Genomic DNA, 144,179 nt, shown 5'->3' with positions numbered 1-144,179 from the left:
CTCGGTAATTACTGGACGAATCTGAATCAAATTTGGTGGGCTAAACCTAACCAATAACCTAACCAAAGGACTAAAAAATACAAAATTGGTGACGGGACTCGGCCAGGAACAGGATCGGCTTGCCTTGTATGTGGTACTCTATTTCTCGGTAACTATTGGGTGGATCGGAATGAAGTACGGTGTGCAAGTAGCCCATCGCCTAGGAACTAACCCTTTGGGGAACTTTTGGTACAATTTGTACCATATGCGTTTTTCACGGTACATTGCGTTATTTCTCTTCTATTTGAGCTTTTTCGTCCTTTTTTTTTTGTTTTTCAAGTCCAGAGGCATTGTAGAAGAAATTACGTATGGTTTCAGACCTTCCTCCGTCGAGACATAGGAGGTGATGACGTCATAATTCTAAAATGTATATTTTCGTGTAATACTTTTGAAGGGGGGGTTATGTAAAGTATTTTTGGCGGGCTTATTTTTGCACGTAGAAGATTGAAATTTTGCACAAACATGCAGTCCACCGAGTAGTATTTACCAGATGTTTTTTCAGATTTCTGCGTTAAAACAGGGGGGGGGATCCAGAGGGTCAAAAAGTTGAAAAAAGGGATATTTTTACCATAAAATCCCGTTTTTCCTCATTTTCCCGCCTTAGATACATGATGGAGACAAGTGAATGGTACCGCCTGAAAGGCAGTTCTATTCTGAAGAGAATGATGTGCGACACATGGCCCTAGGGTAATTAGGGAAGTGTCAGGGAATTTTTATCAAAATATACTTCTGTATAGGGGAATTTTGGACATTTTCGGTATTATTTTTTGCGGGCTTATTTTTGCACCTAGAAGATTGAAATTGTGCACAAACATTCAGTCCACCGAGTAGTATTTACCAGATTTTTCCAGATTTATGCGTTAAAACAAGGGGTACAGAGGGGCTAAACGTTGAAAAAGGGAAATTTTTACCAAAAAATCCCTTTTACGAGATTTTCCCGCCTTAGATACATGATGGAGACAAGTGAATGGTACCGCCTGAAAGGCAGTTCTATTCTGAAGAGAATGATGGGCAAAACATGACCCTAGGGTGATTAGGGATGTCTCAGGGAATGTCTAAAAATTTCCCTCTGTATACGGGAATATGGGACATTGTCGGTATATATTTTTTTTTGGCGGGCTTACTTTTGCACCTGGAAAATTGGAATTGTACAGCGGGGGACACTTCTAAATGGTACAGCCATATGGAGATTTACGGCTAAGGTGTACCATTTAGAAGTGTCCCCCGCTGTACATAAACATTCAAGTGCGAGAAAAAAAGTTTCCCTCCGAAATTTTCCCTTTGACATAATTTTTCCCGCTCCTGGTATATGGTATGAGCATGCAAGTGGTATCATTTGAAAGCCAGCTCCATTCTGAAGAGAATGAGGTATGAACCATGATCCTAGGATAAATAGTGACGATGCAATAGCTGTTTGACTGAAAGTCTAAAAAATAGCCCAAAAACCCTGGATCTCTTAAGGGCTAAAGATCACTATACGGTATCTGGTAGTCGGGCCTGACCAGGGATAGGTGTTCCTGGACAACAGAATCTGTGCTCCAGACCTTTGCATGCCGAGGTCTTCTGTTCACCCCGGCTTTTTCCTAACTCAGGATCCTTCCTCTGGTGATCTGTAAGAGGCACATTAAACACAGGATTTTGCCAAAAACTAATGAAAGATTACTCGTATTAGTACACATGTAAACGTTATATGTAGAGAGTTGCATGAACATACTATACTAATCGTTACTTTGTATGTGCTATGTATTGTGTAAACTGCATTTGTATAAAATGTAATATATTTGTTGTTTCATCAATATCCACAGTTTTAACACTTTTAAGAAGCTCAATTAAATGACAAGCGAACTGATTTTTTAAAACATCTTTTATTACTTTAAGGGACAAAAGATACTATCGCACGAAAACATGCATTTTTTATTGTAACAGATAATGCATGGATAGTAGATAAGGAAGACCTTAGTTGATAAAAATGTAGTTGCTTTCTTATGTTATATGCTATCGAGTTGATAAGAATTATATTAGAACGAGTTCTTGATATGAAGGAAAAGCTGTGTTTGCGCTTTATTACTGGCAGAAAGCTTTCGACCGGGTTAATTGGACGAAACTTCCGAAAATACTTAAAGAAATTGGAGCCAACTGCAGAGACCGACGACTCATTCGCAACCTGTACTAGTACAACGAGTGAAGCTGCGCTTGAATGAAGGAGAAACCAATAGTGTGGAGATTGGAAGAGGAGTCAGACAAGGATGTAGTATTGTGTTGGGAAACAGATTTTGCAAGAAAGAAAAATGGATAAGATAATCTAATATGTACTAAGAAGAAGAACTATTAAAATGTTTTTTCTTGAGAAAACAACCTTGCCTAAGGGACAAGAGAGACTTCTTAATTATTAGAAATATAGCAGTCTGTTACCACATTTTCTTCTCACCACTTGTATACCTTCACTCCACAGGAATGGGCGCATCCGACAAGCATTGCTGTTTGGATTATTAACGCACCTATTGTCCGGGTACCCACAACCATATCCTATTGGAATGCGAATAAATCCTACCCAACTCCCATATAACAGTGTGCTGTCCGTCAACATGTAGCCTTGAGTGTGTTCTTTCTCTGCAATACCACCAGTTGGAGTGGTCATGTAATCAGCTCGGCTGCTAGCCATACTTCCTTGTGTGGAGGTGTGGTTGCAATTCAGTGAGCACTCAGTGTTTATATGGAGCATTGGACTGTATGGGTCAGAGACTTGGATATTAAGGAAGTTAGAGATGAAGTATTTAGAGAGTTTCGAAATGTGGTGTTGGAGGAAGATGTAGAAGATGAAATTGACAAAGAGAGGGACAAATGAAGATGTTTTAAAACGGATAGGAAAGAAAAGGACACTTCTAGCCAGCATCCTTCGTAGGAAAGTAAATTAGATTGGACACATCTTGAAAAGGAACTGTCTTTTTCATACCGTCATAGAAGGAAATATGGAAAGAAAGCGAGAAATAGAAAGAAGAAGAACACAATTGATCGATGATCTGAAAAATAGAAGATAATATTTATTGGGAGTGGACAGAGGAAGCTGAAAATTGAGAAACGTGGAAGAAACATTTCCAGGCCCAAATCTAAAATTAAAAAAAAAAAAACTTATTAATCCCAGGACCGATACATAATAATAATAATAATAATAATAATAATAATAATAATAATAATAATAATAATAATAATATATAATAATAATAATAATAATAATAATAATAATAATAATAATAATAATAATATGTAATTGTGTGCGTGTGTGTACTTATAATATGCCAAATCTATAATTAAAAGAAAACGTGTAAAAATAAATAGGAAACTAGACAGAGCAAATTACGGTGAGGTGTTAATTATAAGAAACCAAATTAAATTTAGCAACCCTACCTCAACTGCTGAGGAAAGAAAATGTCGAGAAAAGAAAGAGAGAAAGTAAGAAGATACATTAACTGTAGGAACTGCTGGAAGTAGCCAAACAAAGCGCAGTGGCAGAGGAGTATATAGATATATATAGTATATATATAGAAAGTATATACTATAGTATATAGATATATAGTGTATAGTATATAGAAATAGGAGAGACATATAGTATATAGAAATCCCGAAGGTTTGTACTCTTATTAACTACAATATGCACAGCACTAAATATTATGTTTTTATCGTTCTGACTACTAACGTATTGAGGATTATTGTCAAGCGGAACAGAAAAACATATATTTTAACTTGGAAATTCCAGAACACAAGCGTGACGCTTTTGTTCCATATTGCGGTTGTTAAAAAGATACGAACAAAATATTGACAATTATACTAAATTCAAGCCTTATAATAATTAAATTAACCTTATGTTTGGTGCATAAATATTGCTGGTCTTCGCTTGTGCTACTGAACTTCGTAAATGAGGACATCATATAAATCAAATGATAATCGAGCTATAAAAAAGTACCGGTATATGTGCGCAAACTCCATTTTCCTCAACAAAATACAGTAGTTGAACAGGCCACATCTGCACCGTTCAATTGATCGTAACTACATTTCGTACCATGGTCCTGATTGCTGATGAAAACAACATAGAGTTATCAGGTTTGAATTGGTCTCTTGGAGTTTAGCATACCTTTTCAGCAGCGAGGCTATATGATATGTGAACCTACAGTTTAAGGTGGAATCTTGATGCTTTCAAATTTCAAGGTTCTCCATTGTGAATCGAACCTTATATCAAAGATACGCGTACTAACAACTAGCTAGGTAAATTAGCGGGTAGGACTGATCAGATTTAGAATCACACGTGCCACGGGGAATAATTATTACGGAGAACTCACTCCTTCCCAATGAAAAGTAAAAAAAAAAAAAAAAGGTGACAACTCCTTCAAACCAATGTCGACGATGGAACAGAGTTTTCGGAAAAGAAAATAAGGGGAAAATCAATTTTTGTGCAATATTAGGAGTTCCGTGATCCCCTACATTATTATTCCATCAATACTTCCGTTAATTGTTACTTACATTTATCATGCATCGCATTCAGTGTACAGGACATAAATGAGGTGCATTAAGCTGTACAATTTTTATTTCAAAGAAAGGAAAAATCTACTAGATTTGGTGGGAAAACCACTAAATTGGCAACCCTATTACACATTTCCTTGACTTCGGCACTTACAGATGATGATGTAGCAATCTACAAAGATGCCGAAACTCATGAGGTCGGAGCAGTAGCAGATCCAGGAGGGGGGGGCGATCGGGGCGATTGCCTCTCTCCCCAGAATAGGAAACTTCTTATTTTATATATAAATAAAACCTATCCCAGAGTTTGGAGCTCTTAAAAGTAGCTCTAAGTAGCAGTATTACAACCCACCGCCCCCCCCAGAAGTCCGTCCTGGATCCGCCCCTGGGTCGGCGCTCATGTGTTCGAAACTCACGGTCACTAGACCTTTATCTCTTGAAGTGAGAGTGAAGAAGTGGTTCTGTGAGTATGAGTTCCAGTGAGCATGATGTCAGACTGATGATATGAGTGTGAGGTCGATTGAGCGTTATGTGAGGGTGATGTTAGCTTGATAATATGAGCGTGATGTTGAATGAGGTTAGGTCAAAGTGAGCATCTTTGATAAGCACTAGTCGCAGCGCACAAGACGGGTAGCAACGTTTTGATGCCTCGTTCTCCTCAATTTGGCACAAAAATCTCGTCTCAATTACCGAATATTTTTTTCTCGCCTCGTTTCGATTCTCAGGAAAATCTTTTCTCGTTTTATCTCGTTTTGCAAATTCATGTACAAAATTTATGACCTGCCTTTTTTTTCTTAATTTCATCTAGAAGTTATGAGAATTCTTCCGCGGTTTGAGAGGTTGACGAAGAGCGTGATATAATAAGATTTATATCTTTGGAGTATATTGTGCAAGGATGTGTTATCTTCAAACATTAATAAATGCTTTTTGATACATTCATATTATCTTTTGATTAATTTATATTTTTTTACATTAATTTACGAATCATGCAACACTAAAACTGTGTTTGAGATCAAAGGTTTGGGTGAAACTTGTGTTACTCACGAGACTCTCGTCCCGTCTCGTATTTAAAATGACGCTTGTCATCTCGACTCATCCCATTTTCAAGACTGGAATCGAGACGATACAAGAAATGTATCGCTCGTGAGCAACAATAGTAGGTCTAAGCACCTATGCTCTAACCACCTACCTCCTCCTTCTTTCTGGTTCCCGAAGGTACCTATTCTTCTGGTGAACCTCTAAGCCGCACTTGAACAAGGTTATAACGCAAACTCTATATCCTATCTATAACCGAATCTATAGCACGGCCAACAACAGATGGTCTCTGATGTTTCTCACCACATGCGGTGGGACATTGCAGCCCCTACTTTGCTACCAGTGTTACCAACCACAATCACTCTGTCTTATACCATTAATTAACTTGCCACTACAGTTGCACCGAAAAAAACCTTGACACGCGAGTAGTGGCAATGCCACTGCGAGCTGTCAGAGACGTTCTCTTACTGGACGCACTATAGGTTTTTCATTAGTACGCAGGTATCTTATCAACTACGCCACTGCAGCTCTGTATTTATCTATATATACAGGGTGACTGGTAATTCGATGCATTCCTTGCAAGTGGACATTCCACAAGTACTTTCGAACATTTTTGTCTATATGAAGCAGGGTCGCAAATCAATAGTTTCTGAGTAATTTGCACATGTGTGATTTCTTTGGAATTTCCCTTAAGACGAGAGGTGCGCAAGAAAGTTTTACCCTGGACCAAACAGACATCGTAGAGCGATGCAATATTACATGTGTAATTGTGTGTACCTATGTAAGTCATATGGCAGTGATGGGTAAGTTACTTGTAAAAATGTAACGCGTTACAAGTTACTTTACTTTCTCTGAAAACGTAACGCGTTAGTAACGCTTTACTTGCCTCAAAAAAGTAACTGTTACTTTACTTCGAAAGTATCGCGTTACTAACGCGTTACTTTTAGGTCCGAAACTTTGAATATGTGGAAAAAATCTAACTACTTCAGTTTTCCGTACTACTATTACCATTATTATTATTATTATTATTATTATTATTATTATTATTATTATTATTATTAATATTATTATTATTATTATTATTATTATTATTATTATTATTATTATTATTATTATTATTATCATTATTATTATTATTGCACGTTCTGAATCGATTTATGTAAATGCAAGGACAAATTTTTACTTGACAACTAAATGAACATTTTAATGTAATGTAACATTGACTAAAATGTCATACTGCGTTACTCGTAGGGATGGGCACGAGTGAATTCGAGCAAGTTTTCTTTGAAACTCGATTCGACTAGAAACAGACATCTTTGAGCTACCCGAGAACTCGGCTTGAAAAATTTCCTCCAACTCGACTCGTATTCGGGTCGGGTCGAGTCAAATCTGGTGTATAGTTTCGAGTACTCTCTTCAAGTATCTTACATAGACAATATAATTATTATCAATGGTACTACTACTACTACAACTTCTTCTTCTTCTATTATTATTATTATTATTATTATTATTATTATTATTATTATTATTATTATTATTATTATTATTATTATTATTATAACAACACTGTGTATAAACATGAAAGATAGGCGGTTTATATATGAATACTAAAAAAGTAGTTGATTGTTAACCTCGGTAGCCGTGAAGTGTAGGAGTAAAGGACATTGTTCCCGTGCTTCTGAATTTGGGTTGAGGGTCTAGGTTGAGTATTCGGGCTCGAGCCAAACGTTGTTAAAAGTTATAGGGCACTGGCCAAATATCTTCAAAACTGATCGGCCCGGGTTTAGAATTTTCAACGACTCGAGCAGATCGGCTCACAGCTCATTCATTATCGACTCAAACCGAGAAGTGAGCTGAGCCAATAACTCACCCAACCGAGTCGGAGAGACCATCGCTCAGTTGAGTCGAACCGAGCAGATGGCTTATCCCAACTAAGCCAGCTCGAGCCGATGGTTCACCCCAAGCGAGCCGGCTCGAGCAATCGGCTTAGTTAAGCCGAGCCGAGCTAAGCTTGATATAAAAAATCTCTTGTAGTCTCGCTATCGAGACGAGACGAGATGTGAGCAGTGTCCCTCTAGTGAACAACACTAAAAGTATTCCATATTACTGCTTAGCTTACATTTCTCATGCCTTTCGGTTTCCAGTGAAATCCTGCCATGATTTCAAAACGAGTTAAAACGAGCAAGCCACTTATCAAACTCGACTCGACTCGAATCTCGACGCCAAAAACAGTGAATCGGTTCGAAACTCGACTCGAGAATATTACTTTTGACTCGACTCGAAACTCGACTTGGATCGTTTTAGCTTGACTCGTGCCCATCTTTATGCGTTAGAAAAAATGGTTGCTTATTATTATTATATAATAATAACAATAATATAATAATAACAATGTTGTTATGTAAAATTAAAAATACAGAATATAGAGAAACATTACACTACAACTGACGAAATGAGAACACATGAACTGGGGGTGAATCAAAATTGTCAATAACTCTAAAATCGATACATGCGTTTTAAAGCTAGTTGTTCCAAACTCTATAATCAACGGAAATTTAGGATATGCAAACTGATCTAAAAGAACCCTAATATTACATACCATCAACATTACATCAATAAAGTAGGCCTGCTCATCAGAACACCGTTTATTCATATTAGACCCTTACTGAATGTCGTTCATTATGGCACTCTAATTGTTGATAAATATTTCCCGCCGGGGCATCACTTTATTTTTAAATTCTGTTCAGCAGTGGCGTACTTACGATTTTGTTTCGGTGGGGCTTTGCCTGAAAATGTGAAAATTCTGCAAGATATTTTATATACTTTACTACAGTAAGTAAAATTTCGCAGGGGGGGGGGGGCTTTAGCTCGGAAGCCCCACCCCTAAATACGCCACTGCTGTTCACCATCATATTCAGCTTTTAAGAAAAAGTATTCTTTCAAATGTTCGAGCGATAAAATATTTTCGTTCTCCATCTTTATAAAAACAACACCATTCAAACTAAAATAGACTACCAGTACCATTGCACTCGTAGTTCACTCACTGATTGTATTGATTTGGAGCTGTCAAAATCTAAGACAAAATCTTCCAGGTGCTTGCAATCAGTACACGTGATTTCCCTGAGGCTGTCCTCATCTTCCAAAAGCAGCAAGTGGCTCTATATTTTGTTATGTAAATAAACAAATCAAATTGTATGTATGAATGTATTTGCAAGCCCACCAACGTAAAGTTCGTAAGGCGAAACGGGAAAATGCACATCGAGATTTCCCGTTCTGCCTTGAATTAAGATGAAAAGTGATAACAAGTTTAACATGCTAACTTCATTGCTAGAGGTCATAAGGCGAAACGGGAAAAGGCGAACAGTGCAGGAATTGTCGGTTACTGACATCGTTCATGCTCCATTGTTCCATTTTGAGAAATTCACTTACAGGAAAGAAACATTTGTTTCCGAAAAAAAAATTATACATATATTGTAGTTACTCATCCGAAATGTAACGCGAAAAAGTAACGCAAACTAGGTACGTTACTTAAAAATTTGTAACGCGTTACCGTTACAGTTACTTTGGAAAAAATGTAACGCGTTACTAGGAAACGTTACTTAAAAAGTAACGCGTTACAAGTAACGCGTTACTTGCGTTACGTTACTTCCCAAGACTGTCATAGGGTAATGTACACTCATGTCCAAAATGATTGTCGCATACCTATAACTGTCTTCTCGTAAGAATATAATTTGATAATTATTTTGCAGGATACTTTTAATACTGATACTATGTGTGTAATCGGGAAATATATATTTGTGGTAAAATTAATAGGAATACGAAAATTAGAATGAGTGAAACAAAATGTTCCTAAATGGACAATAAAATTTTATTTTCGTTTTATTCTTCTTATTTACTGCTCTTTTGACATGAAATTTGTCACATACATGTCTTTGCCGATTATACACATACTAACATTATAAGAAATACTGGGCAACTTCGTTATTAAATTATATTCCTACAAGAACATATTTAGAGACATGCGACAATAATTTTGGACATGGAGTGTACAGCTCGTAACTCTCTACACCCTTGTTTTATTACAGGTCCGAACGTGAAGTAAGGTGTAGTAGTCCAAAATCCATTACTGCACCTCAGAAAGCAGCGTGACAACATTGTAGAAGTACTTGCTCCTAGGAAATGACTGCATGGTTGGGAAGATGTGAAATGAAGACAGTTGTCGGTCCGGAGAAAACGCGAACTATGACGGATTCCATACTCAGAGTCGTGTATCTGTCTGGTCAACATTCGAGCAGTGAACGGGTGCGTTGTTTTCCAGAAAGCGGACATCTTTTGTCTGCATGCCACGTTCTGGGATTTCACAGAATCTCGGAACACACACAGCAGTGAGACATAGTATATCCCGGTAGTTGTAGTATACCCTTTGGCTGGAAAGCAAGTAGCAATAGTTTATGCTGATTCCAAATAAACGTGATCATCACTTTGTTTGCTCAGAGTTGAACAGACTTCTTTTGGTGGTGGTACGTCCGCACGCTTTGACTAGGTTTTCCTTGGTTTTCTTTACTCTCACCAGACAAAGGCCGGGATGGTACCTTCTAGAGGGCCAGAGCCAGTTCCCTCCCAAATCCTAGACCCACCTAAAAGACCGATGCGACCCCGGAGTTGGAGGTCCGAATCCTTCTTTGAGTCATTCCCTTGCATAAATAAATAAATTTTCTCAGGCTTTTTTTTTAGTGCTACAGTGCTAAATATGTTATTTTATTATGACTTGCCAAGGCTTACATATTTACTCTTTGAGAAGGCTTATAACATTAGATTGTCATTGTAGCAATTGTTCCTGCAATGGTCGTAATTTTGTTTGAATTATTAAAGCGATGTATTAAATTGCTATTTCTTTCTTTATTTATTTATGCATGGGAATGACTCAAGGAAGGGTTCGGATCATAAACTCCGGGCCCACATCGGTCTTTTAGGTAGGTTAGGATTTCGGAAGGAACTTGTCCTTGCCTTCTAGAAGGTACAATCCCGGTCTTCGCCTGGTGGGAGTGAAGAATACAAGGGAAAATCTAATCAAACCAATGACAGCTTGCCGACATACCACCACCAAAAGAAGTCTGTGTTCAACTCTGAGCGACCAAATTGATGACCACGTTTATTTGGGTTTAGCATGAGGTATTAGTACTTGCTTTCCATTCAAAGAGTGCCACAATTAGACCTACCAGGATATACTCTGCCTCACTGCTACGTGCGTTGCGGGATCCCATGAAATCCCAGAGCATGGCATGCTAACAAAAAGCGTCTGCCTTCTGGAAAACAACGTACCCGTTCACTGCTCGAATGTTGGCCAGAGAGATGAGCCCTGGGTATGAAATCCTCATAGTTCACGTTTTCTCTCGACCGACAACCATCTTCATTCCATCTCTCCCCAACCATGCAGTCATTTCTTGGGGGGTAAGTACTTCTGCGATGTTGTCACGCTGCTTTCTGAGGTGCAGTAATGGATTTTGGACCATTACACCTTACTTCACGCTCGGACCTACAACAAAACAACGGTGTAGAGTTACGAGCATAGGTATGCAGGATTACACATGTAAAATTTCATCGCTCTACAATATGTGAAAGTGGGTTAGGGTAAAAGTTTCTTACGCACCTCTCGTTAGCCGGCAAATTTCAAAGAAATCACTTATGTGCAAATTACTCGGAAACTATTGATTTGAGACCCTCGGTTCATATAGGTGAAAATGCTCCAAAGTTCTTGTAGAGTATCCCCTTGCAAGGAATGTATCGAATTACCAGTCACCCTGTATATAGGCCTAAAAATGGAAGTGACTGTGTGTGACTTCATAACTCTTGAACCACTCGATCGACCTTGGTCAAATTTTCAACATAAATGAGGTTTGGGCCTGAAATTTTTTTTTTTTTATCAGTTCATTTTGACGGTGCAATTTAGCGCAGGGGAAGGGAGAGATATTTAAAAATGATTGGGAATGACCGATCTTATTATCGAATAAATACTTTCCGGGTCGCTGAGATGATCTGTGACACTTCTGGTGCCGTTTGAATCCAAATTCAGCCCCGCAACTTGGCGAAGGGGAGGGGAATATATAAAAATGATCGAAAATCACCGCTACTAAAGTTTATTCAAGGAACGTTCAGTACCTCATGTAAACAAATACACATGGTGATTGTTTGATTTTATTGGTGAGCCTTGGAACACCCATGCGGCAGAAGAAAATAGTCCTTGCTTATAAGGTTCATTACCAGAATTCCTTAGAATTAGACAACAGAAACAACACTTTGTCTAAGAACTGAATTGCATTAATGCAATAAAAGAGAATACGCATGCATTGAAAGTGGTTTTGACCCAACTTTAACGCGAATCACAGTTAACAATATGGCCACATGAGGGGAATAAGTAAAACATCGACAGGGTACAAGCACGTGCTTCTCGAAAGAAGCGCTGACAGATAGCCAATCATCCGATGACTGGCGGAGTAATACAATTCTGCAATGTTTACGTCAGGATCAGAAGGTTCGTTGAATGAACTTTAGTGTCGAATCCACAATTTTCGGAGTCGCTTAGGCAAATAGTGACACTTCCGATGCCGTTTAAATCCAAATTCAACCTTTTATGTCCAAAATGAAACATATTCCCTCCGTGTGACTCTGCTAGTATACTATACAGGGTTGCCAAAAAGTAGGTATAGTACAGTATTGTATTTTATATCATTTCTTATTGTTATTCATCAGCTAGACTTAGTTTCTTTATTATTTGTTCTTAATGTCTTATTACTTACATCTTAAGCTCGGAAGAGCCGAAACAAATAAATCCATAAACTAGAATGTTATACTTGATCAATGCATGGGTATACTATACGTACTTTTGGGCCACTGAAAAATACCTGTAAAACATACCGATTTCAAACTTATGGTTTCAGCCATGTTTCACTGCGTGATTTTTATTGATGACTTTCTGGCACAGATTAGGATTAGGAATTAAATTTCTGAGCTTTCGGTGTCATGAGTATGTTAGCCCGTCACTTATGAGGGATCACTTGGCGATCACACTGTCCTGAGAATTGGGGAGAAAGAAAGGAATGGAGAGGGAAGGAGGGAAGCAGTCTGGGACCATTATGCTAGGTACCAGCCCGGTATTTACCTAGTGTGAATGAGAAATATCCGGGAAAAGTCTCACTCAGGATGGCTGCTCTGAAAAAAACTGTTACACTTTCCGACCGATTGTCCCCACCGAAAATCAAAGCCGGGACCTCTCGCACCTGAGGCGAGAGCGTTAACGCCTGCGCTACGCGAGGCCACTCATTTTCCGAGAAAACTACAAAAGTGAATGTAGTACGTTCTCTGAAACCGCCAGAATATACAGCTATACATGACTAGTGAATCTTCATGTGTTTGAAATTAATAACCCGTTCTTCAGGGTGAAGTTATTTCTTAAATAAACATAAGTTCTGGTGATTGCCTTAGCTGTTCGTGGTTGCTTTCACTTCCAACTTTATTCTGTCATCTACTGTATGTTAATGAACGTTCGAGAGGGCAACAGGTGCATTGCCTTCACGAGAGAGAATTGGCCGATCCACTTTTGCATGAGTGTGCAAGAAACTAACACACAAAACGACACATATGTTTTCGCGCTTACATGCATTTGGCCTGCTTGGAATTGCTTCTTCATTACAGTAGGTTGATTAAGTGAAATTTTAATTTCCTTTTTGTTAACAGTAACAAAGTAAGTTGTGAGCTGAGAGTGAAACGCGCTTAAAGATTCAATCTTTCTATGTATTACAAACAATAGCGAATTTCCCAAACTATCCAATAGTTCAATGACTTCGCGATAGATGTAATTTACTACCAAATTTGACTCTTAGTAAGACCTCTGTTTAGTTGATTTCTTAGTATAGTTTTGTGAGTTGTGAAACTAATATACATGTACTAAGTCAAAGATAACGTTAAAATGATCAGTGACCACAGCTCCTCTTGTAAACTTCTAGACGTAGTGAGTGGTATTCAGAGAGAATTCGTTAATCAGGCATTAGTCACGCTATTAGTTAGTGTCGTATTTATTAGTTATGTATTAAGGAGTCTGCTTGGAGTTCAGTTAATAAGTTGATTTGGGTATGTTAACTAATATAACCCCAATACATCGAGCGGGTGAGAAAAATAAATGTGGCACCTACGAACTAGATGTGCGAATGCGTAGTCTGCAAAAATGAAAATATATGAAATACGAAATTTGAAATGTTTTCTCTGTGGTTTGACATCAAAACAATTTCTATAGATACGAAATCACATTATAACTAACTTATTCATTTGTGAGGGATGTATTTACGCGGGCAATAAATAGAAGTCAATTAATATTAGCGACAATAGGAGAATTGTGTTGTAATTATAAAAGAACATAATTTGTTGATAAGTTGTATGTATGCCTCAGAAAACTGGAAAGTTTCTTCTCATCTCTCACTTTTAACTTTAAAAAATAATTCTGGTGTTGAAGAGTACTCGGCCTAATAGCTGCTTCATAATTAATTGCCTTTGTATTCTCATAATGTTAGTTTATTGTGGCTAAACCAGGGCACCCTTTGCTCTAATCAAACCTTTAGTATGGCACTAATCATACGTCAAAACGACTCTACATAAGGCCCAGTGTTATTTTAGTATGTGGGTTTACAATATATAATCAACAAGGGAACACTTATTAGAAACTTAAATTTCTGCGATAATTCATCTATTTTTGCTATTACCGAAGTTTTTCAGTGACCTGTGGCAAACTTTATTCACTTGATGCAGATTCACTTCAGAGAAACCAATATAGGCCTTATAATCTTTTCTCTCTCAATAGAATTGTCCCGTAACAATTTAAACGTTATTCTATAGTATATTCACAAATTCCCCATCAATTTTCATGAAGGAAGGCAGTAAATGCAAAAATCAATTCTGGAGTCAGTATGATTGCTCTAAAGACAAGACAAAACAGAATTTTCGTGTCGAGACAAAGTTCTTCCAATAGAAACAGAGACACTTTTCGAATTTTTGCAGAGAAGAGACAACTTCAACTTCTCGTTTTGTGGTCAAACTAAATGGTCAACCTAGTTTATTTGTACATGAGTCCATCCATGTCCAAATGTAGACCCTCAACGTTCTGTTGTGGAACGGAATGCTGCAGCCGTGAGACAGATCATTTTGTGACTCAGGTATATTACGAATAGCAATCAAAAAGTTCAGGTACACATTCACTTAATCGTCTTCAAAATAGACTTCTTGAGAACACATACACTTGTTCCATTATTCCTGCCAATGCTGGGAAGAACACTTAAAGTTCTGTTTTGGTATTTTCCGAAATTCAGCTGGAGGTAGCAGCGAAATCAGCGGATTTCTGACTCTTCCCCAAAATCAGAAAGGGCCTCAAGACTAACCATTTTTGGCACTGTAGAAGGCATCCAAACTAACGCGACGGCTGAACTTCGGAACATACCAAAACAGGACTTTCAGCGTTGTTTCCAGCAATGGCAGGAGCGGTGGAACAAATGAATGTGTTCTTAAGGAGCCTATTTTGAAAGCGATTAAGTGAATGTGTACTTATATTAACGAAATTCCGGGAACTTTTTTGACTGCTCCTCGTATTCACTTTGCTTTCGTGAAATTTGGATTTCATAAATCGTAAAAAAGAAAACAAGATCTTGGGTGTAAGAGCAGGAGAACGGAGAGCTCACAGCTGTGGTGATTCGTGATTTGTTTTGCCTATAATCTTCCTGTCAAGATTCTGTTCGGGTATACTCAGACAAGGAACTTAAAATGTAGAGAAGTTCCTTCTTCTTGTAGGACAACACTATTTAGTACTCCAACTTCTGGAGCTGAAGTTCTAGAAACAATTGTAATATGTCTAGGAACACGTAAAGTCTCACAAATAAAGGTTTGACTTAATTATCTCTATCCACATATTCTTTTTGGTCCATCACGTTTCAACTTCAATCAAAATTTGGTAACTTTTACCTTTAAAATTTTATTATAATAGCGTTATATGCTAAAGGTAAATTATGGAATTGCCACTAAATCTGAGCTAGGAGTAGGGGTGTTCCGGATTCAGGAATTCCGGAATACTTCGGAATGAAAATCTTAATTCCGGAATCGGAATTAAAAATTTAGTTATTCTGGAATTCCGAAATCTCGGAATTCCGTAATTTCGGAATTCCGTAATTTCGGAATCTCGGAATTCCGTAATTTCGGAATCTCGGAATTTCGGAATCCAGGAAGTTCATTCCGAAATTTCGAAATATCTAAATTCCGGAATTTCGGAATTCCGAAAGTTCACCTCGAAATATCGGAATTCAGGAATCTCGGAATTCCGGAACTTCAGTCAGAAATTTCGGAATTTCCAAAACTCGAAATTCCGGAATCTCGAAACTTCAGCTAGAAATTTATAAATTCCAGAATATGAGGACTTCGGTTCAGCACTTCTGAATCTTTGAAATTCGAAATTCCCAATAACGGTACGTCGATCCAGCATATCGGAATCTCGGAATGCTGAAATGTCAGCATCTGAAATCTTCAAGTAACATGATTATGAGATAGACATCAACACTTAGACAATGTAATGATGAAACTTACTCTTTTTTACTCATTGTCAGTGGCGGCAATACTCCGTCTTTCTGCAGAACGAAAAGAGCTGAGCAGAAGGACTCATTGAACAAAGTGTAAAGACTTCATTTACTGGTTCTTGTCTTGTTCTAATGTTCTATCCAAGGGCAGGCTCTAACATGTTTATACATCGTTGCTAGCTGGGTCACTAGTGCAATACGGATAGAGTATCGACCAGTTTCTTCCCTGTGTGGCTTCAAAATGACATATAGAAAATGAAAAACTTAGAAACAGGGTGAAACCATAGATTGCGAGTTTCGTATTCATTACCTATATATTTACTTGCACACTTGAGCCGATATTCACCCTCGTACTCCTTAATGTTTAGAAGCCAGGTTCTGGATACGTAGCTGAAATGCTCGTTCTGCGCACGAAGAGATTTTAGATTTTAGAAAGGCATGCGACTCGGTTAGGAGAGAAATATTATACAACGTTCTTACAGAACTTGGAATACCGAGAAAGCTAATTAGATTAATTGAGATATGTTTAAATGAATCCCAAAGTAAAGTCCGGGTAGGAAAATTTTTGTCCACGAGCTTTCACGTTGAAAATGGCCTGAAACAAGGAGATGCGTTGTCGCCATTATTATTTAACTTTGTTCTGGAATACGCTATAAGGAAAATCAAAGATAGCAACCAGGGTCTACAGTTGAACGGTATTCACCAGGTTATGGCATATGCTGATGATGTAAATTTAATAGAGGATGATAGGAGAACAATAGAAAGAAATGCAGAGATCTTATTAAACGCTTACAGGGACATGGATTTAGAAGTAAATGCAGAGAAAACTAAATACATGGAAGTGTGTCGGGACCGTAATACGGAAAATTGTGGATGCGTTAAAATATTAAATAATACTTTTGATAAAGTGGATAGTTTCAAATATCTAGGATCAATATTAACCGAGGAAAATCATATTCACGAAGATATTAAATGTCGACTAAAAGCAGGGAATTCGTGTTACTATTCGGCGCAAAATCTCTTGTCCTCGTGAATTCTGTGGAGGAATTTGAAGCTTAAAATATATAAATCGATAATCATCCCTGTTGTTCTGTATGGTTGCAAAACATGGTCGCTTACACTGAGGGAAGAACATAGACTGAAAGTATTTGAGAACAAGATCGTGAGACGAATATTCGGACCCAAGAGGAATGGGAATGGGGAATGGCGGAAACTTCATAACGAGGAACTACATAATTTATACGGTCTACTCAACATTGTTAGGGTCGTCAAGTCTAGGAGGCTTAGGTGGGCAGGTCATGTAGCTAGAATGGTAGAAAATAGAAACGCTTTAAAAATCTTGACTGGAAGACCAATCGGAAAACGACCATTAGGAAGACCTAGGCGCAGATGGGAGGACAATATTAAGATGGATCTCGCAGAGATTGGAATACAAAGTAGAAACTGGATGCAGTTAGCTAAGGATAGAAGTCAGTGGAGAGCTTTTGTGAACGCGGCATTGAACCTCCGGGTTCCATAGGCCATAGAATTAGTTAGTTAGTTTAGTCATATGTGTACCAAGTTTGGTTGAAATTGCTTCAGGTTCCAGAATTATGTTGGAACAAACATACATACATTTTTATAAGACAAAGCATCTAGCTCTTCTCCCTCATAGTTTTCTTAGTTTTTATTTTCTTGTATTAGGAAAACAACTTTTCAACGAAAACATGTGGTTCGGAGCTCACATACGTAGTCGGTCCCATATCTAGCTGATAGCAAATAGTTTTCCATAACGTAGGTTTTGCATAATGCTATATCATAATTATGTAATTTTTGTAGACAGCATGGCACAAAAATTAATTCAATTATACCATGATACCTTTTTTAATACACAAAATGAAAACTTTCCTTAATGTCAAATGTATTTTGCGTTAATATAAAGAAGAAATAAAAATATGATAGATCTCAACTGCGGAAGATTGGAAATACAATGTAATATATTTGTAATAACTGTATTTAATATTTGTAAAAGCAGTGGAAAAATATACAATCAATCTAGCTTTCAACGTAAAGTAATAATGAAATGCCATATCAATAGAATGTTAATCCTCTCAAATTTCTTTAATTTAAAGGAAACCTATAATTTTAGTTTCTACCGTAATTTTTTCTATCAGAGCTTTACATAATAGCGGATTCTTACTCTTATAAGTTAGGCTACCTGTTCATAAGATCAATAAAATAAACAAAAAAAAAATACCTTATTATGTTTAAAGATGTTGGTTAATGCAATATAAATTTCGTATAAATTTTCATAGATTAGAATATACATTATTACAATTAATTTACAAAAACTAAAAAAATACACATTACCTCAAATCCAATACTATCATTGTACAACATTTTAATATTTTTCTGAACACGGTACTCGCGGTTATAGAACAACCTTTATTTCGTCGGACTCTGATGTATAAAATCAGTTCTTCGATCCCGACTCGTGAGAGGATAGTTATGTTCGCGACAATTTTCAAAAGAATAAATGTTTTAAAAAATTAGAAATAATATCCTATATATTTGATGGATGCCATTAAACCTGATTGTATCTGTAAATTATTTCTACTACAAAATGTTACTTTTGAAAAATCTTTTATCCTTTCATAGCGTTTTCAGTCTGGTTAGTTTTACTAGGACATATGTAAAAGGCAGAATGGAAATGTACATTAACTACAAATTAAAATAAAAAGTACTTATCATGATGAAACATAAGCAAATGTTATACAAATAACATAATAACAATATATATTACGCATATTTAATACGTAACACTAGAAAACTAAGAAAATGTTATGCTGTACAAACAACATTTTAAATACGAAATATTATGAAACTTAAGAAATATATTAATTGAAATATTATATTGAAATAATGTATTAACATTGTGAAATCAAAGGGAATGTTATTTGAATAATATACAGATACATCTATGCAGTGATAATGACACTGGTAACTATGCCCTTCTCAATAGCTTAAATTTACCGTAACTTTGAAAATAAGAAAAAACAGATACAGAGACCGACAGAAGTATTGGAATAATATAATTAATACTTTATTTACATTGTATGAATTATAAACAACATACATCATATTTGCTTAGTAGTGTTGAATTTGTAAACATATAAACGTTACCATTACGTGTCTCCGAAACTAATTTAAAATATCATAATGCATGTATTTAGCACACAATATATAGAGTTTACTATATTTCTCCTGCGGTCTCACTTATAGGACGACATAACGTCTCCAAACGAGTAGACACATGACTGGATGCATGTTTTATGTTCCCACCACACAGTCGTTGATTTCATACTGTGCCTCGCAACAGCAGCTTGTAATTGTAGTGTAAAGCTAAGCATTCACAAGTGACATGGGGTGTAAAGGTAAGGAGACAACAGTCGAAGAGAGAAATGTTGTAATTAATCTGTACAAACAGCATAAACCCCTCTCCGAAATTGATAGTACAGTCAATAGAAGCAAAATCATGGTGTTCTCCATCATTCAGCGCTTCAAACAGACTAATAGTGTTGTGAATAAGCCGAGATACGCCGCTCCTTCTAAACTTACTACTAGAGACAGGAGCCAAACAAGTAGAATCCGGCATCTGAGATGAGAGGAAGCATTGAACAATATTCTGGCACTGTGATGCACACAGGAACTTGGACGGGTTTTACATAGTGCCGGTTACAATGCCAGTTTTCCTACGAGGAAACCATATGTCAATTGTGTGAATCAGAAAAAGAGTCTAAAATTTGTTAACCTGTATAGGGGAAGCCAACAGAATTCTGGGATCACGTTCTCTGGTCGGATAAAAACAAATTCTGCTTATACAAGGGTGATGGACGTGTTACAGTGTGAAGGCTATCAAATACAGCTAAGAACATGGTAGCTACAGTGAAACATGGAGGCAACAGTGTGATGGTATGGGGATGTATGGCTTCATCAGGCGTTGGGGAACTGGTGCCCATAGATGGAATCATGGAAAAGTTTGAATACAAGACAATTCTTGAAAACAATCTTAAGAGGAGTGCACAGAAGCTAGAATTGGGAAATGGTTATTACTTCCAACAGGACAATGATCCAAAGTATACTGCGGAAATTATGAGGCTTTGGATGGTGTATAACACTCCTCACACTTTGAAGATAGATACCGACCAAATCACCAGATTTAAATCCTACAGAGAACATCTGGAACGAGCTCGAAGATCGTGTTAGGAAACATCACATTGGAAGTAAGGACCATCTGAAATAACTTCTTCAGAGTGGAGAAATATGAACTCTGCAGTCAGCACAAAAAAGTACAGTCATGTTAAAAAATTATCGTAGTAATCCATAGAAAGGGGAACATAACTAATTACTAGCTGTTCTCTGTTGAATGCTGATATACAGATGTAAACAAACTATCTTCATCCTTTCTGGTAGTGGAAATAAGTATCCGATGCTTTTCATGAGTTTATATATTTAGTAGAAGACTCAAATTTATTTTGTAGCAGTTGTAATTTTGTCTACTTTCTTTGCATACCTATAGAAATGATAAATCTAGTAAACATGTTTATGTTAGAATAATTATGTCGGACTCTGTACTTCGTGTTGATTTATGAATCCCCTGTTATACTAAGCCAGAGATGTGAAACAATGAGAAAATTTAGCTTAAATTCAATAGTATTTTAAAATGTTTTTGGGACAATAGCTTTGTTCATGGACAGAAATATTAACTGCCCAGCATGCTCAGCGGTAAGATTATTTGTGTACACAAATATTTTCTCGCTAATTTTGTTAATCTTGAAAGATGGTGGGAATGATTATTCCACCAAAGTAGTGGCTCTTCCTCCAAATCTGCATCCCTAAGGCTTAGGTACAGGTTCAATTATTCTATGCGACTGCCTTCTTTATCCTGTCACCAAATGTCCTTCGTTTTAGGCAACTGTCTAATCTTTTAGTACCAACATTCCCTCGATTATCTTTTTTAGGATTTCCTGCTGGAATAAGTCTCAACTTATACAGTACTCTACCTTTTGTTATCTCAATATTTTTACCCAAATTATCTTCTTTAAACCTGAGATCTAAGAAAGCACAAATTTTCTACAGAATTCTGCTTCTTTCATCCTTCTCGAATCGATATTTCAGAGACAAAATTTCCATTTTCATGCTTCTTTCATCTTCTTTGAGGCTGCTTCTAAGATCTGTTCACTATCTCCCTCTTCAGTCAAAAAGTCATAGAATGAAAGATGTGTTTCCTGCGTACTTGCTTCATCTTGTTATGATATATCGTCTATCAGTTGAGATTCTTCGACTTGAAAATCTTTTGAAATTTGTTCATATGATGGCCATATGTCCGACGCTGTAACAGATGTTTCTGCTGATATACTGTCACAAAGCATTTGTAAGGACGATAATAGTTAATAATTCTAATTAATAATCATAGTTAATAATTCTGTTTCTTTGTTCTGAAGGATAAGATTTTTATATATTGTTTGAGACAGAACTTTTGCTATTTCTTCTTGGCGTGTTAAAACTACCAGCATCAAAAGGAAAGTAAACAATCATCTTGTTAGCGTGCATGACGGAAGTATTTTACGCAGAAGGCCTAATGCATCTTACTCTTCTTGCAGCGCATGTCTCATTTTCCTGCTTTGACTCATAATTTGTCTGTTTCCGAAGGTCCCTGTAGCTTAAGGGCTTTGTTTACTCTAATATTCAAAGTATGGCCGAAACAACTCAAATGTTGGAAATCGCTCAAGTCAACAATGGCCTTTACAATATTGGCACTACTGTTGTTACACAACGAACATTTTCAGTTGGTATTTCCCACATATCTATACTAAAATATAAAACCTCTAACAGATTTGATTTCGGAAAATGGGAATTCCGGAACTTCATCGCAAATATCGGAAGTTCGGAATTCCGGAATCTCGAAACAAGATCTGAAATTTCGGAAGATCGGAATTCCGGAATCCAGAACACGATACTAAATTTCGGAATCTCGGAATTCCGAAAAATTTCGGAATTATCGACATTCCGAATTCCGGAATTGAAATCTCTGTAAAAAGGTCACTGTTGCAGTGTTATCAAAATCCTTCCGCGTCACGAGAAGCTCACGAAGGATGAAAAATAACAGCATTTAAATCATATTTATTATTGGAGTATATTGTATAATAACTTGCATATTTTTAAACGTTGATTATGTTTGTAAAACTCGTCATTGGGTTTGCATATTCATTTTATCAATTTACAATTGTTTACTATATATCATGTAACACTAAAACAGTGATTGAGATCTATAAGACTTTCGTGAACTAGTATTGCCCAAGGGACTCGAGAAAATTTCTCATTTCTTGATTCTAGTGTTAAGAACAAGATAATTATATTATCCGTTCTCATCTTGACGTCCCGACGTTTCGTTCTTGAGACGGGACGTAAAATTTCTCGTTTCGTAGGGTACACTAAACGTCGTGACAAATATCTTGGTATTTGAAGGCGACGCTCTAAGTTCCCTTTGAATGCTGCTAGCAAATGAGAGGCCAGCGGTATTGCCACGTTTATTTTGTACACATCCACGTCTATCCCTTGTCACCTAATCGTGCTATAGTTTGTCTGCATAGCCATAGCTATACCCCTTTACCACTTGGCAACGTCGCGCCAGAGCTTGCGTTTTATTCGTTTAGCTGAAATGCCAAGATGTTTGTCACAGGCTTTAGTAATTACTTTTTGTCCGTAATATTTGCATATCTTATGTTTTAAAAAAGTATTTTCACTGACTTTTTAATAATATTTTTCAAATTTTAAAATTTTGACTTGATAAGGAGCACCAATGTAATATAGAGCACCAATGTACAAAATGACTTGAATTGAAATATTTCAGTTTACCGTCCCAGCTTAGCCTAATTTTGCCCTTTTAGGCTAAAAAAGATGGATGATTATTGCAAGTGAATGATGATGGAAGAATTGGTGAAGTGTGAATGTGGGAGGAAACGGAAGCGCCCCCAGAAAACACACGGACTCGATGTTGTTCACCGTACACTTACTTGGACGGGATCGAAACGTAAATCCAGCACTCTAGAGTAGGCGACTGAGCCACCGTGACCCCTACAATGATATCTAAGAAATTTATTGCTGCATTTACTTCTTGGGATAGTTATTGCTAATTTGTCAGCCAAGAAATTTCTTCACTATCTTGAGCTTAAGTTAATTTATTTAGATAGAGGAAGCATCGCCGAAATTTATTTCTAAGTCAGTCAAATCAATTTTGGAAAGATTTTTAGCCCTATTTTTTTTTTTTTTTTATCTTTCCAGTAGTTTCTTTCTAACGCGGCAGCAGAGCACGTGGTAGTAGTAAAATTAATTGTAAGTCATTATTTCCGGAAAGACGGAACACAGTACTCAAATGCAATTTGCACATTAGTACATATACGCATGTGTAGCGGAAGATTTCACACATGCAAGAAATGTCCTTTGCGTGTGAATAATAACGAAAGAAAGTAGGCCTAACTTTCTTTCAGGCTTCTTATTTATAATCTTTCAGATAGAAGTGTAAAAGAAATTTATAGCATTAAATCAATTTACGTATTTGATGAGTATACTATTATCTGATGTGAAATAATTAATTGAAAGAATTAAACAAATTTTCCTTAAGTTAATATTTGATTTTGGTACTTCCTTCTACTTACTAAATGAAATGAGATCATCTAGTTTTACGTTCTACGCATATGCCCTGTAGAATAAGAATTAGTAGGATAAGAATGTGAGAGGGAACGCTAGAGCTTTGTGAAAATTCACAGACACGATGTTGTCTGTACATTTCAAACTTACACTTACATGGCAAGTGAGTTCGAACCATGGATCCATTAAACCAAAGGTGAGCGCTCTTCCATCTTTTTTTTTATTTCCTGACTCTCTTTTGTCTTACGCTGTCCAAGACTGCTGGACTGGAACAGAGATCCTAGTACAGAAACTTCGAAGCTCTTCAAAAGATCCTCCAAGCTCTACAGATGGACTCAAATACCCAATGGGCAGCGCCGTAACTTAGATTTTTTTCTGGGGGGCAAGCATTAATACGCGTATTTCGGCCCCCTAGAAAAGTTTTTTTTAATTCTTGGGCCCCCTCTTTCCATCTTTCTCTTACTCCTTATGGAGCTCACCGAAGCCTATTGGCCCTCCCACACGGCAAGTTCTGCGGGACCGTTAGTTACGCCCCTGGGCCCGTTTCATACATGACAAATTAATTAAGGGGACATAAGTAACAAATCTCAAAGCAATACGAATAAATATTATTTCTAGGGGCCCCTAATAGTAGACATTTTTTTACTGAAATGGGTCCACGACTCATTTTTGTTTTATTTACCTTTTGTGTGCAGTTTTGTTTATGTAATGTGGTGAATCTGTTTGATGCTTCATTTATAATTCGATGTTCGTATCGTACATGGAGTAAGAAAATTTTGTCTTAAAATGGGTCCTCCTCGAACGGCGGGAAGCTTCCCGGGGTCAGTTTTCTCCCTGCCCCCCCCCCACAAGTTACGGCAATGCCAATGGGTTTGGTTTGACTCAGAGGCGTACCCATTCATTTGTAGACTTTCTTAATATAACTATATTTGCCTAGCAGAGAAATGCTTGACCTCATTCATTTGTACAATTTTTCGGACAAAAACAATCTACTATAATTTCATTTTTCATGAGAATGTAGGTGTCAGTACTTTAAAATTACTTCTCGTTGATTCGTGTAAAATAACACTCGTTCGATACCACATAAACACAGTGTCTTGTATTATTGGAGTCTCCAAACTTTGGACCCCTCTCAACAAAACATTTCTGGGTACGTACTGGCCTGGCCCCTACCGATCGTCAGTCTAACGCTTCAAACAGTTCTACTACACCACACCCCCTCCACTGAATCACCATGCCCCTTTCTAGTTAGAAAAGAAATCTACGATTATCTGTATTCAATTTTGTCTAAGAGTATAATTAAATAATAATAATAATAATAATAATAATAATAATAATAATAATAATAATAATAATAATAATGTGCTGTGCTAAATAAAATAAAAAAGGATCACGCTTACAAGTTTCAACTTCATATGGCAGATTTCAAACGATGTAGGATCTTAGCTGCCATCTAACTGCGTTACATGTAACTTTTAGCATTCTACAATTATACACTTTTGTTTCAATACTTAAAAGAAATGGAATATGAGTAAACATCTTTAAAGTCACCGTTACCCGTGAAGACGTTAACAGATTTAATCCATTAACGAACATGGTTCGATTTGATTTTACTTATTTTTTTAAAGTTTAATGTCCCTTTAAGCAGCGACGCTATGTAAAACATTGATCTACAGCTTTAACATGGGATCCGAGCTACATGTGCTCCCGCTAAGAATCGAACCCGGTCTCGTATGCTAAAGCATGTACGTCTACACTAACCGCGTAGCCACCAGGAAGCACATGAACGAACTTATGCCGAGATAATCGCTCTAGCTTTATACTGAAAAAAAAAATCGCTCTCGTTTAAGATCGTGAAATATTGTAGTGTTTTCAACGAACTTAAAAAGTTAGTTGCTGAATTCTCTATGTCTGTGAGTCCGACTGTTATTTGCCTTCTTTTTAAATTTTCACCTCTCCTTTTGATAGAGCATGAAAAACTGTCTGAGAAAGTGATGGAATTTTTCGCGTCACTCTTATTCACGAGATATTAACCAAAAAATTACCAATTTTCGGAGATATAAGGAGCCATGTCTGGGGAACCACAAGGTATGGAGAGATGATGTTGGTGTTGATCAATATCTAAGAGGATGGTGAACGTTTTCGTACCAAATAGTAACCGGTGGCCACTGGCCAACTGGCTACCGTTCACCAGATATTGGCCAAAAACTTTGAATTTCGGGAGATTTAAAGAGCCATATCGTGGGAACCGTAAGTAATCGTGAGATGATGTTTTGCGAGAAACAGAAAGTGCGGATAAAAATATATTGAAATAATCACAGTTATCCTTCCCGTTCCATCTCTCCATTGTTTTTAAGTTGGTTCTGGCAATGCTCTTGGAGCATTCTCAACTGGTTATTTGACAGTTATCTAAAAAGAGAATAAGAAAAAGCTATGCACATTAACACAGAGCGCAAATAATATAATAAATATCCAAGCATTTGTACACCTCATGCAATACACATTGTTACCTGCACACAGTGGTCAAAGTGAGACGATATGAGATGGTATGCTATACCGCCTCTGGTTTTCCAGTGATGAAGGCATACCACCTCTGGTTTTTCAGTGATCAAGATGTACCGTCACTCACTGGAGAGTAGATGCTAAATACCTTTAATAAATTAATTTTTATACTTACGTTAGTAATTGACGAATAGTTTTGCACGTAAAAAGATTTTATTTCTTATGTAGAAATAATTTCTAAGTTGACAACATGTAATATACCATTACAGTTGAAAGTAATGGCAATTTTCTTTTTTTTTACGCACCCTGTACCTAGTAATTATTTTTTTTAATTCAATTTCGGTTTAGTTACACAATTTATTTACTCTCTCTACTTCGAATTAAATATAATGAACCCAAAGGTTTCGTTAGTAACCATATTCCCACTGTATAATATATTTATTTATATTTTGATTAAGTGTAAAACCCATTTTCGGATATATAACTTGAATAGTTACAAGGTTTACCATTCTGACGTCATACCGAAACATAGTTCCGTTATTGGATATAAATTTCCTTAATTTCAGACCAATGTAGATTTTGGCCAGGTACCTAATCTTTCCCTCACCCCCTCTCACTAGTCCATAGTCGCTTTCAGATCCGGTTATATCTGGATTTGCCAAATTTCTATTTGCTTTGTAATTTCCGCGGCTAAAGTTTCCGTTCTGATTGGAGGAATTCTCCTACCTCTGGCTTTTTCGGTGCAATATTATCAGAACAATCGAAGACACCTTCCAAGGAGCAGCTTGTGAATTTTGTGCTACATATTTTTTCGGGAAGAATTCCAATTTCCAAGGACAACTAAGGTAACAGATAATGTAATTCAATAGTTAAAGATTTACAACGGAATAGGAGCCCGGAAAATCCACAAATTTTGGTAAAGAAGCTGCAATTCAGTGAAATAACAAATTCCAGTTCTGTTTACTAGGAAGCCATGTTTGCTGCCTATCGAGAATAGACAACAGTGAAAGAGTGACTTTACTTTTTTTTTTTATCTTTTCAAATTCAATTAGGGATTAGGGAAATTACGACCTGATTAGTGCATGTTGGTCGTGTATTAAGTAAATGTGATTTATTATTATTTATTTCGTAATTGCATGTATGTAGTAGGTTTGATAGTACTGTAAATAATCATAATGGCAGCTTAAGTTAGTTCAAAAGGGCTCCTATCCCCTTTTCTAAATTGAACCGGTTCTAGCGGGGGAATGGGTTAGTTATTGTTCGTTTTAGGGCCTTTTCCCCTTTCAGGGGAAGGGTCCCTCCATAAACCTCGTTAAGGTGCCCCCCGGGCATCAACTTTTGGTAGTCATTATGTAAACAATTGGTCAGGTCAATTGGACCTAGTGTTTACCTTTCTCATTTTGCCCCTCTAAATTAAATAGAGCCGACGGTATATATCGACGAGGGAGTAATGTATTTTAAATCTAATGTGTTAGGTTATTTTCGTCAACATGCATGTAACTAAATGGTGCATGTTTGGTTTAGTTAGTTGTCTTTATGTATAGTACTAACAGTGGTGTATGTAGTTAGTAGTTTTGTGTGAGTGTGTGAATTTTCGGTTAGGACAGTGTATAAATATGCGTTAATTTAGTACCATTTGTCTAACTCGAAGTATACTAAACCAGAGTAAATATTAAATTTCTGATTAATGAGTACAAGTATAGATTTCAGTACACGGTAAATTATGCCTCCACTACAGCGCCACAGCGTCCGGTTTCGGTACTCAATTGTTTGTTGACAATACGACATCGCATAACTTAGTGATCTAGGTTGTTGGATTTTAGTCATTTATTCAAAAATTACTTTCATTAGACATGGTTTTCGGTTCAGATGAGTATACCTTCGTATAAAATAGCATGAGATCTTACTGTACTGAAAATTTCAGCTTGCTAGGTCCAGTAGTTAATGAATAATCCGCTGAAATAAAGAACACCTATTTTCTTAATAGAAGTAAAGCCCATATGCTGTTACTGTTTGTTTAAAAATGTAGTATTAAATTCTCTTTTCCCGTGGCTGTAAAAAATTCCATTGTTGCTTCAGTTTTATCAACAAATCAGAAATATATTAATCATTGACGATTTAACTTTCCGTAAATACATGTATGAATTTTTTTTAAACCTGCAAGGTAAATACAATTTGGGTGCTTCGAAATAGAGAGTACGTGGTTCGATGAATGTGATCGTGTGGTGGTTTGAGCGTGATAGATTGTGATAGTTATATATATATATATATATTTATTACTGCGTAATGTAAATATGTGTATGGCCTGCGTGTAAAATGTATGAAATAGGGTGTTTATAAAATATTACTTCGTGCGAAAATTAGTAGATAATGAATGTAATGATATGTTAATAATATGATATATAATACGAATGAGATGATGACCCCTATATTTAAATGGATAGGCCTAGTGAATTTTATATAGTGAAAATATGAATATGTTTACGAAGAAAGAAAGAAAAAAATCTCTCGCGTTTTGACTTCTACACCAGTACATTCATCCAACCGAGTTTGCTACTTGAATAGTAAATTGTAGTTGGGAATTGTGTGTTACTTCGTATTTAAGTACCTCATAATAACAGCCCCGGATCTTAAGCCTTTCAATAGATAGGGTAGCATCATGTGGGAATTACTTCTAAAGGTTGACAGAAATGATAATTAAGAAAACCAACTGCTATATCCTGTGATCATCGAAAAGTACAGGTTTCGGTCATTTATACCTTTAACATTCATTGCCTCTCAGGGATTTTTTTTTTTGCTTACCTTATTTATTTATTGTGCAGTGTTCATATAACTCAGTTCGGACTATCCGATTAAATTAACTGCTACTAAATTAATATTTATGTTATAGCGTACCCGGATGTCGACCCCTAGTCCCCTTAAGTATTTTCGTTTCTTTTCTTAGTTTAATTAGATGAGGGAAATTAACGACATCCCAGACTGTGGCGTGTCTGCGCAGGGTAGCTATCGGTGATGTTTTGGTTATTGAGATCACCGATCCAAAATTCAGTTTATTTAAATTTTTTTTTTATTTTTGGCAAATTCTCATTAGGGATATCTTAGCTATTACTCTAATTTCATTACTATTCTGGAATCTTCTAGTTTCCAAGTGGTCGGATGATTTTTTTTTTTCTTTTGAAATCCTAAATTAACGCCGTCTCTAACCTTCCGGAGGATTTCGGGGTCTGCAAGGGTGTTGACCGGATACGGTGAGTGGTGGGATTTCCCTAAAGCCTTTGTCTTTCCGAAAATCCCATTGTGGACACAGACTTGTCTCATCTTCGCAGACAGTTTTATCGGCTATTTATTTGGTAAGCCGAACCCTTTTTGGCATGTTAAGAATATTTTGGCTATGGATTTTGTTGAGAGCGAAATTCGACTTCTAACTTTGTAGCGTTAGTTATTTCTCACTTAAGTCTTTGGCGCCCCTATTCTTCGTCTTCCTTCTTTTCTATCTCTCTCTCTCTCTGTGTCATTATTACTTCGAGTTTTTTTAACATTTTTAACCTCCCCCCCCCGGTTTCTGAAACTCATAAAACATACAATATTCGTTTCACTTATTTCGATCGTATGTACTAACTGAGACATCAAGGGATGCAATTCGTGGAGGTATTGCAGCACAACTCAGAACCATTTTCGCGATATTCAATCCACCACGGGAGAAATTGACGGGAAGGTACACTATGCTTTCAGATTCCTAGAAACCTTCGTTATTCATTGATCATACAACTTATATCAATTGATTACTGATTTCTGGTTTTTATTTCTATTGATTGGTCATATAGTGTGTATGTATTAATAGTTTGGGCCCACTAGTTTCGAATAACATTGATTTTTTTTTTTGTATATACATATATATATGTACTTACATAGTTTTAAGAGTTACGTGCCTGCTCTATTTGTTGCATTTTCCACCTCTTATATCAACTCATTAAATAACACCAGCTATTTTTTTTTGTATATATATACGCGGATCTTTAGTAAATTGAAAATGATTATTGATTATCGGGTTTATTCATATGAAATACAATGTTGCAACCTTATGAAGGAAAAAAGGTGAATTTTGATAGTCAGGGTTTTTGTTTTGTCTTTGAGCCAATAAAATATAAATATTTATAAAATATGAATACTTGTCGAATATGAACGGTTATGTAAAATTTAAACGTCGACAAAATACTACGATGGATATTAAAGTAAAATTTATTGTATTGAGTGATATATATATATATATGCGAGTATGTATGTAATGGGCTCGATATTTACCCTGGTCTTGTTAGGTTGCCATAGATTTTTGACACCCGGTATTAACTAACTATTTGTGATATATAGTATTCCCGCGTAAATTGTTATAAATTACTTTTTGTTGAGTTGTTATTAATTTTTGGAACTATTAAAGTGGAATATAATGTTAACTACTGCATGTGAATAAAACAAGTAGCGGGTCGTAAGATAAATAAGAATAACCCTAATCCTTACCCAAATTTACTTTGCGAGTGAAATTAGCAACCTACGAAACAGTGCGCCCCTCCAACGACTTTTTCCATCAGTAAACATGAAACAAATCCTTCCCCTGCGATCGGAAACCAAACTATTCAATATTTAGAATCTTTTGACTACAAGAGCTATACTAGGAAAAAAATTAGTGATCTTAAATTCAACGAACTGAAATCTGTTTAATAAGTTAATGTGAATACCGGAATATGGAAATATGTTCCCAATATCTGTGACTGGATTTGATAAGTTTTCCTTAATATTGACAAACTTTGAAATTTTAGATAAAGTGCGTCGAGTGACGAAATGAGAAATATAGATATACATATATGTGATATGAAGCAATTAGTTGTCTATAGTTAAAACAAAAACGATTGAATACTCTCATGGACACAAACCACAGTGCGTAAAGAGAGTTGAAAAAAAAAAAAGGGAGCTATTATCGACGTGAGAACAAAGACTCATAAAACTGTCGATATGTCTCCTATTGAGACAAAGACTCAATAAAATATTACTAAAGTTTTTTTTTTTTTAAATGATTAACCAATTATTTTTTTTTCTTTTCCTGTAATGATATGTATTCATTGCACTGAGTTTTAAATATATATTGACCCTTGAACTTTTTCTTGTCTCGTCTTTGGTTTAATTCTTTTTCATGTAATCCAACTTTTAATATATATATATAAAGAGAAATGTGTTATTTGATCTTGTTGCAAGTAGCGAATTTCTGTGCATGTTTATGAAACATTCTTTTCATGTATTAAATTTTTTTTTTGTTCTGTTATGTCAAACTAAATCTTCTTCTATTGAAATGTAATAAATGTCTATAGCATTGTAGTTAGGTTAGTTTAATTCAACCAAATACAACCCGAAGTATACATTGTCCTGTATGAATGTGTGTGTGAGTGAAATGTAGATTTAGTATTAAGTGCACCAATTATCTTGTCATACATGTGTAATTTATTATAATTATTGGTAGTTATCAATTGAACTCATTGAAGGTTAATACTAACTTAAGTTGGCTCTATGAAGGAAGTAAAAAGGACCGAAGTAGCCTGAACAAATGGTCATCATGGGAGAACTGTGAAAGTCAAAATCTTCGACAAATATGTGATACTCTGATTTTTTTTTTCTTTCTTTCTGTGGTCGTTTCTAACATGCCATCAACTTCGTCGTTCATTTTTCAAATATTGAATATTAGTCTAAAACTTCTGGAAATATTGAATAAACGGTAAAATTAAACTTTCTCATCTGTCTCCGAGCTAGATTGGGATAATTCGGTAGTTGGGGTCAAATGGATCTAGATCGGGGATGTATGGGTTAACATGTGTCTACCTTTGATCACCCTAATACCAGACATTTACCCAATAGCTATTGGAAATGATCCCAATTCGATAATTATTCACTTTCCTTTACCATATTTCTCAAAATATCCAGTAACAGTTTCCTCTTTATCACCTTCTTACTTTACCTCTTTCCTCTTCTATCTTCCTTTTCCTTTCTTCATCTTCTTCTATTTTTAATAAAACTGAAAAGGGGGTCGTGACTGGGAATTCTATATGTAATAAACACGGTCATGTATTTATTTATTTTATTTTATTTTCTTTAGAAGTCCGATAAAAAGTCTTCTCATTTCGATCGAACCTAGTATGTTCGAAATTAAGAAATGGAAATTATATTCCAATGTAATTAGGCATAAGCTGATAGCTTCATGAACATCCCCACCAGGGGTGAAGGGTTCCCACTCACGACTTATTTCTGTGCATCACTTTTGTTGCAGATTCTTTTTTCAATCAGTTTTAGATTGACGCGCAGCGACAGGATTCGTTGTTATGGCAACGGTGGTTGGCTGTGGCAACGGCCCCTCTCCCTTTTCCAGTTTTAGAATGGCGACACGTGACAAGACTGTTGCCATGGTAACGCATGTTTACTGTGGTAACGGATCTGAAAATGCTTATTGAATAATACCAGTTATCATGCCAATCAGTTTGAATTGGTGAACCGCGACAAGAATGGTTGTCATGGCAACGCTTGTTCCCATGGCAACGGATCTCCGTTTAAATGGCGACCGATAGATTTGAAATTTTTTAAGAATGTTAAAGAGTGATGTTGAAGGCATGTTGAATTGATTGCAACATTGAAATTAATACGAGAAATTTTATAGTCGAGTGAAACAAGTAGAGTCGTTGGCTACTTTGTCATTTTTGTTTCCTTTTCTAAGGGGGAAAAAGAGAAGGAGTGTCAAAATTTTTCTAAAATAGAACTAAACGCTAGAAGGGTTTCAAGGAAGGAAAGAGAATGGGAGTCCTTTAATTTATGAATAATACTTGTTTGGATAGCGAATAAGTATTTTATAGTATATGTGTATTTTTGATATATATCTTGTCTTTTGTAAAGTGTAAAGTGTCTCAAAGCTATGGCAACAAAAAAGGTTGTTGTGTCACAGGACGAGTGTGAAGTCACGTGCACTCAATGCACGTTAGACGAAAAAGAGAAAAGATCTCGCGCCCCGCGGAGACTTATAAGATGTACCGGTTGTGGACTAAAATGGATCCACTTTGCTTGCTCCAATTTGGACGATACTGCTGAAAATGCAGAAAAAGTTCAAACCGGCGAAATAATGAAATATTGTGAGGAGTGTGAAAGGGACCGAGGCCAAATATCTCCAGCGGAGATATCTGACCTCGACGATGAGGAAAAGAGTGGAAATCAAAGTGATTCTCGGGATCAGACGGCAAACCCGAAGGAAGGAATGTCATCTGGAGGGTCTGACACGTCTGCATTAATTCGCCAGATGATGGAGATGATGAACGAAAGATTCACGATGATGAACGAAAGATTCACTAACATGGAACAAAATAATACAGAAATGAGACGTGAAATAAATGAGAAGTTTGATACCTCGAAACGAGAGACCGACGCTCGATTCGAGGTATTAAACAATAAAATTGACCAGATCTGTTTAGACTTTGCTTCTTCGATGAGCAAATTGAAAGAGCAAACATCTACTGAACTGGAGCAGGTTAGATACCGGGCCCAACAGTCCACCGAGCAGCTCAGAGACGAAACAAATGAGAAATTCAACGAAATAGATATAAGGTTTGAGAGTACAAACAAAAGATTTGGTGACATCGAACAAAAAGTTGAACAGCAGCAGGCTGAAATAAGTAGATTGAATGTTGTAATATCCGACCTATCAATAGAAACTAAACTAGAGTCGGTTGACCAAAGAATTAGTCGAATTCAAACCGAAGTAGACAGTATTAAGGGGAATATTACTAAATTGCAAATCGCCAAGTCTGATATCTCCTATCCTTTTCCTGATGGCGATTCTCCAGGGAAAATTCTCCCAGAAACAAGTAACGTCCTCCCGGGTAAGAGTCAAGTGTTGCCTGATGCACGGGACACAGCAATGTATTGCTCCCCGCATCAGCCAACCTCGAAATCATGGTTGAGTAATTTTGATGTACCGATGCAGTCGAGTGTTGTGACTACAACAGTCACTAGCGTAAATGCTCACTCTACCTTTGGAATGGTACAATCGTACAGCGTGCTGCCAGGAGGGGAAAGGAGATGTGCCGGACCGTCGGTTACTACCGTGGTGGGTCCTAAGTTTGAACCTTACATGGTCAACACAAATTACAAAACCTCTCTTGGTCATATGGGAGCGTTCAGTTCAGTGACCACTCCGTCGGTGGCAAATCCGGTGACAACCCCAACTGCTCAGGATAACGCGTTGATTCCACTGGATTCTTTTCCTGCCCCGTATAGTATGAGCTCTAAAGTTTCCCTCCGGGATATTGAACGTTTTCCCACTTTCGATGGGAATATTACTAACGGGTTACCTCGAGTTTTCCTGCGGAGACTGCAGCAATATTTAGACATGTATAAACTTACTGATGGGGAACGCCTGCAGATAGTTGAAAAATGTTTGATCGCCGCTTCGGGCGCATGGTTTGCTTCGGTTAAATACCAAATCCGGACGTTTAGTGATTTTTTGATTCTTTTCAAAGAAGAATATTGTAATGAGCACATCGAACGGCTCCAAAAGAGAAACTTACAATCACTCCGGTATGATCGCTCCAAGTATGGGTCCCTCTTGGACTATGCTTGGAAAATTATCGAACTATATTATCAGATAGCTGAACATCCCTCTCAGGCTGAACTTGTAGATATTATAGTTAACGCTCTTCCACCTGATGAGTCCCGGGCCATAGCGTCCCACTTGTGCCAAACGGTGCGAGAAGTCACCTCACGGTTAGCTGCCTTGTGCGGTAAGGAAGTTGGTGGTCCACCAAAACGATACTTCGCCCGACAGGCAAAAATTCTAAAACCGACGAAGACGAAGGTAACGGCAAGTTGCCAGACAGATTTCCTGAGTTATACCCAAGCTGGATCTCGTTATCCTAGTGGGTATGGCTCAGAAAACAACAATAATGGCCGGCGACTATTTAGGAATCGGCCCATGTTCAACAATCGCCGGAGTTATCGTCCCTATGACCGTGCCAACATGGAATCGAACCCGGGTAGGGGCGATGTCACCAGGAGGAATTTTAACAGGGCGTACGGAAGAAGGGAGAACGGTAATAGTCAGAATAATAACAATAATAGTAACAATAATGTAAATCGACCCCAGAATTCAGTCCCTTCGCAAGTGCGTGGTAACGGTGAGCCTAGAACAATATTAAATGGGAGTGATAGTCGCGAAACGGCGGTAAAGTCGACAAACTAACGCCGCAGTTACCTGATGAAATGGGGGAGGATAACTGCGGGTACATACACCCCATTAACTACAAAACGCAATATTCTAATAATAGTAAATCCGAGTTTCAGATACAAGAATACCCCTCACCAAATTCCTTAGAATTTATAATAAAATTCGTAATCGATGAAGAGCCATTTGCGGTGGGGGAAGAACGTTATTTCTCGGCATCTCCCAGCCTAAAAGGAAGTATCGGTGGCGTTGAACTTGTTGCTACCATTGATAGTGGTTCGGAGCTCTGCCTAATGGACTGGAAGGTGTGGAGAAGATTGAAACAGCGCTTCCCTTCTGCAAAATTAAGGCCGTACACTGGTCTTACACTGGGTGCATTTGCTGGGAAGGAAAGTTTTTCAGTTCAAGGGGTTCAGAATTTCAATCTTAATATTCAAGACCATATTTTTGAAATAGCTATTTTTGTTATTAAGTACTTGCGAACGGATTTAATCTTGGGTTGCCCATTCTTAGATAAGTTCCATTGTATCATCGACCGTGAAAAGAAAGAAATTCGTATGAAAGATAGTCTCGGGAATGCAGTTACAGTTTCAACTAATAAACCAAATGTAATGTTAGTGGGAATACCGGAAAGAGAGATTGCAATCGGTGAGTCAGGGCGGCCAGTGATGGATCAGCCCATGCTTGACCCCAGGTTTATCTGTCAAGCTGCCTGTGCAGTGACGCCTCTCAATGGGGGAGAGGTTAACAGGGACGATCAGCTGGATCCATTCCTGAACGCCGAATGCAATGTCTCTCCACAAGACATCGACACTTACATTACTACTCGGGATGACTTACCACCACCAATTAGATCAGGTCTCCGTAAACTATTATTACAGTACAGATCTCTCTTCTCCGAGTACCCACGTCGTGTTAATGCGCCTCCATACAAAATTCAACTAAAAGATAACGAACCAGTTGTAGGACCTTGCTATTCTGTCCCACAAGCAATGCAACCCGAGTTTGAGGCCGAATTAAATAAATGGTTACGGTTAGGAATTGCTATAGAACAGATGTCCCCATACAGAAATCCTATTCATGTTGTCAGAAAGGCCTCTGGGGGCGTACGTCCCGTTTTGGACCTCAGGGCTACCAACTCAAAAATTATTTCTCCACAAGCACAGGTTGAACCAATAGACGATTTATTACATCGTGTTTCACAAGCCACTTGGTTCTCATCTTTTGATGCGTCTAGTGCCTATTATGGGATCAGTTTACACAAAGAATCATATCAATGTACTAGCTTTGTGTATAAAGGAAGACAATATTGTCTTACCGTTTTGCCACAGGGATTGAAGAGCAGTCCTGCTGTTTTTCAATCCGTTATGACTAATTTTTTCAACGACTCAACTCGTTCTTTTGTAGTTTTATACCTTGATGATGTTATGGTAAAATCGGTCACGGAAGAAGAACACTTATCTCATTTAGAAAGAACCTTTGAAATTTTCAAGAAGGCAAATTTTTCCTTAAATTTTCAAAAATGTAAGTTCTTCGCACGGGAGATAAAATTTTTAGGTCATATCATTAGTGGCAAAACGATAAGAGTCGACCCTAAATTAAACGAACCCATTCGTTGTTTTCCGGTTCCGAAATCAAAGAAGGCATTACAAAAGTTCCTAGGTCTCATAGGGTGGAGGAGAAAGTTCGTACCAAACTTTTCTGGACTTACCGCTAAATTATATCAACTACTAAAAAAGGATCAAAAATTCACTTGGAACGATGAAACATTGGAAACTTTCCATAAGTTAAAAGAGCTTATTAGCAATCCGCCTGCTCTAAGTCAGCCAGATTTCTCCCTGCCATTTCACATACACAGTGATGCGTGTATGGAAAATCTGGCTGGCTATCTTGCACAATATCCAGCAGGTCAAGAAGATCCTAATGTCATCGGATATGCTAGTCGACGGGTAAAGCCTTACGAATTGTCTCTGTCGATCTCTCAGTTGGAACTACTGTCCGTTCTGTTCCTATGTGAGCACTTTGAACAACATATTATGGGTCGTATCACGCATGTTCATACCGACAATGCAGCAGTTACTCATGCTTTCACTCAGAAGAACCTTGAACCAAGAACCACCAGGATCCTACTTAAATTACAGAAATTTGATTTAACATTTCAGCACTGTCCAGGCCGCGAGAACAATATCGCCGATACACTTAGTAGGTACCCGCCTGAGTTATTGTTTGAACCCGAAACCCATTATGTGCATTTCCTAACGAAAACACAATATGCTGACATTGATTTAAATCATATCAAGAAAAATCAAGAAACTGATGAATTATGTCAAACGTTCTTAAGGCAATTTGAAAATAGTGGTAATCAGAATAGAATCGCAATGCATTGTGGGTTAATGTACATAAAACCGTTGCGAGTTCAAAAATGGCTTTTAGTAATACCTCAGGCTTGTATTCACCAAATTATCAGTATTGTTCACTCCACAGGTCATTTTGGAGTTCAAAAATGTTATCGCTTTTGTCGCGCAATCTTTTATTGGAAAAATCAAAAAGCTACCATAAAAAATTTCATCCGAAACTGTATCCAATGTGCGGAAACAAAATTCGCAAACCGAACCATAGCTCAGCAAGAATATCACATAAGAGCAAATGTACCCCATGAGACTCTGGGGGTGGACCTTATTGGGAAATTACCACCTAGCCAGGGATACTATTATATTTTATCATTAATAGATATTTACTCTCGTTTTGTTACTTTTCTTCCGCTCAGAAAAGCTCATACCAAAGAAATAATAACGGTACTAGAGAGAAGATATTTTCACCTTTTACCATATCCTCAAGAATTCTTAAGCGACAGGGGCCCACAGTTCCAGTCCAAACTGTGGCAGGATTTCTGTGCTAAGTATAAAATTAAACACAAGAAAACAGCTAGCTATTCTCCTCAGGGTAACAGCATAACAGAGCGCAGCCATAAAGAGCTCAATAGGTTAGTTCGGTTATGGTGTAATGAAGATCAAACCACCTGGTATAGATATCTTGTAAAAATACAGGACCTTCTTAATAATTCTTATTGCTCAAGTATTGGTTGCACGCCGGCGGAACGCTTTCTGAGTTACTCTGCTGTTGACAACTACCGGAAGGTGTTCCCATGGCCAAAACAATTAGATTCCGTTGAAAATAGGTTTAAATTTACGGAGATAGATATAAATTCACGAAATTCTAGTAAACGGTCAACACATTCTGTTACTCTGGAGGAAGGTCAACTAGTAATGCTGAAATTACACAACTTATCGTCAATAATAAAGCAGGAATCCCCCAAATGGATGAAAATTTTCACTGGTCCGTTTATCGTGAAAAAATTATTAAAAAACTGCGCTGTTTTGTATAATCTCAAAGGTGAAAGTATCGGAACTCACAATTTTCGAAATTTAAAGATTTTCAATTGTACAGAAGATAAACGTAGTGAACTACTTGCGCAATACTCCAAGTAGATATAATATACTGTCCTAGTGTGACTGGTAATGTTTGAATGAGATGAATGAGTGTGTTAATTTAACAAGCATCATTAGTTAGTATTCCCAATTAGCAAAATTTTGTTATGCTAACAAAATTTTGTTAATGGGCCGGGGAAAACTGTAATATACCATTACAGTTGAAAGTAATGGCAATTTTCTTTTTTTTTACGCACCCTGTACCTAGTAATTATTTTTTTTAATTCAATTTCGGTTTAGTTACACAATTTATTTACTCTCTCTACTTCGAATTAAATATAATGAACCCAAAGGTTTCGTTAGTAACCATATTCCCACTGTATAATATATTTATTTATATTTTGATTAAGTGTAAAACCCATTTTCGGATATATAACTTGAATAGTTACAAGGTTTACCATTCTGACGTCATACCGAAACATAGTTCCGTTATTGGATATAAATTTCCTTAATTTCAGACCAATGTAGATTTTGGCCAGGTACCTAATCTTTCCCTCACCCCCTCTCACTAGTCCATAGTCGCTTTCAGATCCGGTTATATCTGGATTTGCCAAATTTCTATTTGCTTTGTAATTTCCGCGGCTAAAGTTTCCGTTCTGATTGGAGGAATTCTCCTACCTCTGGCTTTTTCGGTGCAATATTATCAGAACAATCGAAGACACCTTCCAAGGAGCAGCTTGTGAATTTTGTGCTACATATTTTTTCGGGAAGAATTCCAATTTCCAAGGACAACTAAGGTAACCGATAATGTAATTCAATAGTTAAAGATTTACAACGGAATAGGAGCCCGGAAAATCCACAAATTTTGGTAAAGAAGCTGCAATTCAGTGAAATAACAAATTCCAGTTCTGTTTACTAGGAAGCCATGTTTGCTGCCTATCGAGAATAGACAACAGTGAAAGAGTGACTTTACTTTTTTTTTATCTTTTCAAATTCAATTAGGGATTAGGGAAATTACGACCTGATTAGTGCATGTTGGTCGTGTATTAAGTAAATGTGATTTATTATTATTTATTTCGTAATTGCATGTATGTAGTAGGTTTGATAGTACTGTAAATAATCATAATGGCAGCTTAAGTTAGTTCAAAAGGGCTCCTATCCCCTTTTCTAAATTGAACCGGTTCTAGCGGGGGAATGGGTTAGTTATTGTTCGTTTTAGGGCCTTTTCCCCTTTCAGGGGAAGGGTCCCTCCATAAACCTCGTTAAGGTGCCCCCCGGGCATCAACTTTTGGTAGTCATTATGTAAACAATTGGTCAGGTCAATTGGACCTAGTGTTTACCTTTCTCATTTTGCCCCTCTAAATTAAATAGAGCCGACGGTATATATCGACGAGGGAGTAATGTATTTTAAATCTAATGTGTTAGGTTATTTTCGTCAACATGCATGTAACTAAATGGTGCATGTTTGGTTTAGTTAGTTGTCTTTATGTATAGTACTAACAGTGGTGTATGTAGTTAGTAGTTTTGTGTGAGTGTGTGAATTTTCGGTTAGGACAGTGTATAAATATGCGTTAATTTAGTACCATTTGTCTAACTCGAAGTATACTAAACCAGAGTAAATATTAAATTTCTGATTAATGAGTACAAGTATAGATTTCAGTACACGGTAAATTATGCCTCCACTACAGCGCCACAGCGTCCGGTTTCGGTACTCAATTGTTTGTTGACAATACGACATCGCATAACTTAGTGATCTAGGTTGTTGGATTTTAGTCATTTATTCAAAAATTACTTTCATTAGACATGGTTTTCGGTTCAGATGAGTATACCTTCGTATAAAATAGCATGAGATCTTACTGTACTGAAAATTTCAGCTTGCTAGGTCCAGTAGTTAATGAATAATCCGCTGAAATAAAGAACACCTATTTTCTTAATAGAAGTAAAGCCCATATGCTGTTACTGTTTGTTTAAAAATGTAGTATTAAATTCTCTTTTCCCGTGGCTGTAAAAAATTCCATTGTTGCTTCAGTTTTATCAACAAATCAGAAATATATTAATCATTGACGATTTAACTTTCCGTAAATACATGTATGAATTTTTTTTAAACCTGCAAGGTAAATACAATTTGGGTGCTTCGAAATAGAGAGTACGTGGTTCGATGAATGTGATCGTGTGGTGGTTTGAGCGTGATAGATTGTGATAGTTATATATATATATATATATTTATTACTGCGTAATGTAAATATGTGTATGGCCTGCGTGTAAAATGTATGAAATAGGGTGTTTATAAAATATTACTTCGTGCGAAAATTAGTAGATAATGAATGTAATGATATGTTAATAATATGATATATAATACGAATGAGATGATGACCCCTATATTTAAATGGATAGGCCTAGTGAATTTTATATAGTGAAAATATGAATATGTTTACGAAGAAAGAAAGAAAAAAATCTCTCGCGTTTTGACTTCTACACCAGTACATTCATCCAACCGAGTTTGCTACTTGAATAGTAAATTGTAGTTGGGAATTGTGTGTTACTTCGTATTTAAGTACCTCATAATAACAGCCCCGGATCTTAAGCCTTTCAATAGATAGGGTAGCATCATGTGGGAATTACTTCTAAAGGTTGACAGAAATGATAATTAAGAAAACCAACTGCTATATCCTGTGATCATCGAAAAGTACAGGTTTCGGTCATTTATACCTTTAACATTCATTGCCTCTCAGGGATTTTTTTTTTTTGCTTACCTTATTTATTTATTGTGCAGTGTTCATATAACTCAGTTCGGACTATCCGATTAAATTAACTGCTACTAAATTAATATTTATGTTATAGCGTACCCGGATGTCGACCCCTAGTCCCCTTAAGTATTTTCGTTTCTTTTCTTAGTTTAATTAGATGAGGGAAATTAACGACATCCCAGACTGTGGCGTGTCTGCGCAGGGTAGCTATCGGTGATGTTTTGGTTATTGAGATCACCGATCCAAAATTCAGTTTATTTAAATTTTTTTTTATTTTTGGCAAATTCTCATTAGGGATATCTTAGCTATTACTCTAATTTCATTACTATTCTGGAATCTTCTAGTTTCCAAGTGGTCGGATGATTTTTTTTTTTCTTTTGAAATCCTAAATTAACGCCGTCTCTAACCTTCCGGAGGATTTCGGGGTCTGCAAGGGTGTTGACCGGATACGGTGAGTGGTGGGATTTCCCTAAAGCCGTTGTCTTTCCGAAAATCCCATTGTGGACACAGACTTGTCTCATCTTCGCAGACAGTTTTATCGGCTATTTATTTGGTAAGCCGAACCCTTTTTGGCATGTTAAGAATATTTTGGCTATGGATTTTGTTGAGAGCGAAATTCGACTTCTAACTTTGTAGCGTTAGTTATTTCTCACTTAAGTCTTTGGCGCCCCTATTCTTCGTCTTCCTTCTTTTCTATCTCTCTCTCTCTGTGTCATTATTACTTCGAGTTTTTTTAACATTTTTAACCTCCCCCCCCCGGTTTCTGAAACTCATAAAACATACAATATTCGTTTCACTTATTTCGATCGTATGTACTAACTGAGACATCAAGGGATGCAATTCGTGGAGGTATTGCAGCACAACTCAGAACCATTTTCGCGATATTCAATCCACCACGGGAGAAATTGACGGGAAGGTACACTATGCTTTCAGATTCCTAGAAACCTTCGTTATTCATTGATCATACAACTTATATCAATTGATTACTGATTTCTGGTTTTTATTTCTATTGATTGGTCATATAGTGTGTATGTATTAATAGTTTGGGCCCACTAGTTTCGAATAACATTGATTTTTTTTTGTATATACATATATATATGTACTTACATAGTTTTAAGAGTTACGTGCCTGCTCTATTTGTTGCATTTTCCACCTCTTATATCAACTCATTAAATAACACCAGCTATTTTTTTTTGTATATATATACGCGGATCTTTAGTAAATTGAAAATGATTATTGATTATCGGGTTTATTCATATGAAATACAATGTTGCAACCTTATGAAGGAAAAAAGGTGAATTTTGATAGTCAGGGTTTTTGTTTTGTCTTTGAGCCAATAAAATATAAATATTTATAAAATATGAATACTTGTCGAATATGAACGGTTATGTAAAATTTAAACGTCGACAAAATACTACGATGGATATTAAAGTAAAATTTATTGTATTGAGTGATATATATATATATATGCGAGTATGTATGTAATGGGCTCGATATTTACCCTGGTCTTGTTAGGTTGCCATAGATTTTTGACACCCGGTATTAACTAACTATTTCTGATATATAGTATTCCCGCGTAAATTGTTATAAATTACTTTTTGTTGAGTTGTTATTAATTTTTGTAACTATTAAAGTGGAATATAATGTTAACTACTGCATGTGAATAAAACAAGTAGCGGGTCGTAAGATAAATAAGAATAACCCTAATCCTTACCCAAATTTACTTTGCGAGTGAAATTAGCAACCTACGAAACAGTGCGCCCCTCCAACGACTTTTTCCATCAGTAAACATGAAACAAATCCTTCCCCTGCGATCGGAAACCAAACTATTCAATATTTAGAATCTTTTGACTACAAGAGCTATACTAGGAAAAAAATTAGTGATCTTAAATTCAACGAACTGAAATCTGTTTAATAAGTTAATGTGAATACCGGAATATGGAAATATGTTCCCAATATCTGTGACTGGATTTGATAAGTTTTCCTTAATATTGACAAACTTTGAAATTTTAGATAAAGTGCGTCGAGTGACGAAATGAGAAATATAGATATACATATATGTGATATGAAGCAATTAGTTGTCTATAGTTAAAACAAAAACGATTGAATACTCTCATGGACACAAACCACAGTGCGTAAAGAGAGTTGAAAAAAAAAAAGGGAGCTATTATCGACGTGAGAACAAAGACTCATAAAACTGTCGATATGTCTCCTATTGAGACAAAGACTCAATAAAATATTACTAAAGTTTTTTTTTTTTTAAATGATTAACCAATTATTTTTTTTTCTTTTCCTGTAATGATATGTATTCATTGCACTGAGTTTTAAATATATATTGACCCTTGAACTTTTTCTTGTCTCGTCTTTGGTTTAATTCTTTTTCATGTAATCCAACTTTTAATATATATATATAAAGAGAAATGTGTTATTTGATCTTGTTGCAAGTAGCGAATTTCTGTGCATGTTTATGAAACATTCTTTTCATGTATTAAATTTTTTTTTGTTCTGTTATGTCAAACTAAATCTTCTTCTATTGAAATGTAATAAATGTCTATAGCATTGTAGTTAGGTTAGTTTAATTCAACCAAATACAACCCGAAGTATACATTGTCCTGTATGAATGTGTGTGTGAGTGAAATGTAGATTTAGTATTAAGTGCACCAATTATCTTGTCATACATGTGTAATTTATTATAATTATTGGTAGTTATCAATTGAACTCATTGAAGGTTAATACTAACTTAAGTTGGCTCTATGAAGGAAGTAAAAAGGACCGAAGTAGCCTGAACAAATGGTCATCATGGGAGAACTGTGAAAGTCAAAATCTTCGACAAATATGTGATACTCTGATTTTTTTTTCTTTCTTTCTGTGGTCGTTTCTAACATGCCATCAACTTCGTCGTTCATTTTTCAAATATTGAATATTAGTCTAAAACTTCTGGAAATATTGAATAAACGGTAAAATTAAACTTTCTCATCTGTCTCCGAGCTAGATTGGGATAATTCGGTAGTTGGGGTCAAATGGATCTAGATCGGGGATGTATGGGTTAACATGTGTCTACCTTTGATCACCCTAATACCAGACATTTACCCAATAGCTATTGGAAATGATCCCAATTCGATAATTATTCACTTTCCTTTACCATATTTCTCAAAATATCCAGTAACAGTTTCCTCTTTATCACCTTCTTACTTTACCTCTTTCCTCTTCTATCTTCCTTTTCCTTTCTTCATCTTCTTCTATTTTTAATAAAACTGAAAAGGGGGTCGTGACTGGGAATTCTATATGTAATAAACACGGTCATGTATTTATTTATTTTATTTTATTTTCTTTAGAAGTCCGATAAAAAGTCTTCTCATTTCGATCGAACCTAGTATGTTCGAAATTAAGAAATGGAAATTATATTCCAATGTAATTAGGCATAAGCTGATAGCTTCATGAACATCCCCACCAGGGGTGAAGGGTTCCCACTCACGACTTATTTCTGTGCATCACTTTTGTTGCAGATTTTTTTTTCAATCAGTTTTAGATTGACGCGCAGCGACAGGATTCGTTGTTATGGCAACGGTGGTTGGCTGTGGCAACGGCCCCTCTCCCTTTTCCAAACAAGGACATTTTTGTTATCTTTTCCCTACCTTTTGTTTTTAAAATTAGATGTCTTCAAAGAAGTTTACCTAGTTTATATTTTGATGTGCCATATTTGAATTGTTTCTTTTCTATTTTTATGTGTCTTCTTGCCTGAATGCATAGAAATGTCGTATCCTGAGCGCGTCTGGATTTAGGGTTTGTCTGCTGAGAAGGACGGATCTTACGGAGGTTTGGAATACCCTCAGTTGAGAGGAGAAACCTGGAGTTTTCCTGCATGAAACTGTTAATTTAAAAACTCAGTTTTCGAGCATTTTCGTGTATAATTGTCTATAATACAACATAAGAGGATATTTATTATTACTTTTCAGAAAGCTATTGGCGGGAAATTAAAGTCCCCCATGGACCCCTCCCCCGTAACTACAGAGAAGCTCTCCAATGGCATTCACTTCTTATGTAAATAGAAATGCAATCTTTTAGGCAACATACCCTCACTGTTTTTCAACATTTACATAGCCGGTATATCGAGTCAAAATCATAATAAAACATACAGCCTCTGTTTTTTTCCACTTCGAACACTGATTTAGGCTATAACTTTATTACGTAGAACTAGAGAGGAATAGGATATATTCTATTTACAAGTTTAGTTTTTGTAAATATTGTTAATTTTTGCTTGGAAAATTATCATTTGAAAGACTCTCCAGGGACACTTTAACTTGTAAAACGCTGAAGGAAAGAAAATCTGGTCTGATGACTCTGTCTTTCAGTAACACGTTTCAATCTTTTCAAACTTTGATAGATCTGATACAATTAATTTTCCATTAGATAACATTCAAACTCAACAAAGAAAAACTGAAAGCTGTCTTTTTCCGTGGCAGCTACTAGTGAAAAAGAAAATTAAGACGAATACGTCGATGCTGAAATATAAAGTTATAATTTAATATAAAAAGCTTTTAATTAATTAGTTAATATAAGCACTACAATAATTTGTAACAAGTAACTACACATACACACCAACGTATTGCAAGATTACAAGGTTTACGTGGCAAAAGAAATGTCTAGTGAAACCATTTACTGTCTGGCGATACTATTTAAATGACCATTGTAGTACAGACTTAATATAAAAATTAATGTTCTTTTATCTCTCTCTCTCTCTCTCTCTCTCTCTCTCTCTCTCTCTATATATATATATATATATATATATATATATATATATATATATACAGTGGCCAGTGGCGAATCCAGGATATGATCAAGGGAGGGGCTAAACCATAGTTTGCCGTTTTATCCAGTGTGAAGCAGGATTGAAGTCCATTTTAGCTATAGCCCCCTTGGATCCGCCAATATATATATTAGGGATGGCCAATTCCAGAATTTTTACTTTCCGGAATCCGGAAAGTAAAATCGGAAAAAATCCGGATTTCGGAAAAATTCCGGTTTTATTCCGAATGTCGGAATTTTTCTGAATTCCGGAATTTTTCCGAAATCCGGATTTTTTCCGAATTCCGGAATTTTTCCGAATTCCGGATTTTTTTTATAAATTCCGGAATTTTTCCGAATTTCTGATTTTTTCCGAAATCCGGAATTTTTTCGAATTCCGGAAAGTAAATTTTCCCATTCCGGAAAACAAAATTTCCGGAATCCGGATTCCGGAAAATTTTGGCCATCCCTAATATATATATATATATATATATATATATATATATATATATATATATATATATATATATATATATATATATATATATACAGGGTTTTCATAAAGTCTGGATGGATTTAATTTGCTTATAATTTTCATAAAAATGCTCATAATGAAATCAAATAAAGTGCAAACGGCAGCGGAAGGATTAAATTTTTACTTGGCAACACTGTTAGATAAGCGGCAACTCTGAACACGTTGAGAGAGGGAGAGGGGGGCAAGGGTCAGTTTCTTACCAAATTCCGTGAATGGAGATTCGTACCTGGATATGTTGCAGAAATACCTCATTCCGGAACTGGAGGCACGTGGAATCCAGAACGACATCGTGTTCCAACAGGACGGGGCACCCCCTCACTATGCAATCAAGGTGAGACAGTTTCTTGACGAGAAATTCCCTAACCGATGGATTGGCCGCAGTGGCCCGCGAATGTGTAGACGTAAATGGCGCCCAGTTGGAGGTGTGACGGTGAATGAACTGAGCTGGTGCAGATTACAGGTTAAACTTTAATCCTTCCGCTACCGTTTGCACTTTATTTGATTTCAATATGAGCATTTTTATGTAAATTATAAGAGAATTAAATCCGTCCAGACTTTATGAAAACCCTGTATATATATATATATATATATATATATATATATATATATATATATATATATATTAATCCTGTATATATGTATCCTTCTTCCAACTTTGTGGCAGAGGGAGAGCTGGAACCTATTCGTAGTCGCTGAATCTATCTGCGTATCTTTCTCAAACAGGTAGATAGAGTAGTTACGGACGGACGAACATAAGCGTTCTACAAAACTTTCTGTGCATACATATAGCACACTGTGGAAGTCTAAAAGTAAGAAATATGACTTGTCTATACAAGTAAAATCTCAATAATCATAGGAACTACTATTCACTACATACAATAAGTAGGGTTAATGTTTACTAAGAAGTAAGAACAAATCCTGCTATGAGGATCTCCTGGTACCAGTTCTAATCATAAAGGTTTGTTATTTTCATCAAAGTTGCTAAAATTGCATTCTAAATAATATTAAAAAAAAAAAAAAAATAACACTCAAGTTGTTTCTTACACTGGAGCTGTAGTATGGTTCTGTAATCCAGCTCTCCCGAAGGCGAGATTTTGTGGTGGGAAATGGCCTGAGGGTAGATCTTACATGATTGTTTGAGTATACGCCATGTGGCTCAGATTCAAGCCCCAGTCGTGATTCAGAACTGACGTTAGTAGTAGATTCAGTTCTTTATAACCTCGGTGCTGCATAAGGAGCAAAACATAAAAAACTCAAAAGCAACTTAAATGATTAGCAAAATAAAATGGATTGGACATAGTTCAGTTAAATTAAATAAATGGAGTAAGTGGTACGTATTCTTTCTCTCCATTCCTTCAGCGAGATCTTTTTATAAACCGCCATTTTATGCTTAACGAAGATTAGGCCAAACGATGATCCTTTTTTGTCTAAAGTGGCGGACACAAATCTTACCATTTACCTGTCATAAAAGTGTTAGATAATTGGTTAGGTTAAACGAGGATTAGGCAAAACATGGCGACACTGATCGAAGATGTCCGCAACTCTCCCACTCTACATCCAGGAATCATTACTGTTCGAAGATGAAATGCAGCAGAAGCGGCGAAAATAATTGGTGCTGTTTGTCCATAACTTACCAATCTTTTTATAATCATAAAGAGACTGCCTCACTGACTTTTTCAACTGAAAACCTTATGATGAAACTATAAGTGTGGCATCGAATTCCTCCTAGAACGTTGAGAGGTGGTCATTCGCAATGAAAAGAAGTGCATTACTGCGTGTAGAAGAATACAATATAGTGATTTATTTAAACCATCTACGTTTGTGTTAATTAAATATTATAGTACTGTAAACTTACATGAATGAAAATACGTTTACTGCCAAAACGTAACGAATTTATATGTGTTCCCTCGTGTCTATAAGGTAAGCTTTTGATTCCCGGTAGAAGTTCATGTAGTTCGGATTCCACGTTAAGCTGTAGGTTCGCCTCTCATATAGCCGTGGTGTTGAAAGAGATGACAAACCCAACCAATCCAGCAACAAACTTACGTACTAATTCAAAATTATAGTACAGTAAATCCACGATTATCCGCGTAATTGGGTGGCAGGGGCACCGCGAATAGTGATAAAAAAAATCGTGGATAACCCGAAAAAAAGACAAAAATGGGGGCAAACATAGAGAACAGTATTTCAGCACGAAAACTATGTTTTATTGTTTGTGTTGCTCGGGTCGTGAAGGTCAATGATCAGAGAATATGAAAACCATGACCAAAACAAAAGACCAAGATCCTGCCACTCATCCACACATTTCCAGAAGGCTTTCAGGATTACGATGCATGATAAACCTGTTAGTAATTTTCGACCTTTGCATTGATGGGCCTATTGTATTTTTCCTGTTGTTGGCTTAGATTTTTTTTTTAGGTTTCTATGGAGTGATATTTCCTCAAATAATATTGAAACCGGAAATGGAAGTAGATTTCTACTACTTCCGGTTTAAGTAGGGAGATTAGAGTGGAGATAAAATTGGATTCTTGAGACGCTTAATTGATTGAAGAAACCTACCTATCGCTACGAGACGAGACGATACATGAAATACGATGTTCTCGTCTCGTTCTGTAAATGTATTTACACATTAGACCCACGGCTATCCTGTGTAATGTGGCGGAAGGACATGTCAGTTGGCAGAAAAGCCAGAGAGCGGAGTTCTATAATCACTCCCTTTCTTTTGCCCCATCCATACTATTAAAAACGCATTTTTTATATCAAATTCCGCTCATCATATTTTTTTGTCCTCTTAGTACATACCAGTACAGTATTTTGCAAACATTTATGTATTGTACTGTACGTTAAAGAAATATTACAGGAAAAGGAAATCGCAGCATAAACATATTGTACTGTCTCGTAATAATGTAAATCAAGGGTTCTCAACTTTTCCGCTGGCGAACTACCATAATTCGTGTGTACCAACCAATAGTGGTTTGAGTACCACACGCTGAAGAAACATGATTACACTCTACATACATGCAATTTTAAAATATAGCTATAAAATATTAACGTTGATAAACGATAACACAAATGTGAAAACGTACGCCTAAAAGAATCAAAACCTACTGTTTTGAGTCTTTTAAACTGTCCTTGATACATGATTGCTTCTTCTTGCCACAGTAGCGCTTTTATGAAAACGTTACAAGTCGATTAGATCGTTTAAAAAGTATTGTTAATCTTATTACGGAGTTCCTCTCTCTTTCTTTTTTAGTAGTAGTAGTAGTAGTAGTAGTAGTGGTGGTGGTAGTAGTAGTAGTAGTCCGTATAGTACGGACGGTAGGTAGTTATGAGCTGGATAGTCGATAATCTACGGTACTTGACTTTTGAAAATAGTGCAAACAGTAGGGGCTAGTCTTAGTCGGTTAATTTAGAAATAGAATCAGTGGCGACCCGTATCTAAATCCAGCAGGATTCACGCGGCGCAAAATGAAGTGGCTATTTTCCTGGAGGCTTCCGAACATATTGACTTTGCGATATTTGCGTGCCCTATTTGGTTGGGTTGCGCAAAATTAGTATAGGAATTCGGATACTTTTACTTTGACACATCCGAGTGACCATAATACATAATGAACTGCATGCTTAATTAATAACATTCGAGAGCTTATGTTTAGCACTTTTTTTTTTATATATATATCCGTCATCGGAAATATATCTGTGCATTCGTTATTTTCATGCCTGAGAGGATTGGAAGTCAAAATATGATTTTCCCAAAATCTACTCTAGCGTAACTATTTAAATTATGTCGCTGAGAATCCCAAACAATTCGAAACTTTCATAAAAAAGAGGGTTAAATGAAGTCAATGTGAGCGAACTTACAATGGTTTCAAAAATTCTGTTGTGGTGACCTGCTCTTGATAGGTAAGAAACATCACTAACGTCGTTCGGTTGTTAGAAACTACTAATTGAAGGTGATTCTCTAAGCATATCTGCGGAAAACAACACGAGAGTTTGTAGAGAAACTAAGCGTTGATCATTCGGCTGTAGCATGACACAGGCACGTAGCCAAGGGGGGGGGGTCCAGGGGGTCCGGACCTTCCCTTCGAGACTAGAAATGAAAAAAATAAGGAAGGATGTAACAAAATGAAATTAGAAAAAGAAGGCTCAGCGTTAAAAATAACAAAAGTTACAGCATGCTTTTGGTTACTCTTTCTTTTGAGGAGATTGGAATTATTTGCAATACATGGGGGAGAGGTGAGCGAGATAACCTGGAAGAGTCAGGGAATTTGAAATTTCTAGAAAAGTTACGGATTTCTCAGAATTTCTTCTACTAGTCAGGGAGATTTCAAGCTTCCGAAAGCATAGTGCCATTGTATAACAGCGTGGACATTTTTTATCATAATATTTCGTCATCGCATCCTTGCAGAATCAAACATGTTATTTCAAAAACAATTTCCTACTGCTCCTTTAACCTGTCATTGGGAACAGACAGTAGTTGACGGAATATACTAATAAAAACAAAAAATTATATGGAACAGGAGTTCTATTAGCATTTGATTCAACAGAAAAAGGAACGCATATATTGTAAAATATTTTACAAGACATTATAGAGAATGTACTTTTTATAATAGTGAATATGTACTTTTCATAATAGTTGAGATCATAATGAAAGGAAAATTGTTATATTTGAATAAAGAGAGGAAGGACGTAAATATTGTAAAATCTTTTTCAATATGTTCTTTTTATTATTTTACTCGAGATTTCTTCATAGTTTATTATTAAAATACTTACCAACATATCCTCATTTTATTGTCCTAACTAACCAATATTTGTTAATAGTAAAATAGTTTATAGATTGATCGAACTTTTGGGCTTTCGGAATTTCATGTCTCGCCCCCCCCCCCGCGTTACGAAATCCTGGCTAAACGAACCAATATATGTTACAGTAAAATAGTTTAGAATAATCTAGCCCCTGGTGTGATGACCACAGTATTTCATGTCACGGACCCCCCTCCCCTTTCACGAAATCCTGGCTACGTGCCTGCATGACATGTGGAGAAACTTGAAAAGCTGAAAAGACGAACAAATTTACTAAGAACCAAAGAAATCGACGCTTTGAATTTGCTCTACCTGCCGCTATTTCTGATCTACTAACGTGATCCATCTTTAAAACACACATACACAAGCAAGAAAATCTAAATCTTCTACGGTAATCGCAGAGGCAGATCTAGAGGGTAAAAACTGGGGAAGGGGGGCAACCAGAACCTAGACTATGAAGATATGAGTTTACTATAAACTTTCAACAATATATAAATAATAGCTTAAATTATTAAAATACTTATGACACTCGAAAAACTGAGGGGGCCTAGGCCCCCCGGCCCTGGCCTACATCTGCCACTGGATAAACGGCATATTCTTTAAATGTGTCAATGAAGCAAACCCTACCAGTCGACCTTCATGTAGGATTACCATTTTTTTTCAAATATGAAAATCGGAAGAATTTTAAACGAATGATTTTTGAGACATTTTTATCAATCTATAACTTCCTTTCCTCTCTTAAATACGAAACTACCATAGTAATCAGTATATGTTATGAGTTTCGAGTTACTCAAATATACAGTATTTCTATCAATTTTATAATGCTATTATTCAAATTACTTCTCTTGTATGTCCACTGAGCATTTAACCTAATTCTATAAGTATTTTTGAACTTGCATTTTCAATTCAGGTGTAGTTATAACCAGGGGTGAAAATTCATGACCTAAAAAATATACGATTTTAGATATGGGCTATAAAATGCTCTAAAAGCGATGGAAAAATGAGCTAAAAATTGTGAAAAATGACGATTACATTTGTAACCCTAATTTTAAGAGAATATAACGAACATAGCTTATCTGAAGATGGATATCGTGTCCGCGATAAAAAAAAAAAAAAAAAAAAAAAAAAGACAGCTTCTTCACTTCAACTATATAAGTTCGATTTTAAACGAAAATAAAAACGAAATAAAATTAAAATTTAAACAATTCACTAAATAAGACAAACACAATCAATTATTTAGTGTGAAATGCATTAATTTCTCGCATGTCGGCCTACTATGTAGTACGATGAGTTTCCATGTCTTCGCGTCATTGCAAAGTTAAAGAAATAATGCTTCCAGGTGAATTGTATAATTATTGTTTATTATTAAATAAGTTGTATATGAAAAATTGGAAAGTCAAAATCAGGGACACAATCGGTAGAAGACTTTTACCTGACAAAGACTAATATCTATAGTTCAGATTCTTTTTCTTTCCCTCCTACATTGTCATGCTGTGAGAAAATAGGTTTGCCTCGGTGTTAAATTTCGAGAATATTAGCAAATTTAAAATAATGGCAAAAAGTAATGAAAAAAAAAATACTGAAGCCTACGAAAAATGACGAAAAGTATCACTGAAACGTAAGAAAAATTACAAAAGAATGACATAAAATCGGAGACACTGACCTCAAAAATTTAAAATTGACAAAATAAGTACAAAAACCCCCTTTATAATTACCATTTTTTGTTTCAGAACGAAGTGTAATACTATGTATATTTGATGGACATTGTGTCCATGATACCAGAAAGAAGATGAGATTTCACCAACTTCCGCCACTAAGTCATAACCAATATTCGAAAAAATTTCTTCAGTTCTAAAAAAACAATAGTCCAAATAATACAAATCTAATTTGATACATTGGCCCATATGTTTTCCTGTAAATTAGTAAGATTCCAGAGTATTTCCAGTCCATGGCGACCTGGCATTGGAACCTTGGTTATAATTTTAATATTCCATTAAGTAGTTCTGGAACCATCAAGTAATTCTGGATTTTTTTTGGTCTTCTTGAAGGACAAACAGAGTAAATGTATAAAATATTTTTGTTAAACCGAGGATTTTTTTGTCCTAAAAAATGAAAATAAAAAAAAATTAAAAAAAGTCCTCGGAAAGATACGTATGTCACTTTCTTATCCTGCTAATTTCTTTTTCCTTTTTATATTCATAATATTCATCAAATGTCCGATATACAGTATTTCCATTAAAAAATGTCGACAACAAACTGAGCATAAGAATACGAGATATTCATATTAAAATAATAATAAAAAAGAATAATGCAATCGCTAACCGCGTAAATTATAATTATGAATTCTGACTGACTAGTTGACAATTTTATATGACTTTCAAAATTCAACGAACGCACATCGGCCAATTTTAATTGATGCAAAAAAAAAAAAAAAAAAATGATACGGACTGTTAGAAACTATCACTTTTTAAAAAATCTTTTTTATAGTATATTGTGGAATGTGTTGTAAGATTGACATAAAAAAAATATCAGATATTTTAGTGGAGGGAAAACCACTTTCTGTTAACATTATTGAGAACGCATGTCCAGTGAAAGTGTGATTGTCCATGTGACGAACGTTCTTTTTCGTAAAGAAGCGAATATTGGTGAAGGCGATAGTCTTCAAGCACTGAAGCAGACAAAGAAAATAAATTTAATTATGATCGTGACTTGAAAAACTTACCCTTCAAAAGTTTGAGCAATGAATTTACACATTGTATAAGCAATATCATATGGCTCACTGTGAGGAGAAGTCACACACAAATAGATATAACCTGGTAGTTAACTGTGCTTATCGGAGAACGGTGGCTCCCTGGTAAAGCGTTTACCTCTGGTGCACGGGGTTACCTACTTCGATTCCCGGCCAAGTAAGTTTGTGGTGGATAACCTTGTTATCCTGGGTTTTGTCAGGATACTTCCATTTTCTCTAGCTTTCTTACTGCACAAATTTCTCTATCATCATTCACTTGGCTTAGTCATTGTCTCCCTTAGCCTAAAGGGCATAAACGTGGGACGTTAAACTGAAATATTTCATTTCATTTCAGTCTAATTGTGCCTCTCTTTTTTCACGAAAAAGTAAGCAAACAAATTAAAAATCTGTTCCAGTACCGTCTATTAGTAAGTTTTATGAAATAATAAAAAAAAGTTTTCTTTCTTCCTCTGAAAACTTTGCAAAATAATTTACACTTAAATATTTCATTCTGTTCAGCTCAACTATCGATTGCTATATGACTCACCTCTGGATAATATTATACTTTTTTTTTTTTTTGTAAAAATAAAGAAATCGAAGTTAATCGTAGGTTTGGGATATATTGGGTTGAGTTTATCTGGTTCGGGATACCATTGCAATCTGCAACGCTCTACTAAAACCAGAGTTGGGTTGATTTTGAGTTTAACGTCCCTTTAAACAGCGAGGCTATATAAGACGGAACCTACTGATTAACGTGGAATCCGAACAGCATGAGCTTTCGCCGAGAATCAAACCCGAGTCTCCCACGCGAAAGGTGCGTATGCTAACCCCTTAGAAACTCTCTACTAAAACCAAAAATGGATTAAATTTAGTATTACTTCCAGTTTCAATACTGATTTCCACAATGAAGAGCGGTAAGAGAGATCGAGATGCATTTTTTTTTTTTTTTTTAGCTCTCGATTCATTGTCCCAAGAATAGGTTCCACCTCCTCCGTTGGTTAACCTTTATTCAAACTTGAAGTGGTTCAATTTTAACTATTTCTACTTTCAATATTTACCGTCATACAACAAAAATGGTCATAGATAGCGACAAGAAGTTTTCTGCAATCGATTCAGGGTGTCAAGAATACATGCTATCACAATTTGTTACACTGTACCCAAACCGGAAGTGGTTGAAATTTACTACTTCCGGTTCCAATAACGATTTCCATAGAGGAAAAACGGTAAAAGATATCGAGTTGCAGTTTTTTTAGAAATCCATCAACTTCTCAAGAGTATATTGTATCTCCTCCCTTAACCACTTATTCAATCCGGAAGTGCTTCAAATTAACGATTTTCCGCTTCAACTTTTATCGCCATAGAACAAAAGCCATAGAACAAAAGCAGCAGTATCGCCAGGCATGACGAACCAGGCCAGGCTTTCTGATATTGATTCAGCTTCCGAGGAACAGGTTCTGTCTTTTATCTCATTAAGAATTTATTCTATTGCAACCAGTAGTTACAGTTTCAGACTGAAATGATACTCATTTGTTTTTATATATATATATATATATATATATATATATATATATATATATATATAGATATAGATATAGGTATAGATATAGATAGATAGATAAATGCAATTTCAATCGTCTCTCTTTGCCCCCCCCCCACCTCCACAACAACAAAATCTGAAATGGCGCTGCTGCATGGCTTTTCTAAAATCATATCCTAAAATCTGAATTTAATCATTATTGGAAATCCCGACAGGACCATGTTTTCCTCAATAGTAAGTTTAAACTGTGAATCATATCTCTGTCTTTCCCTTCCCTGCTTTCTCCGTCCTTTTATCATCAATACTTTTAGCCTAATTAATATTGCCTGAGATCCGATATTAATTATTCATTTTTTTCTGTTGAAAATGCAACTAAATACTACATTTATTTCTTTTATAGACCGAAGGGTAAATACGTAACACTAGCTATTTCCCCATAGTCATAAGGTTAAATCATCTATTCCTGTTCTCAGTCCCGGGTTAGATGCCAGATACAAACATAATATCCGTTCGATTCCCGGCGGGAGCTCATGTGGTTCGGATTCCACGTTAATCAGTAGGTCCACGTCTCATATAGCCCCGCTGCTGAAAGGGACGCTAAACTGAAATTCAACTCAACTCAACAAACATAATATCCGAGTAGCAATACAGTACATCCCATTTCACATACAAACTGAAAAGGTACATCATACGCACTTTTTGGCGAAGTGTTGTCCTCGATTTTTTTTTCGAAAGTGAAACGAGAAGTACATTTTTAAATTAGAGACGAGACGAGAAATACATCTTCAAATTAGAGACAAGACGAGAAATACATTTTCAAATTAGAGACGAGACGAGAAGTATATTTTCAAATTCTAGACGAGACGAGAAGTACATTTTCAAATTCTAGACGAGACGAGAAATACATTTCCAAATTCTAGACGAGACGAGAAATACATTTTCAAATTCTAGACGAGACGAGAAATACATTTTCAAATTCTAGACGAGACGAGAAATACATGTTCAAATTCTAGACGAGACGAGAAGTACATTTTCAAATTCTAGACGAGACGAGAAATACATTTTCAAATTCTAGACGAGACGAGAAATACATTTTCAAATTCTAGACGAGACGAGAAATACATGTTCAAATTCTAGACGAGAAGAGAAATACATTTTCAAATTCTAGACGAGACGAGAAATACATTTTTAAATTAGAGACGAGACGAGAAATACATTTTCAAATTAGAGACGAGACGAGAAATACAGTTTAAAATTGGAGACGAAACGAGAAATTGCTTGAGTTTCATGGTAAAACTAGTTCACTCAAGTCTCAAACACTGTTTTAGTGTTACATAATTCTAGTACAAAAACTTTAAATCGATAAAGTAATTCTACGAACATGATGAAGAGCATTTATCAACATTTAAAGATATGAAAGCCCAGAAAGTACTCTAAAAATAAATATAATTTGAATGTTGATATTTTGCATTCTTCGTGGACTTTTCGTGACATGGAAGGATTCTGGCAACTTTTAGATGAAATTATGAAAAAACAGTGCATACGTAAAATGATTGTCGCATATCTATAACTGTGTTCTTGTAAGAATATAATTTGATAATGATTTTGCAGGGTACTTTTAATACTGCCACTATGTGTATAATCGGGAAATGTACATTTGTGGTAAATTTAATAGGAAAAGAATTATAAATACGAAAATTCGAGTGAGTAAAACAAAATGTTCGTAAATGGACACGAAAGTTCTATTTTCATGTTTTGTTCTTATTTACTGCTCTTTTGACATGAAATTTGCCACATACATGTCTTTGCCGATTATAATCATACTAACATTATAAGAATTCGTTCTCAAATTCATTACCGGACGAATTCGTTCTCAAATTATATTCCTACAACAACATATTTATAGACATGCGACAATATTTTTGGACATGAGTGTACATAAATTTACACAAATACAAGAGACAAGCTTTTCGAAAATCGAGATGAGACGAGACGAGAGAAAATCCTTCGAGAAATGAGAGAAAACGATTCTTCTAGAAAATTTACGTGGCCAACACTACTTTAGCGCGGTAGACCTCGGTGGAAGCTCTTGCGGTTCTGCTTTCACGTATTGGTGTGAGTCCAGTCTCCTTTAGGTTGGATCCTTGGGATTTCCACATCATTCTTTAGTTTAATCTTGGTTCCAGCTGTAATTTACATACGAGTCACCAGTATTTCAGTTTGTTCTAGATAATTTTATATAGGTCTATACATTTACAAACACACAAGTACAGGAAGTGAAGAATGAGACAGAAAGAAAAATGAGAAGAAAAGAGAAATTACATGACCTTGAAATCACTCTTTCTTGCTTCCATAGTTACCAGATACATCTGTTTTCCATAAGCCAGAAGGAATAAAATTGTTCTATTAGAAACTTCTCAATCTTCAACAGTGAGATCAACCAGTTACTGTGTAAAAGATCTCGCCATAAGCAACCTGTTTTTTTTTTTTTTTTTTTTTTTTTGTTGTTTATGGAGGTCAAGGGCTCTGTATTTCTCCTTCATCTTGTTCTGACCACGGAAGATGAAACAAGTTACGTGGAACAGCTGGTAATACTTTTCTTCTTCTCGTCTTTACCATCACGACTTCTTTTATTTTAATTCAACAACAGACGATCTGGAATAATGACCTCCTTTTCGTCTTTAATGCCAAAAAGAGAACCCCAAAACTTGATGATGTGATGCCCAGAACCTCAAACGGACGATCACAATAGATTCGGTCTCATGTCCACATGAATTATAACTTGTCTTATAATTGTCCAGCATACTTATTATTTTACTTTCAATAATAATAATAATAATAATAATAATAATAATAATAATAATAATAATAATAATAATAATAATAATAATAATAATAATAATAATAATAATAATAATAATAATGTTTGAAATATTGGAAATATGTTTATTGGAAGCAAACAACATTACAGCCACAGATGCCCCTAAGAAAGGAAAAAAAAATGTTTTTACAGGTATAGGGCGCATGCAAATAGAATTAACAGCATACAACTGATTATACAAAAGTAGATGAAATGGATAAAATATTAGTTCAGAAAAATAACATAAAAAACATGCAGTATCTGTTACAAACTGGAAAATACAAAAATAACAATAGTAAAAAAAAAAGCATAATTAACATGCATATAGAAAAGGTATACCATATAGGATAAGTATACAGTGTAAAATTCAAAAATAGATTATTATTAACCATATAGTTGTAACAGTTTACACAAAATGTAGCTGCTAATACAATATAAAAATGAATATTTCTAAGTTAATCACTTCAGGTAAAATACAATGATTCATAAGGCTAGTAATAATGACGAAAATAAAATAAGCATAAAAAAATTCATGACACACATAAAAACATCCATGACCAACTTTAAAAAAAGTGCAGTATACGTAGTAAAGAAGGAATTAAGCATAGAAGAAAAGAAAAGATGATACGAAAATAAAAGACGAGAGAATAAAAAAAACCTAACAAAACACAAAAGGGTCTTTCAAATGGCACCTTACAAACTTTACAAAATGACCTCCAGAAATATAATAAAAATAAGAAACAAACATGCGTATCTGTTCAGAATTAAAAAGGTTCTTACAACTTGATTTTTTTTAAATACAGTATATATATAACAATACTATACATTATTTAGAAAAATACAAAACAAAATTAAGAGAATCAGTTGCAAGCCTAAAAATACTAAGACATTTCATAGTTTATTTAAAAATTTTAAAAAAATAATTCACGCACTTTCTTTAAATTCTTATGAAACAAATCAAGAAGCGGATAAAAGTTATTAGCTGTTTCTATACGTTTATATATAGAGGACCTAATTAGATATTTACTAATAAACGGAACAAATTTCCTAATGTTTCTATGAGGAATTTTTAAAGGGAAAAAGTTCTTCAGAACAAAATCCCCATGCAGAATGACATGAAAAAAATTCAAGTCAAAGAGACGACGCCTGTCAGACAGAGGGGTAAGATTAAGATCCACCTTTATGTCTGACAAGTTCGCCTCTCCTTTTTCTTTAAACGTCCATTTTAACCAGGCTAGGAATGAATTTTGAACTGATTCAATCGAAGAACTAAAATATTTTGCTTCACTATTCCAAATTACCGTACAATATTCAAGATGAGACCTAACATTGCACATATAGAGAATTTTGCAGCTGTTAATATTAGTAAAGTTTCGACATAACCATTCGATCGATTAGTATACAATTCTAAATAATAATAAAATAATAATAATAATAATAATAATAATAATAATAATAATAATAATAATAATAATAATAATAATAATAATAATAATAATAATAATAATAATAGAAGGTAAAATAGGGAAACTAATAGAGAACACAACATACATAAAAGTCAACTAATGCTGTTAAAATATTTAAACTTTTTAACTTAATTAAAACAAAGAATAAGATAGGAAAATCATGTTTTAAAATTTACGTTTTAGTTTGATGTTGCTGAAGTTCTCAATTACTTAAAGCAGTCTGTTAGATCTCATAAAATTTTACTTGGTTGCTACAGTTGGTCTAAATCTATCTACGTATTTAAAGAATCGGTTAACCTTCTTATAATTTCACATTTACAATATTAGATAAACTAAAACAAAAAAAATTCTTGGATTCGACATTTCAAACAAATGATGCATAAGTAGTATACAATTCTAAATAATAATAATAATAATAATAATAATAATAATAATAATAATAATAATAATAATAATAATAATAATAATAATAAAGTCTACAATATTATTAACATTTACGAAAAAAAATCCAAACCTAAAAATTGATGCTGTAGGAGAATTAAACCATCGATTATTGCGAAACTAATATTTTTTGTTATTGTTTAATTGTAATGTTGACCAAAGATAGGATATATCAGAATCTTGGAAGAGAAAGGGCGAATCTTGAAATCGGGGTGTTTGTAAATCAAGCTCAAAGTTCTGCAAGTACATTAAGATATAATTATTATTATTCTCTTTGTTTATCTAGAAACTGTGAAAAAAACTAGTAGCAAAACCAGGGCTAAACGCGGTAACTATTTGTTGTCCAGACCTGTCTGTTGCGACAAAAAGCAAAGAAACAAACAAAATCGATTTTTCGATATCGCCCTTTCTCTTCGAAGGTCCTGATATTTCAATCGATAAATCACATACAACTAAACTATATGGTATTCTTAAGGGTAAATTCTTATGCTTAGTTTCCGAGACAAACGAGAAAAATGAATTTTTAAGGCGTTAGAAAGTAGGTCTTTCGTTGCAGATTGATTACTTATTTATTGGTTTAAGTAATGTATATACAAGGTATGACGGAAAGTAATGTCACCAAGTGTACAAGTATGAAAAAAAAATATTTACATAATAATGAAAAACATAATATCCATACATTAAAATGTTTCAAAATATCGTCGATATATCTTAGCCAGAGGAAAGTTCCAGTCTGTAAAGGCATCCTGGAAGGCCTGTTCAGGAAGTGAGTTTAAAGCCATTTCACAAGCTGCTTTTACGTGGTCAATTGTTCTTTCAAAGGATATTTCAAATTGGAAAACAAAAAGAAGCCAAGTCGGGACTGGAGGATGGAACTGTACACTTGATAGTGTATCTTTGTTCCAGTGAGCGCTGCATCGCGACTTGTACAAAGATACGAAACAGAGGTTTACGAAATTACCCGTCCTTCACCTCCGAGAGCTCGGACGGAGACAACTAAGCAAGCACTCGCTCTAAAGTGTACCAAATGCGGGAAATTTCCGCTCAAAGGGGAAAAAAAGGGATTTTCTTTTTTAAAAATCCATTTTTTTTAAATCGCGAATATCTCCCCTTTGGTATAGGATACGAGCTCGTTAGTTGACTTACGCTTCTTTCACATTGAGGCGGCGCCGCATGCGGCAGTTTGCCGCGTGAGAAGTGTACCCTTTCATATTACGCAGCGTTTTGCCGTGGATGAAAAATATGCGAGCAGGGTTGCTGTGTAACTGAAGAAACAAAGCCTTGTGACTCTTGTCGTGTCGTGGTGGTTGGAATGGACAGACGCAAAAAGTATCTTCTACTCGCCTTGTTAAGACAGAGAGTAATAAATAAATTAATAAGAAAGAAAAACAGTAAGAGAAACATACGGCCTCACTTTTTTTTTGTTTTTTTTTTTGTTTAGAGAAGTGATACCTTGAAAGAGATTTTTCTATACTGTTTCTACAATTGATAGACTTGAGCAAAATAGCGGCAAGGTTCTGGATATTTAAAATACCATCCCGATATTCACCTGTTGTGACTGGGAAAACCAGGATAAAGTCCTTTCGGGATAGTCGGTAATTGAGATTATCCCAGAATCCCAAGTCAACACTCAACCACTGAACCCAAGGCTGGTCTGTTGGTATTATATTATTATTATTATTATTATTATTATTATTATTATTATTATTATTATTATTATTATTATTATTATTATAGTATTTCGGGTTTATTCGTTTGTTTTAAGCGTGCGGAATATTGACTCAAGTCTCTTGAAAGCACTGCTCTAGTCCCCGAATTCAAAGGACTATTCAAGAAATTATAACCATAGAAGTGTTAAGATAGTTATAAAATATATAAAATACGGTATATTTATCAAGTATCATGTAATGAATTCTCTCTTGCTTTGCTAAGATATATTACAGTATTATTACCTAAATCCGGACTACGAATTTTTATGTAACAATATATATATATATATATATATAGCAAAAGACTGTAAAATATGTAATATTGTTGAAAATTTGATAGTAGGCCTACATATTTCAATTTTGGGGTACCAGAAATTTATAAAATTAGAATCTCGTTTGCCCAGCGCTGCCCGCACATTTATCCCAATCTTCTACTACATACAAAAAAAAAAAAAATAATTTGTATTGATTGGGACTCTTTTTCATCAACGACCTTTGGATTCGACGCTTCGGTAGTATCGTTCGTTTTCGATTATTTTTACGTCATCTTCTCCCATATATTGTATGTAACAAGTTTGGTTAAAAGCACTCGAGGTGTCCTAGGCTAGAACATAAGAACATACACAAATGGTTAAAAGCACTCGAGATGTTCTAGGCTAGAACATAAAAACATACACAAATACACAAACACACACATATATATACGTAAAACACACACATATACAAATTATCGCAACCACTCTCTACTCTTTCCTGGCAACGCTTGCTCCCTCCTCCAACACCCAAGCGGCAGATCGCCGCCTATATGTAAAGAGCTTCGTTGCTTCCAATGTCCCGCTTGGCTGTACGCGGCAATCTGCCGCGCCGCTTTCTAGCAGGGCGAGGTGGCTGTTTTTCCTCGCCGCGTGAATTTGCGGCGACCGCCGCGCATATATGAAAAGCTCCATTGCTTGCAATGTCTTTCTACCTTACGCAGCAATTCGCTGCCGCCGCACGCGGCAGTTCGCCGCCAAATGAGAAAGGACTGTTATACTACCATCGATCTCGGCGGATAGAGGGCTCTGCAACGTACAGTTGCTTTACAATAAAATGTATGACATTAGTTTCCGGACGGACTTTGTATCTTAAAAAATATACGCTCTTAACCCGGGGCAATGGCGCCTGTTAATGTGACTTGGGCACTGGCGCCTAGTCTCACAGATCCATTTGTTAATTTTTAAATCTTTACCAAATAATGTTTGTTTAAGTAAAAAGTTCAAAAGTTTCAATATATTATCACAGCGTAATAAATCATGCCCGGAAGTGTCCATTGAAAAATAAAATTTTCAATTTGAACCCCGATCAGAACCAACGGCCAGTTACTAGTAACAGGCTTCCAAAACAGGTGGCACGGGTCTGTGAGACTTGTCGCCAGTGCCGCCGGTTTAAGTAACAGATAGTATCTATTGTATGATTTCTTTTTTAAACAGTGACATACCTAGTTCTAAGAGCAACGCGATACTTCTAACAGCGACGCGCATACTACTTGTACACGTAATACAGAACATATAGAAATATAAATTGTATTATTTTAAGGAGTTTGGACACTATGCAAACATTGCATCCAATCTGTCTGAACATTATCTTGAGTTGTCCGGATTCATCCGATTGTGCAAGCAATCTGAATACTATCTTGAGTTGTCTGGATTCATCTGATTGTGCAAGCAATGTGAATATTATCTCGAGTTATCGGACTCATCTGATTGTGCAAGCAATGTGAATATTATCTTGAGTTGTCCGGATTCATCTGATTGTGCAAGCAATCCGAATTAAATAGTGTATCCATAGATGCCCATATTGCATGCAGTTTAACATGAGAAAATCCACAGTGTATATATTATTACTTGTGCACGTAATAGAGATTATAGAAATGTATTACTTTAAGGAGTTCAAACACCATGCAAACATTATATACAGTCTGAATATTATCTTGAGTTGTCCGGACTCATCTGATTGTGCAAGCAATCTAACTTGAGTATTGTCCATAGATGCCCACATCGCATGCAATTTAACATGAGAAAATCCATAGTACGTATATAAAACGACTTTTAAAAAAGCAATATCCACGTCTGTTTAATTGAATAGGAAAGGAAACAACTGTCCTTGAACTTGTGAAAGAACTTTCTCTATTTTCCAGCATATTTTTTATAATTCGTTAAGCATTAAATTGATTTACGATAATGATCTTCTTTTCACGGTTCAAAAGAATAATTACAGCGTATATCTTTACAGAACAGTAACGTCCATTTGGGCAGAAATCTAAACTATTATTAACTCGCATACACTATTAAAATCGGTGAAAAGTATATCCAAAACTTAGCTTTTAAAAACAGGTCTGAAAAAGAAGCAAAAAAGATAAGCAAAATCTTTTCTGTTCGACACTTTTTTTTTTAAAGGAAGTTTTTTCCTGAAAAACTTGTTGAAGTTTATATCCGTTGACTTATTGAAGGTTTCAACATAACGGTATAATATATTAATGTTTGTAGACTATAATAAAGAGTCCCGAAAAAGTAGGTAAATGAAAATGAAGAGAAATACTTTGAAACAGGAAGCAAATAAGCCCTCCCATCTTGTCTACTGGCTAGCGTGCGTCTTTGATATACAAACCGTGTTCGATTCCCGGTGGGAAATCATTGAAATTTGAACGTATTACGGTGGTTTCAGTTCCACCTTAAGCTGTAGGAGCACACTAAAGAAAAAAAAAAAACTTGTGTGGTGTACGTAAAAACGTAGGTTCATGCGTAAATCCTGCAGTTTTTGGACTTAACGTACAGCAGACGTATAACTGAAAGAGTATATTTTATACGTACTTTCTGCATAAGTGTTCCGAATAATCGTACCTTTCGTACGAACAAAATAAACTGTATATAGGTGGTCAGGATCTCACATACAGATGAACTTACGTAGCCATCGTTGTCAATCCATCTTAGGTGTTTCCAATTTCACGTATTTTCATCAAATTAATAAGGATCTGTATATGATCAATATATTGGCTGCTTTTATTTCCTAAATTTTAACTTTCTAGTTTACTATTGCCTAGTATTTAATTCATTTCCTATTTGTACTGCAATGCTCAGTGAACAATGAAAATTTTTTTGCTCCCACTGGTAGTCGAACCTACGATCACGCGTAACGATTAGCTTTATAAGATCACTAGACACGTATTTACTTTCCTCTTGTAATTCGTCCTTGAAGATAATAATCAGTCGTAATAGAAAGTACGATATACATCGTTGTTATCATTAAATTCTTTTGTCCAAACCGTGTGAAAACTTTTTTTTTTTAAGTTTCACTCATGTCAACAAGTAATGACATTGATTAAATGTTTTGTTTTCGCCCACCGAAGTGAAGTAGCCGTCTCAAAAGTGACCAAGCTGAACAAGAAAAAGAATACTGACCATCAATCGTGTTGGAATGTGCTTCAATGGCAATTCTGACTGTGTAAACTAATATTTTTTTTAAAAAAAGTCGTTTTGTTTCTCTTTTTGGTTTATAATTACGGTATTATTTCACGAAGGCTTTTTTCTTTTCAAGTACAAGTAACTGGTACATTGATATTACTGACCATCTTCAGTCTCTGCGGAAGTCTCTATAGCAGTGACGGTCTTAAGGGAAGTCGCACCACTAAAAAATTGACTTTTTCTCAAAATGCTTTGTTCACGTTGAAGTTACTGGTTAATTGATATTACTGATAAGTCTCTGTGGCAGTGGCGGCTTTTGAGGGAAGTCACAACAGTAAAAAATTTAATTTTATCGCAACAAACTTAGAGTGAGAAGAAGGGTTTTCTAATATACTAATTCTTCTATGTAGGTTTCGTTTAATGATGAATGACTTACAACAAATGGGTTTATTCATATAATGTATTGAATACAGGGGGAAAGCGGGGAGGAGGAAAGTGGGGAACGCCGTTCCCCCACTTCCAAAATTTTATGACATTCCTCCGCTTCCTAAAAATTACAATGGGCAAAGATAGGCACTGAGGATAGCCTGAATATTCACTCTCAAATTGGAGTATTTTTAACGAATATATTCACAATACGTAATACTCATAAGTCGGATATTATGATGTCTACTGTACTTAGGAAGCACAGTGCAACTATGTCACTATATTTGAGACACTATTTATCGTTGCATAATTTTAATTGTACTATTCTGTGATGACACTAAGATAGGCCACACATATTACAATCTACTGGAGAAGTCTACCTGCACAGGTGCACCTGTACAGGTCAATCAGGAGGCATAGACTAGTACAGTTTTGCAAATCTGCTCAGGCAACCGGAGCAAAATCGAAAATCAATTCTCTCTACTGCGCAAGTAATTTTTTTTTTTACAATAATCTAAAATTTATTGCGAATATCTATGACAAAAATGTAAAAATATTAAAAAAAAACACTATTTAATAGTAGCCTACTGCAATTCAAAAACTCAATTATGCGATATCTTTAAATGAAATGAAATCTTTAAGTTTAAAGTCCCACGATTATGCCCTGTTAGGCTAAGGGAGACGATGATTAAGGTAAGGGAATGATGTTGGAAGAATTGGTAGAATGATAACGTGGAAGGAAGCAGGAGTACCCCAAGAAAACTCACGGGTACCACAACCAAGTTGTCCACCATAAATTTACTTTGCCAGGACTTGAACCAGGAACTCCACGCACCAGAGGTAAGCGCTCTACAGCCAGGACCATACTTAGCAATTGACAATCCTATTTAGTGAATATATATAGCTACTATATATAACCTCGACCGGTGGGCGTAGTCCTTTAATCCAGCTTGAAGGTGATACCCTAATGGGAAATGACTTATTCTATGCTACATGATGATCTATGCATCTGCCATCAGAGATGGCATGGATCAACAGAAAGTTGACACATGGCCCACTTCGATCCATGACCACTGGATACAACACCCACTGAGACATACTGATTCACCATCCACCATCATCCACTCTGACCCACCGTGACCACCATCCACCATGATCCAATCTGACCCATGACTGAACGTGACCACCACCCACCATAGTCCAATTTGACTCACGACTCAACATAATCCACTTCGATTCACTGTGATCCACCACCTACTTCAGGACCGAATTAACCCATCAGGAGGCCCGGAGCTTTAAAAAAAATGTGCCCCCTGTTGACTTCGCCTAATACATTTCTGTGGAAGTACAGTAGGAAAGTTAAGGGAATATGTTTAATATTTTTGGTCATATTTTATCCTATGATGATGATTGTATCTTGTATGATTTTTTAGACAGCCAGTTGAGATTTTGATCTGAGTGAAGGCCCCCAATCCACCTGGAGGCTCGGGATTAAAGCTTCCTAAGCCCCTCCCTTAATCCGTCCCTGCCTACCATGATCCACTGTGTTTTACAATCCACAGAAATTCACTTTGCCCCACCATTGTGTCATCCTCTCCACAATGACTAAAATATTCCTACTTATGATAAAACAAACATGTTGAACTGTCTTGAAGTTATATTAATTTTTTATATTTATATCTTTAAAAAAAACACCAAATTTTACACGGTGAAAGAAGGAATATAAGAACATCTAAAACGTGTTTATCCAAATGAGTCTTCACAACCAATCGCTCAAACACCACTCGGTTGCAATACTGGTAAATTTCATCTTCACATTATATTGTAGATGGAATGAAATGTTCATCGTGGTCAACATTACGATGAATTTGAATTAAATTACCATATAAAAATGGTTTCCTTTGGAATTGCAGGTACTTTTTAGGGAAAATGGGGTGAAAATCAATGTAAAGTACATGAATGAAAAGATATGATAAGACGAGTTCAAGTTGGGTATCACATTAAGAGTAGACTTTTTCCATTCATTAAATAGTAGAAAAAAAATTCCTTATTTGTTTCTCTCCCATGTCACTTTTTCTTAATTTCTTTATCTCCACTTTCATTCTCTACAAACATTGCTATATAAGGCAACAAGGCTAGATTGTTTCTTGTATTCATTATAAGAAGAAAACTTGAAGCTTACAGTGAGCTAATTTTCAAAAGTAATTCTCATGCCTTTAACTAGTTAATATCTGGTAAGTTTATATCCGTTAAGACATTCTGTTCAATGGAGATGATAGCCACTGAACTGGAACGAATCTTAGTGAAGTTTCTCACTAATTACAAAAACTAATAAATTACTAAATTGTCATACTGTAACTCAGAATTTTGAAAGATGTACTGTTTGGTCAATATTTACTTATGAAATATCAAAGAAACAAAACATATTTTGCTCAGGATAGGAATATCATCGTGTGGCGGAATCGAACACAAATAGTGGCTCACAGTGATTTCTTTCTGGAGCTATTACCAGAATATATATAAACACAAGCTGTCAAAATATAGTTATAAATACGAGCTTCTCCAATTATTAGTGCTGTTCAAATCTATTGTTTCCGAAAATCGAAATTGATTTTTGCAAAAGTTGATATTTAAAAAAAATGGATTTCCGGTTTACCAAACCGAAACTTACTTTCGATTTCCAACATTGTTTTCTGGTTCGGATTTCAAAACAAAAATAACATATTTGGTTTTTACATTTTAATATTCAAATTTGTGTAAGAATACTGATACTTGAAAAGAATCTGTGGAAAAGGAAGAGAATGAGGAGAAAAGTGAATAAAGTCATGGTTCATACTCACTGAAAGAAGCGCAAGAAGTTTAATGCCAAACGATAATCAGCTATAATGGCGCAAACGTAACCAGATGTTGTAAATTTTCTGTTTGGTTAAAAAGAGCCTGTCTTAAATCCACAAGATCAGCAGCTTAAAAAGTTTTCTAACTTTTTTGAAACATTGTTACATCAAAAGTAAGTTGTCAAAGTTCCGATGCGGTATGACAGTATTTTTGCACAAGAATTTGAAGAATAGACAGGCTATATGAGGAATACATTTTCATGTTCCTCAAATCCCTTAAATTTCAGTTGAAGCATTATATATTAGCAATTTATTATATATTAGCATTATATATATATTAGCAATTTATGCAAGATTGAAACTAGACTTAATATACTGTAAAAGTAAATAATTTTCGCTTTACGATTTGCCAGCAATGAAGGGGCACAAAATACCATACCTCAGTTGACTTTGATCTCTGCATTCCAAAGGATTTAGTAGAAGAAACGGGGACAGATTGATTTTTGACACTTCTACGAGCACATTCCGGTATACTGCGGTAAGGTTATAACGCGGGAGTAAAGCATGTCCCCCTGCAACCGCGTTATAACGGACTTCTACTGTATAAATCCGACAGAAGCTTGAATCTAGAGCAGTAGTTTGGTGCGAGATCATTCAGTAAGTTCGACCTTTAAAGTGTAAACCGTTTCAAACCATACTATCTTACTTTCAAGAAAGTTGGGTTACAAGACCTCGCTACCCATTCCGGAAATTCCCAACAATTTCCCCAATTTTGAAACAGAGGCAATTTACAAGACGTATATCTAGCATTGATTAGGCGTAATCTTTCACTTATATCACAGAACCTTCAACTAATACAAGTATATTGCTAGCTATTCCTCCAAATTATGCAAACTTTCATAAATGTGGACAATCTAATTCAATTGAAACCCCATTTGATTGAATTTTATTTACAACCTTTATTGGTAATCCTGATTGGAGTCATTAGTACTTGTTGCTTTGAAGAAAACAAATCGAACCTAACAAAAACTGAAAGAAACGCATTGGTATTGACTGATTTTTATTTACAACCTTTATCAGCAATCATGATTGGGGGCATTGCTATGAAGCAAATAAATCGAACCAAATGAATGCTGTAAGGAACACATTGGAATTGATTGATTTTTGTTTATAAACTTTTACGAGCAACCCTGATTAGTCATTCGTACTTGTTGCTGTGAAGAAAATAAGTCGAACCAAATGAAAACTGTAAGGAACACATTGGAATTTATTGAGTTTTATTTACAACCTTTATCAGCAACCCTGATTGGGGTCATTAGTACTTGTTGCTGTGAAGAAAATAAACATGAAAACTATAAGGAATACGTTGAGATTGATCGATTTTTATGTACAACCTTTATCAGCAACCCTGATTGGGGTCATTAGTAATTGTTGCTGTGAAGAAAATAAATCGAACCAAATAAAAACTGTAAGGAATACGTTATTATTCATTGATATTTATTTGCAAACTTGATTAACAACAAGGCTATATAGAACAAGATTTACAGGTTAAAGTACCACAGGTTAAACTACAGCAGTACGTTTGACGCTTTCGCACCGGATATCGAAAACGTTACCTCATGCACCAGAGACACGTACTCAAGCTAATAGACCAACGAAAGAGGAATAGCATGCCGGGATACTATAAAATTCACATAATTCTTTCATGCATAAGTGAATACACTGTTATACATAAGATACATATCATGTGACAATCAATTGCAAAACATGCAACTTAAAGAAAATTGCAAGTTTCTCTAATTGAAGATGAGATAAAAGAAAAGATAAAATAAGTTCTTTTAAAAAATTACAAACTCGAATCTTCTATTCATTAATGTAATCGTTCAGAGGTACGTTTATACCCTTGTATCTGTATCTGGAGCGTTAACAGTTTTAACACGGAGTCGTCTCATACGAAGTTAACACTGGAAAACGATGTGTGGATGCATGTTTCTAAAAGAAATTATTCGTTATCTTGTGCATTATCCAATTCTTTTAGTGTTATCAATGTTTAGTCATCTACAGAAAGAGAAACATTTTCTTTCTTTCTTTCAGAAATCATTTTGTATCGTTTGTCCTTATCAGCGAAAAGATGTGTATATCTTCCGTCATTAAAAACCTTTGTTGGAAGATGATAACATTAAATATAGTGGAATTATTAATTGAATATCTCGCAATTATACCTTTTAGGTTAGAAAATTACGAGCGATTAAAATAAGTGAATAACTATGAATTAATTAGTGGAATGGGAATGTGGAAGGAAACGGGAGAATTCTGGAGAAAATCCATAGACAAGATGTTGTTCAAACAAATTCTCATTGTCTGGGGTCGAACTAGGGATTCCTTGAAACACAAGCGAGCGCTCTATTACTAAACTACCTGTTGCAATGTAAAGTTAATTATTTGTTATTGAGCAAAAAGGTATCTGATATATTCTACAGATTGAAGAGAACAAATAGCTTGTGCTAGATAATTGAATGATGGATTGTGATGGATTGCTCAGGAAGCGTTTAGGCCATGACTAATCATAAGCGCTCGCTACACGCGTTTTTATTACCCATGCGTACGCTTGGAATACGCTGACCATGTATTTAAATGTGGATGACTACTATCCATTTCATAAAGATAGGCCCCTGACTTCGCGGTGCTGCCGTGACGTCCAGTCAAAACTTATATTGCATTGTCGTACCTCGTTGGAATTGCTGGAATGTTGTCTTTTTAATACTTAAGACATAAAAATTTTCTTTGTATTATGTAGTGAGAAAAAAATAAAAATTAATGAAAAAGTGCGTATTTTTTCGTACTTTTTTGGTAGATCAATGTTTATAGAGCTATATCTCAGAAAAGAGATCACGTGAAATAATTTCCTGTGTACAATATGTAGATGCATCCATTAACTGTAAGTTGTGAAAAGTTCAATTTTCATCACTTGATATTTTTTGTGTAATTAAAACAAATGTGCGAAGCTCTGATCTCCTTTACCATGGTAGGTAGAGAAACGTACAAAATACTGTTCGAAAATTTGGAAGTCTAGTGTTCCAAATATTTGGAACTATTAACAAAAAAGGATTTAGTTGGTAGAGTATTTATTTTTTAAAGAAATATGTTTACTTCAACATGTTCTCTGCGTTAAGCGGTGAGCCATGTTGCAGCCCAATCTTTAAATTCCCCGCGCTTATATGAAGAAACAGCATACAGTAAATGGAAGTGCGGCAACGCTGTCGTGCAGTGTTGTCGCGTTCAGGAAGCTTGTAGCGCGAAGCCTACTTCATAAGAATGTAATAGGAAAAAGTATTTATTATAACCTTTCACAACATCATAAAAACATTAATGCATGTACACTCATGTCTAAAATTATTGTCGCATGTCAATAAATATGTTATTGTAGGAATATAATTTGATAACGAATTCGCCTGGTATTTCTTATAATGTTAGTATGTGTATAATCGGCAAAGACATGTAGGCTATGTGGAAAATTTCATGTCAAAAGAGCAGTAAATAAGAACAATAAAACGAAACTAAAATTTTCTTATCCATTTAGCAACATTTTGTTTTACTCATGCTAATTTTCGTATTCTTTTCCTATGAAATTTACCACAAATATACATTTCCCGACTCTACATATAGTATCAGTATTAAAAGTACCCTGCAAAATCATTATCAAATTGTATCCTTACAAGAAGACAGTTATAGATATGCGACAATAATTTTGGACATGAGTGTACACATCTCAATGTAATCGAAATAAAACGTTCAAGTAACACATCCAAAAACTCATCTCTTAATCTATTTACTTCATTCACTTTCGTCATGACTTTGTTGACTCATCGCTGCTCCTGCTATCTTCCCTAATATTTATAAACAATTGCTGCATTTCTACCTCAAGATCTATCAGTATACACACTCTCCAGCTTACGAACATGTTAAAGGTTAAAAAGAAATATTGCCTTGGCAATCACGTGTTCACCCAAGTTCTGCGATCAATTCCCCTGCCGAATGTACAGTAACACAGAATGGGTCCTTTGTTTTCTTTCAACGAAAGAAAACAATGCAATGAGTAGGTGACGAGGGTTGTATTTGCGTCTAATCACGTCGCACTGATTAAGTCTTCAATACTTCCCTTCGGTTCGTAGGCGTCAAAAACTTACACACGCATTCATATCATATGGGTTCATTGCAATGAGACGGACGAACGGGCATTTATATTTTCGTGAGCATATCTTGTGCTTTTTGATTTAAAAAAAAAAAAAAGTGGATATTCCTTCACGAGCGGCGGTATTACAAAAAGGAGAGGCAAAATGTTTAGCGATAATGAAATTGCAGAACTGATGAATGACTCTGACTCAGACGGTTATGAGTTAGTAATTAATAGTAAGGACATTGATTATTCTGTGCTCAGTGGCGTATCCGGGAGTGAACAAGATAGTAACTCTGTTTCAAGTAAACCTGAGGCTGCACCGAAAAAAAAAAAAAAAAACGCGTCATTCCTATTCAAAGGCAGATTCTAATGTAGCTTGGAGCTCTTAGATCTGAAAACAGATTTTCTGTGAAGTGTAAACTCAATATTACATATCAACTAAGGTTGTATCATATAATAAACTTTGTGCGTGTTTTTGTTTCTGTGCAAGTGTATTTTGTACTGCGTGCAATAAGTGAAGAACTGACAAAAATCAACAAATTTTCGAGGACCATCACATGCAAATCCAAACAAGATAAGAGTTCGCTTTTCTAATTTTGAACACTTGGTACATTTACTGTATATCCTGTTAATTTCTAAGAAATTGGTTTAAAATCTGTGGAGACATTACATTTTTAAAATATCTCTAAAAAGTGACGGACAGTGCGTAACAAGTTTAAATACCCGTCCGGCTGAGAGTGTATACGCGTCAGGAAAATGTGGCAACGTAGCACTCCGTATAAACTGCGATAGCGAAGGGCGCAAAGCAGAGAAAATCATAATGTCATATTTGTGATTGTTTATCTTTTAAAACAAGTCAAAACAGTTTGGTTGAAAAAGCTACTTTAAGATCTTTCTAAAAGTTTTTTCAGATTGTTAATACACCGCCGCAATTCAGAGATAATGATGTCTCACTTTTTGCTGAATAACAAGAAAATTACTACGTGTTGAGTAATGAAATTTTCAGAACTTGCAGGTAATATATGCATCTACATACCTTGCACAGGAAATTATTTCATGTTAACTCCTTTCCGAGATATAGTCCTACAAACATTGATTTACCAAAAAAATACGAAAAAATACGCACTTTTTCATTAATTTCTATTCTTTTCTCATTATACAGTACAAAGAAAATTTGTATGTCTTAAGTATTGAAAAGACAACATTTCAATAATTCCAACGAGGTACGACAATGCAGTATAAGTTTTGACTGGACGTCAAAGCAGCACCTCGAAGTCAGGGGCCTATCTTTATGAAATGGATAGTAATCACAAACGCGAACGCAATAAAACGCGGAGAAAACGTTAGCTCGAGCTTATTTGGTGCGTTTCGGAACAATAGACTGCCTGCTGTTTAAAAGGTGTCTAAAGGAAGGGGAAAAGGAAAGACGTTTTGCTAGGCAAGGGGATTTTAGCAAGAAACAGCTGCTTGGAAGATGCTTTGTGCAGGGTATTGGAACTCTGCTATTATAGACCTGGACCTGACAAAAAAGACCTGGAAACCCTGACTGGTTTACAGCATGATTTATAGCTCTGGAGAAAGAAAAATTAGCGAATAGCCATCTTGATCACGTCCGCTATGGGAGGTAACGCTTCGAAAACGCATTCTCAAATAGCCTAACCCTTAGTTTTTATGAAATTAAGGGCTGTAGAAATTGTGTATTCTAAATGAATTTATTGATATTTATAACGAGTTTGTGAATCTTTGGTAGATTTATACTAATTGGAGTTATTGGGTTAAGATTGAAAGTGTAGATAAATTAGAATAAATAGTTTCTGTAAGAATAGTGAGTGTACTCACAAGTACAGTAGGAGTTGTGCTATATTCACAGATATTTTTACCAATCAACAACCTATACTTCAAGAAGTTGCATTACTGTGACCCCGTATGTCTACATATCATAACATACTACGTACAATATGAAATGAAAAAAAAAATCAGTTTAATGTTTCACGTATTCTCTTTAGGGGTCGTCCACATATTACGTAACGCGGCGAAGGGAGGAGAGGGGGTTAAACCTTGTGTTACGAAATGTGAGAATAGGGGAGGATGAGGTTTACGTATGCGTTACGTAACGCATGATTTTTGCTGTAATTTTTATTTTTATTCTCTGGTTTATATGCAATAATTTTATAAAGTTCTTTTCTTTTTTATATAAATAAGTAAATAAATATTTCTATTGTTTTGGGAAATTGCGAACATAAATTATAGCCTATATAAATTGAAACATGCAGAAGAGATTCGAAGACGCTACTAGACACCAGCATGACTGATGAATCCTGCGTGCATTACAATACAATACAACTCCGTTTTCTCGCTATCGCAGCAGCATTTATCGCACATGCTTTTCTGGAGTTAGTTGTTACTGACTGTAATCACGCTTGAAAATGCCCTCGCGTTCCCACTCGTATCACTATTTCTGAGAATATTATTTAAAACTTTTGATTTGAATCGTTACCCACACTATTCTTCTAAGGGGTTTCGTATGTAAAACAGAAGAAACTCTTTTTCGTAAAATAACATTTTCCGCGACGGAACGATCCACAATTTCCAAAGCAAAATAAGATATTTGAAACCTAATTCGTCGACTGAATTTTTTGATTTGAATATTTCTGGAGAAATCGAGTTTATTCACATTCTGGCGCTGATTTAGGACAAGAAGAATTTGAAAAGGTGTGAACTGAAGTCCAAAGAGGATGTTCGAAAGCTTGTTCACAAACTAGATGTCCCTGCTCCTTCACGTGTGCAGCCGTGTAGAATCTGTGGTGGACGATGAAGTGAACTTTGCATCGTCGACACAGGCGAACTTCAAATACAGAAAACATCATGAATCCCGAAGAAAAAAAGTCGATGTCAGTTTTAAGGTGCTGTTTCATCTGCATCTTCCGGCAGTATTTCCACCTTGCCAATCATCGGTGATCTAAAAGGATGGAATCCTTAAGTGGTTCGTTTTTAGCTTTGCTATCTTCAATAACTTAAACTAGAAATACAAATCACTGAACAAAGCGACGTTTGTTTCTCATTTAAAATAATAACTTGTAACAGTTTCGCCAACTATCTGAACATATTGGCTTCATCAAACACTATGAAGCCAATATGTTCAGTTAGTTGGCGAAAGTGTTACATAGTTATTATTTTAAAATAGAAACAAACGTCGCTTTGTTCAGTAAGAATTAAGACTGGTTAATTAAACAATCTTATAGGGTTAAAATATAATTATGGTATTATCATTTTTTAATAGACCCTACTTTGATTAATTGGCAAAAATACATTAGAAATGTATTCAGAATACAAGCGTTTTGTAATAAAAAGTTCTACCAGTAAAAATAGATTTTTATTGTAATAACCTTCAAAATAAGTAAAAATCGGTGAAAAAACAAACACCCAAAAGTGTTACGTAACAAAGGGGAAAGGGGTTCGGCTTTGCGTTACGAGGTGTGACAAAGGGGAGGGAGGGGGTAAAAATTGGTCAAAAATAGCGTTACGTGATATGTGGACAGCTCCTAAGAGGTTCATTTAGTGCGCTGGCATTTGATATGTACTTTTCATATTGTACTTGTAAGGGATATAAAACTCTTCACTACTAATTCTTATTATCTGAACAGTTAACCAGTTCAACTAAACCTGTCCCTTTTATTTAAATAAGCATGCTTCATCAGAATACCACGATCTTTAATATTCAATATTAGTTTCCAATACATGTATTCTCACAACTACTACAAACACTATCACGTACACTTTTTTAAAACCTAACACTTTGTCCGATAATTACTTAACTGCTTTACAAAACCTTAAGTACTGTTACGTGGGCAGACGGTGGATTAAAGCAAGTGATCAAAGCAAGTGAATGATAATGGAAGAATTGGTAAAATGAGAAAGCTGAAGGAAACGGAAGGAAATGAGAAAACCCACGGACACGATCTAGCCCGTTAGAAGCTTGGTTGGGTGAGGATCGAACCAGGGACTCTACCTACCAAAGGAAAACACTCTACCAGTGATCCATTGACCGTGGGTCTCCGAGTCAATCACACTTCAGAGACAGTTCTTACAAAGAAGGGACAATTTTTATCCTTCTCATTTCACATTGGATCTCCGAGCTAACAATACGTTAGAGATACTTGAATCAGAGAAGGAAACAATTTTATCAATTTCTTTAGTATATTGTGTCTCTGAGACAGCACTACTTTGCGCTTGGACACAGTTGAAGCAAAGAAGAAATAGTTTCAATCTTTATTTGTCACACTCGGTCTCTGAGTCAACAACACTTTGGAGACAGGCGTTACAAAGTAGAGACAATTTTTATTCTTTCCGAGTCACATTGGGTCTCTGAGCCAAACAGTACAATAGGAATATTTGAAACGAAGAAGAGACAATTGTTAGCTTTTTTTTTTTTTTTGTTATACTGGATCTCTGATCTAACAGTATCTTGGAAACAGAAGCAACGAAGAAACAGCTTTTAATCCTTCCTTATGACGTTGGATATGGTTTTCTCTTATTTCACATTACGGCTACTGGTATGATATGCAAACCAGAATCTTAAGAAAACGCAGCACCTCCTTTCTTTCTTAGAAAAGTCAAGCACTAATTAGAACGCTACATGTATATGTACAGTTTGTGTATTGTATTTTGCTCACGTGTATGACATCTTAATAATCACATAATGTTTAATATACTTTTTTAGTAATTACTGAATAAATCTTAGAACAAAAGGAGGTTAATACAGCGATTACTGAATTCCTCATATTAGTGCTAGTTACCTAGTTAGCGATGTTTGGTATTTACATAAATATTATTTAAGTCAATAGTTACATAAAACTGAATTCGTGCATTAATAACAATAAAACAATGTTCTGAGAGATGGTTTGTTTAATTACATAATGTAATAAACTAAAACTATTATCTTTTGTGGAAACTACAAATAATTAAAGTGGTACTTAATACATTTTGATTTTACATTAGTCTTGTATGTTTAGAATAACTTACCATAATGTAGATGTGTGTTGTTCGTAGCTTTTTGTATAGTTAGAAATGATGCGGAAGTATAAAATTAATAGCTTGTTAATTTACAGTATTAAATTGAAAATAAGTCTAATCTTTTATTCAAATTTCAACTCTGAAAAGTTCAAGAACGACTCAAATTCATGACCTTAGAAAAATAAGACATGTGGAGGAACTTTCTCATCTTTGTAAATATTTGTAATTAACTTATACAACTTGTCCTGAACTTCATGTCCTGCAGTTTGTATGTTTTTTTTTTCTGGTACATCATCTACACTTGGGGCTTTTGCATGTTTTAATTTTGTAATGCTTTGTCGTACTCTGATATGAATAGGAAGTCTGCACTAGTTTCTTCTTGTACTTCATCCATATGTTTTTGTAGTTCCTCTAACTGTATTGTCGCTTCCATAGAGCCTTTTTTTAAATATATTCCTTCCATGTTTTATCTTCAGCTTCAAGTGTCATAGGTCTTCCTTTTTAATATTTTGGTATATTGTTGTTCTTTACTTCTCGTGGTTTGAAGTTCCTCTTAATCTTTTTGTAAACCACATCTACTCTCCCTGTGTTCATATTCTTTTCTGTTTCTTCACATTATTGTCTTACCTAATGCTCCTGGGCAAGTTTGCATTTTCGAATGATCTTGGGGCTGAGGTGGCTCAGTGGTAGGAAAAGATGCCACAGGAGACACTAGTTATAGTCCTGAATTACGATATTTAGTCGATGGACTTAGGTTACAGGATGTTGCTATTTTTAAAAAGAAAGACCATTTGTACACGTATGTCCGTAGTAATAGTACTAAGAGTAGAATAGACAGATTTTATTTTAGTGATAGGTTGTGTACACCACAAGTGATGTATGATGTGCGTGGTAATTCTTTTTCCGATCATTTTGCAGTACAAATATGGATCCCTTATGATGTACCACGAAAGTTAATGGGTAAATCTTATTGGAAATTAAACTCTTCTTTGTTAGATTTACCTGAAGTTAAAGAAAACTTTCGAAACTGTTGGATTAAATGGTGTGAACGTAAGCCCCACTTCAACTCTATTCTCAATTGGTGAGAGAAAATGGTTAAATCCAATATCAAAACCTTCTTTATGTGCATCGCACAAGATCAGGCTATACAGACTACACATACTCTGCAATTTTATCACAAATGTCTCCAAGAATTGAGTCACAGGAATGATCTTCCAGATCAATATCAAAGATTGCAATTTTTTAAAGCAAAAGTTTTAAATTTGCAATGTAAAAACTTAGAAGGGTTTAGGGCAAGAAGACGTGATCCTCTGACGATTCCACACAAAAGGTTATCCATGTACCAACATATAAAAGAAACTCGCCGACGAGAACGTCTCAGTATTCCTTCTCTTCATACAGGGGATGCGAATGTCCTTCAGAAGCAACCTGATATAGCGGCTTATATACTCTCCGAATATAAAAATAAATTTAATGACATACCTGATCTTACTCAGTCTGATCCGCCATTTCCTCTGCCGCAAGTGAATTTTCCTACCTCTGAAACACACCTCTTGACCCAACCATATACAATGAACGAAATCCACCAAGTAGTTAAATCTTGTAGTACATTGAGTAGTCCAGGAGTTGACGGAATTCCGTATGCTTTGTATCAATGTTATTGGGATATTATTGCCTCGGACTTTCTTGAAGTCGCTCATTATATTCTAGAGACGGGTCAGGTGTCTACCACATTTGCTACGGGGGTCATTGTTTTAATACCGAAGAAAGATAAATCCCAGGTCTTGAGTGATTACCGCCCTATTACATTACTCAACTGTGATTACAAAATTATTGCGAAATGTCTTGCTCGTAGATTGCACCCTTTCCTGCCTGATCTATTGCATGACGCCCAAAGTTGCTTTAGTATTGGTAACAAAATGTTAGATGTTCTAATGGACTTCCGCGACACAGTTGCTTGGTTTGATACCACAGGTACTATGGGTGGTTTACTGAGTTTAGACCTCTGTCAAGCTTTTGATAATGTAAGACATTCCTATTTATTTCATGTTATGCAACATATAGGGTTACCTCATAAATTCATTCAACAAGTCCAAACCCTGTTTTTAAATGCAGCTTCTAGACTCCAAGTCAATGGTTTCTTGACCCCAGCATTCCCAATTCGTAAGTCCATACGCCAAGGAGACCCCTTGTCGTCGGTTTTGTTTAGTATATATCTCCTGCCTCTTATTACGGAACTCGATCGCCAGCTTACTGGAATTCCAATAACCGGCACTAAACTTGCATTGCGATCTTATGCAGATGACATTAGTGTCATTATCCGTTCAAAAGAGGATTATCAACAAGTTATGCAGGTTATGGCTCTTTTTAGAACATCTTCTGGAGCTAGTCTAAATATGCATAAATGTAAATTTTTACAGTTTGGTGTTACAACTCCGACTTATCTGCCGACTACTATATCTGTTGTGTCGCAAGTCTCTATATTAGGTATAGTCTACCAGCCAAATGTTTCCTCAATGATTATTTCTAATTGGAAGAAAGTGGTCACTAATATAAAGTTACTTTGTCAGGATATTCGTTTTCGACCATTTAATTTGGAACAACGAATCTGGATTTGTCATAGCTATATTTATGCAAAATTATGGCATGTTGCCCAAATTTTGCCTGCTCCGAAGGATAGTCTCCGCCAAATTCAATCTTTGAGTCTTTGGTATATTTGTCAAGGGCAAATCTTTCGTGTGCCTTATTCAATATTATGTAAAAGGAAGGAGAGTGGAGGTCTTAATTTGATCAATATCCGTTTAAAGTGTTATGTTCTGTATTTCACAAAATGGTATTGTAAACTGTATCAAGAATCTCCTTCCTTCACTAAAGAGTGGGCCTTATTCTGGTATGAAAGAGTCGGTATACTTGCACCGTTAAATATAGGTAACTTACTCCCATCGGTCTCTTATTTAAAAGAACTCTTATTGGAGGGCAGTTATTTAGAACGAGATCCGGCTCTTTCTTCTCGAGAGCTTGCAAAAAAATTGTACAATACAAGTTACTTTCTGAACATACCACAGTCTCTCGTGTCGAAAGAATAAGTCCCATCTCTTGCTGGACGCAAATTTGGAAAAATATAAATAGTCCTGCCATACCACAATATATACGCATTGAGTGGTATAAAGTCGTACATGATCTTCTTGTTACACCTGCTCGGTTAGTACGCATTAACTTACTTGCAAACAACGTATGTCACTCTTGTGGACAGGAAGATGATTCTCAACATCGTCTCACGACGTGTTCTAAGGTTTTACCAATATGGCATTTATTACGGGCCATGTTAGGATATATATGCCACTGTGGAATTCAAGCATTTCCAGATACTTTATTACGCCTTCCTGATTTTTGCTATATGCCGCAGCCTAAACAAAATTCGATGCTCTGGTTGTGTGCTTATACGGTGTACTATCTGGTTACTCATGTAGACTATTCAGAATACCAATACAAATTGTTTATGTACGGTGCGCATGTCAAATGTCAAAATGTTCCTTGTTATTATGGATTTTTTGCTAATTATTTGAAGTTTTTGTTTCCCCCTCATAACTTGGGGCGGTTTTTTGATCAGTAGTTATGTTGTATAATTTGTAGTTTTTGTTAAATTGCACAAATGTATTTTTAAGCTGTCAATAAATCAGTTAAAAAAAGTGGTAGAGCGTTCACCACCGGTGCTTGGGGTCCGTGGTTCGATCCCAGCTTGCGCCTTGAGAACTTTGTGCTGGAAAAACACTTTGTAAATGGGTTTTCTCGGGGTTCCCCGTTTCTTTCCACTTTCTTTATTTCATTCATTTCTCAACATCAACACAATGTGGGACGTTAAACTCAAAGATTTCATTTCACTTTTTTTAAAAATTTTCGAAACTTTTCAATTTGTTATTCTTTACACTTGTCCTTAACCTCATCGTTGTTAATATTCTACAATTTACTTCGCTCGTTCATTAATTTCAGAATTTTCTTGATGATTCATCGTTTTCTTTCTATTTTCGCTCCGTGTCTTAATACTTTATTTGCTGTAATATTGATATCCAGTTTCTACGTATGATTATTCCGGTTTAATTTTCTTCCTTCGTTGGATCTTGTGTTATCTTCTCTACTGTCCTCTTTGCGAAACTTCTTTGATTTTCCTTTTTTCTTCAAGCTTGCCTGTACAAGTATCAAGTCTTCTATTTTTTTCCTTTCACCCCAACTTTTTAAATTTCAGATCACTCTTTCCTACGACGAAGTTGTGATCACTGTCAAACCCGCTCCTGGATAACTTTCACAGTTCTTTATTTGATTTCTGAACCTTCTCTTCACAAGTATTTAATCTACCTGGTATCTTTGTTTGGTCTCCTGGCATTTTCCAAATATAAATCCTGCACTTATGTCTCTTGAACGTAGTGTTTACAAATACTAGTTTATTCTTTGTTGAAACTTCAGTCAACATTTAAAAATCCTTTGGTTTCGTGGCTATTCTTTACTGCAATGAATCTATCTAACCTGGAATCATACCAGAAACCCCTAAAATGAAAGGTAAGCGCTCTATAACTGAGCCATTGTACACCCTGTATAACTTTCAGGCTTTGGTAAATGATCAGGCAATCAAAATATCAACTTTTCAGATAACCAATTTTATTAAGATACCGCGTCCAGGACCGATTCTAATATTTAAAAGTGCTGAACATTATAATGAGACTTACTTAACTGTGGAATCTACTTTAATGTATTAGTGTCATGCTAGTATGTCTTATAACATTATAACAGTACACTGCTTTGGTGTGGAAGACCCAGGTTCGATTCCTGGCGGAATATTAAGTGGTTCGAATCCCAAATTAAGCTGTAGGTCCACGTCTCATATAGCCTCGTAGCTGAAAGGGACGCTGTACTGAAAATCATCATCATAAGGTTGTGATACATCCTCTGTCTGTTACTTCATACGATAACTCTGTAACGAAAGTGGAATTTTGAATCCTGCTTTTTTTTCTTTCTTTCTTTCTTCTCTTTTCTTTTTCTTTGCAACAGACAGCTAGAGGCAATATCCCGACCGAATTCGTTAATATCTTCATGGGTAAAGGTGACTTTAGCGATGTCTATCCAAATCTCATTCATTCATTTACATAATGTACATATTTCGCGGAACAGTAATATACCACCAACAAAACACTGAAGAGGTTACTAACTAACTCTATGGCTTATGGAATCCGGAGGTTCAATGCTGTGTTCACAAAAGTTCTCCACTGACTTCTATCCTTAGCTAACTGCACCCAGTTTCTACTTTGTATTCCTATCTCTGCAAGATCCATCTTAATATTGTTCTCCCATCTGCGCCTAGGTCTTCCTAATGGTTGTTTTCCGATTGCTCTTCCAGTAAAGACTTTGAAAGCGTTCCTACTTTCTTCCATCCTGGCTATATGACCTTCCCACCTAAGCCTCCTAGATTTGATGACCCTAACATGTTTGGTAATCCGTATAAATTATGTAGTTCCTCGTTATGAAGTTTCCGCCATTCCCCATTCCCGTTCCTCTTGGGTCCGAATATTTGCCTCACGATCTTGTTCTCAAATATTTTCAGTCTACGTTCTTCCCTCAGAGTAAGCGACCATGTTTCGCAACTATACAGAATAACAGGCATGATTATCGTTCTATATATTTTGAGCTTCAAATTTCTCGACAGAATTCGCGACGACAAGAGATTTTGAACCGAATAGTAACACTTATTCCCTGCTTTTGGTCGACATTTAATTTCTTTGTGAGTATGGTTTTCGTCTGTTAATATTGATCCTAGATATTTGAAACTATCCACTTTATCAAAAATATTATTTAATATTTTAAAGCATCCATAATTTGCCGTATTACGGACCCGACTTACTTCCATCTTAATTAGTTTTCTCTGCAATTTTTATTGAAGAGATAGGGTTACATAAATATGTATTCGAAAATATTTAGATATTTTCACGAGGTCCTCTCTACTGTCTTTTAGCAGAGTTCATTAATTATGGAATGCAATTTACGGAAACAACTTTCATCTGATTTCTGTTTTATTTGTAGTTTGGGGGCACGGTGGCTGAGTGGTACTGCGCTTACCTCTGGTGCATGTGGTTCCTGATTCGATCCCCGGCCAAGTAAGTTTGTGGTGGACAACATGATGTCAGTGGCTTTTCTCAGATTATTCCTGTTTGCTCCCACATTCTCATTCCAGCAATTAATACATCATCATTCACGTGCCTTAATCATCTGTCTTTCTTAGTCTAAAGGGCATAATAATGGGACTTTAAACCAAGGATCTTATAAAATAGAGGATCTGTCCATATGTATCTTCATCCTATTAAATCAATGAAGCCAAAAAAACAACCGAGCATCGGCACGTCTGATTGGCTACTCTCGTTTCCGCGATCGTCTCATTGGCTACTTTCGTTTCCGCCATGATTGTTGGCTCAAAACATTGCGATCCTATTGGGCGGAATGGGCAGAGTAGGGGTGGCGAAACTGTGACGTATGGCTTCAAGAGTTTGTTGTAAGGGTAGATCCTCTATTTTATAAGATCCTTGCTTTAAACTGAAACATTTCATTTTATTTTTTTCATTTATATTTGTGAGTTCTAGAAATGTCAGATGGGGGAAACGTAGTGACTCAGCTTTATTAAGAGGGGTTGTTGGTTCGATCCTAAGTTATATAAGTTTGTAGTAGAGCATATCATATCCATGGTTTTTCCTTAGGTTTCTCCTGTTGCTTTCCACATTCATATTCCACCAATTGTATAATTGGAGTATGTTTAGTACAAGGGGTCCAGAAGCACATAAAAAACACAAAATTTACAGGAGAAATGAATGATGCAAGTACTTTGACGTAACATGATGTAACCAAATCTAACCTAACCTAACGTAAACTAACCTAAGCTAACCTGAACTAACCTAAACTAACCTAATATTAGTAGAAATAAGCGAAATCATATGATTTTTTGGAAAATTATGCGGGACCCCTACACTATATAACATCAATTAACTAACCTAACCTAATCCAAACTAACTTAAACTAACCTAACCTACTCTAACTTAACCGAATGTGAACAGAAATTGCCAAAATTGTAACATTTTTTAGAGAAAAGAGCTGGACCCCTTCTGCTAAACATACGCCGTATAATTAATCATTCATTTTCATAAGTCATATATAGCCGTTAGCCTACAAGGGATAACGTGGGACGTAAAACTAAGAAATTTCATTTCGTTTCATGGTGTCAAAAGTGGTCTGCTGTATCCAATTTTCCGAGAGTGCTAACATTGTTTCTATGCATTTTTATACACTGCGATGTAATCAAAATGAATTATTGTTATAATTTATCTCAAGGTAATAAATATGCCTATGTACACTACTTAAATGTACAAAATTAACGTGTAAGTAAAATAAATAAATAAATAAAAGTTGTTATTACCAAACCGTATCGTGACGGAGAAAAACAAGTAGACATAAATTGATGCGTAAGATTGGAAGAAAGGGGGGAATGTATTAATCATTTTGTCAGCTACTCTCACCATCTGTCCGTCAATACTCTCAAACTCCCCCTCCCACCCACACTTGTCCACTCATTCAGCACCTTCTTACATTGAAAATTTTAACTAATGGTTAATCTTATAAAAATCGTTATAGTGTGATGGATTAAAAACTTTCTCTGCACTTTCTTATCAAATGGAACGTCTTGCCTAGTTTGACGTCACTTTGGTAGCCACCTGAAGAAAATGTTGTGAGGGGAGGACTCTATATAAAAACTAGGGCATTCAGTCACCGAAGCATCAGTTACTTCTCGACTGTTGCAGGCGCGACCAGTGTTGTTGTGCTTTTTAGTGTTGAAAGCTGTGAGCGATGTGTTTCAAGTTATTAATTCTACAGGTGGTACGTGATAGTTACATCAATTATATATATTCTTTGTTCTTTCTGGTGTTGGTCACACCCTCCAAAATGTATCCATTAGTGATTATTAGCTTTGTGTTATTGGTGATTTTTGAATATTATATGAAAAACAGTGGAAGATTTCCAGTGTTTCAGCGATTGATTGAAGCAAATTACACTTGTTTTATGTACCGTAACAGCCTTTCGTGTGTGAAATAATATGAATTACTATACATTACCTGAAAGTTAACGAAAATATATTGCTCGTGCGATTAAATACACTGTAATTGTTTGCTAAAATTATATCGAATCACTAGCAAAAATATAATCATACTTTTGCAATGAAATAGTGAAAACATATTTTTCAAATAAATCACTATAATAATAGGTAAATATTATACAGTATATGTTTGAAATTCATTCACTGGAAATGTTGTGGTTCAATGATGGAATATATTCGTTATCAAGACTTCTTGTTCGATCCAAGAATACATCAGGCATTTATTTTTGAATTATTGTTGATTCTTAATTGTAATTTTAACAAAGAAATTATGTTAAGACTTTGGCAGTGATTCGTTGTAATTTAATTGAAAAAAAAAGTTAAAGCGATTTTCCGTGAATATTTTCAGGGTTTCCTCATTTTCTCCTAAATTTTATCACTCGAATAATTTCGTCATCATTTATTTATATTTAGCACTCGTTTTCTTTAATCTTAGATCATTGCCGCGGGGCATTGCACTAGGGAAGTAACACGTAACAATTTCATATTACATATTGGAAAATATGAGTTCGAAATGGGGTATCCAATGTAATAAAATACACGTACTCAAAATAACCGATATTAAGAATAGAAGTAACTCATAAACAACATTTATACACGAGAGAAAAATAGCTGAAAGTGAGCAAGTGAATATAGTACATTACCTATTGTCTGGCGTAAGGAAGACAAAATACAAGATGAAAAGAAATACGAACAAACTAAAAGAAAATAAATAAAAGAAAAGAAAGAGAAAGAAAAAGAACTATATGTCTGATCTTGAGGGTCAGTCTATATTACCAAGAGATAGTGCGAAAAAAGTAATGAAATAAATATTCAATTTAAAGTTCCGAAGGTATGTCAGTTACAGACAAGAAATATAATCTAATTTAATAAATCAATAATTTAGAATGTGGAAGTAATCACGGAAACAAGATATGAAAAAACTCACACTGTGCTGCTGTTTATAGAATTACATAGATTGGACTTGACTTTACGTCCTTATCAAAGACGAGTGTTCTATATAAAGCCGTCGTAACCATCACCAGAAACAGTAGACAGCTACAAACTCTTGATTTTTTCAACTATACTCTTTCTGTAAGATATATAAGTAATAAGTATAGGACATTAGTAAAAAACAAACGAAATTTTTTAACGAACCAGAGACCACCACCCTCATTCATACATTTAGTTAAGCATGTTTGATTCTCGTTATTAGTACTGAATCTCCACTAATTGCTGTCAGTAAATTTGAATTTCAAAAATATTGTTTACTTGATTTTAATTAACGCTTAAAATTCTGTATTTTTGTGATCGACATGTTTCTAAAGTAACGAAACTATGGATTGAAATCTATTTGTAAATATCTGGATACTAAAGGAGCATTGTCATAAGCAAGGTAAAATATGGAGTGTGTTAAGTCGAAAGTTGCTAAAAACTTCAAAATTGATACAACCTCAGTAGTGTGACTACTAATCTCGGATAATAGGAAAATTCAGATTCTATTCCTAGTTATAGTCAACTTAGGTCTTTTCTTAGCTTTCTCAATTGTACCGTGTAAATACCTTCAGTATGTTTATTTCTGTATCGCTGAGTGATTTCATGGGCACTTGATTACAGGGTCGATTTCTGGCACGTCATACTACTTTCCATAACGTATAAAACAAATTTCTGTAATATTTATCTAAAAAAAATGAAGTATATAAATATCATTTAATTAATAGAGATAATTCAATTTTAAGAAGCAGAGATGTAGGCATGTAGGCAGAAAAGCCACAAGAACCGAATTAAAATTTAGTAAAAGTTAATTCATGGCTAAGTTTACCATAATTTCCGACGGGAAATTTGGAAATAGTTGTAATTTTAATAATAAATTCAGCAATGCCTGCATTAGCTATTCTTGTATGAGAGATTAATAGTTTTAGTTTATAGACCGCTTTTGACTTCAGAGACTTCGTTTAAGATAAAAGGACAATTGTAGATGAGACAGTGGTTCCGAGGGGAAAGAAGAAGAAGAGGTTGTTTGCAGCTTTACTAGGAAAAGCTGTTTGCCTGGAAGACCCGGATTCGATTCTGGGTGGGAGCTCTTGTAGTTCATATCCCACGTTCATGTCTCATATAGCCACGCTGCTGAAAGGGACGCTAAACTCAAAGCAAGCCAAAAAGAAAAAAACTTTACTGAAAAATGTATTGCAAAAAGTTTCGAAGAAATGAAACTAGAATGATTTATAAGTTGACTACTCTCAGATAAGTCGAGCTACATAGGCAGTAATATAGAATAGCGAATGTGGACATAACCTCTAAACTAGTGGTTCCTAACTCCTTTTACCTGTCCCCCTTTCCTTCCCTAAATTCTCTATACTTCATGACCCCAGGGACTGCGATGACTCAGTAGTGCCTGGGATCTCTGATTCAATCCCAGTTCGCGCCAAGTAGGCTTTGTGGTGGGCAAACATCTTTTGCATCGGTTTCTTCGAGGTTTTCTCGCTTTCTCCTACCTTCTTCATTCCACCATTTCATTCATTATTATCGTCACCATCTCCCTTAGCCTCGAAGTATAATCGTGGGATGTTAAACTGAGAAGAAAACTTCACGCCCCTCTTCTTTACCTAACAAAGTCAACACGTCAAACATGTAGCGCTTGTGAAATATTTTAAAACAAAATTGTAAACAGCCATTACAAGTGGTGCTTTATTTATAATTTCAGGTTTTATTTCTGTTAGAAGCTTGTGTCTCCCTTAGTCACTCTTCACACTCCAGTAGAGAACGCCTCCTGGTTGGGAACCACTTTCCAAAAACTTTGTGTTAGATTTCTGAAGTAAGGTGATATCACAATCTGATTAATGGTTGGGAAACTTGTGCAATCTACGACCCCCCAAAAAATAAAAATAAGAAAAATAAAAAAATAAAAAAAATTAAAAAATAAAAAAATGCATATACAGGGTGCTACAAAAATGTTTCACAATATTTTGGGAATAGAATCCTCATATCAAAATAAGAAAAAAAGTTCATATGGACCCGAACTCAAAAGTGGATAGTTTCCGAGTTATAGCGTGCCGAAAACGTGAAACAAGTGAACTTTAAAAGTTCATAGTTCTACTACTATGGGACTTATAGTAGTCGGGTCAAGAAATCACTGAGGGACTTTTATGTGAACTATGCAAATATCCATATTTAAGAATGCTCCAGTACTTGCACACTATTTTTTTTTCTTTCTTTAGAAAGGCAGGTGGAGAGTGATCAAGTACTTTCAAACAGCCTCTCTGAAAATGATTGTGCAAGTACCGGTGGTTCTGAAAGATGGATATTTGAATAATTTATATGCTAGTTCTTCGGTGATGTCTTGACCCGGCTACGATCGATCCTTTAGTAGTGGAACTATGGACTTCTAAAGATAATTTTTTCACGTTTTCGGCACGCTACAGCTACAAAACTATGCACTTCCGACCACAGGTCCATATGAACTTTTTTTTCTTTCTTACTTTGATGTGAAGAATCTATTTCCAAAGTAATGACAAATTTTTGTAACACCCTGTAGATTGCATATAAAATAAACTATTTTGTTTTGTTGAGAACTTGACAATGCACTTCAAAAGCCAACACAATTACAGTTTCTGAGTTTCAGAGTTAATTAACTTTCTCAGCGAACTGAATCTTCTCCGGCAATAACAACAAAGAAAATTTGTTTCCAAAGATTAGGATTTAGGAATTAGATTTCTGGGCTTTCGGCATCTAAGGCCATTTAGCCCTTCACGTTTTGAGGGATGTTCCTCGGCGAGCACACTATTCGGGGAAAGGGCAGGAAGGAAATGACCTGGGACCTATAAGTTAGGTACTACCCCGACATTTGTGAATGAGGAAAACCCAGGAAAACCTCATTCAGGGTGGCTGGCCTGAAAGAGCGTTTTACACTTTTTCGACCGAGTGCTCCCACCGGGAATCGAACCCGGGAAAGCTCGCACCGAAGGCGAGAGCGTTAGCGACTACGCTACGCAGGGCCACTTGTTTACAAAGGTTATAGGAAAATAAATTATGTAAGCAAAATAAGTATTTATTACAGGCAGTGGGATACCTGATTGGCTAATAGGTTATTTATTGTTAAATTCTCAGTAGATATTATCTTAATGATTCCCTAACTTGGCGTTTCTCAAACTGTGGTTGGCGGAAATGACGCTACCGCAGCTTTCATATGAACTTTAAATGCCAAAAGCACTCTAATCTTGATATTACGCACAATGACGTTACATTTCTACTACCGAAGTTTAACAATATAATCTAAGTTGATTTAACGTTGTTTACAGTTACTTAATAAGCACAGTAAAAACATTTAATAAAATGTCAATTAACAAGTGTGTCATATAGATAATATGTTATGTTGTAAGAGATGACTAGGACCTTTTTCAGTTGTAAAAACAGTCATGATTCTTGGACAGTCATGATAGACACTTGAAACAACTTCTCTCAAGTGTGGTAAATATTAACATTTTTTTTTCTCTTTTTGCTTGATACAGAGGACTGTTTCTTATTGTAGTACTCAAAATATATGTTTTAACCTCCGGAGTTGCAATAAATATTTGTATTAGGGTAGTTATTCAGCAGAACAGCGCATTGAGTATATGCATCTTAATCATCTTTCCGTACCCTTAAACAGAAGTACCTTACTTGGTCCAATTATTAGTTAGGTCAAAACCAATGTTCTTCAGTATGTTTAAAAAAGAAAGAAAGAAAACGAAACGTGTTACCCTTTGATGTAATCCATATCAAGGTTAATGGAACAAAAGTTCAAAATCAGAAAAAAAAACTACTTAATCGTGGTTCCCAACGCTTTTTTTTTTTTTTTTTTTGTAAGTCCACAGTTTCAGAATTATAGTCTTGTTGGAAGAAAAGAAAACCGAGACGGTGTTACCAAAACTCACTCACTTGAAGATATTTCCAATTTTTCTTCTTTTCCGTCACCAATGTTTATTTCTTCTTTCAATGTTTTTGATTTATTACTCTGTAGCTTAAAAAAAAAAAAAAAATAAACGGCCTGGATACAATTAGGGCAGAAAAAGGGTCCATTAAGACAACCTTGAATTACTTTTTAACATTTTTTTTTTAATTGGTAATTAAAGCAAAGGTCATTTCTTACAAAATATTACATGAAACCAGTTCATGTTTGGTCTCGTTAAAAGAAAGAAAAAAATAAGTATCTGAACGGTCATCTCTTTAAGATTGCCTGCCATCTTACCTACAGTTTGAATTAAAGCAAACAAATCTTAATTTTTCTTTGGTCAATTGAGAAGGATTTCTTGTGTCCGGTTACCACAATTATGATCCTCGAAAGAAATGTGGTGGCCACATTTTTTTAAAAATAAGACTATAGATGATCTGACCGGACTGAAGCTCTGATCGTGGTCCGGATCCCACGTTTATAGTAGGGTCCTAATCTTTATGACCTTGATATTGCAGATGGACGTCTCTACGCACTGTGGAAGATACACCATTCTTAATTTTTATATTGTATAGATACAAAGAAAATTGTAAAAAAGATAGTAGGGCCTATAGATGTTAATTTTTTATAGTTTGCTAATGAATCATTTGTTAGTGAAAAAAGTACGTAATGGTTGCTTCTGTAGGGTATTGAAGATTTTATTTTATGAGAGTGAATTATAATATGTATAATAGATACTTAGGTCTAGTGGGCACCTTTGACTACAGGAAAATCAAGCAGAAGATAATTGTTTAGGAAGTCTTATAATTCCGGGTTCTTCTTCATTTGAGCTTCATTGGCTGTGAAAATTATGTAGAAGCTTCCCCTCTACAGAACTATTCTACCACGTACCGAGCTGTTTGATTTTGCTATTGAATAATGACCGAAAAATGTACTTGGTTTTTATTTGAACTTGATGTCCTTTTCTGACTGCGGTTATGTGATATATCTCTCCTATACCTTAGCATTGAATCCAAATCAGATGTGTACTTCCATCGACCCGGGACCGAACTCTGAGCCTCCTACATCAAAGGGAAGAACAGTAAAACATTAACCAGAGTAGCCTAAAACAAAATTCTGGGTAGCTATATTAACAAACAAAATATTTTTGCACTGCATAACATAATACTTCCGTAAATTGTTATATCATGAGAACAAACTTGAGGAATACTTCCCATAATTGTCATTATTCATTCTTTGAATACGTAATAACACGTTTCATACAGGAAAAAAATGTCATGTTCTTGAATACATATAAAGTAAATACAGTGTTTCAATGTGTTATTATCCGGAAAAGGAATCATGAAGCCCCTTTCCATACAAAACAATATAGAATTTAGAGCATGTTATGGCCTACTTAGGAAGCATTGCACTTCAAATCTGACGTGATAAGACAAGTCACTTACTTATTATTTATTCTTCTTACGAAACAGAATGCCAAAATATTCATGTTTGAGATTATAGGCCTGTAGGTAATGATGGCTATTACGTTTTCTTAGCTTGTTTTCTGTACGATATTAGCAGTGAAGACTCTAGGGGAAAGGCAACGGGATGGGAGCACTCCGGTTACACTCTTCTCCTCCTCTGACTGTCTCCCTACACGTGTTGTAATGTAGGTAAATAAATATAGAAGTATTATTTTCGATATACAAAAATAACTTGTTCCTCTAAAACTATCTACTCTCCGCTTGCACTCTTCCCTATTGTATATACATCGTTACTGGATAATAGTAGCATTTTTCGGAAGATTATGATACTTTATTGTGTCTAATCTGTAAGGTCCTCTATTCAAACCCCTGAAACAAAATTACTTTCAGAGAATTGTCTTAGTATTAACTCTTTGAAACATGATGGTTATTTTTGCTAACTACCGATTTTTTTATGACTAAAAGATTAGCATATTGACAACTATGTTTCCTTTGCTTGCAATAGTATTCCTATTGCCCGTTAAATGCTGCAAGAATGCTATTAATAATATACGAAACAATTGCCCCAGAAATTCTTTTCTAGGTGCGGGGGGGAGGTGGCTCAGTGGTAGAGTACTTACTTCTAGTGCGTGGAGTCCCTGGCGCGATCCCGACGAAGTAAGTTACTGGTGTACAACATTGTGTCCTTGGGTTTCGTCGGAATACTCCAATTTCCTCCCACTTTATCATTCCACCAATTTTTCCATCATCATTCACTTGCTTTAATCATCGTCTCCCTTAGCATCAAGGGCATAAGCGTGGGACGTTAAATTCAAAGTTTTTTTTTTTGCTTCTAGTTGTAGTGTAACTAACTGTTACTCAAAATTTGTAAAAACAAAAGAAAGTTTCACGCATAGGGAGCATAAGGAGCTTCCTGCCAACCCCAGTGCTTGAAAATGTTAAAGAGCACGAAATGGACTGCCTAGGTTAATCTAATCCTGGAATTATTTCATTGGATATGGACAGTTCTTTCATTCAATTTTGACACTCCTGACTTTTAATAAACGTTCAGTCAAATTCAGAATATAATGAACATACGTATAAAGACTCCTATATACTTATTTTTACTTTATTCTCTTTATTTTAGTTTTCCATAAACGTTTACAATGTTTCTTGGGTTTGTAGAATATTATTGGTTCTTATTGGATCATTGACTGGTATTCTACGTGCTTCAGGAGCTACGGTGGTTGAGTAGCACAGCGCCCACCTCTGGTGAGAGTGGTTTCTGGTTCGATTCCTAGCCGTGCGAGTCTGTGGTGGACAACATCGTATCCGTGGAGTTTTTTCGAGTTTCTCCGTTTCCTTCCACTCTCATTGCACCAATTATTTCAAAACCATCCGTCTCCTTTTGCTTCGTGAGTATTATCACGGGACGTAATATTAGAAATTTCATTTCACTTCATACGTGGTCTAATGGTAATAAAAGACTGCTTACTTTAGACCATCATTCCTTTGAAGAAATTATACTATGGCCCTCTCCGCTTTTCAAACAGTTCTGTTTGGCTTGAGTTGTAACGTATGATGATGAAGCAGGAAGCCCTGACGTCGAGTCTATACTATTACACATGGAGGATTCCAAAATCAGGTGTCAGCTATACCAGAGGTGCCCTAGGTGACTTTATTCAATCCAAAGACGGACATGAAATTGCAGTTTTTGTCATATGGCAAGATACGGCCACATGCTATCCTCGAAGATGGAATTTGGGAGTAAATACTATTACCATGACAGCGGAAAGACACATCCTTCAAAATTGATGTGTTGGCTACCTCATGGTGAAACACAGCAAAATCACGCAGGTAAATTCCCTTGCGACACGTAAAATTGTCAATTCAAGCAGGAAACAATTCAATACAAGATGAACCAATAACATGGTAAATAAAGCAGAATTTACTTGCATCTTTAAAGAAATATTTGAGGGACAGGGTGGTAGATTCTAGCCTAGGGTTGATTTCAATTAATTTACAAAGAAGGAATTTGCTTTTGGTTATTAAAACTTAATTGCAATGTCGTTCCTAAAACTCGACGATTGTGATTTAGAAGTAACCAATTAATGTTAAATATCTTGGAAGGGTCGATGGCCAACATCTTGGTTATGGCGACTGCAAGTGAAAAATTGGAAGTGTTTCTCAACCAGCAAACGAAACTCCTCTTCATCTGGGTTCCGAAGATAGACATGCAACACTAGGTACAACAGTTTTAACGTATTTCTAGACACATCAATAAAGAAGGAAATTTATGTTTTAAAAATACTCTAACATCGACTTTTCTACAGTTTTCATGAATCAAATACTATTTAAAAGAAAAAAAAAAAAGTTGTTTGGCTCAGTGGTTTCATTAAATTAGATTTTAATGTCTCTTGTCAGCACTAAAACTATGTCAGACGTGAACTTACAGCTTAACGTGGGATCTGAATCACATATTCTAAGCTTCCACCAGGAAACGAAATCGATTCTTCCACTAGTGAATGCCATAGGAATAAGCCATCAACTATATTATTATTATTATTATTATTATTATTATTATTATTATTATTATTATTATTATTATTATTATTATTATTTCAATGCTTCCATCTTTCGTGAACATCTTTCCGAGCTAGATTCCTAATGGAACAAAGAATTTTTGAGTGTTTAAATACACCACAAGGAGGTGAATAATTTTATCAGTTAAAAAGCAACATCTAAAATATTAGTAATAATATAAAAATAAATAAAATTGAAGCCAAAGCTAATTTTGGGATACTTTCATACTAAAACAGTATTACAAAACGAAAATATGAAACAAAACAAATGTTTATAGCATACATACTTGGAAACATAATAAAGCAGTGACACGTGCAATGAACATCTTAATTAAGTTACCATAAAACGTAATTGCGGTATTTTATAGTGACAAGAAAATCTGTGCCAAAATATGTCTTTTTGTTTTTTAAATCGGTACAATATCTTGTTGTCTTAAAACACGACACTCTGAATTAATCAGTAATCATAATCGCGAGACAATTAAGGAATGCTTTAGGAAAGGATAACGATCTCTGATCTACGAGAAATATCAGCGATGGGTGTCGATGTAAGGTTATTTTGCTGGCTCTTGTAAACCGTAACACCAAAGAACTTCATGGTTGACCCATGTGCTCGAAAAAAAAAGACAATGCTCGGTGAATTTCGTGACAATTATTTTACGTTAATAGCTTTTAAAATTATGAATATAAAAATGAGAAAATACGCTAATTTTCTTATGCAGTTTAATTAGTGTAAATAAATATTGGAGGTCACCCTACTTCCCTACATTTTTTGTTATCTATAATGTGTATTCATATTATAATTATCTTTATAGTCGTACGTATTTATGCTTTTTTTTTTTTTTTAAGTTACATGTTTTGAAATAGCGGACGTTATTTACGGTATTATGAACACAAAGTTCAGGTGAGATAAGATGAATATGATATATACCTATTTCTGAAGAGTTTTTATATTAATATCCTTTTTGTCATTACTTTTTAAGTACCATTGTTTCTTGTGCAAAACAGATGTGGTATCATTACAATGTGAAGCATTTTGTTTGACCTACATTTGCTTTCTTTTTATCTTTTTAATACTTGGTGTTCGTTCAGGAAGATGACCACAAGAACGTAATGGGAATTCAAGTTCATGGCTATATAATACAGCAAAACAACTTCGTTTTTCATTCAGTAGAAAGAAAACTGGTTTCTAAAACTAGGCTTCCAGCCCACGCCACATGTAAAGTAGGAGAAGGAAAAGGGGTGAACAACACACGACAATAATTATAGGAAAGTAGTAAACATGGTTATTTATTGCATATTAACACACACGCTACTCTGTAATTACAAATTTATGAAATTACTTTTACTTATATTATACAGTAAACTTTCTATAATCCGTCCTTGCGCTATCCCAACCTATCAAGTAATCGTGCTTTTTTCTGATGGGCTCTTTCTTGCTTTAATGTGTTGTAATTTTAAAAATGCCTAATATGTAGTGCATAAATGGTGTTACAAAATTTTCACAATATTTTGGAATTATATTTCTCACATCAAAATAAGAAACAAAATGTTCATATGGAACTGCGGTCCGAAGTGTATAGTTTCGTAGTTACAGGGTACCGAGAACTTTAAATTCCATAGTTCCACTACTATAGGATCAATCGTGGTCGGATTCGCGGCGGGAGCTCATGTGGTTTGGATTCCACGTTAATCAGTACGTCCACGTCTCATATAGCCTTGCTGCTGAAAGGAACGCTAAACTGAAATTCACCTCAGCTCAATCGTAGTCGGGTCCAGACATCACTGAGGAAGTAGTATGTGAACCATTCAAGTAGCCATCTTTCAGAACCACCGGTACTTGCACAATCATTTTTAGAGAGACTATTTGGGAGTACTTGATCACTCTTCACCTACCTCTCTAACAATTGGTGCGCAAGTACTGGAGCATTGTTAAATATGGATATTTGGATAATTCACATACAAGTTCCTCACTGATATCTTGACCGACTACGATAGGTAGTGAAGATATGAATTTTTCAAGTTCACTTGTTTCACGTTTTCGGCACCCCATAACTCCTAAACTATCCACTTTTGAGCACAGGCCCATATGGGCTTTTTCTTCTCTTATTTTGATGTGAGGAATCTCTTGTCAAAATTGTTTCCACACATTTTTGTAACACCCTGTATATAGTGTTTTTCTTTCTCTCCGTCCTTTCTCATTTGTGCGGGGTCGACATTTATCATGAGTCTTCTCCATAAAGCCCTGTCCCGGAATTCTCTCTGAAGTCATTCTTAAAAATTTCCTTCTTGGTTTGCTTCTACCTCTCTTCCCATCTATTTCTGTTCTTATCATTTCCTGATCACAGGTTGTTTGTTGTTCTCATTAGATTGCCATACTATCCAAGTCTTCTTCCTTGATCTTCTTAGAGATTTCTATAACATTAGTTTTTCCCTTTTCTCTCTCTCATTCTTCACTCTGTCTCTTCTTGTTATCCTACACATCCATCATTATACTCTTATTTCGGTAACATTCAATCTTTTCTCCTATTTCTTTTCTTTATTGGCCATATTTGTGCTCCGTATATTATTGCTAGCTTAATCACTGTTTTGTAAATCATTAATTTATTCTTTAGCGTGATTCCGGTACTTTCTTTTAGAGATGCAAAAAAGCCGGCTTTTTTGAATCGATGGTTTTTTTCACATAAAAAGCCGACTCTTTTGGGAAAAAAACGAGAATTTTGGAAATTTTGGCTTTTTTCAACTTCATGATTTTTCTATCTAAATAGCTTTCTTATAGTATATTCTATAATTAGATAAAAATTCCATGACCTGAATGTGATATTTCGCTCTGAAATTCACCATCAAGATGGATGGAGCACATGTTTATGAATTAAAGCTAACATGAAGAATGTAGTATTTGAGGGTAATTTTAGAGGCTATTTAACTTTATTTTAACTTTTGAGTTATCGACATCTTTTTTCTTCTCTAGTTTGTCATCCGTGTTTCATTTCTAAGAGCTTTTAGTACTCTAGCTTCTAGCGCAAAAGTTAAACTTGCCCGTTTTTCTATTTATCCGTCAAAGCGTACGTTTTTCAATATATCCGTCAAACCGTACTTCCACATTTCTGTTATACTGTAGCTGTGAAGTGATTTAGCAATAATTTTCCGGACACAACCTTGAATACCAATTTATACAAATAATCAGTAGCGGATTTAGAAAAGTACTTTAGGAGGGTTTTTTTCTGATTGTTTCGTTTCCTAAAAAGTCCTAATTTTATTTGGGAAGTGCTTGAAGTTTATGAGTACAGGCATAACTAATATTTCGTTTCGTTTATATGTTTAGCAATAATCTTCCGGATACAACTTTAAAAATCATTTTATACTGAGAATCAGTGGCGGATTTAGAAAAGTATTTTGGGAAGGGTTTCTTACTAATGTTTAGTTTTTTTAAACATTCGTAATTTTTATTTGACGGGAGCTTAAAGTTTATGAGTAAAGGCATAAATAATAGATATTTCGTTTGTTGCAGACATTCCGTAACTTTGGGGAACGGGCTTCAGTCCGAAAGACCGCTCCCCTAACCTTCGCAAAACCGTCACTGCTGGTAATTAGTAATAATAACGATTTAAAAACAATAAAAAAGGAAGTCGCCCAACTCACAGTACACGCACTATTTCTACATTCACAGATGGAATGAAGAAAAGCTTTGTCAGAATGGTCGAATGCTGGTTGAATCCCGGACTTCCCGATAGAAGCGCAAAAGCTAATCACTCAGTCATGTTTGTTGTGCAGTTGTATTTAGCTTAAATATATTCCGTAGTTTTTTTTTGGGGGGGGGGGAGTTCCGTAATGATATGTTGAATCCCTCTTGTTAAAAATTCAGAAAACTTGAGAATTGGGTAAACTGTGATGGTGGTTCTATAAAACTTAACTGTAGAATTTCAAGAATATACAGAACCAAAAGCTCTAGATGTGCAGCTTTTAAGTGTATCATATAAATCTAAGTATTTCTCTTATGTTTTATTTTAATTTTATTTTGTTTCAAAAAGAGGTATGGAATATTTTGAAGTAAAAATACTACATACTATTTTGCTAGTTATTTGTGTATTCTTTAAAAAGAAGTGTTTACTTTTAGGGTTGGCTGATTTACACCAACTTTTTTTTTTAATAACTGGTTTAAACCACAAAAATAAAAAGAATGAAAAATGCGAATCGTGTGAACTTCATGGTAACGTTTCCAGATATCAAACCACCTGCAATAGTTTTATTTCCCTTTCACCTTTTAATCAAGGTGTCCCATGTTCAATTCTCGGTCGAACCACAATCCTTTTTTCATGCGTAACCCAAGTAGCGGTTCGGATGTCAGTTTAAGCGAAAGTCTTCTCCTTGATAACCTCGGTATTTCGTAAGGATGTTAAGCCTAAATATACGAAACAAACCAAATTGTATATTTCTACATGCCTAAATGCGTGTTGTTTTATAAAGAAGCCAATATTGCTTAAATATATTGATAGAAATTGGCAAAATTTATCGATTGCCTACGTACGGTAGCTTCCAACATTAGCTTGGATTGGACTTTCAATGATATCTACGTACCGGTACTAAATTTGTAATTTAATACCTGTTTTAGCGTACTGGTTATGGTACGTTGACCTTTAAATTTTACATGCAAAGCAATAACAGGATTTTCCCGTTATTGTCTTACATTTCAAGTAATGACGGGATTTTCCCAATGGCTAGGGCGGGAGATTCTCAACTTAAGAAATTTACTGACCGCACTTCTTTAAGCTTATGGGAGTTCTTTCGGCATAAACCCACTGTTGCATAAAAACATCAAGGCGAAACAAACTTAGGCTATTTCTGTGAATATGTAATATAAATACATAAAGCAAAAAATCTAAGTCAAAAAAGCCTGGTTTAAACCAAAAAAGCCTGGTTTAAACATCCCCCTAAAAACGGGTTTTTGGCATATTCAAAAACAACCATGGTTCTTGCCAACTCTGCTTACTTTTGTATATAGGAGGTTAAAAAATTCTTATTATATACATTGGTTAATCCTGTGGAATTCATAATGTAAATATGTTGAAGAAAAATTGTTTGAAATATTTTTTCGAAATTCATAGTTTATTTTCGATGTTTTATATTATTATCAGCATCAACCACTAATTAAATGATTTTTTTGTGTTATAGAGAAGCGATACAAAGTCTGTTTTATCAATTTAAAGCAGTATTTTGAAAAAAGCCCAAAATTTCCGAAGCAAAAAAGCAAAGCAGAAAAAACCGAGTTTTTTTCCAAAAAAGCCGGTTTTTTTCCGAGTCCTTGCATCTCTACTTTCTTTCACATATTTTCTCCAATTTCGTCATCTTTCTTGCGTTAGTGTGTTATTTCCAAGTCCAAATCGTGGTATGTACACAGGAATTTATATTAAATTAGTTTTTTTCTTATTGTTATCCTAAGGGCAAAATCGTGTTATGTTAAACTGGAAGAATGAAAGAAAAGCACTGCGAATAGTTGAACAAAGAAAGCAATATGTTTACAAAAAGTGTGTTTTTAAGATGAACACGAATTGAATTATGCAATTTCAGGGACAGTATATAGACTACGCAATTACCAAAATATAAATCGCGAGAAACAAAAGATCAGGCATTGAAGCACATAAGCAATGAATTGACAATAACGGGATTTGGCCCGAAAGAGGCTTTTAAAAAAATCATAAGTTAGCTAATCGCGAATGACTGATATTGCATTGTCAACCATAGATATAGCTTAGGTGTTTACACAATTTCAAAGAACTGGTTTGTGGGAATACTCATAGTAGTGCAGTACCGGTTAAGTACAATACAGTTGTGAAAGCAGTCATGAACTTGACCTCGTGGGAACCTACCTTTAGTCTCCAACTGTGACTTGGGTTTGGATTTACAACTGAAAAATGTAGTTGGTTTGCCCTACTGCTTCAACAGTACATATTCTCAGTTCTTAAGATCGAACAGGAGTGGATACGAGTAAAGGGTCTATGAAGATCTTTGTAATGAAAAAACACAATAATTCAAGTAAGCAATAGCCACGTTAATACAATTGTTTCAATGAAAGCTTCATGGTATATCAATCTTGTAATTTATTATCATCACCGTATTATCATAGACAGTAAAAAGGATCATGCACCAGAAGTTCCAATTTCGTCAATTCCAATTTGGTAGATGTCAAGCGCTGCCACCTAACGGAGCGATGTGTAACCTCTGCTACCTTTGTTTTAATAGTAGAAAATAGGATATGGATAGCTATCGTTACCCGTGAGGATATTAACAGATTGAGTCCGGCAACTATCTCGGTGTAGATAACCGCCCTAGCGTCTACTGCGAAAACTAACTAACTCTATGGCCTATGGAATCCGAAGGTTGAATGCCGCGTTACCAAAAGCTCTCCATTGACTTCTATCCTTAACCAACTGGATACAGTTTCTAATTTGTATTCCTATTTCTCACAGATCCATCTTAATATTGTCCACAAATCTGCGCCTAGGTCCTCCCTTGTGTCGTTTTCCAATTGGATTTTCAGTTAAAACTTTCATTCTGGTTATATGACCTGCCCACCTGAGCCCCCTAAACTTGATGACATTAACAATGTTCGACAAAAACCGTATAAATTATATAGTTCCTCATTTATGAAGTTTAAGCCATTCCTCATTCCCGTTCCTCTCGAGTCCAACTTTCGTCTCAGGATTTTATTCTTAAATACCGACACTTTCAGTCTACGTCCAAAGTAGTTTCGCAATTATACAGCAGAACAGGCATGATTATCATTATATAAGCTACAAATTCCTCGACAGAATTCGCAAGGACAAAAGATTATGAACTGAGTAATAACACGAATTCTCTGCTTTCAGTCGACATTTAATTTGTTCGTGGACATGGTTTGGGTCTGTTCACAATTCAAAATATCACTTTTGTTCACGCGTTATCGTGTGGAGTGTCGGACATACACACGCATGGAAGGACTTATATCATAATATTAGAAGTCCCATTTGCGTGATCCTTATAACAAACTACAGCTTCAATATGTACGTGAAGCTTCCATCAGTACAATTGCATTGTCGCATCTGGCATTTACACTGAATAATTGTGCATTTTTTCCCGAAGAACTTCATAGATCCCGTGATATACATGACGAAAAATGTTTATGGCTCATGTTAAACTAAGCTCTTATACTCGGGTTAGCCGTTTGGTTGTCCGCGAACTCCTCCTAGACCGTTTGGCCGATCTCAACCAAACTTAGCACGCTGATAGAGTATGTCGTGCTGAGTGACAACATAGGTCGAAATCAAAAATCCGATGTACCATCGAGGAATAATGACCGAAAAACGCTTCCTCCTAGACCGTTTGGCCGATCTCAACCAAACTTAGCACGCTGATAGAGTATGTCGTGCTGAGTGACAACATAGGTCGAAATCAAAAATCCGATGTACCATCGAGGAATAATGACCGAAAAACGCTTCCTCCTAGACCGTTTGGCCGATCTCAACCAAACTTAGCACGCTGATAGAGTATGTCGTGCTGAGTGACAACATAGGTCGAAATAAAAAATCCGATGTACCATCGAGGAATAATCACCGAAAAACGCTTGCATAGACTTAACATGGGGAAAAAGTTTTCACGCGATTTTTTTGTCATCAATTAAAAATGGCATTTATTATTGCATAATGGCCAGGAATTATTACGTAGTTTAAGCTCGCTCAGCTCATTTCATTGCAATCGGGTACATCCATTGCATTCCTAGTTCATACTAGCTCTCCCTGTTCTATCTTAAGAGAAAGACAAATTAAACTCATGTAAACTTAGTGACATTTTAACTTCTAATGAATTTATTACTATCCTTGCGTAATTGGAAGGTTGCTGTATGTATTTCTAAACAGTTGTAAACTGATGTTAAGAAAAACAGATGGAACTAATCCACTTCTTTCGGTGCATTAAGCTTAATACACTTTCTGTGCCCCAAATATGTTATCCCACTTTTTATCACATTGAATAATTTCTATCGTCCGTATTGACTGTCTGATATAATCAATCCTAGGTGAATGTCTAGTTAGCTTGTTTACATAGACATACAATACTCTATATATTTTACACCCACAAAATATCCCGGAAAATACCATATCTTTAAAGAAAAGGAGAAATCTCGCTGAAGATGTGGGTCGTTCATACCACAAGAGAATCTAGTCCTATTAACAACGTTGTGGTGAGAAAAAGAGCGAGTTTGTGCGGTAGGCTTATGTGCATGGAAAAGTTAACACCATTTTTTATTTACATGTTAAGAGTTTATTTACAACATGTAAATATGAATTGTTTAAGCTATGGAAGATCCTCAAATAGAGACCTTAAAAATGAAATATGTCCAAAATAACCAAAATAATTAAATTGATTCCCTTGTGCATTAAACGCGTCATATTTGAAGTGACATTCTTGATTCTGGGGGAAATTCTGATTACTTCCAATATATTTCTCTAAGTGTGACTTTTTTTTTTTTTTTGTACGTTACTCTCTTCGCTCTTCCTCTTGGTTGAAATATCTGAAAGCCTCAACATTTAGACCAACACATGGAACCAAGTTTTATATTTCAATTTAATAAAATTTTGGCTTCACTTCTAGTATTTCTAATCCTCCTACTCTTTCGTAATTGCTGAAAAGGAAGTTTCAAATCAGAACTTGGCAAATATTATCAGGCCCGTCCACGCTAAGTAGTAAATGGTGACAATATAAAATTTATGGACACCGTACGTCTTTTCAGTCATTATTTGGCACAATTCACAAGGACATATATATTTAGGAGTATGCGCTTAGATTGTGTCTCTTTAGTTTAGGTATAATTTGACTGTACATTACACACTAATTTCATTTGAGCTACTTCGGGGCTAAGCGGTTAGCGTACGCGCCTTTGGCGTGTGGGAGACCTGGGTTCGATTTCCGGCGGAAACTCATGTGGTTCGGATTCCACGTTAATCAGTAGGTCCAAGTCTCATATAGCCTTGCTGCTGAAAGGAACGTTAAAATCAACTCAACTCAACTTCATTTGAATTCTATTGAAGAGCAATTTTTTTCTTGATAGCTTAAATAATTGCAAACAAAGTTTGGATATTAAGTACATCGAAATAAGCTTATATATATATAGGGTGGCCCAAAAGTAGGTATACAGTCCCGTACTGATCAACTCATTGCTTTTTATATCATTTCTTATTGTTTTCACCAGGTAGACTTAGTTTCTTTATCATTTGTTCTTGATGTCCTTTTAGTTATATCTTAAGGTCAGAACAGCCGGTACATATAAACCTATAAGCAAGAATGTTATACTTGATAAATGCAATTGTGTATACCTACTTTTGGGCCACTCTGTAAATATACATTACTTGCTCGGCATTGGAACATTGCTTTCAAATTAGAATCTGTTCCGCGAAACTACAAGTATGAAAACGAATGAAACAAAAATTCTAGTTTCACATCCTTCAGTTAAGCACTTTAGGCTAAGGAAGGCGGATGATTAATGAAAATGAATTATTGCTAGAATGAGAAGAAATGGAAGAAACCTATGAAAAAAAAAAAAAACAACAACACACACACACACACTGACACACAATGTTGTCGACCAGAAACTCGTGTGGCATGATATCAAACCACGAAACACTCACACTAGAATTGAGAGCTATGTAACTAAGCCACCGTTTCTCCATACTCACATGTATGGTTGTTTAAATAGTGATCTGAATACAATCTAAATTTTAAATGCTGTTCTAAATTATACATTCTTGGCTACGTATTTTTATCAAAAAAATATCAGAATATAACCATTGTTGCAAGTACTACTAGCTAATTCTGAGTTACAGACAGTATTATCAGGATTATCCATCCGCACATAGTCCATAAGAAAATTCCTTAAATTTTCATAACATACACCCTCTTAGAGTGAAGCAATACCTCCTTCTATATTTTGTCAACATTCAATATTAAATAGCCTAAACATCAATTTGGTAAGATTTTTTTAAAAAAATATATTGCTTTTGATTCATTATACACTTATCTTTTCAGCTGTTAACTTTTGCCTTTAATAATTTTTCGATGGCTCAACCATAAAATTGATATGATGTAGTTGCTTCATGATTTCTCACTAGCACTCCTGGTATCAAATGACATTTCTGTATCCAAGCGCATTGGAGAAACAGCTGGAGGGAGGCATGGCATTTATTTGGAGGAGCATTTCAAATATTCTCAAGTAACTCGTACTTCATCTGCGCCAAATTTCAATCCTATTCAATCTAGAATGTTATTAGTTGCTTCCTCTGTTATATTACTAACATTAGAGACCGGGTGTTAAGGCATTAAAATCCTGGAAAATAGGAAGCCAAATAGGCACTTAAAATTTAAAAAAGAGCAGTAAAATAGGCAATAAAATAACTCGAAATAATGAAGATAAATACTCAATACAATTAAAAAATAAATTCAAGTCATAAATAATGTTCAAAGAATACAGAAACATACCTATTTGTTAATATCTTATTTTACTGTATATAGAAAAAAGGAGCTTGGCATGTATTCCATGTATATTTGGCAAATACATTCTGTACACCACTTTACCACTACACATAACAGACCAAATTTTATACACTTTATTACTACACATATCAGTCCAAAATTTTGCAGCACTTTATCAGAGCACATAGCAGTCAAAGTTTTATAACTACAAGCAACAGTTGTATTTCTCGAAAGAGGCAGAATCCATTCTTGAAACTTTTCCCAATAAAGTCTTATTTTGAAGAAAATGCATAGAATAAGCAACCTAGACAGTAAAGCAATTATTTAGATAGGAAGGGGCTAATTCGGCAAAAGAGACTAAATAGAATCGGCTTAAATTGAAACTATAACCTCCAATATAAACTTTAAAACATTATTTTTAATCATATTTTTAATATTAAGGAATAGGCATTTAGCCTAATATCCAGTCTGTAATTATCATCCTATCTTGTTCCTGGTGTCAGGTACGAGGCAGTTAGCGCTAGCGTCAACTAGTAGACTGACTGTGAACTATTAGGAGTGTGGCTGACAGAGTGAAACGTCTTGGTTTTATAATAAGGATTATGTCAGAAAAATATAACTTAAGACTAATATTTCAAAATTTTAATCCTCTATCCACTTCTATAAGGGATTTCCTAGCTATTATTGAGAAGTAATTTTTAAGATCATATACAGTTCATATTCTTTTATTTTTCTCCTTTTTCATTTTCTGTCTTAAGGTTACTTTTCTATTTTTCCCCTTTCTTCCTTGACTATTCTCTATAAACGATATATCCTACTATACTATGCAACCAAAATGCTCTGGAGTTCGCGTGTACAGTATAACATTCAGGAGACCATCGTAAATATATTTTTCACGTTGTGTAATTATTAATACGTATGATAGACATCAAGAACTGATTAGTTGTGAAAACATTTTATAAAATAATAATAATAATAATAATAATAATAATAATAATAATAATAATAATAATAATAATAATAATAATAATAATAATAATAATAATAATAATGGTGTTATAAAACACACAAAAAATGAGAAAATAACTTTCTGGTGGGTAAAATGAATAAATGGGATTAAGAGGATAAAAAAGCATTCAGCGGGAGTTATTATAGTGGATTGTAGCGGACTACTTACAGCGCTCAATGCTTTTGTACGCCTGATTCATTTCTACATTTTAGTTCTAGATATTAAGAAATCGCTTCTTTTGTGGGTTTAATAATAGCATTTCTTAATATATATATATATATATATATATATATATATATATATATATATATATATATATATATATATTTTAAATGTTATTATTTTAGCTTACAGACTCATATCTTATAAATCATCTAACTATATATAGCTTAGTAACAGATTAATCTCAGTTAAAAAAAAAAAAAAGCAATCGGAATATGAATTGAAATAGTGACGACGTGCTCCTAAAATGACATGAATTTTGTCACATCTATGTCAAAGATAGAAACACTTGAGAATAAACAAAAGTCCCTCGAAACATAGCCCTGAAAGTTTCAATAATAAAGCAAAGAATCTGACAAGTTCCTCTTACGGAATATTACTTAAGCCGTACATAAATGTAAGAATTGTGTAAAACAACTGAAAAAAGTTTTTTTTTTGTTTAAAAAAAAAGACTTCCTAGTGTGATCATGGAGAAAAGTAGAAGATTAAATTATGGGCTGGAGAGGTATTGTGTAGCAGAGTTATAGAAAATATCCTTGACGAAAGCAGTGTTGAATATACTGTAATTAACAAATTGAAGGAGTAAATAAATTGAATATGATTTTAGAATAAGTCATATTATAAGTAATTTGTAGAAGATTTGACGGAAGGAATAGAAGTATAGAGTAGTAATATCTAATTTGTGATGCATATAGACCAGGAAAGAATAAGAAACATACTTACGAGTAGTCAATCTCTTTTGCCCTCCACTGAGGCGAGTATTCGCTCAATGAGCGTACGGCATACCTTTTTCAAACTTTTGTTTTATTCTGCGTTTCATCTGTCTCTAAACCAATTACGGCCACAATTTGAAAATAACTATGGAATCTATATTTTTCTAAAAAATTGCCAATAATAACAAACTTATCTTGCAGAATAGGCTTAATAACTGAAAAGATAAAAGAGAAATCCCAATTAAAATTTAAACCTCAATTCAGGTACAGATGGCGTCCAAGAAGTTCTGGTATACCTCGAAATAAAATACTTAACGATACCAGAAAAAAATTACTGCGTTACTTTCCTACATACTCTCGGGTTCAGAAGAGGCAAGGACACAAGAGATGCAATTGGATTATTAAGGGTAATCGGTGAAAGATTTATAGAAAAATGGAAAGAGGTGTATGTTGTATTTATCGATCTAGAAAAGGCTTTTGACCGCGTGAATTGGGAATTGTTGTTGGGAGTTCTAAAGAAGATAGGGTTGGAATGGAAAGATTGAAGACTCATAAGAAACTTATACATGAACCAACAAGTAAGTGTTAGGATAGGGGAAGAACCTAACGGAAGAGAGTGCAATTGGAAGAGGAGTTCGACAAGGATGCTGCCTCTCGCCAACACTATTTAATGTCTATCTAGAAGAGATAGTGAAAAAGAGTTTACATGGTGATGATTGCATTTCGGTAGGAGGTAGAATGATTAGATGCATCAGATTTGCAGACGATATGGCGCTTGTTGCAGAATCTGGAAAGGAAATCAGTAAAATGTTAGAAAACCTGATGATGGGCTTTGAAGAATAGAAAACAAATGTTAGAAAGACAAAAACCATGGTGATTGAAACGAAGCGGTCTTTGTCAAATATAAAAGTGAGAGGGGAGCAAATAGAACAAGTGAATAGTTTTCGATATCTGGGTAGTATTCTTAGTAATAACATGAAGTGCGAACGTGAAATAGAAGCAAGGATAGGAAGGGCGAAAGAAGCCTTTAGGAAAAAGAAAAGTCTGTTTTGTGGGACCTTGAATAGAGAGTTGAGTAAAAGACTCATAAAATACTTCGTTTGGAGTGTTGTATTGTATGGGGTGGAAAACGTGGACATTACGTAAATATGATGAAAATCGACTGGAAGCCTTCGAAATGTGGAGAAAAATGGAAAGAATTAGTTAGGTCGAGCGGAAAACGAATGAGAGAGTGTTAGAAATGGTGGGGGGAGAAAAGAAAACTTTTAGATATTATTAGGAACAGGAAGAGAAACTAGTTGGGACATTGCCTAAGAAGAAACGTATCATGAGGGATGTCCTAGAGGGTATGGTGGCAGGAAAGAGAGGGGGGGGGCGAAGGAGACTATAATTAATGGATGATATAAAAACAGAAAGATCATACGTGAAGACAAAGAGGTTAGCGGAGGACCGTGAAGCACGGAAGCTTCTCAGCTGCTGCAAGTGACCTGCCAATACGGGCAGAATGCTATGATGATGATTCCCACACACCATCCCGCGAGGTGTGACGCGGGGACATATGTAGGAAATTTTTTCGGCCTCCTTAAGTACTTAATTTCGAGGAAGTACAGGAACTTATTAAACGCACTGTACATATATGTATCATGATTTTTACTACACTGTTTCTGTCACACACGGTTTTAAAAATGTAACAAAACATACTTTTGTCCATTCATTTTCACTTGCTTCCCGCGATCACTGTTATTTTTAACGATATGTGACGAGCTAACATATCATGGGTGGACTGGACAATCTTTCACGTTCGGGAAGTAGATTGTTAGTACTAATTGCAGAATTCATTAAATGACACTTGTTTCAAATTTAATCTGATAAAATGCCGTTTTCCTGATAGAGTTATAAATTTATTTCTTCCGAAATTGAAGTAAATGGATTTTCATTGTTATTATTATCAGGACTTGAAAAATCCACTCCCTTGCTCGCCATTGGCGAGTACTTTTTTACATTTGGCGAGTTAAGTCCGATCAATCAAAAACGTGAATTCAAGAATAAATAGCAGATATTACTGATTTTCAATTTATGAGAGACATGCCAATGTCAGACAAACAAAGTAAAAGTGTATAAACATGTTTACTGTGTCACAAAGTGATTTTTGTTTATTTTTATATACACGGTGACTGCAAAATTGTCTGGCTAATAGATTTTTTGGCTGGTGAGTACCTGCAAGCAAGATTTTTCAAGCCCTGATTATTATTATTTACTTTTGTGTATTGTTTAGTGTAAACATGCAGTGAAAATTAAAATCATTTCCCTTTCTTTCATTTTCCGTTACCGGATACATAAATTGATCGACATTTATTTTACACGCGTACATAATGCAGAAGTACATATAATATATACTGTACTGCATGTGTTCGCTTCGATATACATATAGTGCTTGTATGATTTTTGACTTCTTGCTAACCTGAAATTGCAAGAAATTATGAGAGCATGTATGGAATGGTGTATACCCCTGCTAAAACATGTATTTTCTTACTTGCTTACAAGAGTCTCATGTATTTTATGGTTTCACGCAAATAGCCCATGCATATCACTTTCACGTGTGTCACTTTTTATGTTCCTAAAGCATTTGCTTCCACTACACGACAAAGCAATTGAAGATACTGTTACATATATATATATATATATAAAGTCACTGCAAGTTAAGTTAAAGAATTCTGAGGGAGAAATTTATTTGTTGGTTGCTGCATTTTACTGCAGTTTTCCTTCTTCCGCATTATAAATTCTATATTGTTTAATTTTTCTTTTTTATGGTAAAAGTTATGGTTTTCTAGTTTTTCCTTTTAAAAAAATATGATTTCCTCTGTCATGCTTCCAAGAAAGAAAGTGCTTTTTCCTTATCAGTCGTTAAGGATCAGAACTATTTCCTTCAGCGGAGCAATTATCACTGGATGTTCTACAGCTGATATATAAACTCAACACAAGTGACATAAATTAACTGCACGTATTTAGAAAGTGATATGATTTTTTTCTTTTTTTATTAATATTTGGAGGCTTCGTGGTGTAGCTGAAACCTCTGAGTGCGAAAGGTCCCTGATTCAGCCTCGGTTCATGTGAGGCTGTGATGGATAGCATCACGTACTTAGGTTTCTCTGTAAGTTCTCCCGAGGGTCGTATTGGCTCGGTGGTATAGCGTTCACCGCTGGTGCATGAGATCCTTGGTTCGACCCCATCTCGCGCCAAGTGGACTTTGTGGTGGACAAAAACCGTGTGCGTGGGTTTTCTCCGGGTTTCCAAGTTTCCTCCCGCTTTCTTCATTCCACTATTTTATTCATTTCTTATTATCACCGTCTCCTTTAGACTAGCCGGTATAACCGTGGGACGTAAAACTTAAAGACTTCATTTCATTTCTAAGTTCTTCTGGTTCCTAACACTCTCATTCCACCAATTTCACGTTCATTCACTTTCATTAATCACTTGTCCCTTTTAACATACAGGGCATTAGCGTGAGAAATGTCATTTGGTATTACCTTTAGTATGACAGAGACTAAAATTAAGACTTTCTCATTTCGGTTTCGTAAATCTTGTAGAAGTCTTGTCGTCTCGTCTCGGTTTTCGAAGAATTCTTTTTTGTTTCGTCTTGATTTTTGGAGTGAGTTTTCATGTCGTTTTGTAAATATATGTACAAAATTTATGCGCTGATTTTTTTCTTAATTTCATTGAGATGTTATCAGATTTATTTTGCGTCACAAAAGGTCCGTAAGGGATGTGGTATAACAATATTCAAACTATTTGTATTATTAGAATATATTCTGTAATAAATTGCGTATCTTTTAAAGTTGATAAATGCTCTTCATTATATTCGTACAATTACTTTATCAATTTATAAGTGTTATACATGATATTCAGCCTAATGTTGCTCACGAGGCTGAAAACATTTTTCATTTCATCTCGCATTTTAAAAAATATATATATCTTGTCTCAACCCTCGTCTCGTTTTCGAGACGAGACGAGACGAGACGAGAGATTTATCGTCTCACGGACAACACTAGTGACAGTGTCATCACTTTTGGTACCAGGAGGTACCTGGTTCAACCCCAGTTCATGTGGTTTGTGGTAGACAACATCGTATATCTTAGTTTCTTTTGGGTTCGCCCGTTTCCTAACACTTTCTCATTCCATCATTTTTCTCTTTCATTAATCATTTATTCCTTTCAGCGCAAAGGATATGAACGCGGGCATTAAACTAGAAATTGTATTTCATTTCAATTGAATTCCTTAGAGTACAGAGGCTGGATAAGGGGCTGGGCTAAAAGTAGAGCAAAATTTTTATAACTTATATCTGGCTTTATTCACATAAGAAAATCTGTTACATTCCTACAATGTAATCGTTTCCCATCTTTATCACCTTCTGCCGTCAGCGCGTCGATCTTTATCGATATCCTGCAAGGGTCGCCATACGGCATGGATGGTTGTTTCTCTTATAACTTTCGGGGGCCAGGGTGGCTCAGTGGTAGAGCGTTCACCTCTGGTCTCGGGTTTAAACCCTGCTCCCGCCAAGTGAACTTTGTGGTGGACAAACACCGTGTGCATGGGTTTTCCTTGGAGATCTCCCGTTTCCTCCCACTTTCTTCATTCTACCATTTCATTCATTTCTTATCATCACCGTCTCCTTTAGCCTAACCGGCATAAGCGTAGGACGTAAAAGATTTCATTTCATTTTTTTCCTCATAAGTTAATGCTTCCCGCGAAGTGATTCCTTCATTTTGGTGAAAATACCGTCACGAAGTGTCTGAAAACATTATTGTGTACTACGCCTACGTGGCCCACTTCAATCTTGATCCATGCACGTTGTTCGCTTTTCCGGAATAAATCTAGGTATTATAGCTTTTCCACTTTCGTCCCCTACTTCACGGCACTGCTCCGTTTGACTGAATAATACATAGTCGTTGCCGCTCACCATACTTCATTACAATACTTCATTACACACTTATCAGCTATGAAACTTTTGTAGTGCGAAGACACAGCACTCTGACGTGAAAACAGTGTTGCCACTATTTTTATTCAATTATGTAGACAGAGTTTGAAGTCCATACTCTTCTGTCTGTTAAATAATCGATAGTTTTCAGTTCTCAATAGACTGGTAACAGTTGTTTGACAATGCAGCAAAATATTTCGAGTCTATACGAGGTGTGATAGAAAAAAAAAGCACGGTGAATGTAGTTGCACAGCGCCACCTATTGGTTTTATCCATTTCAATTAGAAACCTAGGTACCCTGAATCTTGAGACAGTCATTGTCAAGTGTAAACGAATTTTGGCATGTCAGTTGTCTTCTAGGGGCAGGACAGTGAGGACGTATTAACAGTGTCTGTCATGTATAATGGATTTCGAGCATCGAGTCAACATTCAATTTCGTTTTAAGCCAGAGGCGGATCTAGCCTGGATCCGGGGGACCTAGTCCCTCCCCCAGTTTTTGAGTGACAAAATTAATTTAAGGTATTATTTATAAATTTTTGAAACTTTATCCTAACTCATGATAAACCTATCATAGGCTGGGGCTGGGTGTTTCCCCTCCAGTTTTTACCTTCTAGATTCGCCAAAGTTTTAAGCTGCGAAAAAACTTCCAAAGAAGCTCACGAAATGTTAATGTCAGTGTATTGGCGATGGAGTGACACTGAAGACTGTTTACGATGTGGTATGAGCGATTCAAAAGCGGCAATGAGTCGGTCGAAGATGAGCAACGATGAGAGGTCCTTCAACTTTAACAATAGATAAAAACGTGTAAAAGTGGAACAACAAGTGAATGACTATTCGAGAGTTTTCCGAAGAACTAAATATCTCGTACGGGTCCGTATAAAGCATTTTAACCGCCGATTTGCAAATAAGCAGAGTGTGTGCGAAATTCCTACCCCATCTCGCTTTTGAATCGCCAGTTTTTGGTCGAAAGAACATTTCTGTCCGTGCATTAAGGAGACAGACTACTCAATATTTTTCAAAAGCTAACAATTTTTATTTTGCCAGTTTTCTGTAAATGAAAAGAGATAATGGAATGTAACTTACCTCAATAATATATATTGTTATTTTACACCCGAAAATACAAATCGGAAGAATTTTCAGTGTTGCCATCCATAAAAATTACAGTGTGACCAGAATTTGAATTACCCAAAAATCTAGGTTAAGGCAACGACTAGAAAAATGAACTTATCGGTAATTGATAACTTGTCGTAATATCTGTGTTCCTTGTTAACTACTTTTTAAATAATATTTGTATTTATTTTGTAGTAACTTATTTATTTTGTAGTAACGTATGTTACCCAAAAATTTTAGGAATCTCATAAGAAAGAGACGTTTTGGCGCACTCAGAATACGGTGAAAGTATAAAACAAGATCTGATGGATATGGGCAAATTGAGATTCTGATTGAATTGGATTGCCACAGAATAGAGATTTTGTTTCTGCATCAATAACCATTTTGGTGTTTTTGAAGCCAATATAATAATGTGTGTGTCATCCTCAATACATGGCTATCCTTATAGTAAAACAGCAGTTTTCCTTTCATTCGAGTGCTTTCCGAAGAAATGTCTCGTTTACTTTCTAACGAACTTCTTTTGTATTTCTTTTTCTTGGTTTTATTCTTTTCTCCAGTATTGTCTTCCTTTCTTTTTTGGTCCGTTCTTCTTTCTTAAATACCATTTTAACTTTTTGCCACCGCAAAAAAGAAGAAGAAAAAAATGAAAAAACAATCTGGCCATAAAAACGAAAGAGTGATGTCCCAAACCACCGCAAATTTTACTTTCTCGACTTTCCGTGCTTACACGTGAAAATGATTTTGTACCAGGTGAAGAAATATATCCGTTGTTATGTACACCAATTAAAATAAAATACAAGCAATGCTCCACCAGAACAGTGTATTTAGGTGGAAAGCTACGTTTAAGTTTTTTTTTTTTTTCCAATATGAATATGAATTGTTTATATACACTTTACAGTAGAAGCAACCCTCTACTTCTCAATGCAACATGCATTTGATTTATTTGTCCGGCTGTTTGTGTACATATATTTCACCATTACTTCCTTTAAAAAGATCGTTTGATTGTTCGACAGTCAGAACTGTCTGTGTCCGCTTTTACCATGTTGGTTCATTTTTGTTTGACTTATTTCTGCTTCGTTATAGCCCTGTGAGAAGTTTATATCATTAACCTATGAACTGCATAATTTTCATACACACGGCTCCTTATTTGAAATTTCATATCAATTAAATGAAATACAATTAATGTACAATTTGAATTATATTTTAATAGCAGTCGCTTCTTCAGTTTCTGTCACTTTCTATTATTCCTTTTATGGGGCCGCGGTGGCTCAATGGTAGAGCGTTCACCTCTGGTACATGGGGTGCTCGAATCTATCCTAGTTCGCACCAAGTGAGTTTTGTAGTGGACAAACACCGCATGCGTGCGTTTCCTTGAGGTTCTCCCGTTTCCTCCCACTTTCTTCATTCCACTATTTCCTTCATTTCTCATCACTACCGTCTCTTTTAGCCTAGTCGGAATAACTGAGGGACGTAAAATTTAAAAAGTGAATATTATTTCTTTTATTGGCCAGCATATTTTCGTAGTAGCCAATCACAACAGAAGATATCATTTGCATTACAAACTGAACTTTTATATGCAGTTTTGTTGGCTAGACACTCTCCTTAAGAAACCATTCAAACAGTGGTATTTTGTTTACCAAGCAAAAATTCGAATAAAGTAATTTAAAGAAAATAATTCGAATTCAACAAATATTATTATGATATTCGAACATCAGAACAGTTTTCTATTATTCGGAAAGTAACGATACGTTATATATTGTCATTGATTAAGTGGCGGCCATGTTGTAATTAACAAGTCACCCTTCTATGTTATCTTTGGGGATAAATTAAATTTAAAAAAAATATATCAATTTCGAGAAAATTGAATATCCTTTTCCTGGAAGATTAGGCGAAACAGGATATCGTTGATATCTAAAATAAGATAGAGATAGGATACAAATTGGTGGCAAAGCTGTAGGCGAAACAGGAATAGGCAATTTTTCCTATGGAAGCTCCTTTCAGTGAGTTTTCTGTTTTCTTCTAATAATTTCTTTTCTTCCTAGGTTTTTCTACTTGATTTTCTCTCATAATTTCTTTTCTTCCTAGGTTTTTCTACTTGATTTTCCCTCATAACTTCTTTTCTTCCTAAGTATTTTTCTACTTGATTTTCCTCATAATTTCTTTTCTTCCTAGGTCTTTTTCTAGTTGATTTTCCTTCATCATTTCTTTTCTTCTCAAGTATTTCTCTATTTAATTTTTGCTTAGCATTAATTTTCTTCCAAGAACTTTCTCTACATGTATTTTACGCATTATTTGTTTTCTTGCAAGATTTTCCTTGTCATTTGTTTTCTTTCTAAGTCTTTCTCTACTTGATTTTCCTCTATGATTTCTTTTCTTTGCATGTGGTTCTCTTCCCTCTTCATAACACAGCCAAATTATGTCAGTCGTATCTTTCACACCTTTTTCTTCAGCTTTGCTGCTTTCATTGTACCTTTTATCCGTTCATTCCATATTTTGTCCTTCTTGGATAGTCAACTCATTCATTTTAGAATTGTATCATTTCCTTACTCTTCTTCTATTCAAGTTATTGTTGAAGTGAAATTTCCCTTTTATGTACAGAGGCTATGTGAGAGCTGCAACTTAAGTTGGAATTCGAATCATTGTAATATATTCAATACTTCCCCACCAGTAATCGAACCCGGCACCTTATTCTGGAAAGGGGGGGAGGTAGATGAGACTCATATTACGGTAGATGAATCTATCTGATTTCTGAGGTGAACCTGTTGTATATTATACTGTACTGTTGTATATCAGGCGATGTAAATGAAGTAGTGATACATATCAGTATTACAAATCAGTGCCGTGAACACATTCTGAAATCTGAATACATGCATATTTATAATTAGTATTTTTTTTTTTTTTACTGGGCATCCACAATGTAAATGAAAATCACATTTCAAATCGGATTATTGGGGGGACAATCCTCCCAGTTGCAAGATCGAGGGAGACATGTCCCCCCTCATCTCTCCGGGATTTGCGCCAATGATCATTGCTGATTTCACTACCAGTAAGAAAGATGTTGAAATACTGAATTATTTCTAGCCATTCAACCTTACTTAGCCTTAAATTTACATTTCGTTCTGACTCCTCAACGGCAACTAGACATCCATCGTTGATTTCCCAGCCCAACTTAACTTTCTTATTATTATCAATGAGCCTGAATTAAATTGAGGTCGAACGATATATGGATTTGCCTCAAGTGACTGAAAACCATTAGTAACTTGATAAATAAGATGTTTTTATTGTGCAAATAGGTAAATATCGAGAAGTATAACATTCGTAACTTTATTATCTAGTAACCTTATATCAACAAGCTATCTTCAGTTCAGATTTACTCGTCTTTATTATGCTGGACCTAATAAACAAAATGTAAGCATCACCAGCTAGAACCAAATGTAAGAGCTTTAAAAATATAAGGTTTGTCAAGAAGATTGTTAAATTCGTGTGTGTTCCAGAGTTTGGCAAGCTTAAAATACCTAAATTTAATTTATGCGTGTTTTTCTTGTTTGGAAACGATTACCATATGTATTAATAAAGCACTTTATTTTTTTATTAATTAACCTCAAAAAATATGAAAACAGGTATGGAACGTAATATAATAACTTACTTCCATATCATGGTTCCGTTTCCTGTGTAAAATTGATTGCATTTGTATCCAGTGAGCACAATTCATGAAACACTCATTTGTAGTCTTCGTTTCATTGAGTCTTCTACTCTTACACAAAATGAAGTTTCTCAGTGGTAGAGCGTTCACCTCCGGTGCTTGGGGTCCCTGGTTCGATTCCAGCTCGCGCAGTGTGAACTTTGTGGTGAACAAACACCGTGCTCGTGGGTTTTCTCGGGGTTATCCCACTTTGTTCATTCTACCATTTTACTCATCTCTCATCATCACCGTCTCCTTTAGCCTAACCGACATAAACGTGGGACGTAAAACTTAAAGATTTCATTTCATTTTTCAAAATGAAGTTTCATTTCCGGTGTGCGTTATTTATTCTATTCGCAATTTACGAGACACGTGTACATAAGGGAATGCAATATTTTTCTTAAGGGTGATGGATGACGGTTTTGTAACGAAAATTCAGTCTACTAGTGGGGCAAAAACTGTTTGACACAATGTGATAACACTGCAATGAATTTTATGCGTTTGTTGTATGCTTGTTATACCAATATCGAACATAACTTGTTTGTGCGCTTCTGGTCTACGGCCGTCTTTAAAGGGTTAAATTGCGTATGCCGAAAGAAAACACATTAGCTAACAAAGGATTACCTAGAATACAAAAGTTGAGGCTTTCGTCTAGAGAAGGTCGTGGAAGCGACGTCTCGCATCGTCTCAATTTACTGCAAGGGACCTGCCAATACTGGCAAAATATTTTATAATGATATTTTGTGAAAATAAAATTCAACTTAGTATAAGAAAACAGTTCGGAAGATTCTCCACCATTTTCCTGAGTACAAATGTATTGTGATTCTTCACTTTCAATTTACATATTGATGTCAATGTGTACCATTGTTCTTCGTACCACCTATCCAATCTATCGCAATTTGTTACGTTAGCACTTTGACTTGTATAGAAAAGTATTATTAATATCAGCTTTAAAATCAAATCAAAATCTAATTCTTTAAACTTATGAAAGATATCGCAACAAAAATAAAAGATACATTATTTTATTTTCTAATAAAGGACATAATTTAGTAGGAAAAGTGCTGGTATTTTAATCTTAGTATAAAATATTGACACTGCTAATGAACTATAATGTCATTAATTTGTTATATAGCTCCGGTAAGTACCCCACTCTGCTCGAATACTCGTTTCTTTGAAATTAAGTCTCTCATTACATTTTCGCATAATTTCGGCTCAGTTTGTATTTCTTTGGCTGAAGTTTTGTAGTTTTGTTGCCGATAACGTGACTTTAGGACAGTAGTTGGCAAAGTTACGAAGCTTCTGAGCTACCATACTGTTTTTAGATCTTATTGTGAGCTACCAACCAAAACAACTACCAACTTTGTTTTTAAATCTTACATTTGTTTATTGCATATAACCTTACATTTCCAGTAAATACGAAATCAAACTATGCAAGTTAGCACATGTCTAATATACAAACGAAAAAAGTGTAGGAATCAAGGTTGGCTTGAGCGTTAAGAGTCTTCATCCCGGCGAAATTAAAATACCGCTAATTTTACAGTAATTATGTGATATCTTCAAATAGATAAAAGATAATCGAAAAGTGGAACAAAAGCGCCCTAGACAATATTATTTTACATGAGATACCGTTATCACGACTCACTTATCTGCTTTCGATTTGGATCCATTTTGAAAATCGTCATTTATTTTCGCGTTTCTAAACGAAAACGGAAAGCCACTAGGTGACATGATAACGTTATCTCACCCAAAATAATATTGTCTAGAGCGCTCTTGTTCCATATTTCAATTATCTTTTATCTATTTGAAGATATCACATAATTACTGTAAAATTAGAGGTATTGTAATTTCGCCAGGATGAAGACTTTTAACGCGATCTATCGAAAAGGTTCCTCGAGATACTACCAGCTCGCGATCGACGGTTTGCCGATCACTGCTTTAGAATGTTGTAGATCACACGATTTTTGTGGCTAACTCTAGTCGCACCTCGAAGTTGCTGAACTGTTCCCAAACTTATCGCACCTTTGTTTTCATTATAATTGCATATTGATCACTAACTATTATTATCTATGATTATTAACTGCAATGCAAAAGAATGAAATAAAACAATAAATAAACCATGAAGTCCCATGTTTTATGTTCTGCAGGTAGGAAACAAGTCCGATGACTAATGACTGAATGATAACCAAAGAAATTGATGAAATGATACGGTGAGTCGAAACGAGAGAACACCAAAGAAAACCGAGGAACACAATGTTGTCCATTACAAACGTACATCACCTAGGATTGAACTAGGTATTCCTTGCACCAGAAATGAGCGCTCAGTTGCTGAGCCGTAGTGTATTTATTAACTATATTGCGAGTAAAATCTTTAGTATCACAATTAAAGTCTTGCTATCATGTTTATACAATCTTTTTATATGTCTATTATTGCATGCTAGATGTAAACGTAATTTAATAGTTATTTCTTGTCTATTTCAGTTGGTGGTGGCCTGTGTGGTGACTCTAGCGGCCAGTAAACCACAGTTCTTTCCAATCTCCAATTTGAGGCAATATCTGGAGCATAAACGCCAGGTAGCTCTGAGAGAATTGACGCCCGATGAACATCATGGAGATGCAAGAGCTGGAGGTGGTCGCAGTACCACCGCGTTGGGTCCACGGGAAGTGTACTTGCAACCTTCCCATCCTGTGACTGCTCAGCCAGGGTACAGGATACCAGTTCAACTGCCGACAACAAAATATCCATCCATCGTTGAGAAATCGCAAAATTCTTTTCCTTCAACTGTGTTTCCCAAAGTCTCACTGAATCCTCATGAAATCCCAGAACAAGAATCCCCAGTGGATCGTGTGGGTTACCCAACAATAGCTGACCAGAGAGACGATGACTCCTACCATGTTGCTGACTATGACGACACAAGTCGACCCGTGTACCCGAAGAAATATGTACCATATCAACCACCGCCACCCCGAAAAGAAAAGCCTGTCTACGTGGAAGATGACGGAATCACCAAAAGGAAAGTCATGGTGAAGAAACCTGCCGAGTACAACCGTGAAGTACCCCCTTACAGAACACAAGCTCACGATCATTATCCCTTTCAGTTCACGAAGCACGCTGAAATACCTGACGAGCGTTATCCTGTTGGGGAGCTTCCTAGTCCAGCACCTTCTGACGTTGACCGACGACAATACCCCTCGAAAGAACGCGTTCAACCGTCGGAATTACCTACCCGAACCCCATCCCATTCACATCCATCATCCTCCAGAGAACCAGCACCATCATCACTACAGCCAAAGTTATCGGCTGCGCCGTCGCCCCCACAGCAACAGAAGGATAGCGAATGGCGACCCTCACGGCCACATCATCATGTTAAGACGGCAGCAACCAATCCAAAGCCACAGATCCACGATCTCGTCGCCAATACATACGGTGATAGGCGAACACGACAGGTGAGTTACATTAGTATTTTAAACTTCTTTGTAATTTCTTTGTGGTTGTATATAAATGTTTCTGACTTAAAAGTTTATTACAGAATTGAAACAATACCGCGATTTCATTGGCTTTTGAACCTCAGTTATCGTAAATCATTTCTTAATGGACAATTTTGATGTTTTAGAATGAGTGTTTTGTTAGTTTTTGAAGTATTAAAGTAACCAGTGAGATATGCTAAGTTTCTCTAACAACGATAATTTAAAAAAAAAAAATATTTAACGAAAGTGAGGTTACGTTTATTAGAAACCAGCAATTACAATAAATATTTAAGCAAAAGTAATATTTAGAATACAAGATTGGGAATAATGGGCTAACACTGACAGAATAGAGAACTCTTTATGCATTAGGAGCATATTTACCCTAATAGAAGATAATATGATGTCCCTATGGAAGAAAACAAGAATAGCTTAGTGGCAAAGTGTGAAGAAATCGCTCTTCAAATGAAATATACAGGCTATTCTCATAAGTAGAGGAAATGTTTCATTCGGATACATTGTACTATATGGTTGAGGTTATTTCTAAAGCTCAGCTTTTAGTGCTTTTAATTGCCTATTCTTAAACCAAATAATCGAAAAATGAATATACTCTTTTAAGTATACTAGTATAGATTGGCATTCAAAAGTCCAGGCATCGATTATTCATTCCTTCAGATTTCCGGTATGGATTACGGAGTGCATTTTTAGATTTACCTCGTTCGCGCGCCCCTTTTTCCTCGAGGTGCCGTTTATGTTTTGATGGCGTTGTAGTCAATAACTAGTTGTACCTTGCTTGCACCTGCTGACAGACATTTCTTCTTATTTTATTATTCATTTGCTAGATTTTCGTTCTTTAAAGAATAGTATACAGGCAGTTATTTTCTGTTAAATATATAATATATAGCACATAAAACCACCCAAAATGTGGCGTTTTCGCAAATTCGGTACTCCTCAGATCTGGAGGTTGCCAAGTTTTCGAATGTCAATCTGTAGTCATCACACAAGCGTGTAGCGTGTAGCCGGGCAAATGCATATATTGATTATATACAGTGACCCTGCAGAATAGAATTAATCGAAAATAATATTTTTGAAGTTGGATTTCACTGTTTATCCTTGACTGATTTCAACCAAAACACGAACCGAAGAAAGCATCTAAGTTTCATAAAAATCTGGAATTATTTATTAAAAGTAATGTGAAACTAAATTATGCAGTTCTGGTATGTTTTAGATTACTTTAAAATCAAGTAACTTTTGCCAAAGCTATCGTGGAGATCTTTTTTTGTTATTTCATAGTGTACGTTGAAAATTCCAAGTTGGAGTGAATTTACCTTTTCAAAATTCCGTTATCCTTTATTCATTTCAACCCCTAGCAATAAAAATAACTGGGAAGCCTTAATCAAAATGCAGCTACGACATATTGCATAAATATTGAAGTTATTTATACAGGTTATCAAGGAAAACTATTTTGTTATCACATTATGTACACTCATGTCCAAAATGATTGTCGCATATCTATAACTGTCTTATTGTAAGAATATAATTTGATAATGATTTTGCATGGTACTTTTAATACTGATATTATGTGTATAATCCAGAAATATATATTTATGGTAAATTTCATAGGAAAAGAATTATAAATACGAAAATTAGAACGAATAAAAGAAAATGTTGCTAAATGAACAAAAAAGTTTTATTTTCGTTTTATTGTTCTTGTTTATTGCTCTTTTGACATGAAATTTGCCACACACATGTCTTTGCCGATTATACATATCTATACTAACATTGTAAGAAATAACGCGCGAATTCTTTATCAAATTATATTCGTACAACAACATATTTATAGACATGCGAAAATAATTTTGGACATGAGTGTAGATGTACAACGCTTCATTCGGGATTGATTTTACCCGCTTATTATGATAGATTTTAACCCAATGCAACCCCAAAGCACACATGAACTAAAATTAGATATTTACTTTTAGAGAGAGTTAATTATCATGATAAGAATAAACCAACGGAATACAGTAATCCTATTAGATACGAATATAATTCTTTCCGTAACTTGAATTATATGTAGCGCGAGCGGCCTCGGGTTCGATTTCTGGTAGGGATACTCTGTCGAAAAGGTGTAACAGCTTTTTTAGCCCAGCCATCTTGAGTGAGATTCTTCATTCATATCAGGCAAATGCTGGGATAGTACCTAGCATAATGGTCCCAGGCTACTTCCTTCCTTCCCCATTCCCTTCTTCGTTTCCAATTCTCTGGACAGTGTGATCGCTGAGGGACGTCATCCCTCATATGTGTGACAGGCTAACATGGCCATATATGCCTAAAGCTCAGGAATCTTAAATCATTCAATTATCTATAACTTCAATTTGTAGATTGCTTAATCTTAACTTCGTAAGAAAATGTAATAATAATAATAATAATAATAATAATAATAATAATAATAATAATAATAATAATAATAATAATAATAATAATAATAATAATAATTTATCCACTACCTAGTTTTAAGATCTTGGCCACCCACCTTATACCTATTAGATGACCATAATCTGCCAAAGGAAAGTAGGAAATTCTACCAGTGGCGTATTTAGGATCTTGTTACGGAAGGGGGGCTTGAGAACCAGTAAGGAGCATTTGTGTTGTACGTATAATGCCAGAAAATAATAATGAAGTTATTTCGGGGAGGGGGAGTGCTTGAGCCCGATAGCTATCCCCTAAATACGCCACTGCATATATATATATATATATATATATATATATATATATATATATATATATATATATATATATATATATAATTTTATAGATGAAACATCATTGAGCAGGATTTATACTCAAATATAAACTAATCACGAAAAAATAATAAGAGTAATATTTAACGCAGAGGTATGTATATTGTTATTTTTGAGATTTACTAAATTTCGAACTGACGTACACCATATTATACGGAAGTCGCGGGATTATTGCATTAAAAATACATATTAAGCCAAATTTTAGCTACTTACTTATAATTACAGAGTTTGTTCTTAGAGGGCGGGTGTTATAATAGAAAGATTTATTCTGTAAAAACATTTCCTTTCTGTCTATAGTTGCGTCAAAATTTAGTAATTATAAGGATTAATTATTATGGATATGCAGTTATGAAGAGAAATAATGATGCAAATGGAAACTATGTTTTAAAAAGTATTTATTTACGAAACTACCAAGTTATTTAAAACTCGCAACATTTATTTACTTCTTCAAAGCATTACCGTTTTATCTTTTCTTTGTCCGGCTCGATTTATCTTGTCAGTTTGACGAAGTGCTTATATTTAGTCGAAAGAACACTCGTGTTCTACAAAACTGTGCAAGTCATTGTTTCATCTCTTTGGGAGCCTGAGTACCCCACGAGCTGACCGAGAACAATAAAGAGAATCGCGTTCAAGTTGCTTCTCATCTTGCCTACCACCGAGAAACACAAGGACACAAGGAAAGTTTTTAGTCCCGAATCGTAACGGAAGGTGAGAAATGACGACCCGCTCGGGAGAGTAATACTCCCGGAAGTACGTTTTTTCGCGCGCTACTCTAGCCAGCTGTTTTACGCGGTATCCTAGTTAGTTGTTTTAAGTTGGTCACAAAATCTATATCATTTAGTACAAGGGGAACAAAACTAGCCTTATATCATGGAATACAAGGGCAACAAAACGAGCCCTGCGGGGCTTCTAATCCGTTCCTACTACTACTACTACTTATCTGCACAAAAGTAAGTAAATCACATTTTTGAGTATTATTTTCATATTATTTTAATTTAAAAAGTGTTATAAAAATGTAAAAAAATGTTAAAAAAAACTTTCCTCGGGCCGGGTTTGAACTCAAGCCAAAACAGATTTTCATTACTAGCATACAGCGCTAGCCCATTCGGCCACGAGGCCTCGTCTGAATTCTGCTATTTGATGCAACGTGACAAGACATAGATAACGCCAACCAATCAGAACTGTGTTTTCCTACTTCCGGGAGCATTACTCTCCTGAGCTAGTTCTGAGAAATGTGCCTATAAGTTAATCTGAAACAAACAAAAGAATGGATGTCTCCAGGTGATACGCCAAAGCCGAGAGTCAAGCAAGACCTCCATCCAAAAAAGACCATGATCTGCATTTGGTGGAACTGGAAGGGTATATTGCATTGAAAGATGCTCGAGAAGAAGAGTACGGTCAACAAGGAACATTATATTGCCCAACTGCGCCGCGTAAACGAGACATTTCAACTAAAGAGACCCGATCGACAAGGCCAAACCATTCTCCTTCACGGCAACGACAAGCCCCATGTACCACAAGTCGTCAAAGCCGCACTCCAAGAGCTCGAGTGGGAGGTTCTTCAGCATCTGCAAACTCTTAGGAGCCGGCGCCAACCAATTAGCACCTGTTTCGCTCAATGTCGAATCAAATGAGGGGCGTTACCTTCAACAACGAAGAGGACCTCAAAAACTGGCTGAACAACTTAGCGATTTTTGGCAGAACGGAATCAACGAATTGGTCGAGAGGTGGGAGCAGGTCGTAAACAACAAAGCCGAATACATTCTTGATTAACGTATTGTTATAATTATTGGCTTCCAACAAAACTCTTTAATAAAAACGCTACGGACTTATTCCTCAGCCCATTATTAAATAAACCAAAACAAAATGCGTTTAGGTTAAGACAAAATTATATTATTTTACGGATTTCTCGAAACAATTTTTTACTGCTGCCTAGAAATTACGATAGAAATAAGTTTAACTTCACTATTATTGATGTAGTCTGGCTCTTGAGTTCCATGTGTCCTTTTTTACTGTAATTTTATACATGCAAAAGGAACTATATTTGTTTACTGCTTTGCTAAATTAGAATTTATGACCTGTCTTTGACGTAAATTTCAAACATACCAGTTTGACAAATAAAAATAAAAATAAATATAATTGAAGATAGAAGCGATGTGTCACATACAATTTATTCTTGATAGAGGTGCTTGTCTGGCGACAACACGAGTATAAGTGTGCAGGGGATAGGTAGACTGTTGCCGACGTCAATGTCCCATGATGTGAGTTTTGGGGTTTTTGTGTGCGGATGCAAAACGATAAGGTTGTCGCAATTTCCATTCTAAAGCGATAATATTATCACTATTTTTATTGTAAAGCGATAAGATTACCGAAATTTTCATCGCAAAGCGATATGGTTTCCGTTATAATGCAATAAGATTATCATGGTTTCCATTATAATGCTAGAAGATAACAACGGTTTCCATTATAATCCAATAAAATTATCAGGATTTTCACTGCAAAGTAGTAAGATTATCACGATTTCCTTTATAATGCGATAAGATTTTCACGGTCTCTATTGTGAAGCGATAAGATTATCACGGTTTCCATTATAATGCAATAAGATTATCACGGTTTCCATTGCAATGGAATAAGATTATCATGGTTTCCATTGCAAGGCGAGTAGTTTATCACGGTTTTTTTTTATTGTAGTACGATAAGATTATTGGTACGAACAGTTCCAGGTTCGATTTCCGGTGGTAACACTCGGTCGAAAAGGTGTAAAAGCTTTTTCAGATTTGCCACCCTGAGTGACGTTGACGTTTTTTCTGAGCTTTCTTTATTCACATCAGTCAAATACCGGGATGGTACTTAATATAATTGTCCCAGGCTCCTTATCTTTCTTCCGCATTCCTTTCTCTCTTCCCCAGTTCTCCAGGTAGTGTAATCGCTAAGTGATATTATCCCTCATACATGACGGGATTAGATAAGCCATAGATACCAATAATAATCAGAAACATATTCCTAATCTGGCGATAAGAATATTACGGTTTCCATTCTGTGACGATCAGCTTTAACTCCTTGAGGGGCCCAAGTACAGGGGCAGAGATATTTTTTGGGGGGTAGTAGCTATATTTTATATATCGAAAATAATAATTTCATGCTATTTTAGCTACATTACAATACAACATCTCTGGGAAGCAGTCGGGGGAACGATGCCACAGGGTGGAAGCTGAGGTGCTGTTCCCTTGCCCTTTTATACCTAGTCACTGTTTCCATTGCAAAACGACAACATTCTCACCACTTCTATTGCAAAGTGAAGCGGATTTTAATTCCAAAAACAGACATTTATTGATCGTTCCATAAATAAATAATATAAATTAATTTCTGGATTTTTACGTTGTGTTTGTGAAATTTAATTTCAGTGATTTGACATTTAACTGTCTATATTATATGTTCAATTGATAATTATGATAATGATTACGGAAAACTCAATAAAATAACCTTTAAGATTAAGTTAATGTTCACAACGATTAAACCCTGATATTTGAAATGAATCTATAAAACACCTTTAAAGGGGTCTACTAACACATCTTTGTTTATTTGTTTATGTAGAGCGCAGCGGAGACAGGCTATTCTCCATCCTTTTCGGGCGGCGGTGATTTAAGTGGAGCTTCCTCACACGGTGACAGGGTGGAGTTCCAGATTCATGGTCAGGAGGGTCCACATTCCTACCGATTTGGATACGATACCGGAAAAGGGTAAGAAATAAATGTTTTAATATGATAACTAAAAATACGTCTTATAACAACAGAATGATTAATGAGTTCTCAAGTTACATTAGACCTAAAAAGAAAAGAGTCATCGATATGCATCATAGTCCCTGACTAGCTTAACGCTAAACATCCTTGGTTCGATTCCCAATGGGGGACTCTGATTTATTGGTATTGATACTGCTTCTTGAGGCACTTGGGCAGCTAATTGAATTGAATTCAGGTCTAGAAAGCTAGAAACATGGCGATGCGAGTGACGCAATGACCACACACATCCTAACTGAAAGCTGTATACCCGACCATAGTCATTCATGGGTTTAGGTTAATTCCCTCTGGCAGTTCTCAGGAGAATGACCTCGTTTAACCGATGTTAAGAATCAAATTTGTTTGCCCATTTCATTTCTGAATTGTTGCGGTCGTATTGTATTTTGATTCTCAATGTAATTGGCATTTTGTTATAATCACCCATTTCATATTTATTCGACCGCAACATAAGTTTTCGATTATTATTATTTTTTTTTAAAGTAATGGTAATTTCGCCTTATGTGGTTTTCGATGTAGAACAAAAATGCTTACTAAAGTACTGCCTTTGAAAGTGGTAAAACACCTCTGTTGAAAACTTGCTTTTTTTTGTGTGTGTGTGTGTGTCACACTTTTGTGACCATGAGAGAAAGGAGATGATTATTCTGGGAGGATTCTTTGCTGGTGACCACACTTCAGTGGCTACACAATATACTCCATGTACGCGTATATGTGTACGGTGCATGCTTTAGGTTTTGTTCTAGTAAACACTAACTGAATATGTTTGTTTAGTTCTTAATACGCATGCATTAATTACATTTGGTTAACACCTAATCAATAGTAATTAACACCAAGTAAAAAGAAAAAGAAGAAAAAAAAAGAAAAGTCAATCTCCATATATTTACACATTTTGCTATTTAACATTTAATCTTAATTACCTTCTGAGAGAAAGCAGAAAGTGAAATTTTGAAAGTAGCCTTGTGAACTAAAAAAAGAGATTTTTAATGAATTTAAACACATTTTTGCATAATGATAGATCAGTTTCTATAGCAGACATAAAACAAATGATGTGAAATATGAAGGAGGTGGGGATAGCTAACAGTAGTAAGACAGCATATAATCGCCTGAAAAAGAAAAAGTCAGAAGATCGTCTATCTAATCAGTAGACGATAGATACCAATTTAACTCATATGAAATAATAATATGACTGGCTGTTCCAAAGTAATTCTTTTTAGGCTTTCTAGTCAGAAATGACTTACTAGTAGTACTAGTACTACTACTACATATTATTATTATTATTATTATTATTATTATTATTATTATTATTATTATTATTATTGGATCTCAACACTGTTAGCATAGGAAGCCACAAATTACAAGATATAAGGGATTTCTTAATCTCTCAACGCATGTAATGGTATTTACATGAACTCCAAATACATTGGAATGTTTGGCTAAAGTTTAGGAGCTAAGAAAATAAAGAACGTAATGAAACGAACTTGGTAGTACTCATAATTAATTAATCTTCATTATGATGAACGTATGAAATTTTCTGATTTAATGTGTGAGGTAAAGACTACGTGATAAATATAACTCTAGTCTACACAAACAGAGCTTTACAGTTACCATAGTCCTATTCCTCGTATGTTTTGAAGTCAATAATATGATATTTTAAGCTTTTAGGTTATTCATAAGAAAATATTTCCAAAACAGCTAATTTTCAGATTTATGATAGTAAGAGAAAGACTCATCTTTGGGAAAATGAAGGGAAAAGAAAGAACGAAGAACTCGAAAGAGGTGGATAACTAATTCTGATTTATTACCTTAGCATAGGATAGGATCCAGCGAGATGATTTTGGTTTCTGTTGCGATGGACCTTCTAATTTCTTAGCAATTGAAGAAGGAATTAGGAAAAGTTTTTGAAAGATATTCTTGTAAAATTGCACAATAAATAGGAATAAGAACTATATAAGACATACAAGAGAAATGAGAAATTACTTTTCTAAAAAAAAGTCAAAATACGAGTACAGAGAAGGATGAAACATCACACTAAATGCAAAGGATAACGAACAAGAATTTTTAAGAGAAAGTGAGACTCGTAAAAATAGCATTACAATTTGTAGGGTAAAGGTACCGAATATGGAATACTTTTTGTTTCCTCTTTATTTCTCAGAAACGTGTATTCCAGAATAAAAATATTATACATCATAATACTTGTGGTACCTTTGTAAAACAAAATACAGGTATGAAAGTTTGTTCCACGTTATTGATTTTTTACAATATTACGAAATTGAAAGAAACTCAATTTCCCATATTAGGCACACCCCGCTCCTAATATGGAACACTACCTGTTCTTAAAATGGAATACTAGAACAAAACATGCGCGTCTGATTGGTTGAATGAATTTCCCTCACTGGATTGGGAGAAGAGGTCATGTGAAGTGGTCCCCTCGTTCGCCAGACCTTTCTTCACTTGTTTTCTTTTTCTGGGATATGCTGAAAGAGAAAGTTTATTCGATGAAGATTAAAAATTTAAATCACCTGACAGAACGCATTACCAATCGATGTGCTGAAATCGACGGCAATTCAGACCTATTACATCGAGTTCACCTTAATCTTGCAAAGCGCATCAAATTATGCATTGAACCACACGGAAATCATGTAGAGAATATTATTCATTAGCATTAAATTGACTAAATTATGTTTTTCCCCATGTATCCAGACTTTATGGACACCCTGTAGACAGACAACACAAATGCGAAACGTTTCGACTAGGAGACTTCCCTGATGCACGGTCTAAAACAATGTCAGGTCTAATATAACTTACAATTCAGTTATTCTTCTTCACTTCTAGTTCACATGCGTATGAACCTATTAAAAAGTATTCCATATTAGGATCCTGCTGGTATTCCATATTAGGAAAATCGCCATTTTGGATAGTTATCTTCCTACATACGCTTACGTGATTCTCTGTGTACTGCATCTTTATGCCCTTATGGTACACTATATATGTAATCTAAATATCACAAACTCAACAATAATATATGCCTCTTTACGTATATTCAGCAGCCTGAAAATGTACGTCCGAAAAACTCAAGTTCTTCAAAAAACTATTCTGCAACAAAAGGAAATGTTATGTTATCGTTCGGCAGCAAACCACTCATGCGCAGACGGAGGCTGACACAGTGCACAAGTTTACGTAAAGTCTATTCGGTGGCAGCAGATAGTAGAGAAAATAGTCTTGTATTTCATATTAGGAACGTATTCCATATATGGCGCACCCACCCTATTTTTTTAAAAAAGAAATTCTTTAGGAGTGTTTGATTTTAAAAATCGCATTTTCAAAGACGTAATAGAAAACATGGTCGGAACTAAAATACGGAACTAAAGTTGACTGAAATTGATAGACTGGGTTAAACAAAACAATTCTCATATCGACACAAAGGGTTCTGCTCAAAATTATCGTGCGTAATGCCTTACTTGATCTTCCAGTGAAGACAAGGATATAATTGATATAATAATAATAATAATAATAATAATAATAATAATAATAATAATAATAATAATAATAATAATAATAATAATAATAATAATAATAATAATAATAATAAATTATTCAGTGGCAGTTGTTGAGGGAAGTCATATCGATAAAAAAATTTTAAAAAATGTCGCTGCAAGCTACGAGAAGAAGGATTACCTAATACTGTAATTGTTTAACCAAACATCACTTAAGAGCCGCTAAAGTGATGATTCTTAGACTTTAATTTAACGGTGGGCAAGGAGTCCCACCGGCTTAGTGGTACGATTAGCCTAAAGGGCAGGGAGGCCCACCGTCTCAGTGCACAGTGGTTCAGAACGAGCAAAAAGCTGGTCAAAACCTATAACCGTTTATAACAATGTACAAAATGCTTTTAATGCCTCAAATATGTGAAAATTGTATATTTATAGTACTAAGAATTAACGAACACGTTCATCGTTCGGTGGCGCTAGCCTGTGTGCTGGAGAGAATTTGTAGAAAATGTTTGTAAATACTGATTAAGTACTACGTATTGGTATGCATTACGTCAGTACACACACACATAAAAATCTGCACTACATTCATGCATACAAGTCTTCATTACACTCACACACATAAATGAAAAACGAGAATTCATTTTGTAAATCACATTTGTAAGTCAATCATTACTGTCACTATCAATATCGCTGAATAAAAATGGAATGCCTTCATTCTTTTGTTTGCTGGACGCCGCGTTGGCTCCTTATGCTCCACGCTCCGACGTCTTTAACAGCAGTCGTCCTTCGTGTCACAAGCAACGTCTTCTCTTCCCGGTAGCCATGTGCCTAATACTCGAAAGAAAGGGATCAAAAGTAATAAGGAGCATATGCAGCATATCTTGATTCGTAATAGTGCGAGAGAATTTGCATGAGTGATCTTTCCTAAATGTTCGTAAGTCCCTCTTGTGCCTCTTCAGAAAGCTGACCTATTGGTAAAATGGCATTCTGTACCCGATCCATGAACAAGAATTTTATAGACACTAGCAGACACATAGAACCAACTGTAAAGACGAACAAAGAGTCAGTCTGTCTCCAGTGCATAACTGTCAAAAACGTTGGGATCAATATCAAGTCCAGAATTGATTACGTATAATATCACCGAAAAACGTGTAATCAGTTGTTCAGAAATCCCCATTATTTGCAAAGATCGGTGTGAGTCCGCAAAACATCTAGCAGTGTTCACATCCTTGTTTGTTCCATTGTCTTCTACTTTGGGCCTATCGCATTAAGGCCTATTTTTGCTCTAAACTGCTTCCGAATCTCATGTTTTCGTGATTTCAATAGTTCCTTGTGCTTCTTTCGAACTTGCCATATCTTGAAATCGAGTCTATATGCAATATAAAGGAGGCACTCAAAAAATCGTATGTACGCATGTAACACTGACAATCCAAAGAGAAATGAGGATGCGTCTATGTCTTTCAAAGAAACCCTCTCTAAATCTTTCATTTCATTGGGAGATGCTTTGCAAATATAACACTTTCGAAGAGATTTGTTGTTCAGGAGTGCATTACAACTTTTCCATCTACCATAGTGAGAATGAGCTCGTGATGCACAGTAAATTGGAAACCAATGACATTCACAGTTGATAGGTGATCTTCAATCTGCTGTTCGATGCACTGGACTCGTTCAACTTTTTTTTTTTTTTTTTTTTTGCAATAAAGCTTGAGATTTAATTTCTGCACTGACATCTGAAACAGTAATACTCTCAACTGACGGGTAACAACTTTCTTAGCCTCGAGTAATTGGTGATAACTTGGACAAATGTCTGCCCTGCGTGTTTTGGCACCAAGACGTAGACAGTTGTATTGGTTTTTGGTTAACTTACGACCGAGAAGCAATGCACGCGCCTCTTCTTTGGTGCACGGTTTAAGTAAAATGCTCTGGCCCTTTGCGCTCATAAACGCTTGTCTCATCTTACGAACTCTAGTCGAAGTTGTTTCTGTCACCTCACGAAGTACTTCTTCTGCATCTTGTTGTTCTGATACCCGAAGCCTCATTTTGGCAGCAAAAGCCAGTTCCGACGTACTTGCAGATGTACGTAAATCTTCCACTTTCCTCCGTTTAGTTATGTCAATAGGTTCTCTGAAATCTTTCGATGGACAACCGCCAGGATTTGATCGACGTTCCATCTGTCTCCAGAATTTAAATTTCAGTTCTTCATCAAGCCATTCTCTATGTGTCTTTAGGAAATGTCATGATTTTTGCCACTCTTATACAGTTTTTGGTACACTTGGCTGCAAAACCTGGAAACAATTATTCGAATGTCTTCACTAACGTGGGCTGGGTTTTCACCAAGGTCCAATTACGTCAAAACCCAGGTCTGGACATGCTGTGTTTGTTCCCTTTGACAACGTCCTTACATTTCTCTCATTTTCGCATTGACCTGGGTGCGTCTCAGCATCATTATGAACTATAGATGTCCTGCACGTAAAAAGTAGGAATAATTAATTTCAGTGTCCTGTCACCTCACTCAATCACAAAGGAACACGTATTTCACGAATTCGCACATATTCGCACCTAAACTTTCTGAAAAACAATTCATCATGGATTATTCTTTCAGGCCATTTCAATAACTCTGCTGGGGAACGCTGGGCACTATACTAAATATCTGTAGTTTTGTGGACTTTTTGCTAAAGCAAATTAGATTTTGTCACATTAACATATTTTGTTCGAGGAAACGTAGATATGGAATATACTGCATAGCCACTTTGGATAATTGCAGTGCTTGAGAGGTATGTTGGTACCATATACAACAAATGTTTCTTGTAACCACATATTCTCAGATACCAAGCCATGAACTTGAATGACAAATACTCTATTTGGCAGCTATTTCACAGATATGTCCACAATGGTTAGCTTTCACCCTTTCTAACTCACACGTTACAAGTTACTCGTGTTCATTATTTGTATATAATAAACTATGGATATTTCGTAATCCATACACTAAACCAGTATCCTTCTAACGCAATTTTCAAAAATTGGGTTTTGGCCAGCTTTTTGCTCGTCCTGAACCACTGTGCAGTGGTACGATTAGCCTAAAGGGCAGGGAGTCCCACCGGCTTAGTGGTACAATTAGCCTAAAGGGCATAACCGTGGGACATTCAACTCAAAGGTTTCAAAGATTTTTAAGGGGGCCACGATAGTAGAGCATTCCCCTGTAGTGCATGAAGTACTTGGTTCAATCCCAGCTAGCGTCAAGTGAGGGGTTTTGTCATTTCCTTCCACTTTCTTAATCCCACCATTTTAATCATTTCTCATCGTATAGCCTAGCCCCTTTGTTCTCAAAAATTGTGTCGCGATATACCGGTGTGTCATGCAGTCTCCTAAAGTGTGTCGCGAAATTTTAGAATTTAAAAATCATGAAGAATTTAATAATAATTAGTTAAAATCGAGACAGACTGTACCTGTCAACACCTCCAGAGGTAGCAATAACGCTTATATAGAGTCGTTACATAAAGTCATTATATAAACTAATTGTTTTCACTATTATAATATATATTATTATTATTGTTATTATTTAAAATAAAAATATCAAAGAATTGTGTCGCGAGGTCCTGGACGTTCAGTAATGTGTCGTCAGTCAAAAAAGGTTGAGAACCACTGGCATAATCGTGGGTCATAAAATTTAAAGATTTAATTTCATTTTTCATTTTCAATTTTTAAAAATGAAATGTTTTAGTTTTACGTTCCAGGATTATGCCGGCTAATCTGAAGGAGACGGTGATGATAAAAAAATGAATAAAATGGCGGAATGAGGGAAGAAACGTGAGAGCCCAAGAAAACCCACGTTTGTCCACCACAAAGCTTACTTGGCGCGAGCTGAGATCGAACCAAGGACTCTATGCGCCACAGGTGAACGCTCTACCACTGAGTCACAGCGGCCCACTTTCAATTTTTAAGAAACAAAAGTAGTTTTTACTCGATTTTCTCGAAAATTACCTTAAGGATTTACAGACATCCATATCAGTTTGTTCAACACAAAAGATCTATTGATTCTTGTATTTATCATTTTTTGGACATTAATTTTTTTGTTAAACGCTGAGTTTAATTCTTGTCAGTTCTTTTCCACTGCTTATACAAGAATCCGCTATAGTTAAAACAACTTTAGTTATTTTTCCGTATTAAATTAGTTCCGTTTTCACTCCCCCCCGCAAAATATATACCTAATTTAGTACCTCGAATAACAACAGTAGTTCTATTTAGGGCTGGCTACAAGTGTTAGTCATCATTACCTTTCAAAAGGAAAATCACTTACAATCATCATCAAATTTATTTTTTAAAAAATGTTTTACATTTAAACGAATCAAAGAAGGATAAAAAGAAAGCTAGGAAAAGGAAAGGAAACAGAAAAATACAACCAAATAATAATGAGACAACTTTTTTTTTTTCCTTTTTTGTCTAAATGTATGTCAAGCATTAAATAGTTGTCACTTTCCGGTGAACACTCTCCAAAACAAGTTCACAAGTAAATTGCTGGCTGATGGTATTTAATTTCTACCTTCACTGTCTGTCTATACATGCAACTTCTACGAAGGAAGTGGTTAATTTAAGCATATAATTTGCTTCACAATCCGTATTCTTTCTTAGACAATTAGCCTAATTTTCGCTATACAACTTGACAACCATAGGTCCACCCTGCTAGACTAAACTGAGGACCTACGTTAACACGTTAAAAAAATATGTGACATTGTTAATATGCTTTATGAAACATAAATTTGTCTCCTAACCTAGTTATGGGCAAACTATGGCCCGAGGGATAGATGCAGCCTCCTGAAAAGTTCTATTTGGAAAGAACAAGGTTACTAGACATACTCATTTACCAAGACATGTCCTCTTTGTGCAGTCCTGAAAGTGATCCAAGCTGCATTTTTACGAAACTGGGGAAATTTCCTTTCTTTTGATGATTGCTCCAACTTGTACATATATTATTATAAAAAGAAAAGATTATTTATAAAAGTTTATTTTAAAAAATACTAATTTCGAGAGTTCGATTTTATGGAACCTTTTGAAAATTTAATTTCATTTTATTTATTTATTTCATTTTTATTTATTTCATTTTTATTTTCATCTTTATTTATTTTATGTAGTTAGAAATCAATGGGATGAAAGTTAGCTAGAAATATTTTTCATGCAGGTGTGCTCACTGAAGTTTAGTGAGGTCCATTTCTACCTAAAGTTAGAGTAGGTTTGCAGGTGCTGATACTGTCTACACTTGTTCATCTATCGAGAGGTGCCTAGTGGCTAAGCGGTTAGCGCACGCGCTTTTGGCGTGGGAGACCCGGGTTTGACTCCTGGCGGTAGCTCATGTAGTTCGGATCTCACGTTAAGCTGTAGGACTACGTCTCATATAGCCTTTCTACTAAAAAGGGATGCTAAACTCAAAATCAAATTAAATCAAATCATCATCTATCGATAGTTGTATGACTCATCTATGCACATTATTACCCATTATAAATACTAACAATATTGCAAATTTGTTCTGTTATTGTGTTAGTTATACTTTTTGCCCCTTTTAAAATGTTTTTATGTATACATCTACTAATTAATCGTTCACTTTGCAGGAAAAACCGGCAATTTAGATATGAGGAACGAGACAAAGACGGTCTCGTGAAAGGACGTTATGGCTTTATTGACAAGACTGGGAAGCTACAGGTTGTAAACTACTCGGCACATCCGCATCACGGCTTTCAAGCAGAAGGCAACTTCGGAAAATACCCCAACTAAGTGACATCTCTATATTGACTATATAACATAGTAATGTATTGAAAAATCAAGATTTGGTGAAAGCGAGCACTGAATCGCTACTTTCAGGAGAAGATAAATGCCATGTGTATACAACACGATACAGAGTGACCATATACGCAAGATTCACATTTTATTTCACATCCATCTTTTTGTAGTACAAAAATTGTACATCCTCCTATTTAAAATATTTTATATAATTTATTAATAATATTCAACATTATAAGTTATTGCAAAGAATTTATCGATAGAAAAAAAAAGAATCATACTTTTCTTGTGCTCATGTGTTTCCATTTTATTAAATAAAACGCCATGTTTAGATTACTACGAACATATCATACAGAAGTGAATAAGTGAACGTCAAAACAGTTGATAGAAGACAAAACCAGTTGATCTGTAAGAAAAAAAAATATTTTCATGTGTTGTACAGATGTCTAGTCTTTAATAATTTTATTGGTATTGTTGTCTATTTGTTATTGGTAAATTCAAAATCGATGTTCTTATTGTTGTTGTATTTGATTCTGTATTGTATTTTGTATAATTGCTTGTTTTTATATATATACATATTTTGTACATTATGTAATAAATACATTGGTGTGTTTTTACTCGCCTTTTTTAATTTCATTTCCCGGTATATTTCGCTCACAAAGTGTGTTGGTTACTTCGCCATTTATGCGAGCTATCTGTAAGAATAAAGAGTGCAATGACTCAGTAGTATGGTGTTTATATATGGCCCCAAAGTCTATGGTTCGATACTAGGTCATACGAACTTCTGATGGACAGCATCATGTATGTAGGTTTGCTCAGAACTAGCCTGTTTCTTCCTTCCTTTCTCATTCTACCAACTGTTCCCTTCACTTTCATTAATCAACCAAATCCTTTAGCCCAATAATTCCCAACAGGCGTTTCGCGAACGAAACACTGTTGTGTCCCATAGAATGTGTCACGAAATTTTAGAATCTAAAAATCATGAAAAATTTAATAATTAGCTTGAATCAACGTTGAGAGAGATTGTACCAATCAGCGCCTCCCGTTGCAATAACCATACTTAGAACGACTTTGAATAATTCCATTATAGGGAGTTACAGAGTCAGACTTACACTATTATAATTTATGTTATTCTTTAAAAATATATCAAATAAATGTGTCGCGATGTCATCGGTAATTCAATACATGTGAATGTAGTAATAATAAGCAAACAAACTTACAATTTACTACTAGTAACATATGCCATATTTTACTGACATCAGTAGTACATTATATCAAATGTTCAAAATTCTGTTCTTCAGCTTCAGCGGGAAGTCTACGTTGTCGAAGCAACGATTGGCGCATCGTTTCGAAGATCCTGAGAGTTTTGTTTATAGTTGCTACTACATCAACAAGAAATTAGGTCTATTTCAGAAGGTAGTATGGTCGCATAGATTAATTCATTAAGCTCCATAAAAATAAATCCAGTGGCGAGAGATTTCGTGATATTCGAGGCCTGGAGATGTGTTCACCTTTTCCGATCCATAGTGAACACAATGTTAAACTTACATAAGTTTTTACAAAATAAACAAGTTATTAGAAAATAAATACAAATATTATTTAAAAAGTAGTTAACAACGAATACAGATAACATGATAAGAGATCAATTACCGTTGAATTCATTGTTCTAGTCTCTGCCTTAACCTAGATTTTTGGATAATTCAAATTTTGGTCACACTGTAATTTCTATAGATGGCAACACTGGTTATTCTTCCGATTCGTATTTTCGGGTGTAGAATAGCATTATCTATTATTGTGGTAAGTTACCTTTCATTATGTCTTTTCACTTATGAAAAACAGGCAAAAGAAAAATTGTTAGCTTTTGAAAAATGTTTACTAGTCTGCCCCCATGAATTACAAACTCCATACGGACGTAGTCTTAAGTCTTGCAAACGGTGCGAGACATTGAAAAAAATAATCGAAAAACTCTCCACTGTATGGCATCTCTTGCCTATTTTTTATCAAGACTTCTTTCACTTGTGTTTGTAAAAGGATATGTACAAACACGCCAGCCCAAAAATGTAGAAGGGGCTCGGTAGGAGTTAGGGCCCCCCCAAATGATTTCCTTCCCCCCCCCAAATGACCAGTTTTTAAAACATCATAGTAAAATTGTCTCGTTTCATTCATTTAAAAGTAACAAAGTTTACTGACAATTAATAATTTACCGTAAAATAGTATGGAAAAATATTGTTTTTCCATACCGATCGAAAAATAGGACACTTTTTCGTGCGCAGATTACACAATTTACTGCGATTTATATTTGGCAGTTTGAAGACAAACGTTTTAACAAGGTACTATAAATACAGCCATAAAACAAAGGTACTAAACTGATTCATAAGTACAGTATATTTTTATATGCTTTAAAAAGTATTTTAAAAGACTTAGAGGTTGGAAAATTTGGTGAGAAACAGTGTTTTTATTCAGTTTGGATTTCATTCGCTCTCTCTTTTATTTCTACTCAGTGTAATAAAATAATTATGTTTTCTTTTCTTTTTTTAGTCACGAATAATAAATAAATATTTTTGTCAGGAAACCGTAAAGAAATTAAGTGAAATTTCAAAGAAAATCAATTTTGTGTAGATAGGTTCTGTATACAAGGTCTTAAATTTAAATACAAAGGTAACCAAGAAAAGTTGGGTGCTTTTTCACTCACCACCTTCGAACATCGATATGTCACCTAACCTGGAAGATCGAAAATAGTCCCCATCAGCATCGACGACCTTCTCCCAACATTCTGAAAGCCAAAGATTCTATCGCGGAAAACATGGTGGGCCGTGAAACGAAGAAGGTATCAGGTGCATTTTGCACTTCTACTAGGGATTTGAACTGGCGTCCTCTAAGGTGATTATCCAAAGAATGGAACAGATGATAATCGGACGGTGCAATACCCGGGGAATGTGGTTGCAATATTGTTTCCCATCCAAGGCATATAATGGTGTCCTGAGCCATCCTAGCCACGTGGGACTTAGCGTTGTCCCGTTAACGAGGACCCGTTTGCAATTCAGAAGTGATGGTTCCAGAGTTTTGAGTTTTTATTGAACACAGTCTAACTGCTGACACTACACAGTTGCATTGATACTCTGACCAGCTGGTAGCAGTTCCCGATGTACGATGTGCCAAAGACACAGAAGGAACTTCTTCTGGTGCAGTGCTGGTTTCGGCTGTTTTGAAATCGGTTCGTGGAATGCTAACCAATGATGACGGCGCCGTAGAACTTCGTATTGGATCCCTTTTTTATCATATGTCAACACCCTGTCCAGAAATGGCTCCGAAACAGTAAATAAACACAGGCGACTGCCGCGTTGCCTTCTGGCCCGGAGTCAAAACATGTGGGACCCATCGACCCAACTTGTAGTGCTTCCCAAGTTGATGGATGTGCTGGCGAATGGTTTCTCCACACACTGAATTGTAGTCTCAGTTCCTCTTTGTACATTGTTTATCTTCCGGCACGTGGTGTTTTCGGGTGTTTCATCATCATCCATAAACTTGTTAAACCATTGCTGCACAGTCTGCGTCATCACGACACCCTCACTAAAGACCTGGCATATCTTCTGTCCCGCTGCAGCGCCGTTTGATCTCCATTTGAACTCGTTCAGCATACATGCCCTTATGACGCTCTGTGGATGTCCCATGTTCCCTCTGTCCTTACGCAAGTTCACGGTGTATCTGAATTGCTACAGCCACGTAGTATATTGGATATACCCACACCAACAACTGACCATCGCCTTATCTCCACTCGCATTCAACTCACGGTGTGAGGACCAATTGAACACAGACCTCTACGAAAAGTGACAGAGCTTTCTTGGTTACCTTTATAGTTATGCACAAAAGTGGGTCCCGTTTGGTCCCGGGCAGTAGTTCTTGATTAAGCATAATAAAAACTACCTTGAATGTAATTTATGGAGAAAAACATAATAATAATAATAATAATAATAATAATAATAATAATAATAATAATAATAATAATAATAAGAAGAAGAAGAAGAAGTTAAAATAGTGTTTTTAGTTTTCGAGAAGGAAACCAAAATTTTCCTTTTTTTCAGGCCTAAAAAACACTAGCAGCAACATATTTTTTTTGGCTTTGTACATTGTAGCTGGCCCCCCCTCAAAAACGACGGGCCCCTCCTACATAAACTTGCTGGCTACACCCCTGAGTTAGGGGAACCCATACATATTTTAGTTTATCACCATATTATAGTTCATTTGCAAGCCTACCGTGAAAATTTTAGGGGGTGCAGTAAAAATTTAAAGGGGACCCAGCCCACCCTAGCCGCCCCGTGGATGTGGTTCTGTGTACAAATGTTGTGAGAAATGACAAGAACATGTGAATGTTGCACTGTGTAGAGAGCGCAGGTTCAGCTAGTGAAAATTACGTATTCATATACTCTGTATTCGTAGTTATCACTACTGCTAAACTTTAAGGCTGTTGCTACCTCTTCGCTGAGTCGAGTTTTCCCCTATCTAATAACATTGGAACTTTTTTCGTGTTTTTCTCAGCAAGCAATGAACAAATCCGTATAAAAATTTGCATAGAGTCAGGTCGATAATAAAGGATTTGTTATATGAGCTTATAATTTTACTAAAAGCCTACAATTAAGTTATTCATTCCCCCCTTTTTTTCATGTGAAGATTTGCAACAGTGCGATCTCTGCTTCTCCCTGTTTGTGTTAGCAGCGTGAGGGAAATTCGGGCTAGCCATTTAAAACAGGTTTTTAAACTCTGTCCATATCACATCTGTGGAATGAAATTTTCTAGCCCTCTCGTCCTTTTCGAGGACAGATTTATGGCACTAAGAAGGAGGGGCGCTCTTTATTTTCTTTGCTAAACCTATTGCTTTTAGTATATTCGTCTAGTCTCATTCGGAGTTCTTGTGGTTACTTTCAAACATAGAAAGGTGCCTCTTGCATCTCATGTATTTCAGTCTTACACCTGGTGATTGGTTATACAAATATAAATTAGCAGACGATTGTGATAGCATATAAATTTCCTGTGTGGGAGCCGCGGTGGCTCAGTGGTAGAGCATTCATCTCAGTTGCATGGGGTCCTTGGTTTGATCCCAGCTCTCGCTAAGTGAACTTTGTGGTGGACAAACACCGTGTGTATGGGTTTTCTCGGAATTCTCCTGTTTTCTGCCACTTTCTTCATTCCACCATTTCATTCATTACTTATCATCACCGTCTCCTTTAGCCTAACCGGCATAACTGTGGGACATAAAACTTACAGATTTCATTTCATTTTCAAATTTCCTGTGTGAAATAATAATAATAATAATAATAATAATAATAATAATAATAATAATAATAATAATAATAATAATAATAATAATAATAATAATAATAGGAAATTCTTGGCACAAGAGATTGTAACGAGCAAGGAATATCAGTGCGGCTTGGCACTAGTAATTTAGTTAAAATTTGTGGTCACCACATCGGTTCTTCCTTGCCGGTGTTTCCCTGACCAGAGACTGGCCGCGCTGCCGACACCAGTGGGGTTTTCACATTGAAAACACCAGCGCTCTTTGACTTTTGTAACCTCACGGAAACAGGTAAACCAGTGGAGATAGCATTTTGGAATAATTATATATATGTATATGCAGCCCGTATCCAGGAGGATCTAGGGGTTTGCCCCCCTAAATTTTCGCTGGCCCCCCTAAACTTTTCACGGTAGGCTTGCAAATGAACTATAATATGGTGATAAACTATGATATGGTTGGATCGGGCTCCCCTAACTTCAGCCGCCCCCCTACATTTTTGGGCTGGCTACCGGCTTGTGTATATGTATTTGAAACTGTGAATAGTAGTATAGAATGTTTATGCTAAATAATAATAATTTCATTTCTACCACATACGAAGGAAATTTAGAAATAAACTTTTTTTTTTTTTTTTTTTGTTACACAAATGTGTTCTTAGCGTGAATGCTGTCGAATTCTATTCCTAATGATGACAGATTTTTCGGTGTTGTTTCAGTATCGTGAGGCAACTGGGAAACTGAAGAACTGACCACACATTACCCTTCTAACAAAGCATATTTGTAGGAGAAAGTGAAGTGTAATATCAGGGATTCTTTTACTACACAAGAAAACATCTATACATAATGAAATATATAGTGTTAATGTAGATACAAACGTCATTTTCTTGGTAACGTCTTTTCTTGGTTATTACTTTTCGAAATATGAATAGGGACTTATTTCTTGGTAACAGGGAATAGGGACTTAAGTGTTATCTGCTAATAATAACCTTGTAACTTACGCATTCTAAATAAGAAATATTTATTTTCCAGATGGTGAACGTGAAATTTCATTTATAGCTACAACATATATATAAATAGTACAACACATATTAACAGAATAATTTTAATTTTATGTATTATTTTTTCATGCTTCATTTTAAAATATAGGGCATTTTTGTTGAGGTACACTAATTTGTCAATGTCATACATATTAAATTAAAGCATTACCGTTTGAGTATAAAAATATGTGATGGAATACTTTGTTACATCAAGCCACAACATTATGTAAATGAAGTTATTAGAAAAATAATAAACAAGGAGTATAATCAAAATGCTAAATATCACCGAAGCACTATTCACAATTTAAATATCTATGAGCATACTCCAATCTTATTAAACGCTTGCAGGGACATGGGTTTAGAAGTAAATGCAGAGAAAACTAAATACATGGAAGTGCGTCGGGACCGTAATACGGCAAATTGTGGAGGCGTTAAAATATTAAATAATACTTTTGATAAAGTGGATACTTTCAAATATTTAGGATCAATATTAACAGACGAAAATCATATTCACGAAGAAATTAAAATGTCGACTAAAAGCAGGGAATTCGTGTTACTATTCGGTTCAAAATCTCTTGTCGTCGCGAATTCTGTCGAGGAATTTGAAGCTTTAAATATATAAAACGATAATCATGCCTGTTGTTCTGTATGGT

At 35.5% G+C, this 144,179-nt stretch overlaps 1 protein-coding gene across 1 annotated transcript; it reads left to right on the top strand.

The window, feature by feature from the left end:
- Positions 1 to 86,307: 86,307 nt before the first annotated feature.
- Positions 86,308 to 137,817, top strand: LOC145686569 (uncharacterized). Its single transcript, XM_081760008.1, has 4 exons — positions 86,308 to 86,456; positions 120,359 to 121,324; positions 127,738 to 127,883; positions 137,032 to 137,817. The coding sequence occupies exons 1-4, from the start codon at positions 86,427 to 86,429 to the stop codon at positions 137,192 to 137,194; spliced, it is 1,305 nt and encodes a 434-aa protein (XP_081616134.1). The 5' UTR covers positions 86,308 to 86,426; the 3' UTR covers positions 137,195 to 137,817.
- Positions 137,818 to 144,179: the final 6,362 nt, after the last annotated feature.

The sequence above is a fragment of the Thermobia domestica genome, chromosome 5 (assembly GCF_964235325.1).
Source record: "Thermobia domestica chromosome 5, izTheDome1.hap1.1, whole genome shotgun sequence".
In the NCBI taxonomy this organism is placed as follows: domain Eukaryota; kingdom Metazoa; phylum Arthropoda; class Insecta; order Zygentoma; family Lepismatidae; genus Thermobia; species Thermobia domestica.
Note: the sequence above shows the minus strand (reverse complement) of the source record. Positions and strands in the feature narration are given on the sequence as shown.

Excerpts from the sequence above, each read along its gene's own strand:
- LOC145686569 (XM_081760008.1), top strand. The coding sequence starts at position 86,427 with ATGTGTTTCAAGTTATTAATTCTACAGGTG. Across the intron at positions 86,457-120,358 it reads AGTTATTAATTCTACAGGTG|TTGGTGGTGGCCTGTGTGGT; the intron begins GTACGTGATAGT and ends TGTCTATTTCAG. Across the intron at positions 121,325-127,737 it reads GTGATAGGCGAACACGACAG|AGCGCAGCGGAGACAGGCTA; the intron begins GTGAGTTACATT and ends TTGTTTATGTAG.